At 47.4% G+C, this 144,179-nt stretch overlaps 1 protein-coding gene across 1 annotated transcript; it reads left to right on the forward strand.

Annotated features, from left to right (window-relative positions):
* The first annotated feature begins 27,722 nt into the window (after nt 1-27,722).
* UBR7 (ubiquitin protein ligase E3 component n-recognin 7) lies at nt 27,723-104,940 on the forward strand. Its single transcript, XM_078660086.1, has 11 exons — nt 27,723-28,263; nt 33,375-33,508; nt 33,676-33,736; nt 35,145-35,240; nt 35,760-35,813; nt 47,579-47,684; nt 63,969-64,180; nt 67,523-67,684; nt 84,624-84,783; nt 85,257-85,318; nt 103,796-104,940. Exons 1-11 carry the CDS (start codon nt 28,111-28,113, stop codon nt 103,886-103,888), a joined length of 1,293 nt encoding a protein of 430 aa, XP_078516212.1. The 5' UTR covers nt 27,723-28,110; the 3' UTR covers nt 103,889-104,940.
* Nucleotides 104,941-144,179: the final 39,239 nt, after the last annotated feature.

Consider the following 144,179-nt stretch of genomic DNA (forward strand, 5'->3'; position numbering starts at 1 on the left):
CTGCCTCATGGGCTGACTGCTAGTTAACTTGTTGGTTTGTTTAACTAGAATAGGGTCAGGAATAGGGGGATCGATTCAGAACCGATAGGAATACATGACAATACCTACCCCCATTCCGGAAGCTCCCGAAGTGCAACAGGTCCACGGTCACGCCCATCCGGAAGACGAGGCCTCGACACGTGCAGGGCGGGGCCCGGCTGGCCGCCATCGGCCGGAGAGGAGAAGGGGTGGATGGCCCGGGATGTACTGGTCTTCCCAACCTCTTCTTCTGGCGCCTTGCAGGCCACGGGGGGGGATGTCTTGCTTATGCCTCCGACCCCCCCCCCCTCTCTCATCACCTGGTCCGGCCACCACGAATGTCAGCGGCCGGAGAAGTCGTGGGATGGATGGGCCGGAATGTACTGGTATTCCCTTCCTCCTCTTCTGGCGCCTTGCAGGCCACGGGGGGGGGATGTCTTGCTTATGCCTCCGACCCCCCCTCTCTCATCGCCTGGTCCGGCCATCACGAAAGTCAGCGCTGGGAGACGGCGTGGGGTGCACTGGGAGGGAGAGGCGGCGCGGACGAGCCTCTCCCACCTCCCCAGGTGGAGGCGCCTCAGCTGCACCCCCAACGCTCCACTCACCCGACAAGGGTTCGTCCACTCTTGCGGTGCAGCACCACGCCCGACAGGCTGGAGTCCGTCTGCCCTTGCGATCCAACGACTGCCGGTTGCCGCAGAACTCGTAAAATGGCGGTCGACTCTGCAAGATTGGACCTGGCGTGCAAAGATGGCCAGATCGACTGCCAGCTAGAAAATTAACCCCCCCGTCCAGAGGCGTTCTCCTCAGCTTTGAAGATTCTATGAGAGCCGCAGGGGCCCCCGACCCCCGCGGGCCCCCGATGGAGAATGACTGCCATGATTGCCCACGGAACGACCAAGACGTAGCCACGAGACGTTGGCACTCTCATGCTGGCGCCAGCCTCAGTTTGAATGACCGAAATCCTGCCGACTACCAATTTGATGAGTTCCGGTGGAACACCAGTATGACCCGGTAGGAAAAATTGTTGCCTCCCTCCCCCCTTTGACTGATGGTTCTTATCGGCGGCCCCTTCTGTGCCCTTTAACGAAACTTTTGGACTGCCGAAAGAGGCTCTGGTCCAACCACGAGTTGGTGGAGACATTTTGACTATACTTGGACCTGCCTGACCTCACCCAAAATGGCGCCGGTACAAATGAAACTCGCAACTCCCTGTTGTGTTCCGGTTGGTCAGCCTTGATATCATGAGATATGAATGCAGTTTTTTTTGAAGCACGTAGAGGGAGGCGATGGGTACTGATTGAACACTTGGACAATGAATTGATATTAAGTCCTGACGAGTCATTGATTACGGTATTTTTGAAAGTTCGAATTTTCGACACTTATGGTACTTACCCACAATGAATTTTCGATATGATTTTATTGCACTTGTCGCACCTTTATGAAATCAACGGTCACTGACTCCGTTCAAATAAATATCCCCTCATGTACAGTTCCAGTCTGCTCCGTGGCTGGCCCACGTGGTTGTAGACCCGTATTTGTGCGCCAACATTTTTAAATAAAGGTTTTGTGAAAAGCAAACTTAGTGTAGCGTTTAAATTGGTAAGTTTCGAATAAATGGCCACTGTTTCTGATATAAGTAAAATACAGGTGAAATAAAGCCACTCGATTACTTGAAGGTTAAAAAGCAGAGTACACAGAAATATCGCAAATGTGAATGGTCCAGGTTTGTTGTGTATATGTTTTTTTATTATATATTTTTATTTTTGTGCAACGTAAAGCAATCGATAAAGGTCCCGGTATTTAGCCTTTACCTTATGTGCCACATGTATCAGGGAAGTTGTTTCAGATGCCCCTAAGCCACTCCGAAGGAATGCCACCTAGCCCCTCTAGTCTCCGTGCCTAGGGAACAAAAACGACCCTGTACCACTGTGGACCATCCCTCCTCCTCGAAGGAGAGCACGAGTTCACCCCCCACTCTACACTGACTGCCCTCTGTTTTGACCCTTCCCTACACACGATCCGTAATACCACACTTGGGCGATCTATGCAATACACAGTCCATCGAAGATTATCTCTCCCGCACTACCGGTCCCTCTGGGCTTAAACGCCGAGATGAAAGGGACTGCATCCCGCGGAGATAGGTCGAGTATGTGGTAAGTAAAGGCATTTTCGGGTTTATGCGCGCTGATATGTTTTAAAACGCTGCCCCCCACCCCTTCTTTTTCCCTTCTTTCTACAGGACACCTCGGAACGTCGACCAAAGTATGGAGAAAACCTAAGCAACACGCACGGAAAAATTGTATATTGTCTATGGGGCCTGCCCCTGAGAACGTGACGAATTTGTGTGATATGAATGCACGCGTGTATGCCCTGATGTGTATAGCTCGACTGAATACGCGTTGCACACGCTTGGATTGATAAGAGAAATGTTTTATGTATGACTTAAGTGATGATCGAACGGCCGATGGAATGGGGAAAAGGGGTCTGAACATGGTGCCTATACACGACGAACAAACAAAGATATAGCACTCCCTTACTTAGAAACGACTGTCTCTCTCTCTCCGAACCCAGCGACTGGGAGGGTGGCCTGAAGCAGAAACTTGACGGGTTATTGCAGTATGATGAAATATGACTCCAACCGGCACCCCAAATAATGCAACCAAGAATGACGTGCACCCATGAGTAAATTCATACGGTGACTAAATAGGGAAAAGTTCAGGAATGTTCCGGGGTGGGGTTTGCCCAAGTGCCCTCCTCCTGGAAGACTAGGAAAATTGTCAAATGTTTAAGATTTACCACCTCCTTCTTGCACCCTCATAGACATGAAACTCAAAGCTGCCCCATTGTTCTCCCGACTGACACCCTCCGTTGCCTCAGCCTGGACACCCATTCGCTAAAAATGATTCGAAGATCCCACCGTGAGTATTAGCCCAACCAGGTTAGTTCCCGAACAATTGACAAAGGCGTAAGTATTTGCAACCGAGGCCACCAGCAAAGGCAGCCAGACGAATTAAGTAGGATACTAAGGATGCGCAGCATGCAGGAAGAAATCTTTTTGGCCAAGTACTGTTCTATGTTTTGTCTTGGATTCTTGTATATAATGCATGTACTACCCCCCACCCCCTGAATTCATGTGTACGTAATGTATGGATCTACGTCGTCCCTCAGTCTGTGTTTCTATATAACTTGACCCCTGCTGTTCTGTGTTATGTGCGCATTAAATGGCCTATTATTGTACACGTTTCTCTCTCTCTCTCTTTCTCTCTCTCCATGTCAGACGTGTACCGAATAGTTAGTTTAAAATGCGGACGACTCTCTCTCTCTCTCTGAGGGTCCCCCTGTTCCCTCTTCCTTTGTGTGGTAACGTTGTGCCCCGCCGGCACAAGCCTAATTGGTTTCTGAACACAAAGGTGTTCGGCAAAATTGACAGAAACTAAAACAATTGTAATTTGCCATATTACTACCTCTCCTTTCTGTAAAATGATGGAACTTGAATTGGCTAAGAAGGAAAGGACAGGTAAGACGACTGATGTCCCCTAATCTGGCTTTTATTTTTTAGGGGGACTATATGTCAGTGGCCTTCTGTTCTCAGTTTGTTAGAAACGCAATCCCCAATGCCCAGATTGCCCCACCTCTCTGCACCCAAGTACGGATGTCCAAAGCGTCCTCGTTTCTCCCGATTGACCCCAGCTCCATATCCCGAAGTATAACTGATGACCCTGATTAACCGTTGCTCCCCGAGAAAAGAATGTTTAGCCTCTGTCCCTCTCTCATGATAATAGAAGATTGCCAGGGCTTGGGTTAGAAAGACGAGTCTCCACCGTAGGATCCGATTTCGAGGTCGATGGAAATACGCAGTTGATAGGAGTCTGACTTCTCTCCATATACGCCATGAATGAACGCCAAATAGACTTGGTACAACCTAAGTAGAAATGTCCACATACATACTCCATAGTGATAACTTCTGACCGTGACCGATGAACGTATCCCCAGCTACTTGAGATTGGGGGCGGAATTGAAATGTATAAATGTCTTCTCCTGCCAGTTCTCTAAAGCTTGTTTTGTACCCATTCAAAGATACACAATCACCGGAGGAGAGGGGCCGGACGTGACGCACAGCCTAGCCGCAGATCATGAAGCACATGTGACCTCGACCAAAGGTGGAGCCGCAGAGCAACGAGACGCGGGACGAGGCACCACTCTCGAACACGGAAAATGAAAGGATGGAGGGCTGCCTTGAAGCCCTCTGCTTGCTGACCCACGCGTGCCAGAAGTCCCCGCCCCTTTGAGCCCGATTGATGGGCCTGCCTGCTCGTTATCCTTTGCTCCCTTGGTTTGTCTCAAAGATCTGATCCCGCTCCGCCCTCTCTTCCCTCGATTATCCGACAACCCCCCTTTCTTTCACATGGATTTTGACTCTGAGAAGAAGAACAGCATTTAGGTAGAATAGGGTTTGCCACAAAAGGAGAAAGAAATGCAGGTGCCCAGCATGAGGCACCCTTAAAAAGATTAGTTAGGAAACAGGATTGTGGTCTAACAGCAGAGGACAGATCGCACCCTGCGACGTGTAAGGATGGATCCGAGCTGGACCTATAGCTCCACCGCCGGTGCTCAACAGCGCCAACGGAAGAAAACGAACTACTAGAACCTACCAGTGATGGCTCGCTGCTAAAAAGACACTGTGGCGAAGACCCCCCCTCCCCTTTCTGGACTTTCTACCCCCCCCCTGGACTAATTGCTTGTATTGAACTGAATTCCTCCCTCAACCACTTTGTATTGCTTTCAAAATGTTTCATCGGTCACTTTTAACTGTACATTGATACCGCCGGAGAGAGAGTCAGAACATGGTTCCATAATGTGTACATAACACGACAAATGTAAATTCATCTGTATTGCACCTCGTCTATCTCATCAACTGCACATAGTTATATGTAATCCGCCAGTATTAACAAACGCTATTTCATTGACCACCCATGGCTATATGTACACCCCGTCAGTTATGATAAACACGGAAATGAACTAACTTATGTTAAAAAGCGGCGACTGTGGAAAATGACATTGTATATGTACATAAGCGGCGTTCATTTGTGTTCACCATACCCCTAGCTGTAAGTAGAACGAATACCGCGAAGCATTGCCCGCATCATCTCGCCAGAATAGGCCCATGCACGCACGTACACGACAGCCATTTCAGGCACCAAGGCCTCTCTGCCCACTCCCGATAGCCAGCGTCTCTCTCTCCCCCTCACTCCCCAGCCTCGCAAGCATCCCCGACAGCCCCCGGTCTCTCATGCATAGGCCATAAAACCCTCTCCCTCTGCGTGACCCCGCTCTAAAAGTGACACCCCTGCCTGACCGACACCCCCTGCATTCCTCCCAGGAACACCCTTCCCCTCTTCTGATGACCCCCCCCGGCTACACCTGGCCTCTCGACCCGGTCCCAAGTCATAAAACAAAGCCTCATGGATGTACTCCCCCTGGCCCGCATAGCAAAACATGATACACCAACCGAAGTGCCCGATCTTATCGCTTGCCCAACCTTAGATCTGACCGCCCCCCCCTCTTGCCCTCGTGTCCTGTTGGAATGTCCGGCTGCAAGATTACAATCACATGTTACATTTGGGAGGGGAAACGACATCCGAGCGACTGGTGTGGGAATAGGCCTGAAGCTGGGATTCCAAACATGCCTTTTCGTACTTCAAAGTTTCTTTATTGCAATAAGGAATGTTTGTGCATCATAAACCTGTGTATAAAAGACGGAGCCTCAGAGAAACTTGTTAGAGCACCTCTTGAAGACATTGTGCGTATGTCCGAAATGACAGGCTCTCCTCATGAGAAATAAAACTCTGTTCTTGCACTCCCGCTTCCAGCGCCCGTCTCTTTATTTGGTAACTGGTCAAAATGGGAACTAAGAGGCGTCGTGTGCCAGCAGCCTGGGCATCGGTTGTAAATTGGGCTGTTTTTCCTCAATGATAGATAGAGTGAGGGCGATAGATAGAGTGAGAGCGATAGATAGAGTGAGGGCGATAGATAGAGTGAGAGCGATAGATAGAGTGAGGGCGATAGATAGATAGATAGATAGATAGAGCGAGGGCGATAGATAGATAGATAGAGTGAGGGCGATAGATAGAGTGAGGGCAATAGATAGATAGATAGATAGATAGATAGGTTAGATAGATAGAGTGAGGGCGATAGATAGATAGATAGAGTGAGGGCGATAGATACCCTGAGTGCGATAGATAGATAGATAGATAGATAGATAGATAGATAGATAGATAGATAGATAGATAGATAGATAGATAGATAGATAGATAGATAGATGGTTGTGTGTGTGGTTGTGTATGTGATTGTGTGTGTGGTTGCGGTTGTGTGGTTGAGTGTGGTTGTGTGTGTGCTTGTGGTTGTGTGTGTGGTTGTGTGTGTGTGTGTAGTTGTGTGTGTGTGGGGTTGTATCTGTGGGGTTGTGTGTGGGGGGGTTGTGTGTGTGGGGGGTGTGTGTGGGGGGTTGTGTGTGCGGTTGTGGGGTTGTGTGGGGTTGAATGTGGTTGTGTGTGGTTGAGTGTGGTTGTGTGTGTGCTTGTGGTTGTATGCTTGTGGTTGTGTGTGTGGATGTGTGTGTGTGTGTAGTGTGTGTGGGGTGTTGTGTGTGTGGGGGGTTGTATCTGTGTGGGGTTGTGTGTGTTTGGGGTTGTGTGTGGTTGTGGGGATGTGTGTGTGGTTGTGTGTGCTTGTGTGTGTGCTTGTGGTTGTGTGTGTGTAGTTGTGTGTGTGGGGGGGTTGTGTGTGTGTGGGTTGTATCTGTGTGGGGTTGTATCTGTGTGGGGTGTGTGTGGGGGTTGTGTGGGGGGGTTGAGTGTGTGGGGGTTGTGTGTGTGAGGGGTTGTGTGTGGGTGTGTGTGTGGGGGGGGTGTGTGTGTAGGGGGGGTTGTGTGTGTGTGGGGTTGTGTGTGTGGGGGAGTTGTGTGTGTGGGGGGTTGTGTGTTTGGGGGTTGTGTGTGGGGGGAGGTTGTGTGTTTGTGTGGGGGTTGTGTGGGGGGGGTGGGTTGTGTGTGTGGGGGGTTGTGTGTGTGGGGTTGTGTGTGTAGGGGGTTGTATGTGTGGAGTTGAGTGTGGGGGTTGTGTGTGTGGGTGGGGGTGTGTGTGGGGTGGGGGTGTGTGTGGGTGTGTGGGGTGTGGGTGAGTGTGTGTGGGGTTGTGTGTGTGTGGGGTGTGTGGTAAAAGATCACACCAAGGGCACGGGCAGTGGGACTGAGAAATGCTGGCTCATTAATCAAATTAACCCCGCTGGGGGCATACTAACAAAAAAACACGGGGAAAGACAATGGTGGTGTATCAGTGTGTGAAAAACAGATACTATCTAAACTAAGACCAGATACTATCTAAACTAAGACCACATAAATATAAAATACCCTGCAAAGAACCCGGGTAAGTAAATCAGTTCTATTGACAGTAAATGACATGCAATAGGCTACAGAACATACTTGTGGCTGAATGCCTAGGGGACCCCATATGCGCTCGAAATATATAAGTGGATACAGTACTCAGTGGTGCTTCTGAGGCGGAACCGGCCTAATGACAGACCATGCATGGCCCTCGTAAGGTAAATAAAACAGAAGGGTACACAGCAATGCGGATGTAAGATGGGTGGTGCGTTGAGGACTTGGGTGCAGTAGGCCCAGCCTGGGCCGCTCCTGGTGCGTGGGAAAGGAATCAGCAGCACTCAGTGCTGGCAATGGTGAAGTGGCCACCTTGATAAGGGCCGGTGATGAGAGACCTGAAGAAAATGAGAGCCGTGAATCAGGGTCCCGTCATGGTCAGCCCGTGGATACTAGCTTGATGTGATGAAAAGAAACCGAAGGTAAGCGCCTCACTGCGGTGCGTGCAGAGGGCTGGTGAGCAAACTATGCTCGGATGATGGGATGTGAGCGATGGCGCTGGGGGAAAGGAGCCTAGTCACCAGTAAGCGGTGACGTGCAGCTGCACTAGTGGTGTGTAGCGGCCTGACATGGTAATGATTCCTCGAAAAGGTGGTGGTGGCCCGTGGGTGCTGTGTGCTAACGGAATTTGGGAAGCACTCAGCCCCGGGAGCTAACGGGCTTGCGGAGACACGAGGGACCGGAATGCATGCTGGTCGTCAATAACGCTGCCAGCCAAGCAATAGCACACTGGTGGTGCTGGTATGTGGGGGGGTCAGACCAATTGAGGTAGGTGCTTAGAAAGTGACTAAGGGAAAACTGAGTGGGACAGCGCATGGAAAAGAGGCAGAGGGCAGTAAGTGAGCGGCGCATGTATAGAAATGATGGCTGTGGGAAGCCAGGAGGGGCGGGGTGTCATTTAGTATAAGTGCAGTGAGCCGCAGCAAACGTTTTAAAATCCGCTTGGGGGAAAGGGGAGTGTGGGCTGTAAAGAAAATTAAATAAAATAAAAATGCCCGGGGTCTATGTCGGCAAAGCTGTACAAAAGTGCTTACCTAGAATCTCGGTCTCGGTGTACCGGCTATCGGGTAGAATGGACCAAGTGAGCTTGGGAAGCCGAATATATGGAGAATGTAAAGTGCGCAAAAACGTTTACTGCAAGCAAGCAAGAAGACAGACTGCAGTGACCTTCAGCCGATAAATGTTCCGTGCTACCCATGGTCATGCGTGTCAGTGACGTCATGACCCCTGGTAAAAAAGACGAAGTCTCCGGTTGATGGTTGTTAGACAACCAGGATGCGTGTGTGATGGGAAGAAAGACTGTCGGACGAAAAGAACAGAGGAGATAAATTAACAAGCTTGTGCTCCCAGTGTCTACTGAGAACAAGCTCTCGGCATTGCTGTGGCGGGGGCGGGGGAGCGCATTCCTTTGAAGTCTGATGCGGGGACGGGGAAGTGGCTTCGTTTGGAGTCTGATGCCAAATCTCAGTCAAATGGTGTGGGATGTGGCTGGCGATGTGCACACGCCTGGCTCACATGAACTGTATCCGATCTGCAGTTTTGGGTAGACTTTTGAAAGCCTTACTATAATCTCGACAAACAATGCTGTAGTTGAGACCTAAACATATCTGGAGTATCTGTGCAACAGGTTTGCAACCCTTTTATCGTCTGTTGTTAACCCTGCCCATTGTTTTCGATAACTTAAAACTGAATTAACCGTGCAACCCAAAGCTCGGCGGTCGGGATTTCCGCGCTGAACCCATCTTCAGAGGTGTCCCTTTCAGTAATTCCACTTCCAGGCTCAGATGAAAGTGTGCTTTGGTGCTGCCCCCCGAATCTGCGAAGCAAGCATTTTTAGTCTGAGCAGCGTACCCCCACTTTGGCATCGTCTGTGCCCCATTTTCGTTGCGTTGTCTCTGGGTGTTCACATGCCTCTTCCTGCCGGAACAAAAGAGAGAGCTCATTAAATCGTAATTGGTGACAAAGACCGTAAGAGCACTTTTTTTGCCATTTTTGACAATCGGGCATTCATCATGGTTGTCAGCGACAGAGAAGCGGGCTCCTTTGTGGGTCAAAAATACCCAAGGTGGGCAGAGGCTGCCTTGTTTGTGGCTGTCAGCTCCGGGCTGCTGCCACGGATGAGCAGATCCCAGCAGAGGGCGAGAATGTCCCTATATTTGAGATGAGAATGGCCCTCTTTCTGGCTGCTGTCTGTGTCTTTCTGGCACTGTTGCCACGGAGAGCCGAGTGCCCTTGCGTCCCCGCCCCATCCCTTACCCGTTGGACACCAGATAGGAAAACGTGTTCATCCAAGGATAAAGCACGTTGTATTTTCTTTTTTTTTTCTTCCCTCCCCCTTCCTTTGAGGATTTCTGCCTCTTGGCTAAAGGCGTGTCCTCGGGTTCTCCCTTGGACCCCCTGCCTCATAGATTTTGGAAGGTGTTCCAAGAGGAACTCTTTCCTCCTCTCTATGCCATCTGCTGTCAGTCCCTTAGCACCGCCAGGGTTACCGAATGTTGGAAACTGGCTGTGGACTCTCCTCTTCTGAAGAAGGCAACGCTGGATCCTATATGAGCGGCGAATTACCGGCCAATTTCGTTGCTTCCCTTCCCCATTAAGATCCTGGAGAAGTTGGTCACCAAACATCTGTCCTGCGTCCTAGAAACTAATACCTGCCTGGACGTGGCCCACTTTGGCTTCAGGCCAGCTCACGGCACTGAATCCGCACTGGTGGTCGTCCTGGACGATCTTCGCTCGCGAGTCGACTCTGGTCGGGCAGCCTTTCTAGTGCTGCTCGATATGTCGGCCCCGTTTGATACGGTCAGTCACGCTACCCTAGTTAGCAGACTGGAGGAAATTGGGGTAGCCGGCCTGGCCCGGGACTGGCTGGTTTCCTATCTTCACGATAGACGTCAGGTAGTAGCCTTGCCGCCTTATAGATCTGAGATCAAATAAGTAGGGCAAGGTGTGCCCCAGGGGTCGGCAATCAGCCCTATTTTATTTCATCTCTATCTCCGCCCTCTGGTTAGGCTGATCAAATCTTTTGGTATCTCGGTTATCAACTATGCTGATGACACGCAGCTCATCTTCTCTTTTGAAGGAAGCGATGCCGTGTCTCAGAAGACTTTTCATTGTTGCATGACAGCCACTGCGGAATGGCTGCGTTGTAACTCTCTTCAGTTTAACAGCTCTAAAACCGAGGTACTGCATTGCTCCATGGATCGTACCACCCGTTCTCTGCCGGCGGAATTATGGCCCATTTCTTCCCAGGGTACAGTTGTGGCAGCAGATTCTGCCCGCAACCTGGGTGTCATGTTCGGACCAAATCTACAGCTGGATGTATTCGTGAATAAAACAGTCGCCACATGCATGATGCTGCTTCGCACGCTGCGTAAGATCCTCCCCATGCTTCCAGTCCAAGCCAGACCAGAGGTAGTGCGCAGTATCATTTTATGTTTAAAGTATTTTATTCAGTATCTCACACAAAGACCAACAAACATCAACACTGGGCGTTCTGTTAGGGTGGGGAGAACCCCAATCCCGGCCGGACCGGTTACATGCAGTGAATTTTATCAGCCCCTTGCAGCTACATCTGAAGTGCCAGTCCACAGTATGAGATAATGTTCCATTTCAAACTCCCCCCCCAGACCCCAACAACCCAACTCCCGGATCCCAACCTCCCCCCCTCCCCTCCCCCACCCGCCCCGTCCAGTGCACCAACCTCAATTCAGTCCAATCACAAGACCCCCACTCGCCGGGGAAGTACTCCTCCCACTAAGTTACAGAGCCTGTGCCTCAGGACTCGTGAGCCGCAGGAGGCGGAGGTATTTGGGGCAGGTAATTTCCGTGAATTCCATCAACAACAGGGAGTGAAATGGCTGCCAAAGCTCTGAGAACTGTGATATATCCCCTGCCACCATCAGCGACAGTTTCTCCATGCCTAACACATGCCACAACCTATAGAACCAGCCCGAAACCGAAGGTACCGTGGCCGTGCGCCAATGGATCAAGATATTTTGTACCGCTGAGCCTAGTGCAATGGCAATCTGCCTACCCCTGCGGGATCTAAGTGGGTACATTAGGCTGTTAGGGAGCCCCAGTAGTGTGTAGGCAGGGAAGCGCGGCAGTTCAATGCCAAAATGCGTATCAATGTTGTCCAGTACCTCCTTCCAATATGCAGCCAGGAGAGGGCAGTCCCATAGAATGTGTGTAAGTGTACCTCGGTGTCCACACCCTCTCCAACACACTGCCTCCTTGCTGTGGTCGAATTCGTGTACCCGCTCCGGTGTGTAGTACCAGTAGGTGGAGACTTTAGTTAGAGTGTCAGTAAGGCCCATATGGTACGCTGAATGCCTTGCTCTGTAAGAGATGTTCTCCCAATCCTTAGGGCTCAGTGTCCTCCCCAATTCCCTTTCCCACCTCTCCCTTCCCGGGTTATAGAAGTGTGTGGACGGAGGTTGCAATAATTTATACAGGTCTGTAATCAGTTTAGAGTCTGAAGTGCGTGTAAGCAGCCATTGTTCATAAGGTAGAAAGCGCCTGTCAGCAGTCTCCCTCACCTGAGGCTGGAGGGCCCAGTGGCGTGCCTGCATATAGCGGTGTCTCTCAGTCTCAGGGAGGGAAAACTCCTGCCGGAACTCTGTGAAGGGGATCACCCCGCCCTGACCATACATATGGCACAGGGCCCTACATCCTGCCCCTCGCCAGTGCGCAAACGCGCCCTGTTCCATGCCCGGGGTAAAGTCAGGGTTATCCACCAACGGCGTAAGCGGCGACGGGAAGGAGGTGAGACCGCACGTAGTGGCGGTAGCATCCCAGACCCGTAAAGGTACTCGTGTAACAAAGGAGGCGTACAGATTTTTAGGACGATGAATCCGGCGCAAGAACGGGACCTCCTGCAAGGGTCGCCCCGCCACCGCCTGGTCCTGAAAGAGCCAGTTCTTGTCGGACTCCCACCTACTCCATTCTACAAGACAACGTAACTGCACCGCTCGGAAATATCTACGAAAGTCCGGGATCCCCAACCCTCCCATCTCAGGGGCCAAGAAGGAGAGGGGTCTACGCATTCTGGGCTTTTTCCCCTGCCAAACAAAACGTGAAACGTCCGCTTGCAACTGCTGAATCCACCCAACCGGAGGCTGGAGTGGCAGAGCCCGAAACAAATACAGCACCTGCGGGAGAATAGTCATTTTAACCGCAGCAATCCTGCCCAACCAGGAAAGGATACCACGGCTCCAGCGGTGCAGCTCCTCCTTAATTTTAACACCCAGGGCCGAATAATTGGCCGTAACCATGGCCGGTAAGGTGGGCGCGATCTGGATCCCTAGATAGGGTACCGCCGCCGATGACCAGATCATTGGGAATCGGCTCTGCAAATCCGCCCTGGTGGACGGCTCTAAAGAAACGTCCAGGGCCACCGATTTCCCCATATTCAGCTTGAACCCCGCAACCGCGCCAAAGGAGGCCAGCTCCTCGACGCAGGCCGGGAGGGCAGTCCGCGGCTCATCAAGCGATAGGATGACATCATCAGCGTAGAGGCTAATGGCGTGTGTAAAGCCACCCATCCGTATACCGGTCACGGCCTGGTTATCACGTATACGCTGGGCGAACGGCTCCATATAAAGAGCAAAGAGCAGGGGCGAGAGTGGACACCCCTGCCTGGTGCCCCTCTCGATGTTAAAGGCCCGGGAGGCGAACCCATTCACCCGAACCACAGCAGTCGGGTGCCTGTAGCAGTTGAAGACCATGGTGCGGAACCTGTCCCCTATGCCTGCCTTCACCAACACCTGTTCCAGGTAGGGCCAGTGCACTCGGTCGAACGCTTTCTCAGCGTCCACCGTTAACATCATCCGTTCCCCCGGGATCCGGGAGGCCTTTTCGAGCAGATGAACAATCCGCTTTGTGTTGTCAACCATCTGTCTCCCCGGAACGAAACCTGCTTGGTCAGGGTCAATAAGACCTGACAAGTGCGGGGCCAAACGAGCCGCCAGTATCCCAGTATACAATTTCAGGTCGACGTTGAGAAGGGATATCGGCCTATATGAGCCACAGTGCACCGGATCCTTCCCGGGCTTGGGGATCACCGAGATGGATGCTCGCAAAAGATCAGGTGGAATAGCTCCCTCCTCGGCAAATGAGTTGAAAAGTCGGGTCAGGATAGGGGCCAGCGACGAGCAAAACGTCTTGTAGAAAAGCGCGGTATACCCGTCCGGGCCCGGCGCCTTGCCATGCTTAAGCCGAGCGATGGCAGAGATCACTTCCTCAATTCTAATGTCCCTGTCCAGGTGTTCAGCCTGCAGGGGATCCAGGGAGGGCAATGCAACCGTATCCAAGTAAGCGGCCACAGCCGGTTCATCCGGAGGGTCTCCAGTGTAGAGGTCCTCGTAGAACCCACGGAAAACGGCCGCGATGTGGGCGTCCTCCGTCTCCGTGGTCCCCGTATTGCTAGTGATCTCCTTTACCAGCTGACTCTGACGCGCCGCGCGGAGTCTGTTGGCCAGGAGCTTACCACAGCGGTCACCTCCCGTGTAAAAGGTATGGCGCAGCCGGAGTGCGGCGTATTCCGCTCGGTCCAAATCCAGAGCTGCCAGGGCCTTCCTAACCCCCTTAAGCTGTCGCCATATTCTAGGGGCCCCTGTCCTGCGATGGATCTGTTCAAGCTCGCGAGCCTTATCAGTGAGTTCCTCCCTCTTAGCCTGTCTCTCCTTGTTATCGGCGGAGGAGATCGCTAAGAATTCCCCCCGGAGGACCGCTTTCAAGGCTGCCCACTGCGTAGCCCGGGCGGTGTCTTGATTGTCATTGTGCACCAGGAATTCCCGGAGAGCTCCCTCTATGCGTTCCACTACCACCTTCCTGTGCAGTAAAGTATCTCGCAGGCGCCACGTGCGAGGGGGGAGGGCCACGGGCGGCAAACGCATCGTGGCATCGACCGGAGCGTGATCCGAAAGGGACAGCACTCCTATGTCCGAGACTGAGACCAGTGCCTGAACCGGGGCAGTGACCAGCAAGTGGTCCAGCCGTGCATACGTCTTATGCGCATGGGAGTAATATGAGTAGTCCCGATCCGCTGGGTGCATGTAGCGCCAGATGTCCAAAAGCCCCACCTCCGCCAACCACTCCTTGCCGTCGGCCGAGAGCTCCCCGACCTGCGGGTAGCGCTGTGCCGACCTGTCCATAGCCGAATCAAAGACCAAATTAAGGTCCCCTCCTATAATAACATGTCTATCCTGTGAGGCCGTGATATCCTCGACCGCCGTTCGCAGGAAACGTTCCTGTCGTTCATTGGGGCTATACAGGGATCCAATCGTAAACGTAAGACCCCCTATTCTGAATCTATAGGCTAACAGTCTACCCTTTAGTTCTGTAAGCTTGTGGAGGACCTCCCCCTTAAAATGACTGGACACCAAAATAGCCACCCCCGCAGACTTAGAGGAGCTGGATGAGAAGAACTGTGACGGGAACTTACGGGAGCGTAGTCTATGTGTGTCTTGCTGCAGCAGGTGTGTCTCCTGTAGGAGGCAAATGTCAGCGTGCGTATTCTCTAAGAGGGAGAGCACCGCCCGCCGTTTGACAGGGTTGTTCAGCCCCCTAACGTTCAGGGTAACCACTTTAAAAGAAGAAGAAGGCATAGAAAAGGAGAGGCAGCAAGCAATAGGGACCCCACCCGCGGGGATGGAGCGCAGGAGCCCACAATATGAACACAAGCAACAAAGCAGAAAGAAAATCACAAATGCATAAGCAGCCTCGCGACGCAGGCAAACCAAAGTGTAGGGCCACCTTCAAAACTCCCAACAGTCGCACTGTGCACTGGACGACCCCCCTTCCCCATCCCAACTCCCGGATCCCCCCCCCTACCCCCAGAACAACCCCCGAACTGCCCAACCCCCAACCCCCATTCCCCTCCCTCCCTCTCAAGCCACCCCCCAACTCCCCCCCCCCTTCCCCGCACAACCCCCAGCATCAGAATCCCAACCCCCCGCCCCAAACTACCCAAAACTTCCTGAAATAGTCCCAGACCGGCCCTAACGGACCAGTCCGTGGAATGTTACCTTAGTGGACGTCCAGCCACACGTGTCCAACCGTCGCCCCCTCCCCCCGCCCCCCTTCAGCCAGCTGTTGGAACAGTGCTGTAGCGAACTCCCCCCGGAGCACGATTAAGCGGTCAATGCAACAACCTCCGGATCTCCAAGCTCCTCGGACGCTGTCCGAACAGCAGCCTCACGTTCCGCTCTAATAGTCGGAGACCCTGGCCTCCGGGTCCTCTCCGCCGTCCTTCTCCTGCGTGCAACCTGTTGCCAATCTCCCTCCGCTGAGCGTCGTCTTCTCGGTGTGCCGGTCTCTTCCCCTTCCGTGGTGATGCCCAGGATCTCGCAGGTGTCCTGGAGGTTCCGCAATTGGTGAGTCCGTCCCTGCCACTGAAAGATGATACGGAAGGGGTGCCCCCAGGAGTAAGGCGTGTCGTGTTGCTTGAGAAAGTCCGTCACAATCTTAAATGATTTACGCTTCTGAAGCGTGAGGGTGGACAAGTCCTGATAGAGCGCCACAGGGTGATCTCGGAAGGTGAGCGAGTGCGCTTTTCGTGCCTCCGACATGATCCTTTCCTTCAGCGGGTAGTCCGGGAGGAACGCCAGGATGTCCGGGGCGGGCCCATTAGCCCTTCTGCGGGGCCCTACTCTGTGTGCTCTGTCAATTCTAATGAGGAAATCGTCCCCTTCTCCCAAGACCATGCGAAAGAGTTCCTGCAGGTACTTAACTATATCAGGGTTCTCTTCCGATGACGGCACACCCCGGACCCTAATGTTGTTCCTTCGTGACCTATTCTCCAAGTCCTCATTGTGCGATTGGAGATCCAGGTGCTGTTCCCTGAGAGTCAGTACTTCCTGCTGCAAAAAAGCGATCTCCTCATCCTGTCTGTGCGTGGAGTTCTCTACAGTGTCCACTCTCTCGCCCAAACCTTCCACTTCCCTGCGGACTTCTCTCACCTCACCCGCCACCTCCTGCTTCAAGGTTTGGAAGTCGTCCCTCAATGTGCTGAACAGAGACTCCAAAAAAGATCTGGTGACCGGGGGTTCCATCGCCGCACCCGAGTGCGAGCTCCCAGCTGCTCCAGGCGAAGAGGAGTTCCTGTCACCCCTGGCCGGCTGTCTGTTGAGCATCTCCGGAAGCGTGCGATCATTGCGTTTACCCCCTCGCTGACCAGCCATGATGTAAGCTCCTTCACCCGGCCTATCGCCCGTCTCGGTTCCTCAGCACGTCCACTCCCGTGCCCCTAGGGGCCACCTCCAGGCCAGGGCGGGCGGCGGTCCACTGCAGCTCCAGAAACCACGGGGAGATTCGCGCTCGCTATACACCGGGGGTCTCAGGCGCTGCGTTACCGGGGCGAACAGCGGCTCAGGGGCTCCGGTGTCTTCACCGACGTCCAGCCGGTATTCGTGGCCAAAGGGCTCACCACGTCAGCCCGGTTGTGCTCCTGCGTCACCCCGTGGATGTCTGTAGACGCGGCAAACGTCGAGAGGGAAGGCCAGAACCCCCACGGCACCCCCCTGTATCTGGGGGACGTGAGCTCCGTCCAAGGCGTGACCGCAGTACCCCCACTTGCCTCAAACCACTGCAGGCCTCGCTGGCGGCCTCATGCACAAGTGAATCAGCACCAGGGGCGTGGGGGCGCCACAAGTAGGCGAGGCGCTTGTGCCCATGCAGTCGCAATCAGGGCTCGATATGGCTGGTCCTGCCGGAAGCAGCGCCCGGCTCCTCGCAGAGATCGGGGAGGCCTCCAAGCCGGGCGCTCGCGTAGGTCCGTCCCCGGCCACGTCTGTCCCTGGAGTGGGGAGATCGCCCAGCACCGGCCGGAGGGACCGCTGTGTCCGGCGCCTCGTCCGCCTCGTCGCCAGGGAAGCCCCGCCTAGCAGCGGGGAGCAACCGCTCCTGCTAGCGCACTCACTTGGCAGTCCCAGGGCTATCAGCCAGTCCGGGCGGGGATCTCCGGTCCTGGCGCGTCGCCATCTTGGGGCATAGAAGGGACAGCAGGGATGCCCCGGACACCTCGCTGCACCACACCGCAATAGGGGCTCCGAAGTCCGATGCCCTCCAGGTGCTCCGTACTCTTCAGTTGGGGAGATCAGCGCCCCTCCGCCTTCCCGATGCCACTGATCCGGCGGGACCCAGGCGCAGCGCCGTCACTGGTCCGCAGCTCGTCACCGCGAACTCGGTGAGTTCTTGCTTTCCGGGGCTCCGGCGGCGGAGACCAGGCGGTGACCAGCCCCTGGACAACACAGCCGCTCCGTATGGCTCTGGGGGGGAGTTCTTAGCAGCAATCAGGGCTTAGGGCCTAGGATGGGGTCGGGAGCTCCGGCAAACACGTCTTCCTACCCCGCCATCTTGGCCACGCCCCCGCAGTATCATTTTAAGCAGGCTTGACTACTGCAATGCACTACTTCTGGGCGCACCTAGCACCTTGATTGGTAAGCTGCAGCGAATACAGAACATGGCAACCAAGCTGGCTTTGTTTCTGCTGCGCTCTGACTCCTCTTCTTTAGCGCTTATTGACCTCCATTGGTTGCCTATCCACCAGCGCATCTACTTTAAAGCATCCTGCATAGTTTTCAGGGCCCTTCATGGCCTGGGGCCTGTTCCGCTGCAGGAGCTGTTCCTCTGGTACACGCCAGCTAGACCTCTGCGATCCTCGTTGGCATGCTTGGTGGCAGTTCCCAGAATTCATAGGAGTCGGATGGACGGCCGCTCCTTTGGTTTTACTGTGGCCAAGCTCTGGAACTCCTTACCTTTGTCCTTAAGGTGTGCGGGGAAACTTACCTCCTTTAAAAAGGGATTAAAATCTCACCATTTCCCTAGGGCAGCGTAACATCGTTATAGTGTAACATCGTGCATGCTCAGGAAGGTCAAAGCGCCAGGATACCCTTTGGGTGACAGTTAGCGCTATATAAATAGGCGATACATACATACATACATACATGTCATAGCCTGGACCTAGCGTCAAGGCGCAGCGAGCGCTTGAGAGAGAAGCCGCAGCATGCCCTTCATTTGTTTTTTAATGTCACAAAAGGGCTCGGTGGACATGAGGTGGTCGTGCAGGGGCAGTCAGGGGGAGCTGCCTTTCCTCTGGGGTACCTCAGCACATCCCCAAGCCTGGGAGTAAGAGGCAGAAAGGGTGTCAGAGGCTCGCGGGGGCACCTGAGAAGGAAGGCGCTGCTTCTGACCAAGATAACGTACTTGTAACACGTCTTTGCACGGGAATGGCGAGTTTTGCCTTGTAAAGTCATATGCGCAATATCTTCTCGATGCTGTATGCTTCAGAAGTCCGAGGTACAGAAAATAATTACAGCAAATTTAAACCGTTGAGTGAGAGGCCTCGATTAGAAAAGAGCTAAGGGCGCAGGTTGAGACAAAGGCAGGGCGGCATTGGCACTGCCGAGCTGGGCGCAGCACTCAAGGTGCTCTCCAGTGAGTCACCACAGGGCTCTGCCCCCAACACACTTTTTTGTTTGTTTGTTTTACTTTAATAAGCGCGGCGCCGTCTTCACGGACATCGCGCTATGCAAGGCAATAGGTGTTGCTTTTGGTATTGTAAATAAAAATGCCTTTTAATTGTTTTAAAAGCATTGCCATTTACGTCAATATCTCAAAATAATGTCATTGCGAGACCTCTTGCAATGTAAATGCTTTTCATCAGTGAACTAGTCCTTCGGGTGAAGTTTGGACTGAAAAAAACACAGCAGCTATGATACTACGGTACAATTGTTATAGCACGAACTTCTTTGCCATCCTCCTTCAGTTCACCAGAAGCCAAAATAAGGATCATCACAGCCATATGTCATCTCTTCCATCAGTTTTCTGTTTTAGGGCTCGCCTGCTGATGCGCATGCGCATAGCTGGCGAAGCTCTATAGTGGCTTATCCAGAGTTTAACCACTGGCGATTCCATGCCGTGCATGTGCGCTTTTTAGGTCATTGCGCAAGCGCAAGCCCTAAAAAGCGCGTGCACAATGCCACCAGCCGCCTGCCTCGCATTACCACATCAAAGGCAGCCCAGCCTCCCTCCCACAAGCTTCTCAGCGTGCTCTCTGCATTTCTCCTCCCAGCGCATTTGTCTTTCCCTAATTATTCACGGCCGGCCGGCCGTACTTTCAGTTTCACGGCCGCCAGTATATCCATTGGGCTTTGTTTACGCATTTGCGTTTTGCCTTTACATGCATTTGACATATTTACAGTTGCATTACATTTTACATTTATTTCGAGATTTAGCCATAGGTAAACTAAAATGATTTTTCCTGACACACACAATTTACAGTGAAGTGCTGGAGCCATGACTGAAACCTAGGTCCCCAGGTCCCTTAATAGTTACATTTGCCACTAAACCATATCTAATGAAGCATTTAGTTGTATTCTTGTGTTGAAAGTATTTTTAATTAAGTTTCATGAAAATGTCAATGCGAATGATTTGTGGGGAAAAAAACAAGTTTTTACCTGCTGGTTGGAATCGTCTCTTTTTTTCCTGTTCTTTGCGTTTGGGCTATATTTTAGTACACTTGCTCCCTAAAGTGCTTGAAATTATAAATGGCATTTCTGTTGGGTTCCAGAGGTTCCCTCGAGGTCTGTTTAATCTGTAACTCCGCCCGAGGCGCTCTGCAGCATCCTGCTGGAGTGACCTCCTTTTAACTCTTCTTTGGCAGCTGCACTGTAGAGGGATGATGTGCCAGCATCCTCTGATTGTCATCAGACCGACCCGACTCGTGCTGCCCCTCCCCCCGCATCTTACTACAACCGCGGTGCCCTATTGTACTCTCACCAACTGCGCTCTGCAGTGGGTGTTTTTGTTGAATACTTTCAGTTATTTCATTTGGTGCGTAGAATACTGCTAAATAGGAAATGACACGTTAGGCCTAGCAATTAACTTTGAAAACTGCTTTTTGTAGACTTTCACTGTTCTTGCACCACGGTTTCTCTTTCCAAAGGAACCGAAGTTTAATTTATATGGTTACATATTTAGTATGTCCAAATTGATCCTTTTTCCACTGAAAGGCAGGCTTTCGTGTTTTCTGAATGAGCTTCTCAACCCTAGTTCAAAGAACAGTGACAAAACTGCGCAGCTCCACCGATGCACCCACCACACAGCTCCACTGATGCACCCACCACACAGCTCCACCGAGGCACCCACCACACAGCTCCACCGATGCACACAGCTCCACCGATGCAGCCACCACACAGCTCCACCGATGCACCCACCACCCAGCTCCACCGATGCACCCACCACCCAGCTCCACCGATGCACCCACCACACAGCTCCACCGACACAGCTCCACCGATGCACCCACCACACAGCTCGACCGATGCACCCACCACACAGCTCCACCGAGGCACCCACCATACAGCTCCACCAAGGCACCCACCACACAGCTCCCCCGATGCACCCACCACACAGCTCCACCGAGGCACCCACCACACAGCTCCACAGATGCACCCACCACACAGCTCCACAGAAGCACCCACCACACAGCTCCACCGAAGCACCCACCACACAGCTCCACCGAGGCACCCACCACACAGCTCCACCGATGCACACAGCTCCACCGATGCACCCACCACACAGCTCCACCGATGCAGCCACCACACAGCTCCACCGATGCACCCACCACCCAGCTCCACCGATGCGCCCACCACCCAGCTCCACTGATGCACCCACCACACAGCTCCACCGACACAGCTCCACCGATGCACCCACCACACAGCTCCACCGAGGCACCCACCGTACAGCTCCACCAAGGCACCCACCACACAGCTCCACCGAGGCACCCACCACACAGCTCCACAGATGCACCCACCACACAGCTCCACAGATGCACCCACCACACAGCTCCACAGATGCGCCCACCACACAGCTCCACCAAAGCACCCACCACACAGCTCCACCGAAGCACCCACCACACAGCTCCTAGGGATGTGGAATTCCTACAGCCCGACGCCCAGGACATGTTGTTTGGGATCAAGGGCAACAAGTTTTTATGTTTATTTTGTCCTTGGGACAAGTAGGCCCAACCCCCTGCAGCACAAACCCTTTGGCTGCCAGTTTGAAGTACCACATTATGGATCAGGGAAGGAGACTATCTGCAGTTAAGGTAATATTTTTGCCCATATGTTACTGCTGTTCAAACTTATATTTATGGTTCATTAATTGAAAGCCTTTATTATTAGGGCGAGCGGTCTAATTAAATGTTGTAAGCGCCGACTACACTGCTGACAGTGGTTCCAGTACAAAAATGTTTGCACATGTTTTCAAAGTTTAGCCAAATGAAGCTATGTATAATGCTCCCGGAATGCTCTCTGATTTGATGCAAATATTTGCAAAAGCCTGAAATCAAGACTGATGATTCTTTGCTTTCAAAATAAAATGTTCATTAAAAAAATGAAAGCAGGAAAAAAAACATTTAGCTAAACTACTGTAAAGTTTCAGGTACCCTTTCTTTGCATCATCATTTAGAAACATGTGTTGAAGCATGCTAGTATTTCCCAAAAATATTCACAACGGAAAATCTGTGTAACCAGTTTCAATATGATTATGGGAAACAAAAACAAAGAAGCATTGGCAAAGCCAGACGGTCTGAAATTAGTGGTCAGCTTTTTAGTTATGTCAATGTGTGACTTGTCTATGCATGGTTTTTGTAAAACCTTATTGGATGGGAGCTGCTAGGCCCTCACCATTATAACAAACATTGGCAAAAGCAAAAATAGTTGTTTGGTCTCATAAAGAACACACTGCCACAGTAGTTACTAGCAATGAACAAAAAATACTTTGTGTGCCGATATGCTCCTTCAGAAAGAACAGAATGCGGTCAACTCACAGTGAAGCCAGCCGAAACAGAACTTTAAGAAACACAAAAGGTCATGGTCAACGCCAGACCATATTAGGAGCCTAATTATTAAATAAAGTCTTAAAAGTGCACCCAAGGTACATGTCCTTGCATTAATTGTAGTTATGCGGCTTTCGTGAATTCCCAAGAATTTACAGAAGTAGGACAATAAATAGTACTCCTAGAAAATATTTGTGAACTGCATTTTTGTATGTGAAAATATGCATGTGTAGATTTGCTCATGCGAAAATCTGAGTTTTGCAAGTTCACTTTCCCTCCAACCACTTTTTTTCCTAACCCTGGAAGAAGGTTTACATCTACCATTGTCAGGAGTAAATTTCCAACATTTCTCTGTATGGGAATATATTAGAAAAGAGTTTTTGATACCCTTAAAACATGCAAGTTAGTAGGTTTGCACCGCCTCAACAGGGAACTCTGACCCTGGAACTATTGCTTACCACTACCTTCAGCCCCAGTATGTAGATCTGCGGAAACGTGGCAACATAAGGGGATTGCAAGTATTCAAACACTACTATGGTATGAGCCCTGGCATAATCAAGGAGGCTATATCAGAACTCTTTTATATAATGAGATTGCTGCCATAATTTGTCGCTGCAGTACATGGCACCAAGTGGGCAAGTGGATTTTGTTACAGGACAAGTAGATTTATGAAGCAACCTGCCCCATGGACAAGTAGATATTTTATTAAATTCCACACCCCTGAGCTCCGCCGAGGCACCCACCACACAGCTCCACCCACACAGCTCCACTGATGCACCCACCACCCAGCTCCACCGATGCACCCACCACACAGCTCCACCCACACAGCTCCACTGATGCACCCACCACCCAGCTCCACCGATGCACCCACCACCCAGCTCCACCTACACAGCTCCACCGATGCACCCACCACCCAGCTCCACCGATGCACCCACCACACAGCTCCACCGACACAGCTCCACTGATGCACCCACCACACAGCTCCACTGATGCACCCACCACACAGCTCAACCGATGCACCCACCACACAGCTCTACCGATGCACCCACCACACAGCTCCACCGATGCACCCACCACACAGCTCCACCGATGCACCCACCACACAGCTCCACCAATGCACCCACTAAGCTCCACCGATGCACCCACCACACAGCTCCACCGATGCACCCACCACACAGCTCCACTGATGCACCCACCACACAGCTCCACCGATGCACCCACCACACAGCTCCACCCACACAGCTCCACTGATGCACCCACCACCCAGCTCCACCGATGCACCCACCACACAGCTCCACCTACACAGCTCCACCGATGCACCCACCATCCAGCTCCACCGATGCACCCACCACACAGCTCCACCGACACAGCTCCCCAATGCACCCACCACACAGCTCCACCGATGCACCCACCACACAGCTCCACTGATGCACCCACCACACAGCTCCACCGATGCACCCACCATACAGCTCCACCGATGGTCCAACTAAGCTCCACCACAATACACCCACCACACAGCTCCACCAATGCACCCACTAAGCTCCAGTGATGCACCCACCACACAGCTTCACTGATGCACCCACCACAGAGCTCCACCGAGGCACCCTCCACACAGCTCCACCGATGCACCCACCACACAGCTCCACCGATGCACCCACCACACAGCTCCACAAATGCACCCACCACACAGCTCCACCGATGCACCCACCACACACCTCCACCTACACAGCTCCACCAAGGCACCCACCACACAGCTCCACCGATGCACCAACACACAGCTTCACCGATGCAGCCACCACACAGCTCCACCGACACAGCTCCAACGATGCACCCACCACCCAGCTCCACTGATGCACCCACCACACAGCTCCACCGATGCACCCACCACACAGCTCCACCGATGCACCCACCACACAGCTCCACCGAGGCACCCACCATACAGCTCCACCAAGGCACCCACCACACAGCTCCACCAAGGCACCCACCACACAGCTCCACAGATGCACCCATTACACAGCTCCACAGATGCACCCATTACACAGCTCCACAGATGCACCCACCACACAGCTCCACCGAAGCACCCACCACACAGTTCCACCGATGCACCCACCACACAGCTCCGCCTAGGCACCCACCACACAGCTCCACCCACACAGCTCCACTGATGCACCCACCACCCAGCTCCACCGATGCACCCACCACCCAGCTCCACCCACAAAGCTCCACTGATGCACCCACCACCCAGCTCCACCGATGCACCCACCACACAGCTCCACCGATGCACCCACCACCCAGCTCCACCGATGCACCCACCACACAGCTCCACCGACACAGCTCCACCGATGCACCCACCACAGCTCCACCGATGCACCCACCACACAGCTCCACCGATGCACCCACCACACAGCTCCACCGATGCTCCAACTAAGCTCCACCAATGCACCCACCACACAGCTCCACCAATGCACCCACTAAGCTCCACCGATGCACCCACCACACAGCTTCACCGATGCACCCACCACACAGCTCCACCGATGCACCCACCACACAGCTCCACCGATGCACCCACCACACAGCTCCACCAATGCACCCACCACACAGCTCCACCGATGCACCCACCACACCGCTCCACCTACACAGCTCCACCGATGCACCCACCACACAGCTCCACTGATGCACCCACCACACAGCTCCACCGAGGCACCCACCACACAGCTCCACCGAGGCACCTACCACACAGCTCCACCGATGCACCCACCACACAGCTCCACCGATGCACCCACCACACAGCTCCACCGATGCAGCCACCACACAGCTCCACCGACACAGCTCCACCGATGCACCCACCACACTGCTCCACCGAGGCACCCACCACACAGCTCCACCGATGCACCACCACACAGCTTCACCGATGCAGCCACCACACAGCTCCACCGACACAGCTCCACCGATGCACCCACCACCCAGCTCCACTGATGCACCCACCACACAGCTCCACCGATGCACCCACCACACAGCTCCACCGATGCACCCACCACACAGCTCCACCGATGCACCCACCACACAGCTCCACCGAGGCACCCACCATACAGCTCCACCAAGGCACCCACCACACAGCTCCACCAAGGCACCCACCACACAGCTCCACAGATGCACCCATTACACAGCTCCACAGATGCACCCATTACACAGCTCCAGAGATGCACCCACCACACAGCTCCACCGAAGCACCCACCACACAGTTCCACCGATGCACCCACCACACAGCTCCGCCTAGGCACCCACCACACAGCTCCACCCACACAGCTCCACTGATGCACCCACCACCCAGCTCCACCGATGCACCCACCACACAGCTCCACCCACAAAGCTCCACTGATGCACCCACCACACAGCTCCACCGATGCACCCACCACCCAGCTCCACCGATGCACCCACCACACAGCTCCACCGACACAGCTCCACCGATGCACCCACCACAGCTCCACCGATGCACCCACCACACAGCTCCACTGATGCACCAACCACACAGCTCCACCGATGCTCCAACTAAGCTCCACCAATGCACCCACCACACAGCTCCACCAATGCACCCACTAAGCTCCACTGATGCACCCACCACACAGCTTCACGATGCACCCACCACACAGCTCCACCGATGCACCCACCACACAGCTCCACCGATGCACCCACCACACAGCTCCACCAATGCACCCACCACACAGCTCCACCGATGCACCCACCACACCGCTCCACCTACACAGCTCCACCGATGCACCCACCACACAGCTCCTACACAGCTCCACCGATGCACCCACCACACAGCTCCACTGATGCACCCACCACACAGCTCCACCGAGGCACCCACCACACAGCTCCACCGAGGCACCTACCACACAGCTCCACCGATGCACCCACCACACAGCTCCACCGATGCACCCACCACACAGCTCCACCGATGCAGCCACCACACAGCTCCACCGATGCACCCACCACCCAGCTCCACCGATGCACCCACCACACAGCTCCACCGACACAGCTCCACCGATGCACCCACCACACAGCTCCACCGATGCACCCACCATACAGCTCCACCGAGGCACCCACCATACAGCTCCACCAAGGCACCCACCATACAGCTCCACCGATGCACCCACCACACAGCTCCACCGATGCACCCACCACACAGCTCCACCGAGGCACCCACCACACAGCTACACAGATGCACCCATTACACAGCTCCACAGATGCACCCACCACACAGCTCCACAGATGCACCCACCACACAGCTCCACTGATGCACCCACCACACAGCTCCGCCGATGCACCCACCACACAGCTCCGCCGATGCACCCACCACACAGCTCCCACGATGCACCCACCACACAGCTCCGCCGTTGCACCCACCACACAGCTCCGCCGATGCACCCACCACACAGCTCCACCGATGCTCCAACTAAGCTCCACCAATGCACCCACCACACAGCTCCACCAATGCACCCACTAAGCTCCACCGATGCACACACCACTCAGCGCAACCACTGCATCACTCAGCGCAACCACATCATCACTCAGCACCAACACAGCATCACTTACCGCAACCACAGCATCACTCAGCACAACCGCAGCATCACTGGTTCAAATATGTTCTTTCAATGTTTCAAGCTGTTTTCAAGCTTTCACGCCTTATTACAAATCACAAAAAGATGTTAATATTTCACTTCTGTTCTTGGATTTTCGTCACAATAAAAAACACTGAACATAATCTTCACAAAAGTTATTTACAAAAGTTTAAGCTATTGCCATTACAAATTAAATAAATTATTTAAGTATTAATTATTTAAAAAAATTAAAAGCCATTGTTATTTGTAATATCAATACATCTAAGTCACGTGAATACAAAACACGTTGCATTACAAATGCTATAGGTGTCACATTTGCGAAAGTTATAACTATTGGCATTGTAAATGACAAAGCTATTAATTTAACTATTTTAAAAAATAACACATAAATAAAAAAAAAACATTTATAAGACCAATAGCTCAAACTTTCCTAATGCGAGCCCTATTGCATTTCCAGTGCTTGTTATCAAACGTCTTCATTCCGAAATGACGACACCCCCTCTTTTCTGTTAATGAACGCCATATCTAAAAAGTTCAAAAGAGCTAATCATTAAATCATTGAGGGCCAGTATTATCCTGCTTATACTTGGTTTCCAGGCAACTAGGCAAAATTATACCTTGGGTTTAGTGATAAGAATAATGTTATGTTTTGCCTGTGGAATTCGGGGAAAATCTGTGCTATACGTACAATTACGCGTCGTGTCGAGTACATTCTCACCCTCTCTTATTCTGACTTTAACAATCCAACATGGCGTCCACACTGTCCAAAGAACGGAATAAGTGATTCTCACAGTTTTAGCTTTCACGGAGCACTGCCCTACGCTTATGAATGTTTACCGTGTCGACGCTTTAGCCAATCTGCTCCTTATGTAATTGCCGCGTTTTTACGTCCTTAACAATGCTCAGCGCGGGAATTACGCATGTGGCGCATACCATTGCGTTTAGGGTGGTGTAAATATTATTGCCTAATAAAACATGTGCTTCAGGTCGAAATCATCAAAAAAAATGAATTGCTACTAATAATCAAAGCGTTTCTCTGGCTTCCAGTTGGTATCGGGTTGACGAGAGTTTCTTCGACTGTTGCTAATTCTCCTGAATCTAATCTGTGCCCCCTGCTTTGTGCTTGCATTGGGCTTACTCTCCCGCTCTGTGGTCCTGCTGTCTGCCTAGTGCGCACAGTGCCTTGGAAAGTATGGCGGCAGAGCAGGCTGGGCAGAAGCGGGCACTGGACCTGGAGGATGAAGTTCTGTCCCTGGAGGACGTGCTGGAAGAGCACGATGCCATGGAAGAAGAGGCGTGCGCAGTGCTGGGTGGCAGCGACCCGGAGCGGTGCTCTTACCCCCAGGTAAGAAGAATTCGAGTCTTCAAGAAACTCCAGTCTTTCTCAAATGCTGGTGATGCTGGTAAAAGGCTAGTAAATTGTCATGTTTTCTAGAAATGCTGTGCCGATGGCTGTTTCTCAAGGCAGATATTCAATTGAGTTACACCAAAAGTTCTGTGAATAGAGCGACCACAAAGTATAACCCTAGTACGCTGTTCACAGAGACTAAAATTAAACTGGACAACCAGGGATTGTATGGGAGCAGAGACCTACTGTATATTTTTAGGAATGTCGTAGGGAACAATTAGACATGTTGTAGGCTGGTACTATAGCTATCATGGATGCAGAATCCCCCGGGGTTAACTAATAGGATTTGTTTGGGTAATTTTTGCAGGTTTTTTCAATCGCGCGAACCTGGCCCCAGGGCATTACACAATTCTACAATGGAATAAGTTTATAGGGCATTTTTGAGTGCACGACGATTACGTAATTTTCCCCTAATAAAAGGATTTTGAGTCAAAATTCGAACCGGTTCCTTCCTCGCGTCCCATTGTCGGTAGCTGTAGCCACAGGACTGACCTGCTCCCATTTGCATCATGGGATGGGCTCGTGGACAGTCTTTAGGGTTGGCTGGCGTTAAGATTGCTATGAGGGAGAACAGCACGAGCTGCCTCGAATATTCACGAAATATGTATTTTTATTTTAAAGGTTTTATATAGCGCTGGCTAGACCCGGAGGTATCAGGGCGCTATACATGAGCATCAGATCATAGTTACAGGTTAAATCGTTACAAAGGTTACACTGTTATTAGGGAATGGAACATAGTTACTTGTATGGTCGAGGTAAACAATAAGTACAAATACGTAAGGGGAAAAGCAGGCAAGGGGAAAGATTCAGGGGAGGGGGGGTAGGAGCTGGGGAAGTAGACAGATAATGAGGAGGGGAGGGTGAAGGACACCGCATGGAGGTAAGCAGTAGTTCCAGGGTTGTAATGCCCTTTTGAGTCTGTGCAAACCTACTAACTTGCATGTTTTAAGTGTTTTCAACAAATCTTCTCTAATCTTTCCCATACTGAGAAATGTTGGAAATTTACTCCTGGGAGTGGCAGACGTAAACCTTCTTTCAGAGTTCTCTGAATCAGCTGGCTTCACTGTGAGTGACAGCTTTCTGCTCTTTCACAAGGAGCATATTGGTACACAAATTAGTTTTGTTCAGTGCCAGTAGCTAGGTAATGTATTTATTTATTTTAGGAGTTTTATATAGCGCTAGCTGGACCCCGGGTATCAGAGCGCTTAACATGTACATTTAAGAGTAAAAAGCGTACAGATAATTGAAATAACATGAGGGTTGTGGCTGGGTAACGAACGCACATAGAAGGGAAGGGGGAGGGGGTAGAACAAATCGAACGAGTCTGAGCGGATTCACTGTTATGAAGGGTTTCTTGGTTCGGGATGGAGTCATCTGCTAGCTGATCCCTTGTGATCGTTCGAGGAAGAAGGCTTTCAGTAAGGTCTTGAATTTTGGAAACGAGGGGGTCATCCTGATGTGGGGGGGAATGGAGTTCCAGATATTAGGGGCGTTTCCAGCTAATGTTTTTGCTGCGTTTTTTTTCCCTATGTGTTTTCAGCGGGATGAGTAGCATGGTGTTGGAGCTCCTGAGGCTTCTGGACTGGCTGGCCCTTTTGAGTTTGGCGGCTAAGTATTCAGGTTTGCCTGTGTGCAGGGCTTTGTGTGTGAGGCAGGCTGCTCTGAAGCTGGCTCGCAGCTCAATTGGGAGCCATTTAAGTTCTCTGATGGGAGTGATGTTCGAATTTCCTGTTTCCAGTGACCATCCTCACTGCTGCGTTGAAGGTTGTCTTCAGGGGGTCGAGGTGTGATACTGCTGTCCTGGTTAGGATTGCAATCCCATAGTCCATTCTAGGGAGTACCAGAGCTTGGGTTGCTTGTTGAAGGTCCTTGGCGGGGGGGGAGTTTGATTTTGTAAAGTAGTTTCAGGTTGAGAAAGGCACTTTTGGCCGATCTTGGAATATGATGTTGGAATATGATGTTTCATGTCCAGTCTAGGGTGATGCCAAGCGATTTTACTGAATCCGCCAGGGTGAGGTTGCCGTTGAGGCCGTCAATGGCTTTGAGCCTTTCTTCAATTTGGGGGTTGTCGTTTTTGTTGGAGATGAGGAACACTTCTGTTTTCTCTTGGTTGAGTTTCAAGTGACTGTTTGTGAGCCAAAGTTGCACCTCCTTGAGCGTTTTAAGTCTTTTGATGTCATCAATGGAAGTGGTTTCCAGATAAAGTTGCGTATCATCAGCATATAAGTGAAAAAGGATGTTGGATTTCCTGAGTAGAGAGGTGAGGGGGTTCCATGTAAATGTTGAAAAGCTGCGGGGAAAGTACAGATCCTTGGGGGACACTTCTGATGACGGAGTGGAGGTCGGACTCAAAGTTTTTAATTTAGATTTTTTGTGAACGGTTGGGGAGAAAGGAAGAGAACCAGTGTAGGACCGTCTCCTGAAGGCCAGCCCTTTCTTGCAGGGCCTTGATGAGCAATTTGTGTTCAACTGTATCGAACGCGGCCGATAGATCTAAAAGGATGAGAAGGCAGCAGTGATCAGAGTCCAGTGATTTGAGGATGTCATCTCTGACATTGAGGATTGTGGTTTCGGTGCTACAGCCTTTTCTGAAGCCGGATTGATGAGGGTCAAGGAGATTGATATTGTCGGGGTATTGGGTCAGCAGAGGGAGTACACATCTTTCCAGGATTTTGGAAAGGAGGGGTAGATTCGAGACGGGTCTGAAGTTGTTCAGGTCTTCAGTGTCTAGCCCCTGCTTTTTCCACAGAGGAGTGACTTGGCCTACTTTGAGGCAGTCTGGAACGCTTCCAGAGCTCAGAGAGCTGTTAATGATCGTGCACCATACTGGGCTAGGGCAAGCTTCAGGTCTTTGACCAGGTGCGTGGGAAGCTGATCGAAGGCATGTGATGAGGATTTAGCATTGGAGATTAATTTTACTATCTCTTCTTCCTGGATGGGGATGAAGGACCAGTATTTTGTGGGCATCAAGGCTTCACTCTCATGATTATTGGACGCTAAGTTCACGGTGGAGGTGGAGAGCTTTAAGCCAAGCGAGAGATCTATCCTGGCAGTTTTCTCATTGAAAAAGTTGGCGAAGTTGTCGCAGCATTCTTTGGATGCTAGTATTGAGGATGTCATAGGTTTTGACGTTTGGTTCCGGATGATATTGAAGAGCTCTTTGGGTCGATTTTTCGCATTGTCTAGAGCCGAGCGGAAGAAAGCTGTCTTTTTATTTTTATTGTGTATTTTGTAAGACCTGCGGGCTTCTAGGAGTTGATCCCGGTGGAGGGATTGTACCTCCAGGTTCTTTCTGCAGTGTTTGCTTTTTGAGACCAAAAACAATGTTTGCGTTTGCCAATGTTTGTTATAATGGTGAGGGCCCAGCAGCTCTCACATCAATAAGGTTTTATAAAAGCCATGCCAAAACAAGTCACGCATTACCAAAACTAAAAAGTTGACCACCAATGTCAGACCTTCTGGCTTTGCCAAGGCTTGTTTATTTTTGTTTCTCATAATCTTATTGAAACTAGTTACACACATTTTCCAATATGAATATTTTTGGGAAATACTGGCATGCATCAACACATTTTACTAAATGATGCTGCAAAGAAATGGTACCTGAAATTTTACAGTAGCTTAGCAAAATGTTTTTTTCCCTACTTTCATTTTTTTAAGAACGTTTTATATTGAAAGCAAAGAAACATTAAACTTGCTTTCAAGCTTCTGCAAATATTTGCATCTAATCAGAGAGCATTCTGTGAGCATCATGCATAGCCTCATGTTGCTAAACTTTGAAACCGTGTGTACACATTTTCATACTGGAACCACTGTCAGTGCAGTCAGAACGTACATTTACTTAAAACGCTCACCCTAATAATAAAGGCTTTCAATTAATGAACCATAAATACAAGTTTAAACCGTATTAACACATGCACACAAATATTAACTTAACTACAGGCAGTACTCTTCCCTGATCCTTAATGTGGTACTGCAAACTGGCAGCCAAAGGGTTTGTGCTGCAGGGGGCTGGGCCTACTTGTCGTAAGGACAAAATACACATTAAACCTAGTTGCCCTTGACCCCAAACAATATGTCCTGGGGGTTGGGCTATAGGAATTCCACATCCCTGATTTGGATTAATATGGAGGTTGCTGCGGTGGACAAGTTATTAGACTTTGTGTTAACAAAACTTGCTTCATTTCATTCGATGGTGAACAGGGATTCATTTTTCATTCAACATTTTCTAATTCCCATGATATGTAAATTCTATAGGGACGAGTCCATCAATTTTACCACGCTACACTAGAGAGGGTTTCTTTTGTTAATGGTATCCTTGACAGCATCTGTTGACATAATAGATTTTATGGTGAGTAACGTTTGATGTACAATAGGCCACTGTTGAAACCTGTAGATTGTGCTGATCTCTAGTTGCTGTGTGCTTTAGGGTCGAGAGCAGCATGTGTGTGTGTGTGTGTGTATATGGGTATCTATCTGGGGGCCATGGAGGTCTCGCCTTACTTGGTAAGGTTATTCATTGAGTATTGAGGGTGGTACTCTAAGGAGATGCAGACAAATCTTACCTACTATCAGTGTAATTTGAAAAATACCACAAATGTCCAGCGAGGCAGTTTACTAGCTTGTTCCTGTAATGTCTTGTTTTTATTATCTTCAAAGCAAAAACTTAAGTAACATCTATGTTATTATTTGGTTCAGCCATTTTCCACTTTGTGGGTTTCATTATTATAGTGCATTGTAAACGGAAAGTTGGGCGGCTGTCCTTGCACAAATTACCTTTTGATATTCTTATATCAACTTCTGCTTTAAAAAAAATGTATTTATTTTTAAATCCCGTAGTGCTTAATGCTGGTATTTGACTCAAGTCTATCACACTGTATGTTAGCTAATTAGGGCTTTGAGGCTCATGGAGATGGTGATCCATTATAATGTATAGTGAAGTACAGATTTGATTTTTCAATCCCTAATCTATTCAAGCCTCTAGTCTGTTACTCTAGAAGTACAGTTTGTGTATGTTACCAACAAACCATTCTCCAATTTTGTATTTGTAGGGTTATATAAAGCGTCAAGCTTTGTATGCCTGCAGTACTTGCACACCAAAGGGAGGAGAAGCAGCTGGAATTTGTTTAGCTTGCAGTTACAAGTGTCACGAAGGACATGACCTGCTTGAGCTGTATACCAAAAGGTAAGCTTTCTATAATTGGGATGGATTATCCTTGTTTTGTTGACTCGCGTCTCATTCGTGTTTGAGCAGGAACAACTATACTATCATGTAGATCGATATCTGCTGCCCAACTTGTTCATAAGCCTTATTTTGTATTTATTTTTTAATTTGTTTTTCTCTCCAAACAGGAACTTCCGCTGCGACTGTGGGAACACAAAGTTTAATAATGTGCAGTGCAAGCTATATTCAGTGAGTACTTTGTTTCATTTTGTGCACACTCTGCAATCCTCTTGAGGCATTCGCACTACTTTATATAGTACAATTGAACCGATTAGCTTCTTAGGATTTTCCGCCCCCCTAAGTCCAATTTCTTTAAGTGTTTGAAAGTAAGTTGGTGTCAGAGAATGTCTTTGTCAGATTCATTCCTTTCCAGCCATTTGCCCCCAGCCCATCTGAATACAGAGGTGGCGGGTAGAGTGCGATATCCCACCAGATACCTGCTGCTTGTGGGAGCTGCGTTCCAGACTTGCACTGAATAGACTCCTTTTTAGCCTCTGCAGGGGCCCACATCCAGGGGAGCACCAGAGGCTCCCTTGCCCCGCTCCCCTCCCCCCACTTCGATAATCCATTGATGTCATCTGCCCTGTGCAGGTAGCACACCGATGTTGGCGGGTCTTCCGGAGCATAGTAGAGTTTAAAACACCTACACTTGACTTTCTTCTTAGAAGAATATTCAGACCCAACCTTGCACATGACAGTTTGTTCTTCACTCTTCACCCACAGATCAAGCAGACATACCGGTTAAATTGTAAAATTTGCTGGCTAGGTTAAGTATGGCTGGTAGACTGGTTAGAGCATTAGCACCTGAAATTTCTTTCCTACCCAAAATTCTCACTCAGGGCAATGACTAACTCCTGTCTTGCAGTTGTTGGTTTCAAGTCGGAAAAGATTATTAGATATGTGTTGGCATCAACCGCTGTCCTCCCTAGTGCTGCATCATACTGGCACTAGACGTTGCAGCTTTAAGAATTGAGTGTATACCCTAAGGTTATGTCTTTGCTATTCCTGGATGTAACTATCTGGAAAGCATCTTAAATACCACCTGTTTACCTAGGGCCTATCACTCTGGAGGCGTGTTTGAATTATAGATTATTTTATGAAAGCAGGTTAACAACTAAAGTCAAGATAATTTGTTGGTTAAAATAGTTGTGTAGCCCATGGTACACTGATTTGGAGCAGTCTGGTTAACACAGCAGCAGTGGTTGATTATTCCTGTTTGGAACATACCCAAGTGCCCAGTAACAGCAATAGATAAAAACGAGTACCTAGTTCCATTTCTTTGATAAAAGTAGATTTGATCCTCTCCACATCAATGCTACGTTGAATAGCTTATTTAAAGGTAGTAAATTATGATTGCCTAAACGTGATCTCCTAGTCTGAGATGGAGCCCGTTCTTTTAAAGTAGGTGCAAAACCCATTTTAGGAAGAATGATTTTTTCCATGTGTGACTTGAAATTTCAAAATGTGTGTAATTATGCAGTAGATCACGTTTGTAATACAGTATAACCACCTCTGGTGCAGTAAAAATTCCACTTGTATGGTAGCTTGGAAACATCAGCCTCGATTGCTGTTCTATACATACGTTTTTGTTTTCTAGGACAAAGACAAAGTAAATATACTCAATAAATATGACGACAACTTCTTTGGTCTGTATTGTATTTGCAAGAGACCATATCCAGATCCAGAAGATGAGGTAAGATTCTCGTACAGCTCAAACTAGATTGATTTGCCTGGTACTTTTTCTTAACATAGAGGATAGTGAATATCTTTCACTTGTTACATATTAACAAGTTCAACCCGTATCTGATATGCACTTTCTTTGCTTACTTGAATTCTGAAGCTGGAATAATGAAGTGGGGATGCTCTGAATAGATTAGTGATTTATTTATTTTTGGGGATGTAAAGTACGACCACACTGTCATTTTAAAAGTTGCATATTCAGCTACATGCAATAGTTCAACTTTTATGTGTGTCCCCCCTTTCCCCCCACCCTTTGCATAAATCACAAGATTAGAGATGCTCTCAAAACTGTCGGAGCTCTGATATTCAAGTTTTTGTGCATTGGTATCTGAATTTCATAGCAAGACCTATTTAATTTTCATTAAAGCTTTTCATAAATCCAGTTCAACTGTTGACAAATTAGAATGCTCACTGCAGACTCCATACAGGGTCTATAGTTAAATGATATTTTGATTCTTCTTTGCTCCTGCAGTCCCCAGATGAGATGATCCAGTGCGTGGTTTGTGAAGACTGGTTCCATGAAAGGGTAAATATAACAGTGGCCAACTCGTATGTTTGATTTGATGGGTGTAGCGCATACAACTAAAAGTTTGTTCTGGGACCATTTTAAAGCAGCTAACTGTTCTAAAAACAATGTTGAAAACGACTGCTATTCTGACTGCCTGAAAGCAAAAAACAGCTGAACAAGTTTTACTTTTTCTTAATGTACTGTTTTGTGTTCCGTCAATACACTAGGCTATGCCTTGTGCTGGTTACCTTGTTTTTATATTTTAATATGCATGCGTGTAAAAACATAACATGTCTGAATCTAACAATGGCAGTGCAAACCCACTTTTTACCAAATGTGCTCAGGTAAGCCAATTACTGAGATAAAACCTCACATTTCCCTTGATGTCTCCCAACACACCATCCTCCACCCTTTTCTAATTGGAAAGCAAGCAGTGAATCTTCAGTCTGTTGCATTAAATCTGTATGCATCATGCATACACATTTAGGAACCGTACGTAAAACAGTTTTCAGAAAATGAGCCTCTAAGGGCACAATCTCCTTGTTTATTATTTTTTTCCAACTTCGGATATGTAAAATGCCAACAGTTGCTACATGTTTGGAAAGTATCACCCATTTTGGATTCAGTGTAAGACTGTATGCTATGGCATGTGTCACAGAATTTCAAATACACATCATTGGTGCAATTTTTTTAGTTGTAATTCTTGGGTTTAGTTAGATTGACCGATCATAATTGATTTACCAATTTACATCTGCCTCAGTTCAGTCCTAAAATAGTCGATTAGCCGTAGACTAGGCACACCAGCAAATGTGCAAGACCAATCGTTGTCTACATACCCTCAGCATTCCCCTGACTCATTTAAGAAAAAGAAGACCAAGCAAAGTAATCACTGGCAAGGAGGCTAAGGGCCAAGAATAATTAACTATATCTGGTTGAAAGAGCCCATGTGTGAGTTATCCATGACATGAAGAACACAAGGCAGTACTGTGGGGAATTATGAGCTTTTATATTCAGTTGTGGTAGAAGAGCAGTAGCACATTACGCTTCTGCCTGGCCAGCGTGAGGTACTAGTCCGTTATTGCCTGCTTTGTTGACTCCCTATGGCGATCTGCCAAACTTGTCCATTACTTGTGAAATCTTTGTTATCAAACCCCCTTTTAAAGGGAAAATACAAAGTTCGCAGTAGTGTTAATTGTTGAAATACATAGTTCAGCGTGTCTTCACTCTCCCCCTACACAGATGTAGGACAACTGGTGCAAGTGTTAGTACCTTAAGCTCTGTCCTTGTGACACTGTGAACTAGGCGTTACATTTAAAAAAGGATATAATTTATTTGGCCTCAAATAAGCTCAGAATAAGAAAATGGAGAAACCCAATACTCTCTTGGAGGCTTGGGCAATCAAATCAATAAGGAGTAAAAAGTGCCTACAAGGGATTTTATTTAAAGAATCTTACTTTAGTATAATGTACACGTAGTTACTTGGATGTTCAACCCCTATTGGTCTTGAACACTTGAACAATCAATGCATACATCACATTTTTAGAAACATAAACGCTCAATGAATGAAAAGATGACATCAAAAACATGGAAATATCTTAAAAAAACTTTTATATAGATAAAATTCAAGGGGGTACAATCAGATATAGTCAATATAACAAAACCCCATGAAAGAGGATGTACAAATCTACCTGCAACTCATGAATGTATACATCTATTACAAAATGATCAAAAAAGTAACAGATCCGAAAATACAGAAGACTGTTACATAAATACAATAAATGGTTGGGAAATAGATGCGAAAGTTGACGTTTTCGGTTCGTTGTGGCGTAATTGTCCATCAGACCATCTTCAGGACGTACAGTCACATAAAAAGACCCTTTGCAGCGGTCAAATGAGCGAATAGGAACAAGTCCAGTCTTGATACAAAGCAGGTTCGTTAAAAGTATTAAGTAGTAGAATGTTCACTCTAGTGTTCAATTGCTTGTCGCTGAATGTTTTAAAGGCGTCAATCAGTACATGGGTTTTAACTATACGAGCGAGTTAAAGGACTACACTCGGAGTATAGAATTTTGGAAGATCTCGCTAACGAATCCAGTCTTTATGTAGCGCATTCACTGGCGTGAGTCATGTGGATGCAGAGCAATTTTCAGCGTGTCTTAACTCTGTCCTCCTACACAGATGTAGGACACGTTGTGCATGCGTTAGTACCTTAAGCTCTGTCCTTGTGAGACTGTGAACTAGGCGTTGCATTTAAAAAAGGACCTAACTTCTGTGGCCTCAAATAAGCTCAGCACTCTACTACAAATTAATCGAAGTGACTGAAGGAGGACACTACATTGTCGGCAAATGACGAATGGTTTACATGTACTTTAGAGCAATATCTGTTACAGTTTCTATTGTGGCCTTTGCCCAAAACCACTGCTAGTTCTATGGTCTTAACTAAGAACGAAGAGCACTGCTGACAACCTTCACTCTAAATGAGGAAAATTGCCTTTAGCAGACCCTGTTCAGTTCACGGTCATATTTTGGTGTTTGAGAAGTCATTATCGTTTAAAGGTAATATTCCTCTGAGGCCAAAGCATGACATTCCCCTCGATAAGAATGACCACATTAGTGTCTTCTCTCCATTTAGTAAGATCACCACCTTTCCTTTGTATTAGCAACCCTCTCCAAAAGGTGAGCCCGGTGATTAATATGACCAAAGGTCTGCTTGCCTTTACAAAGCTTGATTTAGTCTGTCCTATTGATTAACTCGCAGCAGGGAATCAAATCTTTTGGTGAGGACATTAGTGTACATTTTACTGTGTAGCGCCAGCAACGACATCACACCGTCACAAGAACTCTGCAACTCCCTCGCCACGTTCTTTCACCGAAAGATCGCAGACATCCACAACCGCTTCGGACCCCAGATCCCGCCTCCAGTCACAGAACCAACGACCACCACCACCACCCTCAGCGCCTGGACCCCCATCAGCACTGAAGACACCTCCAACATCATGAACTCCATCCACTCCGGCTCCCCCTCGTACCCATGCCCCCATCATATCTTCAACAAAGCCGACACCATCATCGCACCCCATCTCCGGAACATCATAAACAACTCGTTCACGTCAGCCGCCTTCCCCGAGAGCTGGAAGCATGCAGAAATCAACGCCCTTCTGAAGAAACCCACAGCGAACCCCAAAGACCTCAAGAGGTCTTATCTCTCTGCTCCCCTTCCCGGCCAAAGTCATCGAGAAGACCGTCAATAAACAGCTTACTGCTTTCCTCGAGACCAACAACTCGCTCGATCCGTTCCATTCCGGATTCCGAGCCAACCACAGCACTGAGACTGCCCTCATCGCAGCCACCGATGACCTCAGGACCCTGATGGACACCGGATTCCGAGCCAACCACAGCACCGAGACTGCCCTCATCGCAGCCACCGATGACCTCAGGACCCTGATGGACAACGGAGAAACAACCGCCCTCATCCTCCTGGACCTCTCGGCAGCCTTCGACACCGTATGCCATCGTACCCCAAAAACCCGTCTCTTCAACACAGGGATCCAAGGAAAGGCCCTGGACTGGATCACCTCGTTCCTCTCCGACAGAACCCAGAGAGTCCGCCTCCCTCCCTTCCGCTCAGAAGCCACTGAGATCATCTGCGGCGTACCCCAAGGCTCCTCGTTAAGCCCAACCCTCTTCAACATCTACATGAGCCCCCTTGCCGTCATTGCACCCAAACACAGCATCAACATCATCTCCTATGCCGATGACACCCAGCTGATACTCTCCCTCACCAAAGCCCCAGTCACCGCCAAAACCAAACCTACAGGAAGGAATGAAAGACATCGCAGAATGGATGAAGCTCAGCCGCCTGAAGCTGAACTCAGACAAAACGGAAGTCCTCATCCTCGGACAATCCCCTTCCTCCTGGGACGACTCCTGGTGGCCCTCAGCACTGGGCTCCGCACCGACACCCTCGGACCACGCACGCAACCTGGGATTCATCCTGGAATCCTCCCTCACGATGACCAAGCAAGTCAACGCCATCTCGTTATCATGTTTCAACACCCTGTGCACGCTCCGAAAGATCTTCCGTTGGATCCCCACCGTAACCAGAAAGATGGTCACCCAGGCCCTCGTCACCAGCCGACTGGACTACGGAAACGCCCTATACGCAGGAACCACCTCCAACTTCAGAAAAGACTACAACGCATACAGAACGCCTCCGCATGACTCATCCTCGACATCCCTCGCCACAGCCACATATCCGCCCACCTGAGAAACCTGCACTGGCTCCCCATCAGCAAGAGGATCACATTCAGGCTCCTCACCCACGCACACAAAGTGCTCCACGACATGGGCCCCGAATACCTCAACAACCGCCTCTCGTTATACACTCCCACCCGCCAGCACCGCTCCGCCAGCCTCGCCCTCGCCACCGTCCCACGGATTCACAGAACCACCGCCGGAGGAAGATCATTCTCCTACCTGGCAGCCAAGACATGGAACTCCCTCCCCGCACACCTACGAATGACCCAGGACCATCTCACCTTCAGGAAACACCTCAAGACCTGGCTTTTCGAGCAGTAGCGGGGTCCCCTCCCCACCCCCGCCCCCCCTCCCCCTCTTCAAGGCTTGAGACCCTCACGGGTGAGTAGCGCGCTCTATAAATGTATTGATTGATTGAGTGTATGTTAAATAGGGTGCTTGCTCTTTAAGAATCTCCTACCGTTTTAACTTTTTTCTGCTTGTAAATCAACATTCTGTCAACACTAATCATTGGCAGCATTGCTGCGCCTGTGTCCCCGAAGGAACTATATTGTCTGTTATCCTGTGAATCTGTTATAATTGGAAGGCACTGTAGGATGATATCTTGTGGTGGTCTTCATATAACAAACCTCACACGTGGACCCTTTTAACCAGATATAATTACCAGATATAATTTATTTTTGGCCCTTCGACGCCTTGCCAGTAATCTCTTTGATTTGTCTTCCTTTTCTTAAACTCTGTCTCGGAGTTTGCAAAACGTACTCATTTGTTGTGCAGGCTCATGTTAAAAATAATGTTAATTTGTCCTCATGGTAGACCTGTAGTGTTTTCTAGCTCCTTAAAGGCTGATACCCTTTTTAACTCCTCTTTCAAACGTTCTTATAAAAGAGGTCTGACTTCGATGTACAATTCCCTTTGCAAACCAGTCGTGATTTGCAGCATCCTGCGTCACTTTGTGTTGCAGGTATTCCCTAATGAGCAAGCTAATTTCAGCCCGACTAGCTGAGGTAGATGCTTCCCTGGCTCCACTCCTCACCTCTAGGGACACAATTGCCCATTGTTCCAAACGATGAGCTCTGTGTGAGCTGATAGTGATCGACCATATAGTGTTTAACAGTTTTCGCTTCCTACCTGGGTGACTTTAATCTCCATTGGAACGATCAGAAAGACACAGTGGTGAATAGTCTTAAATCTTTCCTTAATGCGCTTGACCTCACCCAAATATGCAACAGCCCAACACATGATAAAGGTTCGATACTCGACCTTATCATCGCCAAAGAGGACTCTACCCAACTGGGGTCAATCCAACCCTGTGATTGGTCAGATCACCACATCATCACCTTCTTTATCAATGAAAAAATCAAACCCTCCCCGGCTCAACCCACCAAATGCAAGATCTGGAAAAGGGACATGAAGAATCTCAACCCTAACTCCCTACCGCCCCACACTTACAGGCTCCTCCTTCCACCTACTGGCGTCTCTGATGTTCAAACTCTGACAAACCTCTACCTCGACTCCATGACCTCTATAATCAACGAAGCAGCCCCACTGCAACTAAAGAGTCTCCACCAAGAGTTCGAACCCCTGGTATGACGGCAGACTCAACGAAGACAGGCGAGCTATGCGATCGGCAGAGCGCATTTGGAGATCGGATCCCTCATCACTACATCGCAAAAAGCTTAAGAACAAGAGAAATGCCTATTTTAGGAAAATTAAGCGTGCGAAATCTGACTTCTTTCGCCTCCAGCTTGACCAAGCGAAAAACAGACCAAGGAAATTGTTCGAACTAGTCAAGAGTCAAACAAAGCCGCAACCCTTACAACCAAACAACCCAACAAGCGATATCCCACACAGTGAAGACTTTTCCACCTTCTTCAAGCAAAAGACCGACAACATAAGGAATGATCTCCTCAATGATGTAAGCCAACACCCTGTGCACATCAGAATGTCTAACGCCCAGCCAAAAAACAACGCATCGTGGGCTTCCTTTGACATCTACTCAGAAGATGCAATACTTAAACTGCTCGGTACCCTGAAACCCTCTAATCACCTCACAGACCCCCTGCCTGCTAACGCGGTAAAAGACTTCACCGCCATGCTCCTCCCACTCTGGACCAAAATCATTAACAGCTCCCTTCAACAAGGTCTCATCCCGGACTCACTCAAGGTGGGGCAAGTCACGCCCATTCTCAAGAAACCCACAGCTGACCCGTCTGACCTAAACAATTACTGTCCCATCACAAACATCCCCACCTTGGCCAAACTGCTGGAAAAATGTGTACAGCTTCAACTTACAGAACACATTGACAAGTTTGATCTCCTCAACACCTCAGGCTTTCGAGCGAAACACAGCACGGAAACGGCCATGACTCACATAATTGATGACGCCCACCAAATGCTTGATCGCAATGAGTCATGCCTCCTCATCCTCCTTGACCTTTCCTCAGCTTTTGACACGGTCAAACATGTGAACCTCCTTGAGCTGCTAAACACTAGAATGGGTTTATCCGGGACTGTTCTCAAATGGTTCACGTCCTTTCTACATAACCGGACTCAGAAGTTCAAGATTAACAATGTGTTGTCCTCGCCTGTGCCAGTCGACTTAGGCGTTCCACAAGGATCCTCCCTCTCACCCACACTGTTCAACCTCATCATGGAACCACTTGCCTCCTTGCTCCAAGCATCCAATGTACAATTCCATATGTATGCCGATGACACTCAACTCTACCTAAAGGTACAATCCCCGGATGATATCAAACTCCTGAATTACACTCTCACAAAGACCCAATCGTGGTTGGCCGACAACCACCTCAAACTAAATGCTCTGAAAACTGAGTTCCTTCTGATAGCACCCCCTGCAAAATCTACCACCATCCAACTTTGGCTCAACAACTTAACTGCACTCAATGTTCGGCCCACCATCGTGGACTCCGCGAAATCCTTAGGTGTCACACTGGACGCAAAGCTCAACATGCAACAGCACATTAGTAGAGCAACGAAAGGAGCTAATTTCCAAATCAACACATTGAGAAAGTTGAAACCCTTCCTCCCAGCCAAAGACTTCCAAAATGCAGTTCAAGCCCTAGTCATCCCCCGCATTGACTATGGAATTGTGACCCTCAGTGGCCTCCCTTTAGCAACAACTGCACCCCTAAGAGCCTCCTTGAACGCTGCCGCGAGACTCATCACGGGCTCAAGAAAACACTCTCATATAACCCCTGACTTGAAATCTCTGAAATGGCTGCCTTTTGAAGCCAGAATACAACTGAAAATCGCTTTGATGACACACGCGGCTGTACACCACAAGGCACCTAACTACCTCACTCAAAAGCTAACTATATCAGGAGGGTCGAGATCCAATAGAAGTTCAAAAAACGTACTATTGAAACCTCGCAGATTCCGGAAGGAAAAAACATACAAACGCTCCTTCTCAGGAATGGCGCCGAGGATCTGGAACGCACTCCCTCCCGAAACCAGGCTTATCTCCTCCACGGCCTTCTTTAAGAAAGAGGTGAAAGCCATCCTCATGGCTAAGTTCACCTGAACTTTAATGTCTGTTCCTCATTGACTTTCGTGCCGCTTGGATATTACTGGTTTCATGATTGTCTAATGTCAAATAATGTCATATTTTGCATGATCTAGATTTGTTTATTCCTCTTGTTTACCACAAGTACATGATGGTCAGTCGATCCTGTTATGCTACTCACTAAATATCTATTATTGGACTACTCATGTTAGCCTACTTTGTATCGAGGCCCCTTCCCCTTGCTCCCTGTAACTTTTAGATACTTATAGTATAAGTTCTCCTGATTTTTATCGTAATTGTATGTAAGACTCCGTATCGTCTTTTATTTTTCGCTTATCTGATTGCTTACTGACATTCTATTAGAACATGACTGCTATCCGATCATGCTACTGAAGTTTATATTGCACCCAATATTATGTCGCGTCACCCTCATGCTATCGTCACCCCCTGTTTCTGTGAAGCGCTCTGATATCTGTAAAGATCTTGTTCGCGCTATATAAAACTCTGAATAAATAAAAATAAATAAATAAATAATTACAGAAATAGGATGTGGTCAATCTTGAGTGGCTGGTGTACAGTGAAGAAGAATGAATAATCCTAGAGTTCTCCCCTTTTCCTGCCATAGACAAGTGTATTTAACCTCTCCAGCTGTTTGTCCTACGCAATGAATTGGAAATGATTGTCGAACAGGAGCTCTACTTCACTAGTTTTGTTTCTGAGGTGGAATTATCTATCAATCAATTTAAAAGTAAACTTCCCTACACATTTACTTACCAGCTGAAATTTTTGCAACACTGTCACTTTTTCATTAAAAAATGCTTGTACTCGAGACTTGGGTGAAACGTTAACATTAAGACTTGTCCATGTAGAGATTTCCTCTTGTGTACTACTTTATGGGCCCTGTCAATTTGAACCTTCTCGTCCTTTCAATTGCACAGTTTAGATCAGAGGTCTTCAAACTGGGGGATGGGCCCCCCTAGGGGGGCCTCGAGTGATCTAAGGGGGGGCGCCAGGCTCTGGCCAAAATAAACATTATGCTTTGTTTTCAGCCTAAAAAAATGAGCTGCAGTAAGCACGTCTGTAATGGGCCATCATTCACATCCTTTGTCATTTAAATCCTGGCTGGGAGAAGGTGTCAAAAGGGAAGGGACTTCAAATTTTCTCCAAGACCCACACTGCCATTTTGAATAACCACACTAGATCCTTTGCACATTAGTAAGGCCTGCCTCAGCGGAATAGTAGGTTTGGAAATCATGTATTTGTTTGCATTTCTAAAACAGTGACAGAACTTAGCTGCAATGTTTAAATAAGTCTAGACCTATTTAAACATTGCCAGTTAAATAAAATAATTGTGGAATATTTTGAGGGGGGGCCCGGCGAATTGTTTTTCTACACTGGGGGGTGGGGGGGCGGGAGCGCGGAATAAAAAAGTTTGAAGACCACTGGTCTAGATGGACATGAGCTATAGACGCGCCATAACATCCGGTCTACTGCCTCCTTAATATTCCTCACCCTTCAATTGGCTTTTTCTGGTGTTATTTTACACATTTTCATTTAAAATTAAAGTTTCTCTGTAGGTTTCTGCTATCATGGCCCTCCTGTCTATAAAAGGTCTGTGCTGTCACCGGGCCCTGTATTTTTTCTTTGTTCTCTATGGCTCCACCCCTAAAAGACCTCTTCAAAAAGAATGCCCTCTAGTTTGAGTTTTGCCATTCCTTGGCAGGCCTCAAGAATCTCCAGTGTTGGGAGTTTCGTCCTTTGATGAATTTACGTGCTTTTCATTCGGCAACGTCTAATCCAGGAAGTATGAGACCCCTCTCGGCTCACTCTTGTTCTTTGCAGATCTCCACCTCGATCCACTGCAAGCTATTTCAGCTCCTAGTCGACTTGGCAGCTCCTATTGACGGCATATAGTGCAGATCTTGGTCTCAAAGGCATTTAGGTTGTCCAAAAACCCTATGCACGCCCTTCTCCCTTAGTACGATACCAGGCTGTGAGCTTCCATGGGGAGATGCATCTTTCGAGTATCCCAAGCACTTTGCACGTCCATTGGAGATTACTATTGAGGTCTGTAATGGAGCATCAGACTATGGCAACAAATTTGAAGAGTCTGTCCTGGCAGGTAATACCTAGTATAGCAGTGGATGGTGTGGTGGTTGGTGAAAAATTTAAGATTGTGTGCCAGATCCTACGCTAACCAACTATCCTTCATCCTAGCTTACGTGAGTGCTGAAGATTTTAGGTAGTCACAGAAGAACCAATGTGATCCTACGTTCAAAATTCTCTGGGAAGCCAAAATTCAAAAGCTGAACTGCCTGCCCACTGAATCAAACAGATCACCCCAACTCCAGAACATAATTTTGATACTTTAGCTATCTGTCATAGCAGACAATCTTCATTCATCTTAATAAATGTACCAGTGCATATATACCCTTCGATTACTGTTCCAGTAATTTCCTGTCCTCGGATTTACTGTTGCATCAATCCAGCCGAATCAACCCAGCCGTGTTATTTTTCAGAAATCCACCGACGTAATGTGGCCCATTTGCCAGTCTAATCACTTGATGCCACTGATTCTCGTGCAAAACATCCAATATTATCTGTGGCATTCCACAACAATTCTTGTGCCAATACTCTTCAACTTCCTTACCCTACTGGCCCACATGATCCAAAGCCAGAATGTAATTTATCTCCCATCTGTATATGAAATCCAGTTTTGAGGAATGTTGTGGAGACTAATGTAATGATTATCTTCCCCTGTGTCCTAGTATAGTTCCATAGTGGATCTATGGGGAAGGGAAGCTGGGGTGGATTCAGGAGGGGGTCGTTGAAAGACTTGTGTGTATGTTGCCTTGTTACAAATTCTGTATTGAAGTTGCTCAACTCATCATGCCGTTCTGAATTATGTACCCGTTCCGTTGCGTGACAAGCAATATGAGCCTTAACTGCTAATATCATTGCTATACAAAAACACAATCCGATTTAAATCTAAAATTCTGGTACTCGGACCCTTGGACCATGAATCTAGTTCCAAGATGCCTGATGGCCTAACTAGGTTTTCAACAATTGAGAACTGAACCATCTGCAATCTTTCCATTAATTTAGATTTATAGTTCGGCTGTCTGGATGGCTGCTGTGAAATCTGAAGCCCTAATCCCAAATCCAAATCTAGCACTCTGCCACATAGATCGGCCATCCTGATAATTTCTTTTTCAATGCTGGATTGGAACCACTACCCTCAATGAATATTCCTGCACGGTATCTTTCCTTCACCACAAAAATATACATGCTGGCAAAATGAGTGGATACTGATGCAGCATTACTATCCCCATTAACCCTCCCAAAAAGTGAGTTTTGCCATGTTTTTCACAGGGAATCCTTCCATTTTCATAGGCAGACATTTACATGGCTTGCAATTTAATACAATCCTAGCTGTTCAGTCTTTTTTACTGTCCTGACGTTCTTTAAATAGTCACACACGAACTAATTTTAGCCCCATCTCATTTGCCTATGTGATTAAGCTGCTACTGGTTGCTTTTAAATTCTCTTGAATCTAAAACTAGCTTCGGTTCTGTTATATGTCACCATGTTGATATTTTGATTGGCCAACACATGTCAACATTTTGGTGTGTTGGTGAAAGAATATTACTGTCCTGCTTATTATTCATTCCCATTTATTTTTGTGTGAATTCACAGCTTCAGTTAAGAAAACAGTTAACTGAATACTTGAAGATCCCCGCACCCCCCCCCCACATACTGATCTAGGGTAGCTAAGATTCCCTGCAGCTGCTTCCATTTCTCATGGTTGAGGACATCAAGGCAACTTGTGATTAAAGATTGCGCTTCTGAAGTGTGGCACACGAGTTTTTAACCACCTTGTGAAGGTGGCCATGTGAATCTAGTTTTCAGCATATCTATGTTCTTGTTCTAATGAAGAATTAACTATAGATTGTTGTGTACATGTGCTATGCATAAAGTGATGGTGTAAATGTTTTGACAGCACCTAGGTGCATCACCAGAGGAAAATATGGAATTTCAGGAGATGGTCTGCCCGGCCTGCATGAAGCTTTGTCCTTTTCTTTGGGCTTACGCTGCTCATCTGTCAGGTAAACAAAATAGTGCTTCCAAGTTATCCAAGATTTGTTTTTGAGGTTGACCTTTGGCAGGAATAACCTGCAAAAATGTCTTTGGGGAGATGCTTCGGTGTGCTGTTCATTGATCTATTCAGATGCTGGTGATGTACATTTTTCTAAGTTTGGCGTGTCCCAGAAAGCAAATCTGGCTTCTTTCCCGTCCTAAACTTAATTTCTGGAGAACTTAAGACATTTGGAAGAAATCTTTAAACAACCGTTCTGCACACATTATAAAAGTACCATAGGGACCCCTTTGAGTTAACTTTAAATGATCAAAAGCTACAACACTGTGAATGGCAATAAACGTTCACATAGCCCTGGTTGTTTGGCATCAGACGTTCGTCTTTATCAAGCTATTGATGTGGTTGGTGCTTGCCCACCAGACGATAGGACAGTCCACATTTCTTGCAGGCAATACCATCTAGCACGCATTTTGCTTTTATTTAAAGCATCCAAGCAACCTGCTTGTAATACTCTCGTGTACTAAACTGTCAGCTGCTAAGGATGATGTGGCATCACTGACAGTATTACTCCTGCCATGGTCACATTCTTTGCTAGTCTCATATCCCTGTTTAATACTCCAATTTGCATCACATGACTTGGTAGTGTAGCAGGGATCCTGTTCTCCTACAGAACTGTGCATAGAGACCTGGAACCTCAGTGAATTAGGGTGTGCCAAAACATACCTCAGTATCCAAAATCCCCTTACCGAGCTAGCTACAGTGTCTCATTGGTCATTACAAACTCCCAATGTTTAGACAAACCAGAACATGAACTTAGAATACCTCAGGTCACGTGGAACACATGAACACTCTTTTGTTATACAATCATTTCAAACCAGAACGTGGAGTAAATGAGGACGCATGCACATTTGAAATATTTATTTACTGATGCAGTGTTCTCAAACGCAGTATCTTAGATAATACAAGCAAACATATTATAAGAAGCAAAGTTATCAGCATAGTTACTAGTCCATAAAAGGCAAAAGGTGACAACATGCTAAAATGTAGAAATGAATATGGGTTAACACCTAATTCTCACCCTCCCTTACTAGCATATTATATTATATCTAAGAAGGTCTCTTTGGGTTTTAGCAGGGCGACTCCATACCTCAAGATCTCAGAGGCAGAGGATCACCTCATCTTCCACCAGCTCTCTGCATGCGAAGCACCATCAAGTGTCTAACGTGTGCTCTAAACAAAGCAATATAAAACGCGCATAAAGCCAGATTTTGGCAGCAGCTGCATTTATGTTATGTCTAGGAAGGTGCGAAGATCAGACCTCACAACAACACTGTGTCAAGTTATCCTTGGAGGCTTCAGCACTCACTGTGCAGACAGTTTACAAAGCAAAGCTGATATCAGAGCAATAACATATTATTCTCATTTAAATCACAACGCTCTTCTAGGCTGAAAGCTAAAACAACAATTGTGTCGTGTGCAGAAGCAGCAAAAGGTAAAATGGCGTTTAAACATTTAATAAGCTCATGCTAACTTAACACGGTATATAGGTAAGCAGTAACTATATGACATCCCCCCATGATCCGAGCACGGATAAGATAAGATAAGGAAAGGGGCACATTATGAAAGCAGAGTTCAAGTACGATGAGCCAGGTCAAATTTCAAAATCGGGTGAAAAAACCTTTTCATAAGTCCATTTTAAAAAAATTATTCCAACTTGCCAATCCTTTGTTAACTTTTACTCAAGTCAATAGGTCGGGGTTATGAAAAATGTACACAATATTCAAAAAAAAATTGTAAGTAAGAACAGGTTGTTATCAAAAGCTTCGAAAGCCTTTAGGACCGGACTGAATATGCAAAATATGCAGCAACAGCCTCCAGCATGAAGTCACTGTCATCCTCCGAAAACAGTTCAGCCATCCAATTTAATAGTGGGAAAGAACATACGTGCTCCTCCAGCCCCGGAGCCTCTAGCATCATCAGAGGACAACTCGGTGGATTCTCAATAAAGCTGTGTGCCAAGAAATCTTGCGCTGCTGCGAGTATGTTCCAATGACCCATTAGTCCATGCATCGCTGCCAAGGCCATAATCCTTTCGCCAGAACAAACCAACTCGTGAGTAACTATGGAACTCATCAGTCGATTAAAATCCACGTTAGGAGACACCATCTTGCAGAGACACAAATCAAGGGCCCACTCGAAATCGCAGCTTAGGCAATGAAACACAGGCTGGACACATGTGAAATAGGAAAATCGAAACGATAATCCATATGCTGCGCTTAAGGTGGCAAGCGGCAGCGTACCATAGTAATCAAGCATCCTGTTGCGAAACAGTGCAAGGAGGGGCTGCACGTCGTGTAACACAGGAAGGGCATCCATTTTTAATAAAGCAAAAAATCACCAGAATGCCTGCAGCCAGCGCCATATAGACAGGAAAACCACCAAATAAGCTTGAAAATATCGAATTGAAGAAAGCAGGAATGACTCCAAATATCTTCTCAAATGAAGTCACAAGACCACTGCTAACTATTTTAAAAAAGTGAGCGGGCCCAGAAGTAGAGGACGCGTTAAAGATTGAATGAATCAGCTCGCTGAAATGCAATGGCAAGTCAGTATTCAATAGCGCCTGCACCTCTGCGGGTGTTGGCGACGTGAAGGACAAATGTTTCACGAGCCGAACTCAGGGCCACTTCTTTTTGAGACAAAAGGGCTCTTATTCTACTCATTCCATTGAACTCTGCCGTCAAGGTTGGGATTCGTGGCCAGATGGAAAAATCTGAATTCCCATGTGGAGGAGGATACAGAACGTTTTTGCAACAAACCACATGTTCAGATACTGTAACCACATAAGCAATACCTCTAATTAACCCACAACAATCCTCATTATTTAAAAGTAAATAACTGCCGTTTGCCAGTAATGTGAAAGTGGGGACGATAGCGGGAACCGGAGTACCTTTCAAAACACAGGCTAAATTTGGCCGTTCTTGGTTGCAAGAACCGTGTAATTGTATATGTCTACACATTAATGAGTGATCTGGTGTCTCTGTGCACTCTTCACCTTTAAGATAAAATTCTTTCCCGTCTTTTAGGCATCTGTAAGTAAACGGAAGCGACCACGCTTCATGTAGAAATGAACTACCCAGTGGTTCGTATCGGCCTATCGCATACAAGTTGTAAATTTAAATAAAGCAAATGGTAACGTGATTAAACCGTGGATAAGCCACATGGCTTCAGTGGCTTCTGCCACAGAAAACGGTAAAGACTCCAACCTTTCAATGTGTAACATAGAAAAGGATGCATCCCTCATTGAAAGTAAGCGCTGCTTGTCAGTCAAATTAAAAGGGGCAAAGAGTGAGGACACGTTCATGTAATTCCAAGGCACCCTCCCAGATTTCAGTGTCTGCAGGGTCCACGCAAATTGCATAATGGAACGCAATTGATTATGACCATGGTACAACACAGATACTTCATCTTGCACAATATCAACAACAGAAGACACAATATTAGCTAACGTGTAAATGCGGGAAGAAAGCATGTTAATGCTGTTATCTACAACAGCAAGCACTTTTTCCAAGTTAGCCTGATCAATGGCCCGAAGGCGTTTAGCAGCTTCAATCTGTGAAGTTTTCCAGATTTCATTGTAAATCGCATAAATCCATCTTTTTGTTCTACCACTAGCCGGGCCTTTTATGAAATCATTTAAATCCACATCACTTGTCAACTTGGATAGATGCAGTTTAACTGATGCCAAGGTAGAATGTTTCAACCAATTCTGACATAATTTGCCTACTGAATAAGTGGTGACAGAATGGTCAGTTTCAAAACGAGGATCGGGCCTAACCTGAGTAAAGCCATCCGCTAAACCCAGAAAACGACGTTGGCAAGAATCTGCACTTCTGTGCCACACTAGCCAACCCTTTGGGTTCAAACTGGATATATCAAATGAAGAATTTAGCAAAAGAGTTTGTAACTCTCTAATTGAAAAGTCAGCCGTATTACTCCAACCGGAATATTCTTCTAAATCCGGTAGGACAGGAGAATTTAAATTTTTAGAAGTAGCCAATCCAAAGCATATGGTTTGAAAAATGGTAGAATTCAAAAACACATGATTTTGGATGAGACATGCACGGTGCAAAGCCTCAGTGCCTTGTACCTGCCAACTTTTTTAGAACCCCAAACGGATTTAAGGTCAATGGTTTCCTTCCATAGCTCGTAGCCTTCTACAGCCAACTTGTCTAGAAAGGACTTCGAATACAACAACTTAGTATCGGTAAGTCTAACCTTGGACATGGACTTCTGTGTCATTTTAAAATAAAAAAACTCTGGATTGGACTGTTTAAAGTCGGTAAAATAAGTGTACTTTTTCAAAAAAGTACTCGAACTGCCTTGTAAAGGAGCCGGGCAATGCTCCCACTGTGTGTAATTTACAGTACTCCTTCTGGAACTTGTTTTATGTAGATAATGGTTACCAAAATGTTGGAAGCAAAATAATTCACCATAATTGGCAGATTCTAAATACAAATCTTCAGCATCAAAGGCAGCATAATATTTCAAATCAGAAAACAATGCCTCTACGGCCTGAATATCCCAATCATCAGAACGTATGTTTTGTTTTACTACATCCCCCCATGTTTACCCTGAGCACATTAGGGACATTAACTACCTCAGTAGGGCCATGGATTTGAAATTTAACCGCATCCCACACAATCCCATCAAGGACAGGCCAAGCAGTGATGTTAATAAAAGTCAAGTCTCTCTTCAGTCTGTGTGCTGAATGCGATGAGGAAAGGGGGGCCAAAGTTCCATTTAGATGTCGAAAGCATGTTCTCTCCTCAACATAGTGTCCATTGACAATTCGAAAAAATAAAACACAAAACCAATTGACATAAAAAGGTAAATTGAAAAAAGTACCAGCTAAATATATGTCCAAGGGGGATCAAAAAATGTTTTTTACAAAAAAGTGGCATAAATTGCAAAACGTGAGGGCTTTTTTGAATTATGTGAAACAGTGTCAAAAGAAAATCTGGACTCTGTGGCCAAACGTGTCTGCAAATCAGGCATAAATAAGTCAGTTGGGTAAGTGTAATCTAGTTCATCAACGTTATCACCAGGTAAAGTACTTAATAAAGGACTGGAAACTGCAGGCATCTCGATGGCTCAGCATTAGAAGTAGTGGCCAAAACAGAATTTCTCACAATCGAAGGACAGGAGACCGCCGGTGTCATACTAAGAAGAATCGGCCACTCTGTGTATCTTGACATTGTCAATTGAGATAAACTTGTTTTCCTTACGACCTGGAAGTGGTGGTAAAATGACTGTTCTTGCGCCCTTCACTCCAAGCACGGGAACCGGAGCTCGATAGGAAGGACCAAACTCTTTCTTGTTATCGATCTTCTCTCGAACCAGTTCTCGAACTTGGGGTAGCCAGCCAACTACCGGGATCTGCAACTCAGAATCCGATGTGGAGGGCAAATGTTCCTTTGCAAGACTGTCTCTGGTCTTTTGTAGATCCTGTAAAACATTGCAATGTTCATCTACGTCAAAGGTTGTGGCTCGGTCCAGGCAGTCTAGACCGTCAAGGTCCGGGACATGCATCTTGATACCAAAGAGTATTTCGTATGGGGTCCACACACCAAGAGACCTTCTAGGGAGATTATTAAGAGCACGCTGCACGCCATTGAGATGGGCCAACCAGTTTCTGCCAGTGCCTATAACTCATGCTGTCAAAGATTGCTTTAAGTCACGGTTCATTCGTTCCACTACACTATTACCCTCAGGTCTGTATGGAGACGAAAACTTGACTTGGACCCCCCAACGACATCATATCATCCTTATACGCCTTAGAGGCGAAAGCAGGACCCTGATCCGAATGGAAGGTGCCACAGGCAAAAATCCCTACAAAGACACGCAAATCTCTTATGACAGTCCGTGAATCAGCGCTGCGATGGGGCCATACCCACACAAAGAGTGTGCATGAATCAACTGCTACTAAGATGTACTTATACGCAGTATCAGAAGAAAAAGGACCACAGTGATCTAAATAAACACATCCTAGTGGTTTATTAGATATGTACATCTGTGTCTGTGGCGGACGTGCAGCAGTCAAAGGCTTAATCTGCTGGCAAATGTCACATTGAAGGACATAATCGCGCGTCTGTTTGTACAGTCCTCGCCACCAGAAACGTTGTTGTAATTGAGGGACAGTGTCCGAAACGCCCGCATGCGCAGACGCCACACCTTCATGCGCCTCTGTAATCAACTTAGCCCTGCGATCCGACTTGGGAATCAACCGCTTCCCAACTTCAGGAATTTTCACATAAGGAACCTTATCGGGACTTAAGTGGTATGTGTACTTCGAAGGGAACCCCGTAGGATGCTTACCTCCCTTCTCAGTGGCAGGTACAGCCGCCAAGATATCATCATCAATCTTACTTTTGGACCGTGTAACTGCTGCAACTAAATCTGTCGATACTGCTGATTTCGCTGCCTCATCAGCCAGCGAGTTACCAACTGCGTGAACTCCAACACGCTGATGGCCGAGAGTATGAATCACAAACACAAGTGGCAACTGCTCTTTAAGCTCAGCCACCCGAACCCAGATCATTTTGTTTTATTGTGCTATCCTTGGAATCACGAAAGTCATTTTGAATCAAAAAGAACAAGTTTTCATTGTAAGACTGGACACAGTAATAGGAATCCCTCACAATAAGAGTCGTCACACTAGGATCAGCGTACTCCAACGCAAGCATCAGAGCACGAAGCTCCGCCAATTGTGCGGTGCAGTCCCCTAGAGTCTGCGTGTGTACGACCCTGGACCACAATGGCGCATGCGGAAACGTAGGCATGTTTAGAGCCATGCGCAACCTGCGCCGAACCATCAGTGTAAATGATGCAATGGAAATCCTCCAAAGGTTGCATAGCTAACAGAGCAGGATGAACGAATTCATACTGTAAGTACTCCTGCGACCGTAAGGAGGCGTCAAACACAAATGTGACATCTGAGGACATCAGTGAAGCTGCCCATTGAATCCACCGAGGGTGCAAAGCTTTCGAATTCGGTACACTGGCTTTCGTAACTGCTTCTAAAGCAGGAAACTGGGTAACAACCAACATGCGTTTTCCCTGTGACAGAGCACGTTCCTTAAGAATCGCCATCTGTACAGCTGTTAAAACTTTCTCCACAGTAGAAAATCTCATTTCAGCCGAAGTGTACAAGTGTGACTTGTAAGCAATAGGTACTGTGTCTCCTTCATTAAAAGTAAGGTATGTGAAACCCTCCGTCCCAGGGATGATTCTTATCACCAGGTTGGTGTGGTTGTCACGAGTCAGTAAGAATTTAGAAGCGAGCAGATCAGCCTGCAAAGATTGCAAAATAGCTGAGTGCTCAGGCAGCCAGCAAGATTTGGAAAAAGTTGGTTGTCTCAAAGCATACAAAGGCTTGATGCGCGGGGCATATTCCGGAATGTATGTCCCTCCGAAATTAAAAAAACCCAGTAAAGACTGTAATTTTTTCAGCGTTGTCTGAGCGCGCAGTTGCGCGCATTTCTCCAGGAAGTGAGGAGTCAAACCTCTACCTTCATTGTTGAGCTAGTAGCCCAGGAACAACACTGTATATTCTGCAATGTGCGATTTTGCAAAATTGAATTTGTAACCCATGTCTGCAAAGCTACAAATTAAGCGGTCAACGCGACACCGATGCTCCCAAAGTTCGTCGTCTGTGAGATAAATGTCATCCACATATGAGCATGCATCTGGGTCGACTCTCTCCAGAAGATTGACTATGCGGGCATTAAAAATCCCAGGACTATTATTATAGCCCATAGGCAAACGTCTGAATTGTTTTTGCACACCGCCGCAAGTAAAGGAGGTCCATTGGGAACTTGAACCATCCAAACGATGGGCATAAAAACCGTTGGAAATGTCAAGCGTGGTCTTAAAACGCTTACGCACAAGACTATCCACTAAGGCTAGTATTCTGTACTGCACAGATATAGCAATGCGAGTTTAAATGCCGGTAATCCAATACCAAACGATATGAATCGTCTGGCTTGGCCACAGTAAAAAGAGGGTTATTCATTGGTGACACACATGTTTCAATCACTCCTTGATTTTCCAATTGTTCAAGGATTGCCGCAACGGAAGCTTTGGCTTCACGTCGAATGGGATGTTGAGGCTGCGGCTGAGACCGTAAAGGAATCTCGTGGTTCGGGGAAAATTGATCCCAACCACAATGTGTACGGTACAAAGCCGGCGCTAGAGCCTTAGCCCACTCTTCTGCAAAATTCAGCGCATGCTCCTTCGAGGCTGTGTGTGCGAAACTGGGGAGGATCACCTCCTCCCCTCGCGGAGCTGCGAGAACAAAGGGTGGGGGCCGGTCAGCCTCCGAAAGCAAAATGTCATACATAGACAAAAGATTTCCCCAAAATACTCCTTTTACGGTACGTTGTATGTCACCTTCGATTAACAGGACAATTTCATAAAGTCTGTCAGGGGGAGCAACTCTAGTGTCAGCTGTTTCTATTACAACATAACTGTCAGTCGCTGTCACCTTCAGTAGTGGACGCAGGGCCTCTCGCACTATGGTAATCTCCGCCGCGCTGTCCAGCAAGGTCCGAGCCCATGTCAGATTCCGAAGCCGCGTTCTCACTATCTGTGGCATATCTCGCTGTTAATGCGGCGACTTTCTTCTTTTGAAACGGGTCTTTTCGGTGTAGAACCGTCCTGCTTTCCTGCACCGTCTTTCGGGCGGGGCTGGTCACGTCCTTGCTGGCCACCCCGACCCCTTCTGCCTCCTCCACCACCGGTTGACGAGGCCGATGACTCCTGAAAAGAACGAGGAGAGCGTTGATCAGAAACCTGAATACGATCAATTGATTTAATCTTAGCGCGATCGCGCAAGTCATAAACACGTTCTGTGGGCGCAGGCAATGGAGACGCAGGACGAGACTCCTGTTTCTGTTGTTGCTGTTGCTTTCCCTGTTTTTGTTATTTAGGCCAATTCTGGTTTTTGGACTTGGGCTGAACGTTCGATTCAGACATCTACCCTTGGGGTTGCGTTTTCTCTTTAGCAGAAAAAGGCTTGAGACCCCTACTACTGCGACCCACGGTTTTATAAGTCGCAACAATAATCCTCGCTAACTGTCGGGGTTTCTCGACATCGGGAAGTGCCGACAAAGCGTTGGCCACCTGAAAGTTCACTGCATCCCCCTTGACATTAGCAAGAATGAGATCGCAAACTAAGTCAAAGGTGCCACACAGGCGCATACCCAATTCAACCTCAGCCTCCGGTCCGTGCTCATCCTGAACACGTTTAAGGACCGTAGGCAAGACAGCCATAGACGGAGTGCCGTAACACCTCGCATAGACCGCCGCGAAAGTTCTACCCCAGGTCTCACAGTCACTGATTTTAGGGTCAAGTCTTTGGGCAAACTAATTGTCAGAATCCTGTGTTTTTCAACAGGAGTCGTGTTAGGAAATACAGCTTCCAGCTGGTCAAACTTCTCGGCAAGCCAGAAAGGAAAGTCATCCTTATCCTGGGGACGCCTGCCCATCACAGCATTGACCATCACGGGCCTGAGCTTCAAACCGCCCTGTCCGTCCGGAAGCGCTGCACCACCTGGGGCCCCATTACGGGTTTTGTATTGCACTAAAGCTCGAATTACGGCAATTGAGACTACATGTAGTCTACGAAGATCAACAACGGTACAATCGCCGTGTTGAGGATGAGGAGTAAATCCAGCCAAAACAGGCCAAGTCGCGCCTGGAAAGGACAAAGGACCTAACCTCGGAGCGGTTAAAGAATGGGGTAGGGCGCCACTAAACCAAACGCGATGCTGCCAAGTATCTATAGGCACTTCCTGTGCCCTATACGGAGTATATTCATTCGGCACAGGGGAGGGAGTGTAAGTGTGGAACACACCTGAAGTGCTGTCCACAGCCTGAAATGTCACCCACGAATAAAAAGATTTCGTATGGGTAAGCTGTCTCCGCACTCGCCACCATTATCACGGCCATGCCATCCACGGGGACATTGTAATTCTGCAAATGATTGCGCACCGCAATGCGACTATTTTATTTTTATTTTGAGAGTTTTATATAGCGCGGACCAGATCTTTACAGATATCAGAGCGCTTTACAGTGCATACAAAACAGGCCATTAGATATGGCGAAATTGTAGGTAATGGGTGGGGAAGGCATAGGAGTGAGCATAATAAAAACAGTTACATCAATAACGCAAGGGGTACAAATAAGTGAAAGCATAGATCGTCAGGTAAATCAAAAACATAAGTATCTATGCTGCGGAATGTCCACGGCAGCGACCATGACGTAACAGAGAGAAAAAAAGACAAAGTAAACTGTGTAGCACAACTGGGTAGTAATTTAAGGAAACAGTTTAGAAAGATTCAAGCTTGAAAAGACCTATTTCACAAATGGGTAGTTTTTTTCCGACACCACCGTTTTCCGGAAACGACAGTGAAGAGGTTAAGGATTGAATGATATAAGACCACCAACGTTTGGGTGCCATGTAGCAGGGATCCTGTTCTCCTACAGGACTGTGCATAGAGACCTGGAACCTCAGTGAATTAGGGTGTGCTAAAACTCACCTCAGTACCCAAAATCCCCTTACCGAGCTAGCTACAGTGTCTCATTGGTCATTACAAACTCCCAATGTTTAGACAAACCAGAACATGAACTTAGAATACCTCAGGTCACGTGGAACACATGAACACTCTTTCGTTATACAATCATTTCAAACAAGAACGTGGAGTAAATGAGGACGCGTGCACATTTAAAATATTTATTTACTAATGCAGTGTTCTCAAACGCAGTATCTTTGATAACACAAGCAAACATATTATAAGAAGCAAAGTTATCAGCATAGTTACTAGTCCATAAAAGGCAAAAGGTGACAACATGCTAAAATGCTGATATGAATAAGGGTTAACAACACCTAATTCTCACCCTCCCTTACTAGCATATTATATTATATCTAAGAAGGTCTCTTTGGGTTTTAGCAGGGCGACCCCATACCTCAAGATCTCAGTGGCAGAGGATCACATCATCTTCCACCAGCTCTCTGCATGCGAAGCACCATCAAGTGTCTAACGTGTGCTCTAAACAAAGCATTATAAAACGCGCCTAAAGCCAGATTTTGGCAGCAGCTCCATTTATGTTATGTCTAGGAAGGTGCGAAGATCAGACCTCACAACAACACTGTCAAGTTATCCTTGGAGGCTTCAGCACTCACTGTGCAGACAGTTTACAAAGCAAAGCGGATATCAGAGCAATAACATATTATTCTCATGTAAATCACAACGCTCTTCTAGGCTGAAAGCTAAAACAACAATTATGTGTCGTGTGCAGAAGCAGCAAAAGGTAAAATGGCATTTAATAAGCTCATGCTAACTTAACACGGTATATAGGTAAGCAGTAACTATATGACATTAGAGAAGTGAATTTTCGAAGACAACCCCTGAGCATGGCCGCATAAATACGAAAATAATAAATGGCTACCGCCCCATTTCTCTGCTCCCTGCGATTGCTAAAGTTTGTGAAAGAATGTCTAACAAGCAGCTCACCTCCTTCATTGAACAGCATGGCCTTCCCCACACTCCACAATCGGGCTTCAGGGCCACTTACAGTTCTGAGTCGGCACTTGTAGAAGTAGCAGAGGCCTTGGATGCTGGGGGCAAGGCAGTCTTGGTCCTGCTGGTCCTCTCGGCCACTTTTGATACTGTCCCCCATTCACTTCTCCTTGCCCGTTTTATATAAGCTTGGCGTCATCGGCACTGCTTGGGAGTGGTTAAAATCCTTCCTAGAAAATAGAACTCAACAAGTTTGGATTCCCCCTTTTGCTAACGGGGGTCTATTCTTAGTCCCTTACTATTCAATCTTTATATGACCCCTCTTGTTCAGCTGGCTCAGGATCTGGGTGCCAAAGTGGTTGCCTATGCAGAGGATAGGCAACTCTTGTTCACCTGGAAGAAACACGAGGCTGACACATCTCATGTCAAGGTTTGTCTGTCTGCGGTATTCAGCTGGCTTGTGTCGTCTCAGTTAAAATGTAACGCAGACAAAACTGAGAATTCTGTCACTATTGCCTCTCACTGCTATAGAAAAGGTTATCCGTGCTCTGGTCACCTCTCGCATAGATTATGCGAATGCACTTTATGCCGGTTTACCTTGTTACCTTCTGGACAAACTACAGATGGTGCAGAATGCCGCTGCTCGTCTCCTTCTGGATCTTCCTAAGCACTCCAGTATCAGGCATCACTTGTGTAATCTACACTGGCTGCCAGTTAAAGCTAGGATAATGTTTAAGGCTTTAACCATTGCTCATGCTGCACTTTACGAGTATGGCCCTGCCTTTCTTGGGAAACGTTTTCAGTTTTATACCCTAGTTTTATACCCCTGGCAGGTGTCTGCGCTCCTTCAATATGCTTCTAGCTTCTGTCCCCAGGTTTCGTATGAAATGGAAGGGTGGTAGTTCTCTGTCCTATCTTGCAGCAACTTACTGTAATTCCCTCCCCCTGGAGCTTCGTAACCTAAACAATCCCTCGCAGTTTAGGAAACCCGTTTAAAAACCTTCTTGTTCAATTAGGTTGTTCTCTGCTTACTGTGCTGTGGTTCCCCATTGATGCTCGGGCTTGCGCCGGGACACTCGACCGAGTAGTTGTGTGTGCTATAAATCCCGTAAATAAATAATAAATAACGTTGTCCAGAGTGCTATTTGTCATAACCCCATAGTTTGAGAGACCAGACCACAGAAATGAGTAGATAACAAAATATAGAACAAGAAAAATACAACTGCAGAACTTTTTGCCTGCTAAAAGGAAAGGCTCCATCTAGCTGTGGTTGAATGCCACCTGAATAACATCTTGATCTGAATACAATTAAAGAGTCTCTTCCTCATTAACCAGAGCCTTGTTGCAACAGCTGCTCTAGGGCCTCCTTGGAGAATACACATGTAATTTCAGACTCTTCTTCTAAACATACTCGCTCCTTCCAGGTACAGCAGGTAGACCTGTGCATTTCTTTTTAAATGTACAAAAAAATCACAAACGTTGGGTGCCACTCAAATCAAGGCTAGATCCATCACAAAATTTGGTCTTTCTAGGTTTTTTATTTTTCTAACTAGGTGAACATTTTAGCCATATGCAAACATGAGTAACAACATTCAAGCCATAACCCTTTTTCATGTATAAAGGCATAATAATGAGATGGATAAAATGGAATGAAAACGGCCAACCCGCTTGCACCATTGCAGTGTTACTTTGTTGTAAAATGAACGGGACAAAGTTGCATAGAGCTTGCTGTTTCAGTTACAAAATATTGGCACTGCCCAACCCAACTGGTACTTCTGTTTATAAGAATAAAAATGTGAAGCACACCTCTTTGCTTCTGAAGCCAAACATTTACTCTGTATCCCTGCTTCAAGCTCCAATTTACAAAAGGGACTTGGGGGTGGGAAGCTTTCCTGTTCCATTGCTTGAGGTTTTACAACGGTCTACCTAATCTCATGCAATCCATCACCCACGCTTTCCAGAGCTCTGAAAATGCAAGTGCTTGCCAAGAAACACCTTGGGTAATGTGCAGAATTTAAATACTATTATACAAGTATGCATGCATACTGAAATACATTAGCTATCATACTACCGCACCAGAGTTCTTCATGATTCAGTCAGGTGCTGCAGGCTGGCACCTCGTGGGATGAAAGAAATTAAATGAAATGAAAATAAATGTATAAAGCGCATGGCTGCCCAAGAGCGTCCTAGCGCTGTAGAACAGAGGACAACTGAGGAGGTAACAATGATTTAAGAGTCCTGGGGAAAGAGGAAGGTTTTAAGGAGCTTTCGAAACCTCAAGTAATTTGGTTCGGTTCGAATCCTGAAAGGAGTGCGTTCCACAAGGTCGCCGCATTTACAGAGAATCGGCGTCCTTCTGTTCGAGCCCTCTTAACTCTAGGAACATTGGCAAAATGCCCGTGGTCGGAACGGAGGGCCCTATTGGCCTTGTAAGGGTAAACCAAGCTCCTTAAGATAGGAGGTCCCTTGCCCTGTAAGGACTTATGTACAATGCACAGGGATTTGAACTTGATCCTCTCCCACACTGGCAGCCAGTGAAGGGATCTCAATGCTGGTCTGGCTGAAGATCTTACCAGTGCGCCAGTGAGCAGCCTGGCTGCAGAATTTCGGACTCGTTGGAGGATGTTAATGGTAGCTTCTGGAGCACCCAGGAAGAGGGCATTACTATAGTCCAACCTTTAGAGAATTAACCCTTGGATGAGTAGCTTTCTCGACTGGGGCCGTAGTAAGGGAAGAATTTTATGGGCTGAGCGAAGTAGGCCAAAGCATATGCTGGCTGTTTTTTCGCTTGAGTCCTGAATGAGAGGTCCTGTTCAAGGCATACCCCTAAACTTTTAATTTTGTTTTTAGGGGTGGGAAGAACCCCCAGACAAGTGGGCCAGATGGAGTCAGGTAGAGATGTTAATTGGTGGCCTAGGAGCAAGAGCTCAGTCTTGGCTCCATTCAATTTAAGTCGGGATTTACTCATCCAGACATGTATTTCGGATAAGCAAGAGTGAAGATTTTCCGTGCACTGATTCTCTTGGTAGAGCGAGTCGACTAGTTGGGTGTCGTCTGCGTAGGTGACTACTCTGATCCCAAAGGGCGTGACCACGTCTTCCAGTGGGGACATATATACGTTGAACAAAGTCGGGCTCAACGAGGAGCCCTGTGGGACACCACACTGGAGAGGGGTTGGATTCGAGCGTGCATTGCCTTCCCAAACCTAGAAGGTTCGGTTATTTTAAAAAGATGTTAGCCATAGCAAAGCTGTGCCCGACACTCCCATATTAATGAGGTGCTGGGTTAAGATCCGGTGGTCAACCGTGTCAAAGGCTGCACTTAGATCCAGGAGGATCACAACAGCTGATCCTCCCTAATCCAAGGTACACCTCGCCTCTTCGACCACCGCTATAAGGGCGGTGTCTGTGCCCTGGCCAGGGCGAAAGCCTGTTTGAGAGCTACGCAGCAGTTTGTTGGTTTAAAAAAAGGACAGCTGCTGGTTAGCTACTTTCTCCGCAATCTTGCTGAGACCTGGTAGCAACTGGGAGGAACGATGCCATGAGAGAAGGAAGCATTTATTAGGTCAGTGGCCAAGGGGGAGGTGGTAGATGAAATACTTTTCAGGATGTACATTGGCGCAGGATCACTGGGAGATCCACTTTTCATGGATATCAATTTTTTTTTTAATTCTTCGCTTGAGACCGGCGCAAAGGAGTCTAGGAGAAGGCCAGATGTAAGGGCCTTGGAACTGCCAAGATTGACTGCACCATCACTTTGCGATAGGGTTTTTAAGATATTTTGAATTTTGCTGTCAAAAAAAGCCACCAGTTGGTTACATTTGGCTCCTGACATATCCGGCACAAGCGGAGGATTAGGTACCTTGAGGAGTTCTCTCACTATCCGGAAGGTTTCCCTCGAGGAGTTAGAGGAAGTTCTAATTTTCTCCTCAAAGAATGCGGCCTGGGCAGTTTTCAGGGATGTTTTGTAGGACCTAATAGCTGATCTATAGGCAGATTTATTATGAGTGGTCCAGTCTGTCCTCCAAGTGCGCTCTAATTTTGTACATATTTTCCTTTGGTCTCTAAGTGCTGATGTATACCACGGCGACTTCAAAGTAACATGTTTAAAAACCCAAGAAACGTATGCATTTGGAGGTTTTCCACTAATGATCATTATGTAGCACAGTAGTTGTTAGGTTGATTGAGTGGTTTTGAAAGGCAAGTTCATGGGACTTCTGCCCTGGAACTTATCTAAGGTACCAACTGGTTCGGGCTTTTCTTTTAGAGAAGATGTGGTTCAATAATTGAGTTGGTAACTTGTCTGATCTATATTCTTATCCTGGGTTCTTTAGAGATTTGTTTGGGAGATTATGGGGAGGGAAATAAAGGGTTAGTTTGATGGCTCAAGTTTCATACAATCTTTATTTGAAGGAGGTGCCTTGATAGAAAAACTAGCAGTAAAAAAGCATGTACAGAAGATAGGTTCTGGACCTAATACTACACTTTTTGAAGTAATCTTCGTTAGTTAAAACCATGGTACAAGAAAGTGCTGCGGGCCCAATATGACAAAAGCACGAGTGTAGTGTGTGTTTTTTGTAATGTACATAAAGAATTGATAAACCGAAAATGTCGCTGTCCGAAGTTTAAAAAATAATTTCGGCTTTTAGACTTAAAATCCATAATCTTTAGTTACAGGTTGGTTAACTGTATGATATTGATTGCATTTTCTAGTTCCAACCGTGACCAAGGTAACTCCTCTGGATGACAGCAGTGAAGATCTCAAGGTTGAAGTGACTGAGGAGTGTAAAACGGAAAGCGCAGTAATTGAGAATGGAGAAGGTTTAACCAGCGATGTTTCCAAGATCAGTCACCAAGGGATCATTTCAAAAGAAGCTACCGTAAAGGAAGAGTCGGAACAGTGTAATGGACCATCTACATCAAAGGTAAATTTGTAAAAACAAATTAACACTAAATGACTGGTAAAATCTCAAATAAGATTGGCTATGTATAAGATTATTAAACGCTGCGCCTGTCCTCTAATTTTGGGCATGGCCATCAGCGGCAGAATGTTCAGTGGTTGACTTCAGTCCTTAAGTATCGCCAAGCTGTTTGGTTGCTAGTGGATTTTTGATGGCTTTCTTATTGTTGGTGTCCAATGAATAAGTTCTCAAAAGCATGTGATAACCTCATTGTACATTGTTACTCATGACACTGCTCTTCAAGTATCGCATTATAGTTATTGTACCTTTAAATATCTCTCACGTGGCCTCCAGCAACTGCATTCGCACTACCACCGGAGTCCAGTAACCTCAACTGGGACATCATTCTAATCTATTGATTCTTTCAGGAACTGTTTGCTCGCTTTAGGAATTGACTTGTAGAAACAGGGGATTCTGTCTTGTTAAGACTTTGGCTGTGCCAGTTAGCTTTGTTCAACAACATTTTAGGATCTGGTTTATCATGCTAGTCCCGCAAGTAATCTGGGTATTCTGATCCATGACACCAAGAAGAACTAGGACCTCATCTGTTGCAAACTAACTGGCAATGCCCTTTGGTCCTTTAACCCAGTGTCATATGGTTTCTGTGCTGACTGTAAATCTCTTTCTCTGCCATGTGACTTAATCAAGTAGCAAGCTCCGACTCCCTAGCGTGGAAGTTTACTCAGCTTTGCGATCTGGCCATATGGTTCTAGGCTGTGCTTGTGAGTTTTCTTTAAAGCACACAGAAGCAACCCAAATATTACAATAATGCACAAATGCACAGTGGGTGAATCAATCCGGACTCTTCAGTGATGTGAAATGTATTCTTTTTAATGGATTCTTGAACCACTCGTGGCGCAAGATAATCGGACAAAGCAGCCAAAATGTTTCGCCAAATGTTTGCCACAGTCAGACACATGTAAACCTATGGATCAGAATTGGAATCTTGGATGCATTGGAACATGGCATTCTGTTTGCACTTGTCGGCTGTTAACCTTTCATGCTTAATTTTTGCATTTATATTGAAAATGGCCCTTTGCCACAAACTTTCCAGGATTACCAATGGGTACCTTCCCAACTCAAATTTCTTTTACTCATAATTATCCATATAGATGGCCAAGTTCTGCATTTACATTTTGAGAGTTGAGTTTATATGACGGTGTCTGCAGTGGATAAGAGAATACAGAATGTCTCTGGAATTTGTATTTATTATTTTAGGAATTATTTCAATGTTTCTGTGTAAGAAAAAGGAACCAGAACCAAGGTCCTAACCAGCATTGCATAAGATTTTTTTACTCTAAGCTGTTAGTAGAATTTCAGAAAATATGCAATATTCTTACTGAACTGTGGAAATCTGGCACAACTAGAGCTCATTGAGCTGAATAGGTTCGCATTAATTAAATGCAAGACCAGACAACCTTAAGCTATTGGAAAATGAATTCTATTTCAGGACTCTAGTTGCTGTGCTAATCTAGTCAAACCAGAAGTAACCAACATGTTGAGTTGGTTCCTTGAATGAGCGTTACGTCATAGATAAGAGTGGAGGTCCCCAAGTAGGCTAATTGGTGTGTTGCAAGCACAAGAGATATTCTTCTAGGTACCTATAAATGTACATCCTGAGGTCTGTGATAATGTTAAATTAATCTGAGATGAATGAGGATTTAGATCTAGGGATCCACCGGGTGATTCATAGCGGTCAATATTCCCTTCCGACTCTGCTTTTAGAAAATATAGAAATAAGTGAAAATCAACTCGCAGACCTTCAGTAACGCATGTATATATGCTGGATTGCTTATTGGTAAACCATCTTTGGTGTCAAAATCCAAGCCAATTTGGACAAGGGCACTAATGGGATGTCATACGTGGACAAACTTGTGTAGAGGAAAAACAGTTGCATTGAGTTAGACCTATAAACGTTTAGGCCCAGTGTATGGGTCTTTGAGTCCACATTTTCAAATTTCCACTTTCTCCACTGCTGCCCAATCGGTCCTCTGGAGAAGTCTCATTGTCTCTACTCTTCACCCAAAGGTGAATATTCATGTTAATAATATTTCAGGTATGCAAATGCCCCTTGACCACTATCAATCAGTGTTTAACTCATTCGAGAGGGTGGGGGCTGCAGGTCCTGTTGGGTGCTGAGGTGAAGTCAAAGAGCCAGGTCTTGAGATCCTTCCTGAATTGGGTCAGCGACTGGGATAGTCTGAGGTGGAGAGCCAGAGTGTTCCACGTTTTGGCAACAAGGTACGAAAAGGCTCTTACTCCGGTCCTGGTCTTGCGGGCGCGAGGGACGGTGGCAAGGGCTAGTTCAGCAGAGCGGACGTGTCTGGTGAATGTCTGCAATACTGGCCTAGAGCCACAACACAATGCTACTGATGGTCCATGGCATTGTTGGGATGCTGTGTTCATAAGGCCATGTAGCCATTCTGCTTCGGGTTGGCTCGCGTGGTCTCTGGGTTTCGCTCCCTATATCGTTCTCTTCTCTTCCCTGTCCCTGCTCCTCTCTCTGTGCCTGATGCTTGTTTCTCGCTCGCTGACAATCCATCCACCCATTTGGCATCCCACCCGTCCCTCTGACCTGGAAGTGACTTCACTTGCGCTTCCGTGTTGTTGCTCCTTCAGCTTAAAACAGTGGCGTGACATTCTCCCATAAAGTCTCCATTTCACTATATTTGCTCCCTTCCAACCTATTTCTGAAAATGTGAAGTCCAGATTACCTAGCCAAAACTTGAGTAGTAATTCTGAAAATCAGTGGAGTCTGGAGTACCCAAGCTGTAACCACAGATATTCCCTTCTTGACGCGGTCCTCCAAGCAAAGAGATTTTTCCTTTTAATTGAGCCATATGGATATCCCTATGAATTTGGAGATGCTCTTCCTCGAGCGTTCTCCAAGATGTTGATTTTGGGCAACCACATGTTCTCTGCATTCTGGTCAACGAGTATCCTTTAAATACTTTTCTCCTTAGTCCAATACATACCTGCTCAGGAAGATTGACTTTCCTGGATTGCTAACCAGGTCTGTGTGTTTCCAGATTGGACTAATGCAATTCTCTTTATTAGGCCTACCTGTATTGCATATCAAAGCCATGCATGTTTTGTGCTTATTTTGATAATTTCTTGGAGGGAAATTGCTTGCCATGTACAATGTTTTGGGAAATATATTTGCTTTTTGTTTTAGTGAATCTAGGCAGAAGATCTTTGTGTGTGTGTGTAGGTAATTATCACATCTAACATTGTGCAAATGGCTAGTAATTGTTCTCCAATCCGTTCGCAAAAGGACTCAAATAGAGATATTTCCTTTCTGTGCAGACAACGTCCAATGGGGAGGCCTGTCCCATAGTGAAGATGGAACATGAAGGGACCACCTGCAAACTTAAAAATCTGACTGCCCACCAAGTCCTGAAGGGAGAGACTGCCACGTACTGGCCATTGAACTGGCGTAGCAAGCTTTGTGCTTGCAAGCACTGTCAGGTAAATATTAACACTAATTGTACGATGGAAACAAAGTGAGCGCCGAGCTGTGATGAAGGCAAGAGATTAGAGTGTTTTGTGGGTTTTTTCCCCCTCTTTTCATTAGTTTTTTTTGCTAGCTATGCTCAATTAGACCTCTTCCCTCTTGAAAGCCTATCTCTAACCAAAGTTTTCCTTTTTAGTTGTTCATCTCAATGTTGCTGCTTCAAAAAACATATTATAAATCTAGGGGTTGGACCCATATAGTCAGTGGGACCTGGGTATTTGGACAGTATATATGAAAAAGGGGTCCCAGACAAACCACAACAAATTAATAGATTCACAGTGTTTAAGGTAAATTAATTCAAATAGACAGAATCATGGTGCAAGGTGTTTTTATTTTCACCGCACCTGTTCTAATTATTCAATAGTTCATTAGTCAAAAGATAAATATATACACAATATACATAAATTCAATGCGCCCACGGGGGAGAGGGGAAAGTGCAAGGGAAATGATACACATTTTTGATAGTTCAACATCACTAGTCAAAAGAATTTTTCATTTGCATATGTCCACATTTCAAAATTACAAGAAATCATAGATCCCCATACGAGAGGTCAAATGCAGTGCATAAACATCAGAGTGAATTTCATAACAGAATCTCCTATTCAGCTATAAACATTAAACTGTTCTGTAGGAGTTCAAGTTAGTAGAGAAAAGTCTACGTTTCGACCCATAGGATGTAGGACGATCGATCCTTACTACGCGGGTCTTCGTCAGGACGTGAGGGAAGGGGAAGGAAGGTGGGGCTGTTCCTAAAGACAAAACAGTGAGACACGATTTTTAAAAAAGGTCTCTAAAAAGAGTCCTTGAACATAAGATACCGGTAAATTACAGGAGAATGGGAATTTTAAATAAAATTAAAGTGATTAACAAGGAGGTAAAACTGGTGGCAAACCCTTAGGTTACACGAAATTACCTGTTGAGGAATCAAATGATGACCTGAGAGAACGTGGTCCTTGCCATCGCTGTAGGTGTTAGTGGAAGTAGCTGTATCTAAGAACCAATAAAGGCGCCAATCAATTTGTATCCTCGCCGCAAAAAATGTCATTCTACTTAGGCTACACACATTAAATGGCCTACCTCTGCCGTAATCCAAGTTGGACTCGAAAAATCAATTTATTCTATTATTCTCAATCTCCATGGCGGGGGAGTTAATCGTATTCCAGGTCAAAAAACGTCATTTTGCCCCTCGGCATATCTGTAAGGGCAAATTATAAAGAGCCGCGTCAATTGTTAAGAAAGCTAGCGGCTAGATCAAAAGGAGGGGAGTAACAGACGTCTCAGACCCCGCCTAGTTAGACACTCACCCGATCTGAATTGGAAAGGTTACGGAGCGTGTGGGCCAGCGTCTTCCCCGTCGGCAGACAAACAGGAAGTGCTGTCTTGGTAACCCGAAGGGTTTACCCACACCACATGAAGAAAGACTGGCGTTACTATAGTTACACAGAACGCAGTCGGGATACACTGACGTTGGAAAAAAGACTAATATCGCAAAAAGTCCGCATAGGAGCTAGAAATAATAAATAAATACATTCTGGCAATTGTTATTGTGACGTTCTCCGGCAGGTTGTTAAAATACACCAATAGCTAAATGATAAAGTTAGAAGAGCAAACAGTCAGCTTACAAAGTTACACACATTTTTGGCGCGGACCTACAGAAACGCAGGGCGGTCAAGGCGCACATTGTAGCACGGGACATGTTATCTAATCGATAGTATAATAGTGAGCAAAAAATAGCGCGCGGACCTACCAAGCATGGTGGTCTAAGGCGCGGTATCACACCACAGTGACATATTCAACCAGAGGGTGAAGACCACCTAGATAACAATCACCATTGCTACATACCGGTCTGTCCAGAATACATTTGAGGTGTATCAAAAAGAGTAATTCAGCACAGGCATATCAAAAGACAAAATTCACACAGAGTCTCTGTTTAGGGAAAACCACTATTAGTGTCCCAAAATTGGCGTGAACCTACCACATGGTGGTTAAGACGCATGAATGATTTAAAGGGTGGCCATCTGGGCAAAACTACTCTGACTCATTGAGACCCCTACGCACAGAATCAAAAAACCGGATCCATTTGATTTCTCTGACGTTGAGGATGGGTTCTATACTTCCACCCCTTGGACCCAGTTTCACTTGTTCTAGAATGGTCCACTTAAGGCTTTCCGGGGGATGTTCAAGTTTTTTGCAGTGGTCTACCAAGGGAGCTCCCTCAACCTTACATCTTATGCGGCTGCAGTGTTGCAAAAAACGTACTTTGGCTCGCTGTTGTGTCTGGCCAATATATATTAAATCGCAGGGGCAAACTATGCAGTAGATTACATCAGATGAATTACAATTGGTATGCGATTTAAGTACCACTTGATGTTGTCCGTGGGAAAAGATTTTAGTCTGGAGTGTTGCTGCACAGGCTTTGCAGGAGCCACAACGGTAGTGACCCACAATGGGGGGTAAGTTCCACATAGATGTTATAGATGGTTCCTTCGGGGTCATCAAGAATGAGCATACCACGTGGTCGCGAATGTTCTTCGCCTTTTTAAATGCGTGAAGGGGCGGGTGGCTGCAGTTGAGATCCTCAGAGATCAAGTGCCAATATTTATTGATGATTTTCTTTATGGCATTCCTTTGTGTGGAAAAAGTGGTTACACAGATGATGCGTTGTTCATTGTTGTTCCGTCGAGGCCCAGATTCCAGTAAGGTTTCCCTGGGGTTATGCCATGCTCTTTTCCTGGCTTTCTTGACCAGTCGCCTCGGGTATCCTCTTTCAAGCAAGCGTTCTGTCAGAATTGTTGCTTGCTCCATGTAGTCATCTTTTCTACTGCAATTACGGCGAATCCGTAAAAATTGACCAAATGACAGGTTGTCACGGAGTCCCCTTGGGTGATGGCTTGAGTATAGAAGTAGAGAATTTCTCTCCGCAGGCTTCCTGAAAAGGGTGGTTTGTAGGATCTCATTCTCCTCAAAAATAGTTAAATCCAAAAAGTCAATTGATTTTTTGTCATAGTGGATAGTGAATTGTATGTCAGAACTTCTACCATTTAGCCAGTTGAAAAAGGTTAAGAGATCTTCTTCATTACCAGTCCAGATACACATGATATCATCTATGTATCTCATCCACATATTTATTTTGGATCTGAAGGGGTTGACATCGTTGAGTATGAACACGTCTTCATACATGGACATGAAGATTATGGCCAGGTCTGGAGCAAATGCCGCCCCCATCGCGACACCCTTGGTCTGAAGGTAAAAGGAATTGCGAAAGATGAAAAAATTCCTCATCATTGCAATCTTAAGTAATAGAATGATAAAGGACGTTGGTACTCGGGTCGGTGCCTCCCGTATATTGTGTATATATTTATCTTTTGACTAATGAACTATTGAATAATTAGAACAGGTGCGGTGAAAATAAAAACACCTTGCACCATGATTCGGTCTATTTGAATTAATTTACCTTAAACACTGTGAATCTATTAATTTGTTGTGGTTTGTCTGGGACCCCTTTTTCATATATAGCTTCAAAAAACAAGCATTTGTAATGCAATAGGTCTCGCAATTACGCAAGTTTAAGCGATTGGCATTGTAAATGACCCTGCCTTTTATTTATGTTTTAAAAACAAAAGGCATTATTTGCAATTTAATAGCTTAAACTCGTGTAAATGCGAGACCTATTGCATTGCAAATGCTTGTTTTCTTTTTGACAAGAAGTTAGGTGGTGACGGGAAGGTAAGCCAGGGTCAATGCTTAATTGTCCACTGGTGGGCCCAGGGGAATCCTATTTCGGAACCAGGACTTATTTTTCCTCACCAGAGTTTCACCCAGGGCAGGAGAAAGAGGGAGGTTTAGACAAATAGTAAAACATTCAAACTGAGAAAGAAGGGATGAAAAACAGTAAGCGACGGGAAATGTAAGGTGGCGGATGAATGATGCATAAGTTGGAAGAAAGACTAGTGTGACATCGTGTCTTTGGTCATGGGGGAGTGGCTCAGGACAAGGAACCAGGGACGCTGGGATTGGCTCCTGTCTTTGGAACCTTAATGTCACCAAGGTTCCAAGGCAGCCTACCTGGGTGACTGAGTGGAACAAGGGTTGGTACCTGGCTGTAGCTGAGATGTACATAATAAACATGACTTTCTCCTGTATCCTGAGTGGTGCCTCGTTATTCTACCACCTGACTTAGTTTTTACAACTAGATACCTTGGTATACGACACTGGTTGAGGAAGGTGGGGGGGCTTAAGAAAAGCATTCGGGCCCTGTACGTTTTTTTACAAATGAAGCACTGGATAAACAGAATATCATATGTAGTACAGGTGAATGATTAAAATGTGAACTGACCTGTTTTTTTTTTTTATTAGTTCAGCCTTTCGAAGACTGTTGCTAGTGAGAGTTCAGGCTTCTTCCAAGGGTTAGCATGTCATGTTAATGTCTTGCCTATATACAGCACAAAAGCCTATAATTTCTTGCTTGGAGTAGACTAATATGCAGATGTCAAAGGTTAAATTCCAGTGCGCCAATAAGGTGTCCATCTTTCATGACGAGATGGCGTCCTCCCCGTTGTCGTGGATACTGAGGCATGGGGCCCCAGAGATTGCAGCTGGGAATTAATGGCACGCCCGGGTAAAGGATTCCTGTCTTGCCCAAGCTGATGGATTGCATTAATGTGCCATTTGTCATACTGTAATTGTTCTGGCAAATGTAATACCCACCATTACAAACACTGTGCTGCTTTGCTAATAAAACCGAAAATAGGAAGCAAAAGGATGATAGTGTGATGTGTTCTTAAAGAGACACTGTCTCCTTGCTGCGCCCAAGCTTGGCTTTCCTCTTGAAATGAGTCCGATTATGCAGTCCTTATTGGCGCGTGCAGAAGTGCGTCGAACGTATTTAGAATCCACGTGACACGCCTTGCTGTCCATCACATTACCATTGAGAGAAATACTCCATTTGTGAAAGAGCAACTTCGCCTTTAAAGCTAGGGGGTTACCCTGCTAAATAAAACCGTATGTGAACTGTCAACAAAGCATATCAGTGAGAATTCCTCTGACACGTTCCACACTGTACAGATATAACGGTTAGTTACAGGGATATGTGCATGCCACAACAGAATTGAACCTTTCTGTTAAAACCCACCGTCGAACAACAGTACTGTATAACAAGTAGTAAAACTAAATGAATTACTGAAAACCGTGACTTGAAGAAACGGTTCACACCCTCTTTCCTTCTTTCATTTAGTTGCTTCCCTGTGAAATGGATCCAAAAAAAGAACAAGCCAGCGAGTGGTGTGCGCGCGCCACAGCGAGACATCTGGTTTCAATTATCGTGCCTGTGTCTGGGCACGATAATTGAAACCACATAGCGGCTGTGCAGGTAACCGACACAATAGGCCATGGGCGGAGCAATGCGCCCGTCTTTGGCCAATTGCATGCTGTCTTTGTTAAAAAGACTCTGCAAAGGCCAATAGCGTGGGCCAAAACATAAAGCACAAGCATGTGCGATTCTTAGCTTAGTTTTGAAACCCCCTACATGAGATCTTCGCCAGAACAGCGCATGCGCGCTGTTACAGGCTCGACCTAAAAATAGCAAAACTGTCTGTTGCAGCTTTTGAAATTTTATGCTCAAAGTTATTTGACAATTTAATCCCCAGCAAAGTGGACCATGAGGATTTCATGCATTACACATAAATTATACTCACTAGTATGCAATATTTCTAAACTATGACCTTACTTAGTGCCATGTGCAAAAGGAACAAATGATGGAAGGAATGCTGTACAATGCAAGCATTCACACCCAGTCACAAATGGCGCATTTGTAAACTGTGATAGTGTCAGTTGATGGTTTAGTATTTTAGGTGGTACTTCACTCAAACTGGGTATTGGTGTACTTTTCAGTGACGAAACATGAATGAGGCTTCTTTTGAATTTAACATGACTAAAACTATCAAGATGGAGCAACACTTCAGATTTCTGCATTTGTTGATTCTTGTATAATCAGAGTAAGGATGGTATCATTTTGCTTATTGGAGCAGGAGAAGTGTCATAGAAAAGATTGACTGTAGGAATTTGGTTAATGGGTTTCGGAAAGCGTTGGTGAGGAGGGCAGGCAAGGCTTTTAGTGTGGGTGGGAATTAAGTGACAGTTTGAAATATACTGAGACATTTTAAAAGTCCAGTCATATGGTGTAGGATTTGACTAATCTTAATCAGCTTTGTTTTGTGCTTTATTTGGGTAGACAAAGATCTTGAAGTGTTTTTAGAATCCCTTTTTTTTCTTTTGGGGGGGGGGGGGCGGGGAGTGTTAAGCTTAGCTGGTCTGTCTGAGCTCCAATCTATCCAAACTTTTTTTGATTACTCTGTTAACCTGTCAAGTCTGGGCTAAGTTGTTCAGATTCTCTTTTTGGCGTATGGAAAGGAATGTATTTGGTGTAGATAGAATGAATTTGTCAAATGCAGTGTTGACTTATTTGTTTCTAAATAAGAACTCCTGGATGTTAAGTGCCTGAGCTAATGCGGCATTCAGAACTCTGTGAAATACTCCATATAAAGTAATTTTGGTGCCTTGCAGAGAAACATTGATCCCAGAATCTCAAATGATACAATTTTATTTAGACGAGTGATTATGAGTGCTACTATTAATCCCTCTAATGTAAAACGGATGATCTAAGATGTTGTGGCTAATCATTTTATAGAAGGTAATGGGTGATATGGTCAGTAATTAATTCTAAGTTAATGGTTTGCTACTAGGTTTTGTGGTTTCCGAGTTTCAGTATTTTTGCTCAGTTTCCAGGAGTGGTTAATGGCATCATACATGGCAGCCCAGGCATAAGAGTGGCTATTTGCCACTATATTGGCCACATCAATGAGTGAATAGCCATTGAATATGGAACTCACACAGAGGTCTAGATAAATGCACTATCCGTCTGCCCATTAGTGAACGGGAAGAGCAGCAAGATGCAAGGAAATGTCTCAGCAGGTTAAGGCTCATCGCAGTCCTTTTTTGAAACCTGTAGGTCACAAGTTTAAATCTTGGCAAGGAAGATTCTGCTCTACATCCTTCAGAGCATAGTAAATTGAATACTATTCAATTGAACAGTACAGTCTGTTTATTATATTGCTTAGAAATGACACAAGTGCAGTATTAAGCAGACACTCCCTCACCACCCCCCCAGGATATTGCGACATAAATTTGACATTTTGCGGCACAAAAATTGAAATTTAGCGGCACAAAAATGAAAATTTAGCAGCATTACTGCGGCACTTAACTTTACTCGTAGCCATTCCTTTTCAGCCCTAAATCAATGGAATCTATTTTAGCATAGTATTCCCTTATGAAATAGGCATGTTTAAAGTTTCTGCAGCTCTACGGAAGCACAGCTCCAATCTCCTAACCTACTAACCTTGTGGGTGGGGGGCCGCATTTCTCCTTGGGATGTTCTAGCGCCCATGAGTTTACTCCTGCCGGGGCACCACTTTCACCACTCCCTGGGTGCAGTCACACAGCCCCCCTTTGGTCCCTGGGTGCAGTCACACAGCCCCCCCTTTGGTCCCTGGGTGCAGTCACACAGCCCCCCCTTTGGTCCCTGCGTGCAGTCACACAGCCCCCCCTTTGGTCCCTGGGTGCAGTCACACAGCCCCCCCTTTGGTCCCTGGGTGCAGTCACACAGCCCCCCTTTGGTCCCTGGGTGCAGTCACACATTCCCCCCTTTGGTCCCTGGGTGCAGTCACACATTCCCCCCTTTGGTCCCTGGGTGCAGTCGCACATTCCCCCCTTTGGTCCCTGGGTGCAGTCACACATTCCCCCCTTTGGTCCCTGGGTGCAGTCACACATTCCCCCCTTTGGTCCCTGGGTGCAGTCACACATTCCCCCCTTTGGTCCCTGGGTGCAGTCACACATTCCCCCCTTTGGTCCCTGGGTGCAGTCACACATTCCCCCCTTTGGTCCCTGGGTGCAGTCACACATTCCCCCCTTTGGTCCCTGGGTGCAGTCACACAGCCGCCTCTTGTGTCGCATGCACGGACTCCCTTTTATGGGTAGTGCTGATAGGACCGACATCTCTCAAAAATCATCCTTCAGAACCAGGTTCCCCAGTTCCAAATTCGGCAGCTCTGACCATGGGGTCTCATCCTCTTCCCCTACTGAGCACCATACTGCCCCACTGAGAGAAATTCGCACTGCCCCCAACTATAAGAGGGGTTGGCCTAACGGCTAAGGCGCTCGACCTCGGACCTGGGGATCTGGGTTCGAGTCTCGGTAACGACGCCAAAAACCCCCTGTGATTCTGGGCAAATCACTTAATCTCCCCGTGCCTAAAAAAAAAAAAAATTAGTGTCCTCATGTAACGTAACTGGTGCTATGTAAAGCGCTCTGATAACTGATTCGGTTCGGTTCTAGTTCGCGCTATATAAAACTCTGCAAAAAAAAAAAAAATTGTGCCCCGCAATAAACACCTGGATGCAGCACAATTTAAATTACGCCCTAGACAAGAGCAATATGCTGCCTACAAAAAAAAGTAACATAATCCTGGAAAAAGCAGACCAATTAAGTATGTAAAATGTAAGCAGGAACAACATTGTTACTTTAATGCTTTTACACTCACTATTCATAAATCAGCGAGTGCTTTTGCCTGAAAAGTTAAGGACATGACTACAGGGCAAGGAATGGACCCATTTCAATGTCCATTAGTTACATCCTTACAGAACGTAAGCAGTATAGTAAAAAGACCAATTCCCTGAACACCGAGCCGCAGTACACATTTTGTTTTTCAATCCACATGTTGCAGTGCCTCAAGGATTGGTGCACTAGTTCCCCGCCCAGCGGAAAACGCTAGTCCAAGAAAGACCAGTAAACAAATGTAGTGCTTCACTGGCAAACTGTAGAGTGGCGCAAATGTTTTAGGTATGAATAAAATCAATCTGCCCTCTTTGCTACCACTCTGTTTGGCTTTATTTCGTTATTTTCCATATGTTGAACCTTTTTATTCCCACAGCTGCACTTTAGAACAGTGCTTTCAATGTGCCGATACTCTCCGGTATGGAGTACCGGCACTCTTTTATTTATATATATATATATATATATATATATATATATATATATATATACACACACACAAAGCGGACCTGCTGGAGTCAAACGGCGACCGGCGCTAGGGGCAGGAGATCGTGTTTCACGAGTAACTATTTGAGCAGCAAAGTGAGTAAGACTTTTGATGTTAGGCACAATCAGACACAGCGTGGCAATACTCACTGAAGTTTTCATTTGTGGCACTACAATGACCAGAAGGCTCTAGGTGAGCCACCGCCCACATGAACAGGTGAAAAGGATTATCAAATACCGTCACCGCATCACGCTGTGCGCCAGAAGACTGCCTCTGAGGAAATGCGAGCAAGCATGAAACGCGTCAGGCAATAGTCTGTTTATTTTAAATTGTGGATTTCCTTGCTGCCTTGCTGCATCATCGTGAATAAAAGCGGTAAAACTTACATCCTGTATGTGGCTCTCCTTCATGGGAAAAAACTTTCTTTGAGATAAAAACGGCTGGTCCCGGCCGTGGGAGAGCTCTGAAGCTGCAAAGCGGACCTGCTGGAGTCAAACGGCGACCGGCGCTAGGGGCAGGAGATCGTGTTTCACGAGTAACTATTTGACCAGCAAAGTGAGTAAGACTTTTGATGTTAGGCACAATCAGACACAGCGTGGCAATACTCACTGAAGTTTTCATTTGTGGCACTACAATGACCAGAAGGCTCTAGGTGAGCCACCGCCCACATGAACAGGTGAAAAGGATTATCAAATACCGTCACCGCATCACGCTGTGCGCCAGAAGACTGCCTCTGAGGAAATGCGAGCAAGCATGAAACGCGTCAGGCAATAGTCTGTTTATTTTAAATTGTGGATTTCCTTGCTGCCTTGCTGCATCATCGTGAATAAAAGCGGTAAAACTTACCTCCTGTATGTGGCTCTCCTTCATGGGAAAAAACTTTCTTTGAGATAAAAACGGCTGGTCCCGGCCGTGGGAGAGCTCTGAAGCTGCAAAGCGGACCTGCTGGAGTCAAACGGCGACCGGCGCTAGGGGCAGGAGATCGTGTTTCACGAGTAACTATTTGAGCAGCAAAGTGAGTAAGACTTTTGATGTTAGGCACAATCAGACACAGCGTGGCAATACTCACTGAAGTTTTCATTTGTGGCACTACAATGACCAGAAGGCTCTAGGTGAGCCACCGCCCACATGAACAGGTGAAAAGGATTATCAAATACCGTCACCGCATCACGCTGTGCGCCAGAAGACTGCCTCTGAGGAAATGCGAGCAAGCATGAAACGCGTCAGGCAATAGTCTGTTTATTTTAAATTGTGGATTTCCTTGCTGCCTTGCTGCATCATCGTGAATAAAAGCGGTAAAACTTACCTCCTGTATGTGGCTCTCCTTCATGGGAAAAAACTTTCTTTGAGATATATATATATATATATATATATATATATATATATATATATAACGGGCACTTCTCAGAAACAATAAGGTACTCTGCTACAGATTACTTCTTACCTGCACTTCTATTTAGCAATGTCCAGCACTGCTTTGGAGTAGAAAAAGGCGAGTTAGTGCTTTTCTTTTTTGGATCCATTTCACAGGGGAACAAATCCACGAAAGAAGAAAGGAGAGGTGGAGAACCGTTTCTGAAGTCAGGGTTTTCTGTAAGAGAGAACAAGCTGCTAGACAAAGAGAGGGAATAAAAGGGAGGAAGGAAGAAAGGGGGAGAGGGCAGTTGACGCGGCAGAGCAGACACTGTCAGTGTATTGCATGCGCAAGAAGGAAAAGACAGTCCTTTTCCTTCTCTGTGCGCCCCGCCCATCCCTGTGCTGGGGTCCTAATTTTTTTTATATTTTTAGGTCTCGCCTGTCGATGCGCATGCGCATCGAGCTTGCGAGCCTATTGCGGCCTAACCACGCTTTAACTAACAAGCAAGGAATCGTGGCGATTCCTTGCAGTGCCCGTGACTTTTAAGCTCAATGCGCATGTGCATTGAGCTTAAAAGCGCGTGCACAGCCGCCCGCATTCCTCCGACACCTTTGAAGTGAAGCTTAGCTTCACTTCAAAGGCCCGGCTTCTTCACACCCACATGCCGCTCTCGCTCTCCCCGCTCCGCCCCCTCCCCTGCCCGCCGTGTGACCTCGGCTTACACTCGCCCCTCCTTTCTCCCCTTTAGGCTGCTTTCGGATGCTTTGTTCGCAGCTTGTTCTCGATCTTATTCGTTTTGCACTTTTCACGCATCCATTTGCAGTAGGAATTCAACACTGTATGTCAATCTCTTAAGTACTGCCCATTCTTCAAATACAGCTGCAAGCGCATTTGTCTTTTTTTGTTTTTGTTGCCATCATTTTTCATATGAGCTGATCTGGTGTAGCTAATTTTGTTTTCGTATCCCTCCTGCAAGCATGAAGGACATTGGGAACCACCTTAAAGTCTATCTGATTACATTTCATGAAAATCTCCACTTAACAAATCTGTTCTTTCCTCGAGGACATTCTTCAGAAGAAAACCCTCCCGTTTTTAATTGTATTTTATTTCGGAGCAGGTGACAATTTTTCCAATGCTTTACTTTGTGAAACTTGAAAATTTTTGTTTAATGTTTTTTTGTAAACACATCAATGACTCCTCTTCGTCCATATCCCTGGCCCAGCTCACAAAGGTATACAGAATTTCATAGTTCACTTTCACAATAAAGATTGCTTCCTTTCAAAAGTTAAAACTTTAAAAAGCTTTTGTAGCATGCTGTATCGTAATTGATTTTTTATGTCTAAAACTTGTAAGTGTTGTGTGTATTCTTGGTAAATGTCACGGCTGTGCTTTGACTTTCCTGTAAAGAGAAGCTAATGTTACTGGGAAGATGAGTGGGGAGTGCCTTGTCAGCCTGAACACGTTGGCCTTAACAGGTGCCCTTCAACACACGTGCTTCATGCTCTCGTAGTGGGGAAAGTGCACTCGTTTCATGTGCATTAGACATTTTCTTACTTGGGAAGTGAAGAGGGCCTTTTAAAACTGCTTCCAGATGAACATAGCTTAACTACTCAATATGAATTGAATCACCTTTGGAATGAGTCGACTTCACACAGGAAATGTCATTGCAGGTGGGGTCAAGTTAATGTTTAAAAACCATTACTTTGGGCCGCTTCCGTGTACTGCATGAGCAGTCCCTGTAACTTCTGCAGGCCAGCTGCTGCTGAGACGCTGACACTCTCCCGCTTTCTGCTTGGCGCCACCAGCCCTTCCTCCCCTCCTCCCCGGACGACCACCGTCTCACACCCCATCCCCATATGCTCCTTCCCTCCCACTCGCTGGCTCCCCCTCCCCCCCCCCCCCCCCCCCCCACCAGGCTCTCAATGCTTGTTTTAAACCAAGGCAGCGGGGGCTCTTCAGCGTCTCCTTTGCCTAAAACTCACATGGTCGCTCTTGGATTTATTTTTATTGGCCATTAACTTTGTGGTTTGCGCACTCTGTCAATTTTTTACAAACAATTTTTTATATTCTCCCACTGGGCAAAGTAACATTTGCTGTGGGCTTAAAAATATCAGCATTCGTTAATCACTAGTGCATGGCTTACTTATGTTGGTATCACTTGTTCTCTCTCTCTCTCTCTCTCCCTCCCATAACTCTCTCTCTCTCTCTCTCTCCCATAACTCTCTCTCTCTCTCTCTCTCCCTTCTCTCTCTTTCTCTCTCTCTCTCTCTCTCCCCCTTCTTTCTTTCTCTCTCTCTCTCCCTCCCATAACTCTCTCTCTCTCTCTCTCTCTCTCCCTCCCATAACTCTCTCTCTCCCTCCCATAACTCTCTCTCTCTCCCTTCTCTCTCTTTCTCTCTCTCTCCCTCCCTTAACACTCTCTCTCTTTCGCTTCCCTTCATTTACTCGCCCACGCAACGCCACTCGCCAACGCCACTCGCCCACGCAACGCCACTCGCCCACGCAACGCCACTCGCCCACGCAACGCCACTCGCCCACGCAACGCCACTCGCCCGCGCAACGCCACTCGCCCGCGCAACGCCACTCGCCCGCGCAACGCCACTCGCCCGCGCAACGCCACTCGCCCACGCAACGCCACTCGCCCACGCAACGCCACTCGCCCACGCAACGCCACTCGCCCACGCAACGCCACTCGCCCACGCAACGCCACTCGCCCACGCAACGCCACTCGCCCACGCAACGCCACTCGCCCACGCAACGCCACTCGCCCACGCAACGCCACTCGCCCACGCAACGCCACTCGCCCACGCAACGCCACTCGCCCACGCAACGCCACTCGCCCACGCAACGCCACTCGCCCACGCAACGCCACTCGCCCACGCAACGCCACTCGCCCACGCAACGCCACTCGCCCACGCAACGCCACTCGCCCACGCAACGCCACTCGCCCACGCAACGCCACTCGCCCACGCAACGCCACTCGCCCACGCAACGCCACTCGCCCACGCAACGCCACTCGCCCACGCAACGCCACTCGCCCACGCAACGCCACTCGCCCACGCAACGCCACTCGCCCACGCAACGCCACTCGCCCACGCAACGCCACTCGCCCACGCAACGCCACTCGCCCACGCAACGCCACTCGCCCACGCAACGCCACTCGCCCACGCAACGCCACTCGCCCACGCAACGCCACTCGCCCACGCAACGCCACTCGCCCACGCAACGCCACTCGCCCACGCAACGCCACTCGCCCACGCAACGCCACTCGCCCACGCAACGCCACTCGCCCACGCAACGCCACTCGCCCACGCAACGCCACTCGCCCACGCAACGCCACTCGCCCACGCAACGCCACTCGCCCACGCAACGCCACTCGCCCACGCAACGCCACTCGCCCACGCAACGCCACTCGCCCACGCAACGCCACTCGCCCACGCAACGCCACTCGCCCACGCAACGCCACTCGCCCACGCAACGCCACTCGCCCACGCAACGCCACTCGCCCACGCAACGCCACTCGCCCACGCAACGCCACTCGCCCACGCAACGCCACTCGCCCACGCAACGCCACTCGCCCACGCAACGCCACTCGCCCACGCAACGCCACTCGCCCACGCAACGCCACTCGCCCACGCAACGCCACTCGCCCACGCAACGCCACTCGCCCACGCAACGCCACTCGCCCACGCAACGCCACTCGCCCACGCAACGCCACTCGCCCACGCAACGCCACTCGCCCACGCAACGCCACTCGCCCACGCAACGCCACTCGCCCACGCAACGCCACTCGCCCACGCAACGCCACTCGCCCACGCAACGCCACTCGCCCACGCAACGCCACTCGCCCACGCAACGCCACTCGCCCACGCAACGCCACTCGCCCACGCAACGCCACTCGCCCACGCAACGCCACTCGCCCACGCAACGCCACTCGCCCACGCAACGCCACTCGCCCACGCAACGCCACTCGCCCACGCAACGCCACTCGCCCACGCAACGCCACTCGCCCACGCAACGCCACTCGCCCACGCAACGCCACTCGCCCACGCAACGCCACTCGCCCACGCAACGCCACTCGCCCACGCAACGCCACTCGCCCACGCAACGCCACTCGCCCACGCAACGCCACTCGCCCACGCAACGCCACTCATCCATTTGCAAAACGGAAAATGTTAAACTCTTCTATTGCGAGACCTATTGCATTTTCAATGCTTGTTTTCAGTTGAGCCTGCAAGCTGGAGAGCAGAGAAGCGATACTTACCTTTTCTCGCTCTTCTTTCATAACAATTTGCAATTGAAGCAGGCATCTAATACGGCTGTCCAGCGCAGTTTCACGGGGTGACGCATTCGCGTACAGCCAATAAAATGGCATTTTTTATGCCTACCGGGAGACTTCTTTACGCAGGCGGTATGTTAAATATCACGGCCGTCGTGCTTGCCAGCTGATTTTGCGTCTTTTTTTTTTTTTTCTGTTAATCGCGAAATGCTGAGGGTCTGATTAAGCACTACAGAAAAGAACATGTTAATATTACGAGAAACTACAAGAATGGAGTCACAGTACTTGGACAAAGATTTGTGCTGCGAGATATGGGAAAGAGTTTGTTTCAGTGCGACACACACTGACGCAACTTTGAAGTGTACTGGGACCCTGCTGTCCAGGTTCCCTGTACTACGATTCCTTTCCTAAAACTGAACCACAATTGGCAACTTCAGGTCCCCCTGTAAGTCCCAAGTAAATGGTCCCTAGAGCATTGGGACTGAAGAGGGTCCCATAGGGACCCCTCACTAAGGCTATGCTAACTGCCACTGCAGCCTGAATGCCTTGATGCAGACAAACGGTAGTCCAAGCCGCTCTACCTAAGGTATGGGCAAGTCACCCGTCTAGCAAGTCTTACAAGCTTAGGGCAGGGTGCACTATATCTCCGGCATGGGCATATCTGCATTAGTCGATATGCCCCTACAATATTTGAGTCTATTCTTAATATTGTAATCCACAGTGAAGCCATAGAGCGTACATGGGCTGGAAACTCAACAAATCAAGTTTCCTAGCACTATGATGGCTTTACTGAACCTCCAAACTCTCAATAAACGCACAATCATGCCAATGTGGGATCTATTGAAACATGTACCCAGAGGCCTTCATGTACTTTGCAGGGGTGCCCCCCTCAAGTTCTGTTACTCCTCTGCCCTAAAAACCTACCAACCCTGGTGTGGTCTCTGACCGTCTTTTAGGTAGCCAGACATGTTTCTAAACCCTTGAGTCGAGCGCTACTGCCTTGATGCCAGAAAAAAACCCAGTGCTTGAAGGATGCTTCAAAGGCCTTGCTGCCTTTGTAATGCAACCCCAGCCTCAGCCTCTACAGATAGCAGCAGATGGCTCCCCCAGTTCAAAGCCCAATTTTAGTGGGAGAACCGGTGGAAAAACAGTAAAGTAGGTGTGTCTCCCTTCGCCAACTCCACCCCTCAGATGCAGGAGGCGAAGTAAAGCACATTTTTTTCAGTGCCTACCATCTTGAAGATGGTGGGGCTTATCCAATCAGGGCTAGGGATGTGCACCCACAGGATGGCCCTAGTGGTGCCTCCTGAAAACCTACCAGCCTCTTAGTGTGCTGGCTGCCCGGTCTCGTCCAGCCTGCCACCACAGACATGCCTTTGACCCCCTGCAGGTGAAGGCCATGCTCTCCTCTAGAGGAAGGTGTTCACACTTCTCCATCAGGATGGCTAGTGATTTAGCATATGAAGGGCTTCAAAGCAACAAGCTATTACTGGCTGTAGGCTGGCTGTAGTGAAAAAAAAAAAAAAAAAAAAATCCTTGTGTGTTTGAAAAAAATTGAAGTGAGTAGTCTGCCTTGGGTACTAGGAGGATATCATCTCGACAATTTGCAACTTCAATTGGCTCATAATTGTTAGATTCTCAGTGTTTACTCTGATGTGGAAAAAATCCCTCGACTGCGACTAGACCACTGTAAAACTGACTAAAAAGTAAAATCATAAATGTGATTTCTACATATAAAACAGCAAATCTGGGGGGAGGGGGGTGCTCTAATTATTGGGGTTAAGTGGCGGATTGAACTTCCATTTGAGCTGGGACAGGCAAGATACGTTTAGAATAGGTTTCACTCCCTCTGGTACTGTGTGGAAATGTACAGATCTAATTAAATACATGATTGATCAATGCATGCTGCTTCACAGTGTTATAGGATATGTTGTACCCTTTTCAGAATTGAGCCAGATAGACGCACTACTCTGGTGGTATACTTGCGCTTTTCCTAATGCTGTGGAAAGTTTTGGGGCGTTGTGTGCTTTTTACAACTGCAAAGTCATGTTCTCCCTCGTTACTAGGCAGTCTGCTGACATGAAGAATAATTATGGTAGGAGTTTGCATATTGAGCTGTTGAATGTTCTAAAATAACCTGCATGTTTTTCTCCTCATTGTTTGAAGGAAATGTATTCAGAGCTGGACTTGCCGTTCCTGTTGGATGAATTTGATACAGTGGTTGCTTATGAGACAAAGGGCAAAAGTGATAATGCGACTAGGCAAGATCCTCTAATGTCTGCACTGAGCAACATGGATCGGGTTCAGCAGGTGGAGTTAATATATGGTAAGTGTCATGTGACCAGTCCAATTTCAGACTCTTGCTTTCAACAAAAATTTATTTCAACCAGCTTGTATGGTGCTAAATTCGGGCATTTAATGGATTGAAAACAAGATTGTGCATCGCCCAAGAGTGGTAAACAAGTTAGGAACAGCTTGTCTTATTGAACACATCCTGAATTTTCTTCTGTCTTCATTCTATCTGTGATGACCTAAAGGACAGTTTAGAACATGTAGTGTTTCCATTTTTCTCCAGTCATCTTTGTTTTCATGCTTCCCTCCACCCTTATGCCCCTTTTTATTAAAGAAAAGACTTGACTGCTTTTGACTGATTTTTTTGTTTATTGAGGGAAACCATGCTGGTCCCTGACTGGTAGATTTGTGTCCTCTTGCAGACAGAACTTAGTGCTTTTGGCATGGTAGTATATATCGCTTCATGTGTTTTTTTTTTTTCTTTTCGTTTGCTTTTTCCCCCTATAGAATACAATGACATGAAGACAGAGCTCAAGGATTATTTGAAGAGATTTGCTGAAGAAGGAAAGGTTAGTTATATCTAGCCCGTTATACATCTTGCTCTCACATCTTGCTTTATCTGTTGATCTAGATTGTAAACCTGTCCCAGCTTCTCTGTAAATTTTGTTTTAATATTGTAATTGTATGTTCGAGGCATGTGGGCTGCTGAATTCATATCTATAGCATAGATCGCCGCCTAGTGTTGGGTCCGGAAGATTGCACATTGTTGTCCTGGAAGAGTCTTCGAAGTATCACGAGATAGGTGGCTCCTCCCCTGGACTACAGTGCGCATGGGCATCGACTCCATCCCCAGATTGTTTTTTTCCGCCATTGGGTTCGGATGTACTTTCGTTCTCTCAGTTCGGAATCGACATAATTCTCGAGGCCAAAAGGCCTTTTTCTCTCTTTATCGTCGGTATTGTTTGCGTTCGGTGCCCGGTTCTGTTCGGACTCGCTTCCGAGTTCAACATCCAAGGAGTCGCGTAACTCTTTGGAGCTCGAGGCCCACTCGACGTAGCAAGACCCTCGACGCGACATGGAACGGAGCCCGTTCAAGAAGTGTCCCGTGTGAGGATCGAAGTACCCACACATCGACGTCCACCCGGTGTGCAACAAGTGCCTGTTGCCGGACCACGATGAAGCCAACTGTATGGCTTGTTCCAGGTTTCGTTCGAAGAAGACGATTCGGCTTCGGCGCGTGGCGCGCATGGAGGCCAGGCAGTCGGCCCCGGCACCGGTGGACATCTTCGACAGCGATGAAGCAGACTAACACGACCTTCACCTGCAAATTTCGCCTCCAGCTGAAGAAGTCGACTACGACCCTCAAGTGGATGTCGAAGACCTACCCGTAGAAGAAGTCGTCGATGAGGTAGGAGACGACAATGAGGCCTATGGGGCCATGGAAGATAGCTCTGAGGAAGAGCTATGCCCCGTTCGAACACTTACGAAGGCTCAGGTCGAGGGATCGCCTATCGGCCTTACCCAAGACCTTCTACCAAAATCCACGGCCCCTCCTCCCGGCCACGGACTCTTCGGCGGAGCCGCCATTAAAGAAATCGAAACCGAAAGTGAAAGCTTCGGTATCCGAACAACCTAAAGTGGTTCAGGCGCAATCGAAACCGAAACCTTCTGATCCACCGTCGACACCCTCGTCCTCCAAGGTGTCGGGACAGCCCAAGCCGAAGAAGCCTGTCGACCCGGCAAAGTCTGTGAAATCAGTCCAGCCAAAGCAGACTAAAGGCGTCGAGCTGAAGCACAAAAAGGCCGTCCAGACTCCGTCAAGCAAGGGCGTCGAGCCGCAGTCCGGATCGGGCATCGAACCGAAGCCGAGCAAGGGCGCGGCACCAAAGGCCGCAAAGGGCGTAGAGCCGAAGACCAGCAAGGGCATCGAGCCGAAGGTTGGTGCCCCTAAAGCGGTTGCCCAGGACACCACCACGGGCACGCCTCGGACCGACCAGCCAAAGTCGTCGACGATCGAGTCTTCCCACGTTGCTGGACCGAGGTAGTCTGTCGTATCGGCGAAACCATCCGCTTCATTCACGAAGCAGGTCTCGGACTCCCTCAAGCGTATCGGGGACAAGGCCTCGGCGGTAGACCCCGCACCGCCTCCCGCGCCGAAACAGTCGGTTCCCACCTCCAAGTCATCGACGCCACTCCTCTTCAGGCATGGCTCAGAATCTCTGGATTTAAGCCTGAGATCCAAACTACCATCCTCAACCAGCCAGTTAACCCTGACAGATTATTTGGTCCAGAGGTGGATACCACCTTGGAAAAAATAAAAAAGGATACCGAGACTGCCAAGTCCATGGGAGCTCTCCAATCCCAACAGTTTCGGGGGAGCACTTTTCGTCGCTCAGGCAATAGGGGTGTTTCCAGAGGCCAGATGTCCCAGCAAACGCAATTCAATAAAGGTGGGGCGCAATCCTCTTACCTCAAACAGAATAGAGGAGGTTATCGGGGCAACAACGGCAAGGGCAGAGGCAAGGGCAACAACAACTCCCGTTCCTCTGCCTCCAACAAACAGTGACGCCCTGTCACTGCCCCCGACCATTCCACGCCTGTCGGGGGAAGGCTCCAGCGGTTCCTGCCAGTCTGGAAAACCATCACCACAGACAGGTGGGTCAGGAAACTTATCCAGTACGGCTATTGTTTGGAGATCACATCCACTCCACCCAACATACCACCAAAACACCGTCCTATGTCCACAGAGCACAGGGGTGTACTCCCTGTACTTCTTAATCCCGAAGAAGGACGGGTCCCTCAGGCCTATTCTAGACCTCAGGCCCCTCAACCAATACATTCTCTCAGAACACTTCCACATGCTAACGCTGCAACAGGTTCTTCCGCTCCTCAATCAGGGAGACTTCCTCGCAACCTTAGATCTCAAGGATGCTTACTTCCACATTCCACTCCATCCATCACACAAAAAATACCTCTGATTCACCATTCAAAATCGGCATTATCAATTAAAGGTCCTTCCTTTCTGAGTGACCACAGCCCCCAGAGTGTTCACCAAATGTCTGGCGACCGTAGCGGCGCACCTCAGGAGACAACACATCCATGTCTACCCTTATCTGGACGACTGGCTGGTTCAGGCAAACTCGGCCCAGCAGTGCGCCGCCGACATGTCCCACACCATTCACCTTCTTCACAGTCTGGGGTTCTCCCTGAACTATCCAAAGTCGCACCTTCAGCCAGCCCATGTGTGGCAATATCTCGGTGCAACGATCAATACTCTGGCAGCCACGGCTCAGCCAACTTCAGCGCGGATCAACAACATCCAGTCGCTAATCCAACAGTTCCAACCGCAACACTCGCTTCCTGCGAGAGTGTTCATGCAGTTGATAGGCATGATGGCCTCCTGCATTTTTATAGTCCCGCATGCCAGGTTACATATGCGTCCGCTCCAGGAATGCTTAGCGCATCAGTGGAATCCGGCTCAGGGACAGCTGAAAGACCTAGTGTGGGTCACCGGTCGGGCATACAACTCTCTGCATTGGTGGAATCCACACAACCTTTGCAAGGGCCGACCGTTCCAAGAGTCTGTCCCACAGATCATCCTGACAGCGGACGCGTCTCTCCAGGGATGGGGAGCTCATGTACTCCATTGCACAGTGCAGGGACTATGGACAATACAGCAAAAGAAGATGCACATCAACTACCTAGAACTGATGGCAATCTTCATGGCACTGAAAGCATTCAAAGTACATCTGTGCAACAAGGTCGTGTTGATCCGGACGGACAACATGACAGCCATGTACTACATCCAGAAGCAGGGAGGTACACACTCTCCACAGTTGTCTCATCTGGCTCAGAGCATGTGGAAGTGGGCCATTCAAAGGAACATCTTCCTCATGGCGGAACACCTCCCAGGCACGGACTATCCGATGGCGGACCTGCTCAGCAGGTACAGCCACCAGATGCACGAGTGGGAGATACATCCATCAGTACTCCGCCCGTACTTCCAGAAGTGGGGTCATCCACAGATAGACCTGTTCGCCACAAGGGAAAACGCAAAATGCCAAAGCTTTGCCGCCAGGTTCCCTCACCCACAGTCGCAAGGCAATGCGATATGGATGAACTGGTCAGGCAGATTTGCGTACGCTTTTCCCCCAGCACCTCTCATACCGCTGGTGGCAACAAAGCTAAAGCAACACTCGATGACGCTCATCCTGGTTGCTCCAACGTGGGCACGCCAACCATGGTACACCACGTTTCTGGAACTCTCCGTGGTACCGCATCAAAGGCTACACCTCACGCCCAAGCTTTTGACGCAGAGCCATGGCGACATTCAGCACCCAGATCCGCAACAGCTCAACTTGGCGATCTGGCTCCTGAAGTCTTAGTTTGGCTACCGTGACTTGCCTCCTGAATGCATGGATATCATACGGGAGGCAAGAAAGCCCACCACCAGAGCCTGCTATGCAGCAAAATGGAAGCGGTTTGTCATTTACTGTGCTACACACAACATCAACCCGCTAGATGAATCCACTCCCAACATCATCTGCTATTTGTTACATCTTTACAAATGCAATCTAGCATACGCTTCCATCAGGATACACTTATCCGCCATAGCGGCTTATCTCCAGAACAGGCAGCATCTCTCCGTCTTCATAGTGCCTGCCATTAAAGCCTTCCTAGAAGGCCTAAAGCGGGTCATCCCTCCCAGGACCCCGCCAGCTCCTGTATGGAACCTCAATGTGGTCCTCACCAGGTTGATGGGCCCACCTTTTGAGCCTCTACATTCATGTGAGATTCAGTTCTTAACATGGAAAGTGGCTTTTCTCATTGCCATTACGTCTTTGCGACGTGTTAGTGAGCTACAGGCGCTCACTGTACAAGAGCAATTCATTCAAATTCACTCCAACAGGGTGGTGCTGCGCACTAACCCTAAATTTCTTCCTAAAGTGGTTTCGCAGTTCCATGTCAATCAGACCATTGAACTGCCCGCATTCTTTCAAAACCCAGAAACAGTTGCCGAAAGAATGCTCCACACTCTTGATGTCAAACGAGCCTTGATGTACTACATCGATAGGACCAAAGACTTTAGGAAAACACAACAACTCTTTGTTGCCTTCTCAGCCCAGCACAAAGGCAACCCCATTTCCAAAGCAGGTATAGCCAGGTGGATCGTTAAGTGCATTCAAATTTGCTATCACAAGGCTAAGCGCACTTTAACGGTCCCCCCACGAGCCCACTCCACCCGAAAGTTGGGGGCCTCTATGGCTTTCCTTGGAAATATTCCTTTGGAAGATATTTGTAGAGCAGCCACATGGTCTACACCACACACATTTACTAAACATTACTGTGTAGATGTGCACTCCAAGCAGCAGGCAGCTGTAGGGCAGGCTGTTCTTAAAACGCTTTTTCAGACTTCTGCAGCTGGCACAGGCGGCCGCCGTTAATGGAGGGACTGCTATGTATTCTATGCTATAGATATGAATTCAGCAGCCCACATGCCTCGAACTGAATATGCTACTTACCAGTATGCATCTGTTCTTGGCATGTAGGGCTGCTGACATTCATATCGCCCGCCCTCCTCCCCGGCGCCTGTAGCAAGCTGCAGACTTTTTAACACTTACTCTTAGCATGGCCATCGCTTACACTATTACACTCCATCTTTGCCACAATGGCTAAAAACAATCTGGGGATGGAGTCGATGCCCATGCGCACTGTAGTCCAGGGAAGGAGCCACCTATCTCGTGATACTTCGAAGACTCTTCCAGGACAACAATGTGCAATCATCCGGACCCAACACTAGGCGGCGATCTATGCTATAGATATGAATGTCAGCAGCCCTACATGCCAAGAACAGATGCATACTGGTAAGTAGCATATTCATTATATAGTGCGTATTACCCCTGACGAGGCGTCTAAGCTTTTTTTGGCGAGTAGCGCCCTACCCCGGAACCCAAAAGGATTATTGCTGGATTAGTATAGGAAAATGAGAGTTAATTTGAACGCTGGACATGAGTGATAGTTGGATTGAATAGGATACTGGAGATAAGGAGTAGTCTAAAGTGTTCTTTGGGATATCTTAATAGTAAGATGAGGTTTGGGATGAGTAAATAGAGATGGAGGAGGGAAGAGTCTCTAGAAAGGGATTAGGGAGATCATAGTAAGACATTTGGGGTTAGTGAGGGGGTACATGAGGGAAGAATTTAGAAAGGGGGTTATAATGAGGTTTGTTGGTGATTAGTAGAATGAGATTTGGGATGAGTGAGTGGAGGGAGAGGATATATTGAGAGGTATATGGTGGGACAGAGTAGTGTATTGGGGAATGAGTTTGTTTTTCTTTTCCTGTTTGCATATGGGGACTTCTTGTATATAAGCAAAGGAGCGCTGGTAACACCTGCATTGGGCACAGGTTCTAGTGAAGTGACGAAAGCAGCCGGAATGACCTTCACAAGTGGAGCATCTGATTGTGAGCTTGTGGTGAAAGGTCTCGTCTTTACAAATCCAATGAACACTTTGTTAGCAAATGGCTGACTTCTCGAAGTTCTGCCCTTTCTGTGGATGCTAAAGGCGAGCTGGGGTGGAGCTGCAGGTTGAAGGGAACCCTTAAGGTGAGGCCAAGCATTCATCTATCTTCATCATGCTTCAGTGCAGAGCCCTCACACCTCTTGGTGCCTCTGCTGTGGGAGTGCAGAGCCCTCACACCACTTTGAGCCTTTGGTGTGGGCTCTCCAGGCCAGAGTCAGCCCTGCTCATATGGGCATCACTACACAAAGGGCTTGTCTGGAACACCACCTGGAAGACATTTTAAATATAAACTTATTCATATTTACCTTGCGTTATCAGGAAACGTAGCTGCCACGGTCTAGGAAAGTAGGATCTGCTTCTATGGCTACCCCCCCCCCCCTTTTTGCCTGGTGATAAGCTGTACTTGACTAGTCTGACTGGGATCCTGCAGATCAGGACACCAGTCTGTATGCTTCCTCCTTAAATTGTCTTGTTCAGTACTTTGGTACACCCCAGATTAGATACTGGGGAACCCTTATAAGCCCCTAGTATATGGTACCCAGGGCATGGGTACCCCAGAGGTCTCCCGTGGGCCCAAGCATGTATTATGCCACCCATGAGACTATTCAAAATGGAACTACAGGCTTGCCATTGCAGCCTGTGTAAGTTTGTCCTTGCACCACTTACTAAATATATATGTTTCCTATATCTAGGGTCACTGCACTTAAAACCAATAAGCCACCCCTCTAGCAGGCCTTTGCAGTCCTCAAGGCAGGGTGCTTGGTTCTTAGTGAGAGGATGCCCCAGCATGAGCAGGACACCATTAATGCCTACGGAGTCCATTCTCCCGGGTTGTCAGTGAAGCAGCCATATACTATATAGAGGGGCACCACATAATTACACGATGACTATCTCGAAACTGGCTGCAACGAATCCTATCATGTTGGTATCAAACATGTCTGAATTATGCCTCCCACACCGTAAACGGTGTGGGAGCTATGATTCCAAGGACTGGAAGAGCCCTCCGTTAGGCTCTCAGTGTTCCCAGTACCAGCCTTCTTGACCCAGACAGCACAAAGTGGTTGCTGCCGACCAGAGAGTCGATTCTGCCCTCCTCCTGCTTCTGAGCCAAGCTCGAGCAGGGAAAGGCCGAACTATAGGCATCCTGTCACAGGGAGGTGTGACCACCTCCTAGACAGAATTTAGTGTATTGGGGGAGGGTGGGTGTGCTTGCCAGCACCACTTAGTCTTCATGAGGGGCACATTTGGTGTTCCTGTGCATAGTCTAGTTCAAACCAGTCCTGGGAGCCGCTGGCTCACGCTCTGGGGCGGAACTGGACAAAGGACATGGAAGTAACTCCCCCCCCTGGGCCTCCCCACCCTTGTCCAGGCCCTCCCCAGGGAGAGTCCCCTGAATCGTCCCAACCCTTTCTTTAGGGTACTTAAGGGCTTACCCGAGTGTAGGTCCCCAGATTCGTCGTGGGACAAGATTCAGATCAGACACCACTTCTTCTACCGTCTGGACATTCAGGACTTCGCTGGACTTAGTTTGGGTTCAACTTGATTCCCCTTTCAGTCTGCTGCATTGTCTGGGCATGTGCACCATACAGGAACCTTCCAAGGCCTGTGGGCATCAAAGACACCTGAAGGACTCTCCCTTGAAGTGAAGGAGTCACTCCCCTGCATTCGCAGGCACCACAACTTAGTCGACCGGTCTGCTGATCCTGAGCTCCTCCGGACTCCGAAAGGTTCTGCAACACAGGTGGTAGTTTTTCAAAGCTCCTGAGGCCTGCCCTGCCCTCTTACCAAGTTCGAGGCAAGTATCCCTCGTGGAGGCTAAAATTAACCAAACCCATGTGCACTGAGTCAACTTGCAGTTGCAACAGCTGGGTGGCTTCCTTCCAAGATGATCTTTGGGCTCCAAGTAGCCCCAATCTCAAGCACCTCCAGTGACCAGAATCTTCAGCCGCAACGTGTGCACTGTGGCCTGCATCTTTTAGTGAGCCGCTAGAGGTCCTCTTGTCACTCTAGTGCCTCCGGTCTTTTTGAGGGTTACCTTTGTTTCCCCTGGTCCTGGCTGGTCACGACATTGCTCCTTCTTCCATTCCTGCGTTGGTTACATTTGCCAAGGCTTGTTGGTGCTCCTGCCAGACAACGACCCCCCAGCACTCGACATCCTTCGTAGGACAGCATGTGCATGGCTCCTGGTCTTCCTCCGTGTTGCCTGGTCCTCACAGTTGCTGCGTCGAGGTCCTTGTCACCCATCCTGCAACACCCGACATCTGAGTCATTCATCTTCCAAGTCTCCTGTTCACTGCTGAGTGACATAGACTCTGTCCCCTCTGCTTGCAGGTACCTCTCATCTTGAATCCACCGGACACTTTCTCCTTCTCCAACAGTGGCACTTTCCCCAAGTCCTCCATTGGGTTCGACTGCAGTTTCCGACCACTTTACGCCTATGCACCTGACTTCCCTAGTGTAGGTAACGTGGGTACTAGGGTATCCACGGGTGGGGTGGCTCTCCAACCTTCTGTCTGCCACAGAGTTTCTTCAGGGTCCGTTGGTAAGGGAAGGGTCCTTTAATCTTTCAAATTCCAACCGTGACTTGCATGTAGACTTGCACGCTGCTTTACACTCCTCCTGGGCTAAACCTGAAGGCTGCTCTCCACAACTACCACTTAGAATAAGACCTCTTAAATCACCATAAGGGTTGTCTTGACTGGTGCAAGGTGCCCACTTAAATTGGTAGACCTCATATACCAGGCCAGCTTCTCTCACACAGTCCTAGTGATTATGCGGATAGGGGCAACTTTAAAAGCAGAATAACGGTATTAAGGGAAAATAAATCTCGCAGGGATGATCTGTTTCAAAGTAAGCCGACAAGAGGAGACCAAAATGAATTTGAAGAAAAAAACACCAGTAATTGGAAACTGCAATCAATGGGATTTGTAGACTGGTGTCACTAACAGCTGGCCTGTAAGGTTCTAAAATAAAAAACGAGAATAACTGGATTTCCAGAAACTAAACTTCTAGTACCTGATGAACCCAAAACATCGGAAAGAAATTTGTTTCTCCATAGTTGGAAATTCAGTTCAACGTAAATAAATTTGCAGACACCAATAATGGGAGGCCAAAAATAGTTTAAAATCTGCTGTGAATGAGACCAATATTTTCATGCAAAGAAAAGAAGCTGTTAAGATCCATGCATTTTTAAAGGAGGCGATGAGGTAAATCTCCATCTCACTGACCAGGACAATATGCATCAATTGTTTAGCTGTTTTCATCTGTTTGAATGTACCCCCATGGTGATAGACGAAGGGAAGTACTTGCCCACCTGGAAGGATTCAGGGACTGCACTGCCCCCGGGACGTGCTCTGGTGTGCCAGGTTGCCCCAGTGAGACAGCAGGTGGGGTGGGAGTGCCTGTGAGGGGCTCCAGGTACACAGCTGCCTGGGGAACGGGAACCAGAGCGGGGGTCGGTGGAGAAATATCTGGGCTCTGAGGATCCCTCAGAGTTGTGGAGGGTCACACAGTGCTTCCACGGCCTGTACCAGGCAGCTAGACGGCGAAGGTGTGACTGAGTAGGAGTGGTACCAGATGTATGGTCTAAGAAGGAAGCACAGACCTTATTAGATATTTATAAAATGAAAAGTTCTATGTATGCTTACCTTATGGAAGATTTGCTCAACAGGAAGCAAATATTGATTTGTATAGCACGTAATCCGCCGAGAGGGTATCCAGGCACTCTGCCAGGTGTGTAGGTTTGTGGTCCCCAAGGTGCTTTTATGAAAAGGTAGGTCTTCAGCGTCTTGCTAACCTCAAGAAGTGAGGAGGATGTTCTGATGTGTTGAGGGAGGTCGTTCTGTGTCTTAGGTGCGATGTATGAGAGGGGGAAGCCTCCAGTTTTGTTTTCGCGAATGTGTGCAAGTTTGTGAATGAGGCAGAGCATAGGTGGCTGGAGAAAGTGTATGTCGCTGTTCAGTATTCTGATCCGCTGGTGTGTAGGGCTTTGTATGTGCGAGTGAAGTTTAAATTGGCCGCACACGTGAAAGGGAAGCCAGTGAAGCTTCCTGAGATGCGGTGTGGTGTGATGAGGGTGCGGCATGGGACGGTCATGTAAGTCCTGCAGTGGAGGTCTGTATGGTCTAGAGTCTGCGTACGAGTGGGTTGGAGATTCCGGCGTAGGGTTGCCGGAATTCATCATGCTGGTGATGAGTGCTTGTGTGACGGTCAGTCTGGTGTTCTGAGGTAACGATTTGAAGATTTTTCGCGGCATGCGTAGTAAGTGGAAGCAAGAGGTGGACACTGCGTTGGCTTGAGCAGTCCTAGATTTCTTGCGTGGTGTGTGGGTGTGGGTCCCAGCTCTGACGGCCACCCAGTAGAGTCCTATTGGGAGGTCTTGTTACCAAAGGCCAGTACTTCAGTCTTGTCTGAGTTGAGCTGCAGGCAGTTGGTACACATCCGGTCCGCTACCTTACTTGTGAAGGTGGTTCTGGCAGTGGTTTTGTCCGTCGGAGAGAGGAGGAGTTGGGAGATGATTGAGGATATCTTATGATTGGATGATGTTGGTGAGCAGAGTTGTGTATATGCTGAAAAGGGTGGAGCTGAGGGACGATCGCTGTGATTCCTCATGTCTAATTCTTGGTCTCGAATTTGAAGAATGGCAGCCTGACCCTTTGGGTCCTTTTCAAGAGTATGGAACAGATCTGTTTGAGAGCGGATACATGTATGCCAGTCTTGCGAAGTGTTCTGATAAGGGTGTTATGAGAGAGCATATCAAAGGCTGCAGAGAGATTGAGCAGAATGAGGCCCGCTATTTCTACTCTGTCCAGGATGATTTGAATGTCATAGGTGGATGTGTTGAGTGCTGCTTTGGTTGGTTCTGAATCGTCACTGAGATTTGTCTAGAAAATGGTTACATTTGAGGTAGAGAAGGCCATCAACAAGCAACTCACAAACTATCTCTTTGGCTGGACAGGGAAGCAGGGAGATGGGTTAGAAGTTGCACAGTTGTTTTGGGTCGGCTGTGTGCTTCTTGAGGAGGGAGTTTCTCTGAAAGTTTCCATTCATCCGGGACAGTGCAGATGTGATGGATGTGTTGATGAGGGTGGGGCTGATTAATGTTGTAGGTTGCAGATGTGGTAGGGGCATTGGACCCGTAGGGTCCCCTGAGTAGATGGTGTGCATGATTGCCATTGTCATTTCTGGTGAGATTTGGCCAGGTAGGTAGTTAAGCAGCAAGTTCTCTGCGGTTGGGTTAGTGTGCTAAATTGCTGTAGATGTTTGGGATGTTGCTGTGGAAGTTGAATAGGTTTTCACATATTTGCTGGGAGGTAGCGATGTTGGTGACAGTGGCTGAGGGTGAAGTAAAATCTTTAACGATTGAGAAGATATCCTTGCAGCTGTTGAAACTACCTTTGATACGATCTACTATTGCTTTGTTCTTGGTATCTTATTTGCAGGTGATGGTGTCTGAGTGCAACCTTGTAGGTAGCTCTGTTGGTGGTTTGAGGCTGGCTCTCTATTTCGTTTCTAGTGGTGTTTAGAGTCTCGGGAGTCTTCTGTGCACCAGATGGTCTGCTTGTATGATCTACTATGCTTGTTGGGTGCGTGGTAGTCCGCACAGCTATTGATCCATTAGTTGATGTCCTTGTCAAGGTAGTCTGTGGGGCTAGGTTCATCCGTGGGGGGAGTGCAGAGCTAGTCTGCTTCTGTAATTTTGCCACCTCTGCAGCTTGGAATGCTGAAACTGGTAGGGGTGTTGACTTAGAAGTGGATGATTGAGTGGTCGGTCCATATGAGCTGTGTGGTGGAGTTGTATCTGATGCTGTCACTTGTGGTGAAGATGAGGTCCAGTGTGTGTTGCGGTGTGGTTTGGTTCTGGGGATGAGCTGGGTGAGTGATGCTCAGGCTTTCAAGGCTATGGAGCAGGGGTTGTTTTGGTCTTCCAGGTGGCAGTTGAGGTCATCAAGGAGAATGTAGGCTCTTGAGTCAGTAATCCGAGCAACAAAGTTAATTAAGTTGGTAAAGGTGGTTCGGGGTCGGAAGGGAAAGGTTCTGTACAGGGTGAAGTTTTCTGAGATTTGCTGCTTGAAGTGCAATTTCCCCTGTAATCCTCCAATTCCTGAGTCTGATAACCTCCTGCGCTCCCCCTCTCCCACCCACTCCCCCCGACTAGTGGGTGCAAGTTAGGAGCCCAGGTAAGTTGGATTTGGGGAATGCAATGCAAATTTGGTATCCAGTTCTAAAACTTTGTCTCCACAGCAGTGTCCCCTAGGTGCCATCTGCCTTCTGTCACCTGAGCAATGTAGTGAATCTGGCTGTCATGGAGAATGGGGTAAACGCATACCCCCGAAATGTACTCTAATCCTGCAGGAAGGAGTCCTTCGCTTCTGCATGGGGATCCGGATACCAGCTGAAAAAAACAGGGAAGCTGGTTGTTGAGGCGGGATGTGAAAGGTCTACTTGACACGCACACCATCGACTTGTCAAGCTCTTTAAGAGAGGGGTCCAGTTTCCATATGCTGTAATCCTTTAGGTGTCTGGATTGCCAGTCTGCTGTCTGGTTGAACTTTCAACTGTTCTGGACAATTTATGGTCTAGAACGTTTTGCCAGAAATCTCTGGCCAAATCTGCCAGCACCTTGGAATTTGTTCCCAGTCTAACAACCCCACCCACCAACCAGTTGATATATCTCCCCACCAAAATGTTGTTCATCTTCAACAAGATGGTGTATGAGACCTTGTTGGCTGCCGGGCTCCGCAGCACAAAGGATCCAGCAAGGAGTTCTAGGCAATTGATGCGGAGAGACTCTTATTGCTCTGACCACTGTCTGCCTGTGGTAGTATCCCCGTGGCGCGCACCCCAACCCTGATGACGGGCGTCTGGCTTGATCACCGGTTCCGGGGCTGATCCGCAGATGGCACTGCTATTCCAGGCCTGCATTTGCTCAAGCCATTAGCGGAGCTCCGATAGAGTGTCTTGTGAGAGAGAAACCTCCTGACTATGTGTTGGGGCCCTTCTGCGGGTACTGCACTTTCACAGTAAAAATACCCGAGTATATTTGTATATACTAGTTATTGGCAATTCCTAAAAAAGCCCAACACAACTTTTTATCAAGATAGGGCTCACTTCAGCCGTAATATACAGAATTTATTCTGCAGTCACAATCTTTACCACAGATGTATTTCCTTATACATGACCATAACCTATCTTGGTGAGTACTAAGTGAAAACGTGAAATAGGCTGGGAAGCAGGTTATTGGTAAATATTAAAAGGACAAGCTTGTACACAAATGGAAAATTAATCATTCAGGCGCTTCTGGGGACAGTGTAGCACAAGGCATTTTATTTCATGGTGTATCCTTGGAACAACCTCTCCACTGAGAGGTCCGAGAAGGCAACGCTTAATTTGTCCCGGAACTACAATGATTGAAATTTATCGAGTTTCTACCCTTAACCCCTAATATACCACTGTCCATCCGTGGTTGGAACAGTACAAACAGTTCCGCTATTCTGCTGTTCCTGGTTTTGTTTCCTACCCTTCACCTGGCAATCCTCTTAAAGTCCAGGATACACCATGAAATAAAATGCCTTTTGCTACACTGACCCCAGAAACACTGTCCTGAAGAGACCCCGTATCAAGGGTTGAAACGCTGTCGACAGTAACAAGAGAGCCTGAATGATTCATTTTCCATTTGTGTACAAGCTCGTCCTTATGATATTTACCAATAACCTGTTTGCCAGCCTTTTCACATGTTTTCACGTAGTACTCACCAAGATAGGTTATGGTCACTTCACTGGGGCTCCCGAATCATCTTTGATGTGCAACTAATGCAAACAGCCCAATCCTTTCATGTATCAGGAAATACATCTGTTGTAAAGATTGTGACTGCAGAATAAATTCTACTTACTTCGGCTGAAGTAAGCACTATCTTGACAAAGTTGTTGGGCTTTTTTAGAAATTGTCATTAACTAGTATGTACAAATATACTTGGGTATTTTTACTGTGACCTAAATCAGAAGGCCGTACTGCAAATTTTGATTTAGATTAAATCTGAGCAAGTCACTTTAGCTTGAATATATTGTATTGCCTTGATAAATGAGTTTCTTGTGAACATTCTGTTTTTTTTTGCTTAAAGTGACAGACACATCATTAATAAAAGGCTCTCTGAAGAGACCCCATTGGCCACTGAGCAGGTTTCAGTGGTTGCTAATTCATCTAGCCTGAGCTCTATTTTTACCAGCAAAGCGCGGCAACGCTCTGTTGATAATGCAGAGTTCGCATTACTGAGGAAACACAGGGCCCTTTGAGCCAATCCCAATTAAAACAGTGGGATCAATCCTCTGGCCTGGCTCACTGGCATCCTCTGCCATGTCCAATATGTTTCTTAGCGGGTCCCAGGACAACTAGAACCGTATCCTGGTAGGACCGCCAGAAACAGTACAAACCCTTTTTGGGATCTTTAGCGAATTTGGTTATAAAGGTGGCCATTCATGAGTCAGTGTCTGGTGTACTGGCTACCTTATTGGCCAGCGAGGGGCTGGGGCCTTCTGGCTTTAAGCGGCCCGGACCTCTTAGTCCATGGTTTTCCTAATACGACTGGCTACATCGTGCTGTATCTGGAGCTGGAACCCTGTCTGTTGGATCGGGGATCGTAGATGTTTTCCGGGTTGCGCATGACCGGTATCACAGAGGAGTCATGGTTGTTGGAATCATTCGTCCTGGGTTTTTTTGGCACCAGGGTCTGCTCAGGCCTAGTTCGTCGCCTGAATCCTCATCATCTGAGTCGTCCCCGGTATTATCCACCCCGTGCTGGGGCAGGAATAGTCCTTGTGAGCACCAGTCTGCTGGGAATTGGTGTGTACCTTTTTAGAAAGGCCTGGCAGTCTCTCAAAGGCTTCTGATGCCAGTGGTCGCCTTAACTGTGCCTTTGCTCTTGCTCTTAAAGGCCTCTGTTGTGCCTGGAGGTTCTAGCCTCCAGCCTGCCCCAGTGGGGGTACTACACTGCGCCTCAGTCAACTTGATTTTGAGGTGGGTCAGGGTTTCCAGAGCTGAAGAGACCGCCCTTTCTAGAGATGCATCAGTGGCACCCACTAATTCCTCATGGATGGAAAGCAATGCGTGCTTCTCTTCCGCAGACTCCCGAAATGCATCAAACTCACTTGCCATGGTTGATCAGGTGAGTCAGAGGTCAGACAAATAGTATATAGGGGGGGAAATCGGCAAGCTTGCTGAGGAAACCAATTAAATATTCCCAGACTTTTCCAAAACGATTGCCTTAGCCAAGATTTGTTGAATGTGCTCTAATCGGACTCTAAATACACTGGCAAGGCACAGTGAATGCTCTGCGGTTGAGCTGCTTGACTGAAGCACATGAACGTAGGAAGGAAACTGCTGATATGGGGGATCAGTGGAGAAACGCTGCCTCCGGCGCGCTTAGCACAGTGACAGGCCCTTAATCACCACAGAAGGGGAAGCTGTCAGTGCCACACTGCAGGATGTGAGAGGGAGGGCCTCGTCTCCTCTGAGACACACACACTACATGACCCCTTGAAGCACCGCACATCTCGTTGTTGGGGAAACTCGCTTGGAATCCATCTCAAGCTAACACCCCGTTTCCGGGAGATGCTGACTCCTGGCCACAAACCGCAGCTTTGGGAAAAAACCCTCCCTGAGCCTCCTTCACTGCAGAGATGACGTAGGGGAAGGAGGACCCAGCGGGTGGCCCGGAGTTTCCTAAGTTGAGCAGCTAGAAGGAAAACACTTGTAACCTGAACTGCCCGCACACACCAAATAAACCGTGCAGCCCTCAGGCCCAATTAAGCAACATTAAGGAAAGCACTTATCTGGCTGCTGAGCAGCGAGGAAAGAGGAAGTGCTATTCCTTGATGTTGCTTATGAGACTGACTATAGTTCTGTTTACTGTTTGAAAAGACTCCTGGGATTTGTAATTTTTGTTAAAACATGTTAAGGCTGCAGAGCAGAATGGATGAGAGATGAGCATAATCTGAGCCTCTGGTCCGGATATGGAATAGTCCCGGAGGAATTTTTAGGTCTCGGCTAGCGTTGCTGCGCACATGCGCAGCTTGCTCGGCGCGATTTTATGATTTTGAGTAGTTTCAGTCAAGGGCTTTAAGCCCCGCCCCATTTTTCCATTGGCCAGCGTCACCGGTTATGCTAAACAGTGGCCAGCCATTGGAAAAGAGCTTTTTGTGACATGTACTTTTCTCTTTTTGAGACAGCCCACTTGGACGGGCTCGTCTGCCTTCCGTGCGTCGTGAAAGCTTTCTTATCTTTATGGGGCCATGTGTTTGTTTCAAACACATGGCCCCATAAAGACAAGCTCCGCCGCATGTTTATTTTTGCATCTCGCTTTCACTTTAAATTGAAGGTGCGGTGCAAAAATAAACCACAGCTGCCTGGCGAGCGCTTGTTTTTAAACTGTGATCACACATTTTAACTGTTTACCAGGCTGTGCATAAAAAAACTGAATTGTGATTCGGATCCTCGAGTCTCTTAATGTAAAAGGCCACATATCTTTGAGTAACAGGTCGGATGCATAATGCTCTGGCGGATTAAGAGCCATTTTGTTCATGGTGCACGTGGAGGTATTACTGATAGTGCGTCAGCCAGATAAAGAAAATGTTTATTTAGTTGTGTATATCTGTCAGTGCATTCCTTTCCAAACATTTGTCCTTCTCCATCTTGCAACCCGGAGAGGATTAGGCCCCAAGTACACAGAGCCTGTGCTTTTTTTTCCTTGTTTATTGTAAGATAAATGTTTACAGCTGATTATCGCAGCCTCGAATGCGTAGCGTGTGTCTCGCGAGCGCAGCTGCACATGGTGGGTTGAAGGGTACGTCACGTCACGCCAGGGCGCAGCTGCAGCCGGCCGCGGGCTGCCAGAGGGACTTCCAACCTGAAGTCCTTAGGGGACCACTGAGGGCTCGATTGTGACCTTCACAGCCCACTCATGCATCTCGAGTCTGCAGCTAGTTAGTTAATTGGAAGGAAGTGTAGGCTGTGCTGCACTCCACACTATAATGCTGAGGCTTGAAACGACACAGGTGCAGTAAGCACCCACGGGTGAATAGTACCAGAACTATTTGAACCAGTACCAAGTACTGTTCTCTACAAACGACTTAAAAAAAAAAAAACATTAGGAACATGTGCTTGCTGTTCTATTAAAAAGAAACGCTCATTTAATTTCCTTTCACTAAAACATTTTATCTTCTGTGGAGCACCTGCTATGTAAACGCACCAAGCATCTAGAAACAGCAATTGCGCTGTCAAGCGTCTAGAAACAGTAATGGTGCTGTCAAGCGCGGGGAGGGGGGCCAGCGCTGCGGCTTGTGACATCCCAGAGCCCGGGCTGCTCTGGGCGCTACGTTCCTCTGCGGCGGGTGCTGGCTGTAACCTCGCTGGTGGTATTCGGCCCATCACGCGCAAATCACCTCTCCTTTGAGCGCTCTAATTTTCACGTTGTAAATGCAGTTGCAGGGTTTCTCGTAGGACGCCTTCTAGCATGGCCCGCAGGCTGTAGAACTGCTTGCCATCATCAAAGGGCATATTTTTGCAGCTGGGCGGCGGTAGTGTTTTAGCGTGAGAGGCACGGCTTAAGGTGTGGGGCCCATTTTGATGGTGGGTCTTGTGGGGACAGGACACATTTTGAACAGTAGGAGCTGTAACCCAGGAGTAAGTGGTACAGAAGGCGGTGGTGATGGACGGAGCATCTGAACCAATCAAACACTCTCACCCAGTCAACCGATCTGGGTTTAATCCATCACCGTTCTTTAGCCCACACTGCCACCCCAGTTCAGACATGACCATAGGCAAATCATGGGAACAGTCCAGCCCGAACTGCCAAGCCATGCCTTCCCTGGACCGGAAACAAGCTTCCGAGGACTGGTTTCTGGCATTTCAGCCACCCCAGGAGTAGCCAGAAAATTAAATTACCTCTCTCACCCAGGGCACAAGTCCTAAACAAGCATTAAAAATGCAATAGGTCTTGCCTTTCATTAAGTTAAAGCCATTTGATTTGCTATACAATACCATTAGCAAAGCAAATGGCTTTAATTAACTTAATCAAAGGCGAGACCTATTGTATTTTCAATGCTTATTTTATTTACTAGGAGCAGAGACCAGTTTTTATTAAAAATGCCTTTGGCTCCCGTGTAAAGTTTGGTTTAGAATGCATTGCCAGAATATTCATCCCACCCATATGTGGATGTCTTGGCAGCATTCTTCTTTGAACATTTGGAGTATTGCTAATAGTAATGGAGACAGTCCTTATTTTATTTTCGAAAGAGTCGCATGTGGTACTTAATTTCTAATACAGTTAGTATTTTACATGCCTCCTATCCATTTCAAACTTAAAACAAAAAATGCTGAAAACGCAAGCTATTTGAGATTCACTGCTGTTAACGTTCTTCCATGTACCTATATAGCACTAATGTCAGAATTGGTGGAGGGTCTGGAATATTTTGTTGTAACTATTCCCACTGCATTAAATAGCTTTAATTACTTGTATTGCTTTCCAACAGGTTGTTAAAACCGAAGACATTCAGCAATTTTTTGAAGAACTGCGGTCTAAGAAGAAAAGGCGGGTTGACGAGATGCAGTATTACTGCCGTTAAATGTGTTCCAGTGCTATGAATTATCCATCACGTGCTAAGAATTGTTCAATCCACTTAGCATCATTTAAAACCTGATTCTTTCATCAAGAGTCTTTAAATATCTTGCTCTACATCCAGTGTTGAGACTGGGCAATGTTGCTTTCTCAGAACATGTCATTACTCCCTTTGCGTTTTCTTCTTGGTTTTGCTTGCTCTCTGGTAACAAATTGATTTTTTTAATATACTTAATTTCTTGTGCTCCTTATGAAAGTATATTTTAAACTTTTGATTTTAGATATGTTGTACTTGTATTTTTCCCTGTCTTGGTGGGCAGAGCTGCCGTGATGCAACAGATTTTCCGATATAGGAAGGTTTTTGCAGCTATGCTATTTTTGGCTGTATCAGCTGAATATGTACTTTTGTGTTGCTATGAAGCCTTCATCTCTGTATTAGTAAAAGAACTGTTATGATTATGAATCAAAATTTAAATGCCTCCTTTTATCCTGTAGGTTTTCAAGTGCAGTTTTCCACTTGATTTTACATTTACCCTTGTTGATAAAATATGTGTCTAACAGTTGGTCACATTTCTTCAGATAACATCCGCGGTTTGTTTAAACAAGCCACCAACTAGCTTTGTCATTCATATACATACAATTTGGGTTATACTTTTAAGCACCAATAATTCTACCAGACTTTTGAAAGAAGAAAGTAGCATCTTGCTCTGCTTTTGTACTTTCTTTTCTCTAGTGATTACCTGCATTTTCTGACTTTGATTGTTCCAATGTTACTGCAAAACTTGATCAGGTAAAACTATTAGTTTCAATTGTGTAAATGTAATTTGTACCCATTAAAACCTAGTGTTTCAGTTCCCTGGTGGAATTATAATTGTCTTAAAGTGTTCTTCACAAGAGAAGCAATTGGCAGATGCACTAGTCACTGAAGATGTTTGCATTGGCCAAGAAATATTATTTTGCTATGTTATAGCAGGGAGAGGGACCCAAACATCTGTACCTACTTCTTTTCTTGCCAAGTGCAGTTCGTAAATCTGATAGACCAATAAAAAATAAAACCCATTGCTTCCTTGTGTTTAATATCTGATTAAAACAGTGACCTAAATATATATTTTAATTAAGGTTAAAGAGGAGTGAAAGGAGGATTGGGTAGATGGAGGACTAACACTGTTGGAATTCTCTGCCAAACTTCACGTGCTGTTGATTGCAGATATTTGCTAGAAACAAGCTTGCAGGCCATTTAAGACCAGTCTTTAACTTTTGCAATGCATGATATTTCCTGGAGAGGGGATTAATTTTTTTTGTGTTCCGTTACAAGCAGTTTAAAGTAATGTATTTTTGTTGGACTGCAACACCACCAAGTATTTTAATGTTTTGCTCCATATTTCCACAAGGCTACATTTTAGTGGTTTGATTTGTTTTAAAATCATTTTTGCGCTTTGTGCATTCTGTACAAGTTTTTCAGCATTATGATTCAATAAATTTGGTTAAGCGTACACTCTTTCAGATTGTCTTGCATAAAAGTAGTGGGTCCTAGCTATTTATTTTTTAATAAGTTGAGCCCTGCATCACAAGTGAATGGTTTGAAAGGGGAGGGAGATCTAGGATGGTGATTTCTTTGTACATTGTATTTGCATATGCGGCAGTAAACCGAACTACTGATATTAACTGAGATTCTAAGATGTGACTAATTTAAGTTGGCATACAGCAATGCAAAAGCTAGGTAATCAGAGGAGACTTGAGTAATAAGTGAACCACCCATAAAGGTGGTTCCTTCAAACTGGTTTATTCGACATATTTACATGCTATTGAATATTTTAACAAGCCTGGCCGCCTCTGGTTAAAAAGAATGAATAGATAATGTTCTTGTGCAAAATGCCCAGCAAAGGGAAACCTTCCTACACTCAAGCTGTGCCCTCCATAACCTGTACCTTTCATGCCTATTCCTACTAGTGCCTCCCGTGTTCTGGTTGTTTTTGCCTCTTGTAACCATGCAATGCAGAATGGCTTCCTCTAAACAACTTGCTGAGTGGGCGTTCCTTAACTCAAAGGCATTTATATGGAAACTTTCCTAGCTATTGTAACAAAGCTTCAGTCCTAATAAGGACTTGGAGTTAAACAATCTGGTGGCGATTCGTTAGGACCTAATAAAATCAGATCTATCTACACGTGGGTGGTTGTATGTCCTGATCCAGGCAGAAGAAGGTGAGTCGGCCGGCCTTTTGCGGACTTTGCAAAAACACACAAGGAAATTCCTTGTGAGATATCTGCCGGGTATCGATGAAGTAGATAGAGAAACCCAACTAGGGTTGGTCATATGCTACCAGGTACTACACATAGCATATGTTAGGTTGGTTTAAAAGGGTTGCTCTCACCATACAACCACCCATATATAGATAGATTTGATTTTATTAGGTCCTGACGAATCGCCACCCGATTGTTTAACTACCAGGCGAGAAACCAGTTGACAACACAATAGAGCGCCCTACCTGAGACATAATCTCAGACCTGCGCCTTTGTTTCTTTTAATCCGGGTGGGAGACCTATTGATTAAAATAGTCTTTGCTGGTACTCACCTGTTTTAAAATGTCTTTCAGGTTGTACACCTCCACACTTTCATGTATACTAATTGGGCCCCACAGCACCAGACGGCATTTGGAATAAAAGCTCCCCGCCAAAGAGCCCCTCATAGGGAGCCCGTCGGGTATTGCAGCGCCGACGTGACTAGGAGCAGCCTATATGATGAAACATGACACCTTGCCAGGTGTGTGAGGGCCCTATATTCCAAGAGGAGGAATACTCATCCTCCTACACTTCATGACCACATAAAACCAGTTTTCCCTTGTCTCGATAGTAGGAACAGCATACCTTTTGTATCTTCATTATTGTTGGGCATGTATGCTGGACCGGTCTAAAAAGCCCTCAGTCCCTCCTTTGTGATTGGCTTCCTGTAAAAGTCCCAGACCTTTCCATTGTTCCTGTTAATCCTCCATGCCAGAAGAGACAAATGACCTGCAAATACCAGAGGATGCTGTTTCCCTTGGGGATCCACAAGGACTTCTGGGACTAGGGGATAGAAGGATTGGAGAACCCCTTGAAAGTTCCAGAAGAACTGGATACCATACTTACGACCTTCAGATCTGAGTTATCAAAACGAGATCCGCTACGTGTAGCCTCACCTGGGCTGACAAGTGCGTGAACGAGAACAGAGGAAAAGTGCAACTCCTGGAGAAGGAGTAGTTTCTGTCCTGTAACTCCAGTTCTGTAGTAGGGGTATCTCTGTTATAGTCATAATCTAGTGAATAGTCCCGCCCATGTGCGTGGACCCCGGAGCAATCAAAAATAATCTCTTACAGTGTCGAAAAATGCAGAAATGCACAGACACTTAAGAGAATTTAAAGACAGATAATGCAGCCTAAAAAAAGGCTACACTGTCCAGTACTTCAACTAGAAATTCCACCATAAAATCCACAAAAACAGCAAAGCCTGTACAGATTTCCCTTGCTTTAACAGCAAAATCCCTCAGGAATGATAGAGAAGGACCTGGACAGACAAGCCCCATAGGCTGCCATTATGTGGCTCAGAACAGGATACTGTGCCTTTAAGAGAACTTTCCAGAACTTCACAGTATCCCAGAATGCCCTGCAGGTCCCAGTTACTTTCAGTTCTTTTTGAAGGCGTAACACGCCAGACCTGTAGCATTCCGTACATGAATATCTCTCTCCACCGGGGAGGAGGGCGGGCGCTTATGACTATAACAGAGATACCCCTACTACAGAACTGGAGTTACAGGACAGAAACTACTCCTTCTGTAGTAGGGGATCTCTGTGTATAGTCATAATCTAGTGAATAGAATGGCAAGCCCATCCCCACACCAAGCGGCGGTGGAGAACAAAGAAATTACGCCACTATTGTGCGAACAGATTCCGCAGCGAAGCCTGCCCAACCTGAGCGTCTGCCCTGGCATCAGTGTCCAGGCAGTAATGCTTAGCAAAGGTATGGACCGACTTCCAAGTGGCCGCCTTGCAGATCTCTGCAATGGGAACATTACGGAGCAACGCTGTCATGGCAGCTTTGCCCCTGGTGGAATGAGCCTTGGGTTTGCCCCCTAAGGTCTTATTAGCTTTGTAGTAACACAATTGTATGCAGGACATCATCCACCTCGAGATGGACTGCTTGGAGGTAGCAAGACCCGTCCTGACTGATCCATAATTTATGAACAATTGGTCAGACCTACGAATATCTTTGGTTTTATCCAGATAAAATTTTAGCACCCTCCTAACATCCAGGGAATGCAAAGACCTTTCCGCTGGAGAGGAAGGATTCTGAAAGAACGTAGGTAAAGTTATAGTCTGGTTGATCTGAAAATCAGAAACAACCTTGGGAAGAAACTTAGGGTGAGTACGCATAACAACCTTAGCAGCATGAAATACAGTATAAGGTTCTTGGCAACACAACGCCTGAATTTCACTCACCCTGCGGGCTGATGTAATGGCCACAAGGAACGCCGCCTTCCAGGACAGGTGCTGCAACGAAGCCTTATAAATAGGTTTAAAAGGCTCCTTCATCAACCTGGACAGCACCACATTCAAGTCCCATGAAGGCGAAGGAAGCCTGACAGGAGGGAACACTTTCTTCAAGCCTTCCAAAAAATCCTTGATCACAGGGATCTGGAAGAAGGAAGTCTGTGAAGGGCATTTCCTGTAGGCAGTCAAAGCAGCCAGATGAACCTTAATGGAAGACATTAAGGCCAGACTGCGCCAGATGAAGTAGATATGGAAGGATGACATCCTCCCTGCATGTCGTAGGGTCATAGTTCTTGGACTTGCACCAGATGCAAAACCTCTTCCACTTGTAAGCATAAGAAGTCCTAGTGGAAGGTCGCTTAGCCTCCTTCAGTATGTCCATACAATCCTCTGGGCGATTCAGATGGCCATATTGCACTATTTCAGGAGCCATGCCGCCAAACTCAAAGACGAGAGGTTGGGGTGCACCATCCGCCCCCCGAACTTCGTGAGAAGGTCCGGCCTGCACGGCAGCTTCATGTGAGGAAGGAGAGACCGGTGAAGCAGGTCCGTGAACCACCACTGTCTGGGCCATTCCGGGGCAATCAGTATCATCCGCGCCCTGGACTGGGACAGCTTGATGAGAACCGTCGGAATCAGGGGAATGGGTGGAAAAGCGTACAGAAAGCTGTTCGACCAGTCGATCCATAACTTGTTCCCCAGCGTCCCCGGCTGGTAGTACCTGGAGGCGAAGTCTCGGCATTTGCTGTTTTCGGCGGTGGCGAACAGATCTACGTCTGGAGTTCCCCACCTTGCGAAGACTTCTCCTAGTACTTCGTCGTTTATGACCCATTCGTGGTTTTCCTGAATCAGCCTGCTCAGTTCGTCTGCCTGAACATTCTGCACACCTGGCAGATGGGTGGCCGTTATCGACAGTCCTCGGGCCAGAAGCCAGTGCCAGATCGCCTGCGCCTCCTGTGACAGAGTGCGGGATCTCGAGCCCCCCCGCTTGTTGAGGTAATACATCGTTGTCGTGTTGTCCGTCTGTACAAGCAGAGAGTTGGTCTGAAAGGACGGATGTAAGGCCTTCAGTGCCAAGTGAACAGCTCTGAGTTCCAGGAAATTGATGTGGTACGTGTACTCCGTCGGGGACCACGTCCCTTGAATCTGTAGGTCTTCGGAGTGCGCTCCCCAGCCCTGGAGAGAAGCATCCGTCACGATAGTCTGAGTGGGAATGTCCTTGTGGAAGGGAACCCCTTGGAGGAGATTCTCCGCTGACACCACCACTTCAGAGACTGAAGAGCATGTAGAGACAGTTGTATCTTGTCGTCACAAGACCCTCTCCTCTGGTCCCACTGATCCTCCAAGCACTCCTGCAGCGGTCTCATGTGCAACCGCGCATGTGGCGTCAGGAAGATACAAGAGGCCATCGAGCCCAGTAGAGAAGACACCGTCCTCAGTAGTAGATGGAGTCGTCAAAAGAGCCTGAGCCTTCCGAAGGAGTGATAACCGTCGCTCCTCCGAAGGAGACACGCTTGCTGACAGCGTATTGATGGAGGCTCCCAAGTACTGAATGCACTGGACCGGAGTCGGGACCGACTTGGACATGTTGATGTGCAACTCCAGCTTGTTCAGCAGAACGCACGTCATCTGGAAGTGTGCTTGAGCTTCCGAGAAGGAGGAGGCCTTGATCAACCAATCGTCCAGGTACGGGTAGACAAACCCCTTGTTCTTCCTCAGGTGTGCCGCTACCACTGCCATGCACTTCAAGAACGTTCTGGGCACAGACTTCAGCCCGAACGGAAGTACCGTGTACTGATAGTGATTGGTGCCAACTTGAAATCTCAGGAACTTCCTGTGTTTGCATGCAATGGGCACATGGAAGTATGCATCCTGTAGGTCTATGGCACATAGCCAGTCTCCCTGTTGCAACTGAGGATAGATCTGATGCAACGACAGCATGCGAAACTTTTCTCTGCGAATCCACTTGTTTGCCTGTCGCAAGTCCAGAATGGGCCTGAACTCGTTCTTGTCCTTCTTGCGGACCAGAAAAAACCGGGAGTACAGACCTCTTACTCTTTGAGACAGAGGTACGTCTTCTATCGCCCTTTTCCTTAACAGGATATTGGCCTCCGCCTGGAGCTCGCGCAGCTGATACTGCGAGCTGACCGGGGGAATCGATGGAGGAGGGCTGGTGAACCGAAGACTGTATTCATTGCAAACAATATTCAGCACCCACTTGTCCTGAGTAATTTTTCTCCACTCTGCCAGAAAAAATTGAACGCTTCCCCCCTCCGGAGCGGGTAACGGACGAAGGGGAAGTAACCGCTCAGGGTCGAGACCCGGCCGGGCCCTTGTTCGCGGTAGAGGACTGCTGTCCACCTCTACCCCTCTGGCGTTTCTTGAAGGGTCTCCGGAACTGCTGCTGCTGCTGTTGTTGTCCCGAAGACTGTCCTCTTCCTTTCCCCTGCGAGCCGAACCGCCGTTGGAACTGGCGGTAGGGTTTCTTGTCTTTGGGCTTCTCCAAGCCCACAGCCGTCAGGGTTTCCGCCTCGGCCTTCATCCGGGCCATTTCGTCGTCTGCGTGTTTCCCGAATAGCGTCTCACCGGAAAACGGCAGATTGGCCACTCGCTGTTGCGCCTCAGGCTTGAGTGACGTAAGCCTGAGCCACGCATGGCGGCGTTGGTTGATACCGTGGCAGTAGCCATGTGCGGCCAACAGGGAGATATCCGCCGCGGCGCTTATGGCCTGGTTCGAGACAAGCATCACTTCCTTGACGATTTCCATGAAGTCCTCCTTCCTGTCACGCGGGACAAGGTCCGTGAACTGTTCCATGGAATCCCACAGCGCACGGTCGTACCGTCCTAGCAACGCCGAGTCGCTGGAAGCCTTCATAGTAGTGGAAGAAGTCCCACACGCCTTCCTTCCAGCCGAATCAATCCAGCGGCTCTCCTTATCCGGAGGCACGGTGGATGACTGGGAGGTAGAATGTAATTTCCTGGCCGCCGTCACTATCACTGAATCTGGCACTGGGTCCATCCGTAGGAAGGCCGGGTCCGAGTCAGGCACCCTGTACTTCAGCAGTCTGGATGGAGCTGCCTTCACCACCGCTGGCGTAAGAAAAAGCTCCTCCGCAGGTTCGACCAGTCCTGGCACCAACGGCAGTAGAGGGCGAGACAGGTGCTTCTTGTGCAAAGTCTCAAATATCACGGACGTCGTAGGTGTAGGAGCCGTCACCGTGATACCCAACTTCGCAGCCCCCCTCAGGAGAACCTCCTGGAATGTACCGATGTCGTCGATCGGAGACACCCTAGTCTCCGGGGAATCCGACAAAGTAGGCGAATAGGAACGGGTCCTAGAGGTAGTACGGGACCTGGACCTATGCCTCCTATGGTGATGTCTAGATCTCGTGGAGGACCTATGTCTACTCCTCGATCTGTCTCTCCGCCGGGAGCGCGACCTCGATCTTCTAGGTCTGGAACGTTCCGCCGGTTTTCCCGGGGCGGATGTCTTGGGCTTGGGTGGTTCCTTAGTTAGGAGTCTTCTTAGGAGGAGTCTGAAGCCTGGGCAACTAGACTGACCTCGGTGGAACCGGAGGCGGCTTGTCTGGCACAGGGGTTTTAGGTCCTGTTGGAAGTGGCGGCAGAGGAGGCAACGGAGGAGGGGTTGGAGCCCTCGGAGGAAGACCTCTTGGCAACGGAGGAGGAGGCGGAACAGTCTTCTTCGGAGTATACACCTCCGAGTACACCGAACCTGGTGACCCGCCATCCCTTCCGGACTGAGGGGAGCCCCCCACAGTCCTAGGCCTGCCTGACTCCTCGACGTCGAAGAATGGTGTTCAGGCGTCGAACGTAGATCCCTCGACGTCGAGCGCCCCTTCGCCGTCGACCGTCTTCCATGCTTCGGCGTCGAACGGCTTCTATGCCTCTACGTCGATCCCGACCATCTCGACGACGATCCTTTATGTCTCGACGGCGATCTCTTGCGCCTCGACGGCGACCTTGTCCGCCTCGACGGCGACCTTGTCCGCCTCGACGGTGACCTCGACGGCGACTTCTTCCTCGCCGGAGATCTCTTCTGCCTCGACGGCGATCTCTTCCGCTTCGACGGCAGCCTCGACGCCGAGGATCCCCATGACGATGTCCTGTTCGTCGACGGCGATCGGCGGTGTCGCCTCGACGACGAGCGCCGACGCCGGGCCCGTCGACGCCGATCACTTGAAGACGACGACGACGATGAAACTGTCACTGGGTTCGACGGCGGCCTGTGCAAGTCCCTCGACGGGCGACGTTTTCTCGACCCAGAGCCCTGGGGAGACTGTGAACCGGCCGTGGACCTCCCTCTCGACGTCGTGGTCAGTGCTACCGACCCAGACGGAGACTGGGGACGTTTGCTGGACTTCCTGCCCCTGGGGAGCCCCCCAGAGGCCTCAGCTGGGCAGATGAAGCCCCTCCAGACCCACCTTGCGCCTTCAGCCTTCTTTCCTCGAGGCCCTGAAGTCTGATCTTCATTCTGTCTTTCAGGGTCCTGCCAGAGAAGCCTTTGCAGATCTCACACTCCTCTGGAACATGGGAAGAGGGCAGGCAGAGGATACACACCTCATGAGTGTCTGACTTAGCCATCTTCCTGGAGCACTCCGGGCATTTGTCAAATAAAGAAGGCATATTTGACATTAAAAGAGTGCAAAACACCAAGAAGAAAAGCCCAAAAGTACTTAGAAAGCACTTAAATCGATTTCACAGTGAAAAACACCAATAAACCCTAGAAAAGGGAGAGCTCAATGCTCCAGGGTCCTGCTTGCAGGAGCCGGAAAAAAGAACTGGGACCTGCAGGGCATTCTGGGATACTGTGAAGTTCTGGAAAGTTCTCTTAAAGGCACAGTATCCTGTTCTGAGCCACATAATGGCAGCCTATGGGGCTTGTCTGTCCAGGTCCTTCTCTCTATCATTCCTGAGGGATTTTGCTGTTAAAGCAAGGGAAATCTGTACAGTCTTTGCTGTTTTTGTGGATTTTATGGTGGAATTTCTAGTTGAAGTACTGGACAGTGTAGCCTTTTTTAGGCTGCATTATCTGTCTTTAAATTCTCTCTTAAGTGTCTGTGCATTTCTGCATTTTTCGACACTGAAAGAGATTATTTTTTATTGCTCCGGGGTCCACGCACATGGGCGGGACTATTCACTAGATTATGACTCTACACCGAGATCCCCCACTACAGAAATGTGACACACTTACCCCGCCATGGGATCTGATCTCCATCTGAAGGATCTCTCCAACTGGTGATCTAGCCGGGAGGCGAACAGGTTCACTGAAAACTGACCCCAATTCTCTTGTTGATGGCCTCTAAAATTAACGGAAGTGGTTTCCATAGGGACGTCTGGAATTCCAGTCAGTCCCTACGTTTGCCTTGCCGGGGAAATGCTCAGTGACTGAGATTTCCCATCCAATCTGAGGGGTGGAGAAAGTCCCACAGGATGTGCATCCCCTTCAATTTCAAAGTGGCAATAGTTTAATTCTCGCAGGTCTTGCAAATGTTATGGTCCCCCGACTGGAGGCCCGCGGAGTTGGTCTCCGCTCCTACCCCAAAAACAGTGGCCAAAAACATATGTGTCCGACTGGACCACTCTCTTACTATGAGAGACCAAGTTATGGCCACTTCAGGTATTTGCTTCCACACGTTGTCTTCTCCATAGTGTTCCATCCTTCCTCTATCTTTTCACAAGAGCCCGATTTAAGCTTTGGAAATCAGCCGCCTCGATTACTGCAACACCCTTCTTGCGGCCACAAATGAATCCCTGCTGCATCGACTGCAGGTGATTCAGAACACCGCAGCCCGGCTGGCACTTAACATGCCCCCAGAACATCTTCCCTGCCATTGCTGATGCATCTTTACTGGCTTCCCATTCGTCAAAGAAAACAGTTTAAATTCCGCGGTCTAGTCCACAAAGCACTCAATGAAAAGTGGCCCAAGCTACCTTGCGGAAAAACTTAAGTGCTTGGCAGATCACTCCGATCAGGGTAAAAAGCTTTGCTTGCTATCCCCTGTTACAGAGAACTCTGCTGGGGGCAAAGCTTTTGCATATCTTGCCCCAAAGTATTGGAACTCATTACCTGTACAACTACGGAATTGCCCAGATCTCCTCCGTTTCAGGAAACTTCTGAAAACAGAACTTTTCAGTTACTGAACTCTCAGGCCTTAAATACATGCTCCTCTAGCGCGGATATATCCCTCCGGGGGCGATTCCGGTGCTTTACAAATTCATTCATTATAACTGGATGCTGGACCCCGCCCCTCTTGTCCTCTAAGAAGAGGTTGCTCACAAATCTCCTGGGATTAAGAGAAGTGCAGGTGATAGCCCTTTTGGACATCAGTTGCTCAACTTCCTTAGATCAGGAGAACATTTTAGTCCGATACCACAGGAGGTTGAGGAAGTTGCTTTTGTACCGGGGTGCCATTAAATTTGATATGGAAATTCACAATAGTTTGTAGGACCCATACATCTGATCTGAGGTCCCCAATTGTGTGAATCAAACCATGACGCCCTGGACAGATGGGTGGAAGCCTCACATCTGGCAGAGTGGCCAAAATATGGGGGTGGAGAATGTGTTTCATTGACAGATACGTTTTCTCAAGGGACGTTAATGTCACCACAAACCTGGCCAGTTCTTTCACAAAGGGGTCCCCAAAAAACTCACCTGTGCGACTGGACTGGGCCTGCATCAGATGAGGCAAGATCACCAATGTGGGATATACCTTTATCAGGAAAGGTCCCCAGTGATCAGTGGACAGGGTGCAATTAGCAATGCCCATGAAGATCATCATGCATTGCACCCAGAAGAGAGAATATCGGGGGAATTAAGTGACCCAGACTATTTCACTTCCTAAGCCATTTTGAGGATTTTTGTAATGGGGCCTGCCATGTCCAGCAACTTGTCCTTGTATGAGTGCCAGGAGCGGTCTGTGCCCTCTTTAGGATCTCTAATATACATCCCTCAGAAGATAGCAATCCTTGCGTCTATTTTGAGGAGTAAGGCTATATTGCCCTCGAGGGAAGGGCAGGGGCATTCCACCTGAAGGCGAGCTCAGGTCTCTCTAGCAGCTTTGGATGCTGACCTATGACATAAGTCACAACCTTGACAGCTGGAGGCCATTCGGAGGAACGAGGGTGCATCCACTCATCAAGGTCCAGCATTTGAGTTATCAGTGGGTTGGGATTTTGGGATGGTTGAATCCAGTTCTGGGGACATAGGTCAAACGGGAGGGGCTTAGGTCTCTCTGAATCACCATGAGAATCCTTTGCTTGGGATTCCTCCCCATCGAGGGGAGGCGAGAACGTGTTCGCAAACTGGGGTGTGTTAACCCCTGGAGAAACCCTGGAAAGTGTCATGACTTGACTCTGGTAAGTTGGAGAGCAAAGGTTGCAGGGTCTACCACGTTGCAATAGTAGTCATCCAAGGGGCAAGAGGGAGGGTTTCCCTCTTGGTCCACGTACACTGCAGGTTGCCTTGCTATAGCTAAAATAGGAACGCCCCCATGCATCCTTTATTTCTTCGCCAACTTACCGGTGGTCAACCCAGCAACCTTTTTGAATCTGTTGAATACATTACTGACCTAATATGGGGGCGTGGACTGACAGTGTCCGCTTGACAAAACTACAAATGGGGGGGGGGCTCTCCATACGTCAGGGCTTACTGTATGGCATACCAACTACAATGACTCGTGGGCTGTAATTTGCATGAAAAATGCGTATACACCCAATATGCTACATACACTATTGTGCCCTGGGGTGGCTACTCCAGCCACGCCTCCACTGTTGAGGGTTGCGCTTCCATATTGGATTATGGCTCTAAAGAGTACAGCACAGACTACACCATACACCCCCACCCGGCCACTCTTGGGTCTTTCTTCTACCACTGGGGCACTGACTCCGCATAGGCTATTCGTGTGGGTACAGGCCGGAGCAACCACTGTGGGCGCACTGTTTGGGGATGGGTCATTGCTCAATCATGCTGTCTATAAATGAACAGGGACTCACAGACACTCTGTTTCTGTTACACACTAGCCTAGTGTGTTACATCAAACTGCATTGGGACCAAATTGCCAACACACAAGCTAGTAGACCCGATACACTTAATGGGCACTGATATACACCTGAACCGATGGTTATACCATGTCATTCAAGCGCACTCACTCTTGTTGCCATTACGGACTAAATGGGGAAACAGACCTTGGCTGGGTCATGTCTGACAAAGATTGGACATGCCTGCTCGACTACCTGAAACGTATCTCTCGCAATTTGTTCAATATGATCCTGCAGTGGGTGTATCTTATGCCACATAGATTACATGCTATATTCCCCACAGTAGCAGCGATTTTCCCACGGTGTCCCGAACAGGATGCTGATCTATTGCACATGTTATGGGTATGCTATGCCCTTGCCACATACTGGACACAGATCATGACAGCACTACGGGAGGGGGTTGGGGGACACGTGGCACACGAAGAGTTGTCTCTTTGGTATGTACCCCGCCCTAAAGGTTACAAAGTGCAGGCGAAATTTGCTGACTTAGTACTCATACTTGCAAAACGCCTTATAACTAGGTGATGGAAATCGGTGGCCCGACTTGCGCTACTTGACGGTGGAGCTGAAGAGGTGGGATTTGCGGAAAGTGAAGCCTTGCAAAGGGAAGAGCCCCATGGATTGAGGAAAAAGCCCAATGCCATGAAGTGTGATCTCCTGGAGTCCTTCAAGACGTCTGGCATGGCCACAGCCTAATATTGCTGGACCTCATCCACTAGTAAGACGCAAATAAGACCCAGGGAGACTCATACCAGCCTACACTCAAGTCCGACCCCATCACAGGACTGAAGCGCAAGTGACATCATAGAACTCAGTCCATACTGAGACGGACATAACTTTTCATGTTCAAGACTTCCCCAACACAAAGTATTGACAAACTAGCACATGTATATTATACAATCGCAATAAGTGCAGAATGGATCTCTTCCCTTTGGTGCTCCCGTCGTTTGGGAGGGGGCTACTGATATAGTTCTTAAGTAGGGTTTCTTCTCAGACACCGTTTTTATTATACAGATGCAAACTGTTGGATTTCTAACCACTGCTATGCAGGATACTGTAACCTATGAGAGTTGTAATTTATAACGTTTTATATAGCGCTAGCTAGACCTGTGGGTATCGGAGCGCTTTACATTCACAGAGAAAAATAAAAATTACATAACATCGCGGGACATGAGGATGCATAAAGATAAAAGCAAAGACATAATACTTACGTATCCAGTGAGGGGAGAAAACGCAGGTGGTTGAAACACTCCGCTAACCGCCACCCTTGAAGGTCAAAGTGAAGGGGAGACCATAATGTTATTGATGCCTAGGTTGGTTGACTTGGTTGGTAAAGTATTGGTTTAGGAGAAGGAGTTTTAGGTCCTTTTTGAAGCAATAGAAGGAGGGGTTGCATCAGAGGTCAATAGGGAGTGCATTCCACATCCTGGGTACGTTACCAGAGAAGGACCGGCATTGGGTCGTTTCCTGTTCAGTTTCGGAGGGATGAGAAGAAGTGAGTTGGTGCTTCTCAGAGTTCTGGATTTTCCTGCTTTTACCAGTTTGCTGTTTAGGTAGTTGGGGGATTGGGTGTGAAGGGCCTTGAGTGATGCAGGCCAGTTTGTAAATAAATCTACCTTCCATGGGAAGCCAATTGAGTGCGTTGAGAGTTGGTGTGAGGTGTTCAAATCTTTTTACACCAGTTATGAGTCGAGCTGACAATGTTAAGGACTGACCTTGGTGGGGCTAGGTGAGCTTTTGGTGACTCAGTTAGGATGGCGTTCCCATAGTCCAGTTTGGAAAGGACTCGGGATAGTACTATTGTCTTGATGTCATCCTCGGAATGAAAGGTTTAATTTTCAAGAGGTGTTTTAGAGAGTAGAGCGCACCTTTTGCAGAGTTCTTAATGTGGTTCTTTATTGACAAGCTCTTATCCAGGGTAATGCCTAGTGACTTTACCGTGTCAGATACGACGAGGGAGCAGTTTAGGGCATTAAGCTCCTTAGCCAGTCTTGAATTGGTCGGTGGTTACTTTTCAGTTTTAAGTGGTGTGCGTTAAAACAGGTTTGGATCTTGGTTAGTGTGACATTGAGGTGTTGGACGTCACTGGGTGATTTTATTTTGTAGTAAATCTGCTTGTCATCCGCATATAGGTGGTAGTGAACTCCTTGTTTCAGAATATTTGCAAGGGGTTCCATGAAGAGATTAAAGAGGGATGGTGAGAGGATCGATCCTTGCGGGACTCCAAGTTTGACTTGTTTTGGTGCAGAAAGGCAGGAGTTAATTTTAGTTTGTTGCGAACGGTGCTGAAGGAAGGAAGTGAACCATTCTAGTACTGTGCCATTAATGCCAGAGCGCCTCTTCAGAGTCTCAAGTAAAGTTAGATGATTTATTATGTCGAAAGCCGCTGATAAGTCGATAAGGATGAGGAGACAGGCTTCACCTTCAAATAAGGCTCTGTGGATATCATCTGCAATATTGAGCATCGCTGTTTCAGTGCTACAACCTTTCCTGAAACCCGATTGAAAGGTGTCGAGGAGGTTGAAGTCATCAATATGTTTAAGTTGTTGCAGAACTCACTTCTCCAATGTTTTAGCTAGGAACGGAAGGTTGGAGATAGGTCTGAAGTTGTTGAGCTCGTTGAGGTCGGCCCCTGCTTTCTTGAGTATAGGTGTGATTTGTCACAAGTTGAAGGGAGTCTGGTGCTCAACCTGATGTGAGAGAAGAGTTGATGATTTTTGTCCAGAAGGGAGCAATGATGTGGTTGAGTTTTTGTTTTTTTTACTGTTGTGGATGGGAGGGGGTCCATAGTGTGGGAAGTAGGCTTCAAGCTTGCAATTATATTGAAGACTTCCATTTCCGACATGAGTTTGAAGTTTGACCAATTAGTGTAATTTTTCAGTTGGAAGCGGGCCTGATTGTCTGTGGTATGATTTCGATCTGTTTGGTCAGGGTTGGTTAAAGGGGGGCAGGTTGCGAGGGAGGGAAGATTTGGATGAAAGATTGCTCAATTTTTGTGACTTTATCTGTGAAGAAGCTAGAGATTTCTTTGCATCGATTCTTGGTGGCTTTTATTTCTTGAGGGGGTGTGCCGTTTGTTTGACTTTTAACAATGTTGAAGAGTTCTCTAGGTCTATTCTTCGCCTGGTCTAGTTGGCTGCAGAAGAAAGTGGCCTTTTCTCTAAAAATTTGTTTTTTATATGCCAACCAGGTTGATCTAAGTTGTGCTATGTGGAGAGTCGAAGGGTTAGTCTCACAAGTCCTTTCTGATTGTCTGAGTTGTCGTCTTTCGTTAAGATCCACGTTGAACCAAGATTTAGATTTCATAGATCTCAAATGTTTGAGTGGTGTTACTTGATCTAACACCTTGGGATGGGGTTGTAGATGGGCATGAATTTTGGATTCCAGTTCGGTTATGGGGACCTCTTTGATGTTCCTGGTCCGGTGCTTGGGTTGGTCAGGTCATATTGGTTGGTTTCTGACATGTGAGTCAATATTAAACCGTATGAGGTGGTAGTCAGACTAGTCAATGGGAGAGAACGATCTCAAAGAGACCAGCTCATTTTTGGTGATAATTGTATCCAGAAAAATCTCCTAGCTGACATGAGGACCACCCACCAGGATGGCCGTCTTTCTTATTAAAAACTTGAAATATGAATCATTCATTTGCATGCCAGTACTCAGTTGTGTCTTTGTACCAGTGGATACATTCAGAAAATTGCACATTACAAATGCAATGAATTTGGCACTATAGCAAAGTCTTTTACTGTACCGAGGTACTGCTGCCAGATGCACTGATATGGACTCACTTTTGAGTCCTAACTTTGCCAAGCAGATTTGGAAGTAGTTTGTTTCAATCAGCATAGGAAGCAGCACTGTTTCTGCGCTGATATTCTGAAGTAGTGGGAATAGCTTGTTAGCCATAGACTGTTGGTATCATTCATCCAGATCCTAAGATGGGTTTCATCGTGCTCTTCAACTGGGGTCACTTATTAATATCTGGCGGCCATTGTCTGAAAAACTAAAAACTATTGTGCAGGACTCGCAATCCTAGCTTACACTGTGTACCATGATTTAAATGACATGAGGCCTGGTGGTGAGTTGGGCTGTGGCAGAGCTCTTCACTGCTGGTGCTCTCTGCTATTGAAAACGTGGGGTGATGCAGGAGTGCTTTTTTAGAAACCTTTTTTAATAACTGTATGCATTTGTAATTTTAGAACTTGCTGCTGTTGGCGACATACCTGTGTGGGCTCACGTTGGTTGGAGTAACTGCTCTCAATTTCCCCCTTCCCCGCCCCAGTCCGACACGGTGAATAGCACCGTTGCGCGGAGGGTGAGGAAGGGTAGAGGCAGGCACTTCTGGTGGTCTGAGGGACGGGTAGCGCTCTAGTCGCCAGCCCCTGACTCGGCCGGGAGGGATTTAAGATCATGCCTCCGCGACCGCGTAGCGGGCGTGCCAAAGGCAAGCGCGGCCGGGGCCAGGGCCCCATGTCAAACTTTGAAGGCTCCACATTATGAAAGGTCTGACCTGTTGGCCTTGTGCCCGCCCCCCCATCCCTCCCCCATGGAGAGGAGGTATATACATAGTATGCTGGCTATTCGAAACAGCTGCCTGCATTGCTCATTTAAGTTGATTTCTGACTATGCTAGGAAGAAATGTGAGGATACTTTGTGTGGAGGCCTACTGAATTGCAGATCCCTCTGTAAGCATAAAATCGAAATTCTGGATCTGCTGATAGACCGGAAATTAGACTGCCTGTTTCTCACTCACTGAAACGTGGTTAGGCGCTAACTCCAACCCAGATAGCATCGAGGCACTTCCTCCTGGGTATTCCATAAGGAGATTAGATAGAGCAGCGGGAAGGGGAGGGGGATCGCGCTGATTCACAGATCTTCTCTTGAATGTGATATGGAACCAGCGATCATATCTATGAGTGAGGCTGGGTCTTTTTTATTAAAGTTAAGCCCGAAATTGATGGTGAAGGGACTGTTGATTTATAGACCTCCAGGTCCCTCCACCTGCTTTTTGTTGAGTTTGTCGGAAAGCATTGCTCATTTAGGCATGAACAGTTCTTGGTTCCAGGGGATGTGAATCTATATTTGGATGACCCCTTGAATAAAGAAGCTCTACTTTTACTCCATGACCTACAGGCATTTCAATTAAAATTAATATCTGGTGACCCCACCCATCAAGGCGGACACTTACTTGATCCGGTCCTCGCTAACTGGGATGATGTTGAAGTAGCCACTCTGCTCCCAGTCCCTTGGTCTGATCATTGCCTGGAGCCAGTAGTGTTTAGGCTACCGGAGTGTGATAACCTGAAGATAGGTAGGGAGACCCACTCATTTAGGAAGTGGAAAACCTTAGATCAGGAGGCTTTTAACAGAGAGCTAGCTGAGGGTGGAGAGCTAGCTGAGGGTGGCTTGCCAGAGGGCTCTGACTGTGACACTGCATCTAGGAATCTGGAGAGACGCATTATAAAGGCGCTCGACAAGGTGGCGCCATTGCTTTTAAATACAGTGGGCGGTAGAGTACGCAGAACTGCTCCCTGGTTCAACCAGACGCTACATGACATAATAGCAGAATGTAAGCGTCTGGAGAGGCAGTGGAGAAAGGATTTTCAGATTCCGGACAGAGTGCTGTACAGGACTCACCAGAGGCACTACCAAAAACAGCTAAGGCAAGCCAAAAATTGTCATGGCCGATAATTCTACCAAGGAACTCTAAAATATACAAAGAAATCTCAACCTTGGCAGAGACGGCCGCACCTAGCAGTGGCAATGTAGATGAATGCAATCGCATTGCGACCTACTTCTCGGAGAAGGTGGAGAGGATATATTCTTCCTTCTCTGGAACGGCGAGTAATGGGGCAGATTATGAAGTAGCGTTGACAGAATCTAAGGTAGACTCTAGACTTAATAACTTCATTGTTCCGACCCCAGAGATTCTTAAGGCCATCTGCTGCAGTGTTCCTGCTCCAGCGAAGGTGATATCTGATAGCCTGACTATACTCTAGCCTTTCATCCGACATGTGCTAGATGTATCGTTTAGCACACACATGCTACCAGAAAGCTGGAAGCGTGCTATTGTTCTTCCTGTCAGGAAAAAGCTGAACGTGGGTCTAGACAAATTGGACAACTTGAGGCCTATCTCGCTCCTTCCTCTGCTAGCGAAGGTAGCAGAGAAGATTGTCAACCGCCAATTGGGGGCACATGTGGAAAATTCGTGTCTTCTTCATCCATCTCAATCCGGTTTCCGGGCAGGATATTCCACAGAAACCGCCCTGTTAAGGGCCACTGAAACCATCAGGCAGGGGGCAGACGCAGGGCATACTATGGCTCTGATAATGCTAGATCTGAGCGCAGCCTTCGACACTGTGGCGCATTACACCTTGCTGCAATAAAGGCGGTGTCTCAGGATCTGCTCTAAAATGGCTTAAGTCCTTTTTGACTGGACGCAGTTTTCAGGTTAGATTGGGAGCGCACCACTCCAGAGACTTTGAGCTATAGCAAGGGGTGCCTCAGGGCTCGGCCCTGAGCCCCACGCTATTTAATTTGTACATGGCCCCGCTTGCAGAATTACTGCAGGATTTCGGCGTGGGGGTCGTCTCTTATGCGGATGACACCCAGTTTCTGATCTCCCTATCACAGTCTCCGGATTTGGCTGCCTCTTATTTTAGGGCGTGCATGCAGGAGCTTGCCTCCTGGATGGATAAGAACTGCTTGAAATTAAATGGCAGCAAAACAGAGGTGATGGTGGTGGGAGGCAGTTCCTCAAGCTGGTCGACTGAGTGGTGGCCCTTGAGCCTGGGTCCCACCCCTAAACCCTGCAATGAGGCTACAAATCTGGGGGTCTGGGTTGACCCGGCTCTTTCTTATGAAGGACACATAAGAAGGGTTGTTGGCAAGTGTTTTGCTGTTTTGAAATCGTTACGTAAAACACTGGATCTTCTACCGACTGGGGCAAGAAAGACCATGGTACATGCACTCATTACCTCACGCATCGACTAAGCGAATATTCTCTATCTAGGGGCTACCGTAAAGAGTCTCGGTCGTCTGCAGCTTTTGTAGAATGCCGCAGCACGGCTGATCTTGAACCTGCCCAGGAGGGCAGCCTCTAAGAAGGCTCTCAGCGCATTGCACTGGCTTCCAGTTAAGCAAAGAGTGGTATTCAAGTCCTTATGCATGTGTCATCTCATCCTCAATAATGTTGGTCCCTCCTATTTGAGTGACCTGATCACCGAATACGTGCCCAGGAGATCGTTGAGGTCCAAAGGAACTGGGCTAGTGGTGATCCCCAACTTTAAGAGGGCCAGGATGGGTGGCCGCTCCTTTAGGGTGAGGGGCGCTCAGGATTGGAACAAGCTCCCACCATACCTTAGGCTGGAAAGCTCTGAGAGCACGTTTAGGAAATCCCTGAAAACCTTTTTATTCGCTGGCAGCGAGTAGTGGATTTACTGAGGAGTCTTTGCTGCTTCCTTCTCACCCAGCGCGGGGACACGCCGAGATGGCGTAACCATTGCGCTCTATAAATGTTTTTATTATTATTATTATTACTAGCAGGGCCATAGCTGTCTTGCTTTGGTTATCTCCCTCACTGCAGTAGTCTTGTCCAGCAGGTCTCTGCCACCAGTTCAAATCCTGCAGCACTGGAAGTTGTGTGCGATGAGAGACCAGTTCTGGAGATGGTCTTAAAGAGGAATTCTGGAAGCTGATGTAGAGGCATAGAACATGCCTGTTTCATCCCCACCATGAGTTTCTGACAAGGGGTGGAGTGTGGAGAGGCAGACACATTACAGGAGTGCCAACCGTTTGGTGAATAACCTTAGTGCTGACTGTAATCTGAAGGAAAGTACCTGGAACTGCCAGTGCCAATGCTGTCTGAATCTGAGCTACCTTCGAGTTAGTAGATTTGGGCTATGGAGTTATGCAGCCTTGAGACCTGTTTGCATCCAGCCTCCGTATTGCAAAGAGTGAACATCTTCAGTAAACATCACCATTTTGATCAGTGCTTTCAGAAGAACTGGTTCATGCAGTGCAAATTAAGTACTTTATCTGGTTTTCTTTTTGTGGTGGTATTGGTTCTGTAACTGCTCCTCAAATAACGACCTTGTTGGAAATGGTGCCTAGCAGGTTGAAATCCTAGGACCCAACTATAATGTATCTGGGTGAATTAATGGATCTAGGATTCTCTTCTCCTAGGACAACTGAGTACCTTTAAGCCCTGCTAGGCACTCTGATGTTAATATTGATCGCCATAGTTTCAAGTATAGAAGCTGCACTGCTGGAACTAGGAGTGAAAACTGCTGCATCGCCCTACCGCCTGGTGTCCTTGTGGTCCCAGTTGCCATATGGGTCATGAAGGATCTGAGTGCTAATCCACTTTGCTGACCGCTTTTATTTTTTAAATTGATGGGCCAGCATCCTGGCATATATTGTAGGTCAAAAACTGGTAATGTTCCCCCTGCCTGCCATTGATGGACTTGTTATAAGCATGTGTATGCTATGTCTAGAAATGATTAAATAGCATACTTGGAGGCTAATCTGCTGCTAGATCTGTAGGAACAAGAGCAGTGATGCCATCTTCTGTCACTTCTACCCATCTCATCTAGTGAGCAGTTCTTCTGCATTGGCTACACCTAAACTGAAGGATGGCACCCCCGGATAGGTTTCTGCTCTGCCAGTAATATTTTAACTACAAACCAAAAGATACATTTCTTTGAATCACTAGTAGTACAAAACATGAGCAAACCTTTTATCTCTTGGATAAGGAAATAAGGCCAGTTAATACTAATAGAAAAAAATACATGTTGATTGTTTTTTTGGCTCTGCCCCATTTTTGTCTTTTAAAGTCAGTCCCACCATAAATACTGTGTGGGAAAGTCATTCTGATAGAACCCCACCCCCCCACACCCCCACAAAGCACCTGTAAAGGGAAAAAACACACTGAAAACCAGTTATTCAAGGTGCTATTACAAAGGAAGAGATGCCCCATAACCTTTACTACAATTATTAACTCATGCTGTGGTCCGAGAACTGACTTTAATTGAACAGCGCAAGTCCCACTGCTACACCGGACTTGGCCAAGGCCTGCAGGCATATTCGAGTCCTAGGCCTCTACATTTCTTGTTTTGTGGTAAGTATATCACCAGCACTGCGTATTCCTTTCTGAAGAGTGTTTTTCTCCTTTTCAAATTCGGCCCAACAGAGACTAGGACAGTGATGTTCTCTAGATTTCCTATTTCATCCCAGAAGGCAATCCTGAATACTTGGCTTCAGAATGTAAGATCAGCCCATACTCTGATACTGCCCATCATTTGCTATATACAATTTTGAGTGGTCAGAGGGCTGACTTCCTGCAACGAGAGGTTGGGAATGTCCTTGGTGAAAATACTCCCTCCACGGCCCATGGTACATCTGCGGGTGCAGGCACTTGGCCACAGTCTGCTGTTTTTTGTTGTTTTTTTGGAGGGGTCTGGCCTGGTTTACAGTCACTAGAGGTCGGGTTCAAAGTTCTCAGAATGTGACACTTCTACTGTAGGCAGGCTCGGGTTTGGCCCGGTCACCAGCGTTTTGAGTTTCGTCCTGTATACCATGAGGATCTACTTTAGCTGCCTTTTACATTCTTCGTGCATTCTTAGCTCCTCTGCGAGGAGTGCACCTTTTCAATGTGCATACATCTCTCAGGCACTGCCTTTCTTTCCATTTATTTTATTTTTTAGGAGTTGCTCTTTTCTATCTCTTTGTTTTCCCTGGGTCTGTGACAGCAGAAATATCTTCAGGTGCAGACGAAGTGCACATTAACTCTGATGTGTCAATGTGTGGCTGTGGGGGGTGGATTCGGACCAATGCTGAGAGGTGTCATTGGGGGTGTTGACAGAATCGACAGTTCCAGCTCCCAACTTCAGGTTCTTCAACTCTAGGCTCTTGGTGAGTGGTGTCAGCTGTAATGACTTAAACCTTGAACATCAAAGGTGGCATTATCTTGGTAAGAGTGGAAGATGCCCCCCCCCCCCCCCTGGACTTCGAGGAGTACTCCTGTTTGGATTTCTCAGTATTCTTCTCCAGGTTTCACTTGTGAGTTCTGGATTTGTATTTGAGAGAATGGAATGCGTCTGACATGTGCCTCATTGCCTCTGTTTTAAACTGCATCACATTGCTGTTCTTGTAGTAAAGGTGTGGCATGTTTGACAGTGACTTTGTAGTCTGGATTCAGGGAGTACACATACTCCAGGTGTGTTCCTATGACCACAATCTGTAAAACTGCTTGCTATTAAGGAACCAACCAACCAACCAATCAATCTGAATAATGCACTCTCTGGTACAGGTAGTACTGTCAGTAAATAAGTTCCTGGCAAGAGTGGAACTCTTGGTGGCCCGAAATTGAATAGGAAAGGTGTTTAAGGGATGGATCGTTATAGGGCATGGAGGTATGGCAGTACATTTAACTCCTTGCTAAAAAAAAAAGTCCCTTATCAGGCCTTTTGATGTTTGTCTTTTTAGTCAGAAGAAAAAATATCACAACTTGGGAGTACAATAGGCCACCCACTATAAAGGTAGTCACTAAACATAGTTCCCCCCGACGAGAGCCTCATAATATTAGTCTGACTGTTCTAGGTTAAGCACTGTGCCATATTAACTCCAGGCATATCTCTGTGGTCTGGAGGACCAAAGAGAAGAAAAAGGAAACCAGAGACAAACTAGCATATTCAATGCAGTCTCATTCATATCCAATTTACATACACTCCCTGTCCTTCAACATTGAGAATATACCTCTAGTTATGAGAAATACCAGATCTCGCGGCCCCTTCCCCTAATGCTGCTGAGACGCAGAATGCTGCATCACTTGTCTGCCAGACCTGGACCCATTCATCTAGATAGTTCACATCCTCTGCCAAAACGAACTGGCACCAGTGGGGATTGTGGTGCTGCCTAGAAAGACAGTTGCTGGCAGTACCCTATATATGGTTACTGCTGATAATGTGGACTCCACATCCACATCTTCATTGATGTCTTTGTAAAGGTTCAGGCAGTTCTGCTCTTCTCTTCACAAATGTGCAACCAAGACAAAGTGGAAATCTACCTATGTCTGCCTCTGCTCAGTCAAGTGGGCTTTAAGGCTGCTATTGGCAATTTTCTTTTAAGTTGCACCACAGAATTTCCCTTGTACTCCATTCATTGTCTTCATATCAAAAGAAGAGGGTGGTGCATCTTTCACTGGCTACAGATGCCTCACTTTTTAGCCTAGCTGCATGCAGTTTGCTACTGTCTAAGCACAAATCTGTCACTGAGTCATGGTGCAGTGGAAGACCAAACCCAAAATGTGCAAGTTTCCAGATGAGTGTAGGCAATCACATCTCTGGTAGCACTTAAAAGGTAAACTAATTTGAACAATTTGCCACATAATATCTGGTTATTAATCAAACAACAGATAATCATTTTATCTCGGTTGCCTTTAAAGCAATGGCCAGAGGTGTCATTTTTAGGTCTCAACTATTCTATCCCGCAGGGATAGATAGGCGAGATTATAGAAGGCAGTTCAAAAACTTTACCAAACTGCGGATCGCGTACAGTTCATGTGATCAATGTGCGTGCATGCCGTCAGCCACGTCACACACCACCATTTGTCTGTGCCTCGGCATCGGACTTCAAAGGCTGCCGCTCTCCCGCCCCCCCCTTTCCCGCCACAGCAATGCAGAGAGCTTGTTTTGTCCGTGTCACCCATCTAAAGACACACGCTTGCTTTTTTTTCTCAGCATGATTCCTTCTCTTTGTTTAGAGAGCTCACTCACTGATTAGTGTCACAGATCCATGGCGCACAAATCATTTCTTGTTAAGTCTTTCGGCAGCGTGAAGAGCACATGGAGTAATGGTGTACAGCTTTCATCCCTTTTCCGAGAGAGCAGGTAGTATGGAAGACAAACAACGTCTCAACTCGATTTTTCTATTTCCGAATTATCCAGAGTGTATATAGAAGAAAGCTTCATGTTGACTGCGTTCGTCTTTATAACACAATTTAAATCACCGTCTCTAATGCATGACTTTAACGGATTAGCAGGAATTTGTGCTCCCCGACTTGCCAATAAGCAGTTAAGTGCATCAGTACTAACCGGGCGGGAACTCTGTCTACCCAGCACATCAAAGAGTTGGGAAATCTCATCAGAGATTTTCGGGGGGCATAAAGCCTGCCACTATTGTCAAACGTGTCAGCTTAGACCTTGATCCCAAATTAATACTTCCGATACTCCGGGCTTCCTCCCAGATATCCCATCAGCGCGCGCGGTCCGCTCCTGGATATGGATATGTCTTACATGTGTCCTGACTGGAGTCAGATTGCATCCCCAGGGGTGATTTCGTGTCTTTCTCCTTCCGCTTGGTATTCAGACAGCCAGGACCACTGCAATACTTGCTCTGTTTTTGAGCCCCACACTAGCCTATAGGACAATAAGGCAGTGTCCGAAAGGCTGGTCGAACAGGTCAGTGTGTGGGGTGTTTCTTTGGAGTTTGTTGGCCTATTTTACGGTCTGCTTGGCCAGTGTTTACTATTGGTTTCGCAACATAAAAACATACACTGCCTGCAGAAAGCAAAGCAACCACAGTAGCATGCAGTTTCCCACACCTTGCAAGTTCATTTTTCCGCGTGTCTTCACATGTTCAAAACAGCCCCGTTTTGCAAACATCAGCCAACTATTTAAATATCTCATTCATTGGTGGGGTATGCTCTCATTTTGGTGCAAGGGCCCATATTCTGCCCCAGTCCAACTATGGAGCCACGTATTTCAGATTAACTCAGCATCCATAAGTGTTTGAAACAGCAGTTACACAAACATGTCAAATTTCAATACCTTACCAGTTTTGCAGCTGCATGATTATCAAATATTCGGCACATGAGTGCACATGCACTGCCCTTGCAGTGATCTGGAATAGATGATCTTAACTCTGTGAGATCCAGCAACAACTGATCCGTCTGGCCTTACACCTCTCTGCCCCCTTTCTAGAACGTGTGTTCTACAGTTTTGTATCAAAACCGACATTAACTTGAAATGAAAGAGTGATAAGAAATTCTTTGCCTTATGTACAGAGAGTCAGTGTGCACAAAGAGGTCGCAATTGCACACAGACATTTTGTGAAAAAGCCCTAATTATACAAACCAATCCAAGCGAAAAGGACATGTGTGAGGGAGAATGTATGAATTCATATTAACATGTAGTGCTCTTCCTCAGGCAAACCAGTATTTGTGCGAAATATTTAGTGTCTGATGGTGTGAATAATCTCTCGGTCACAAAATGTTACTATTCATCACCTCCTGATTCTGAAACGGACCAACACAGTCTCTTCTCTGTCTTATGATGTCTGCCCTGCCACCATTTAGTTCGGACCCTCACACCTCCTCACCCTCAAACCCCCGTCACCCTCACAACCCCCACACCCTCACTCACCCTCACCCACCACATCACTCGGGGACACCACCACATCACTCAGGGGCACCACCACATCACTCGGGAACACCACCACCTCACTCGGGGACACCACCACATCACTCGGGGGCACCACTCGGGCACAACGACATCACTCGGGGACACCACCACATCACTCGGGGACACCACCACATCACTCGGGGACACCACCACATCACTCGGGGACACCACCACATCACTCGGGGACACCACCACATCACTCGGGGGCACCACCACATCACTCTGGGGCACCACCACATCACTCTGGGGCACCACCACATCACTCTGGGACACCACCACATCACTCAGCCCAACCACATCATCACTCAGCACTGTCCTTGCGTGCTACCAACAAGCATTGCCATAGCCAATAGGACTCGCATTAGGAAAGTGTAAGCTATTGGCTTTGTGAATAACAATGCTATTGATTTATATATTTTCAAAGCCAACACATATTTAAAAAAATTGTCATTTACAATACCAATAGCTCACACTTTCCTAATGCGAGACCTATTGCGTTGCAAATGCTTGTTTTTTTACAGAGTTTTATATAGCGCGAACTTGACCCGAATCTGGTATCAGAGCGTTTTACATAGTACCAGTTGCATTACATGAGGGCACATTCATTTTTAGGTCTCGCCTGAGCCAGCACATGCGCTGCTCTGGCGAGACATTTTGTAAATGGGTTTTTGAAAGTCCTACCACACGCTTTTCCTGGCCTCAAGCTTGCAGTTACGCGTGCGTGCACGTGCACAGCCGCCATGTGGGTTTTTGTCATGGGTCTTTCCTCGCGGCAACCTTTCCTTTTGCTTGCTCTCCCAAGCACCTCGCTCCGCCCCTCCCCCACCGCAGAGCGCGTGCCCGCGATCGCGAGCACTTTCACAGCTGCGCTGCCAATGCTTGTTTGTGGTGTTTCCAAGAAGAATGGTATGTAGGGCTGCCGCCATATTGTAGGGCACACATTTTGAGAGCACTTAGTTGCCAGGTTTTGCGTTTGCCAGGGCGTGTGTGTCATTATTTTGAGACCCTCAAAGGTAGTATATGGTGGTAGTCTATTTTATGGTCCAGTTTATATGATTGCAGCCATTTTGCAGTCCGTGGCCGAACGCCTTTGATCTTTACAGATTCCCGTTTTAGCCCGGTCTGAGCCGCAGCCTCTGACTGATCTGGCAGTCACTTTCCCCAAAGATGCCTCACTCACCCCGATGATTTCACTTCAGTTCTCCTTGCATTCAGTCGCGGTGAACGGCCCACAATGCGCCTTCAGTCACTAGTCAGTCGGTCTCAATGGACGGGGTTCCTCCAACAAAAAAAAGCCCGGAAGTAGGTCAAGCATCACGCTCCACATGCCCCTTGCGGTCTAGAGAACTGAGAAGCCCTGCACTTTCAATAGTTTTCATTATTCACAGCTTTGAGCAGTTACGGTACGAGGTGACTTTGCTGTATCTATTTTTTGCTGTGTATGCATGGTGTGCATGTGTACGCATGAATCAGTGTGTATGCGAGCGAGAGAGAACTGTGGACTTGTGCTGTGCTTGTTCAGCTGAATTAAGTACGCTCCTTTATTAGCTGCCAGCCCGTTTGTGTGAGGAATTCTTGCACTGCCTGTTTGTGCGAGCACTTATAACTGAACCTCATTCCTCTGCCCCGAAGTACCTCTACCTGTCCTGTGAGTTTGTTCCTGTCCTGTGAGTTTGTTAGGGACGCGTGCAGGTGCCTCTGGCATGCCTGTGCTGGGCTTGTGAGCGCCGCGGTGTGCAGACTACTGACATATATATGCAGCACTTATCCGTGTTTTGACGTCTGTCAGTCTCGGAAGCTAGAAGTGTCCTGATCTGTGTATGTGATGGAAGCGTTCACCGCTGCTGCCTTGATACACTTTTACCTATGGCTGGGTTGTGTTTCACCAGTTGTGTGAGGGAAGCTTGCACTGGTGATGCCAGAACAGCACCATTTCTGTGTGTGAGTGATCACTGCAGGGCTACATCCTGTTCTGTACCATCTCGAAATGTGAGTGTATTTTGCACTGCTCCCATTATGTTGTGCCTGCTGATTACAGGAAGAAGCTTGCACTGCTGCAGCCTGTGCTGTTTACAAGAACTCACTCTGCGCCACCACAGCATCACTCTGCGCCACCACAGCATCACTCTGCGCCACCACAGCATCACTCTGCGCCACCACAGCATCACTCTGCGCCACCCCAGCATCACTCAACGTCACCACAGCATCACCACCACAGCATCACTCAACGTCACCACAGCATCACTCAACGCCACCACAGCATCACCCTGCGCCACCACAGCATCACCCTGCGCCACCACAGCATCACTCGGGGCCAGCACAGCATCACTCGGGGCCAGCACAGCATCACTCGGGCTCAGCACAGCAACACTTGGGGGCCACCACAGCAACACTTGGGGGCCACCACAGCAACACTCGGGCGCCACCAGAGCAACACTCGGGCGCCACCAGAGCAACACTCGGGCGCCACCACAGCATCACTCAGGGTCACCACAGCATCACTCAGGGTCACCACAGCATCACTCAGCGCCACCAAAGCATCACTCAGGGCCACTACAGCATCACTCAGCACCACCACATCAATCAACTCCACATCAGTGTCACTCAGCATCGCCTTTGCACTAGTACACCAACACATCATCATCACTCAGCAAGACCCAAGTATCATTCAGCATCACCTCAGCACCAGTCACCACCACCACCACTTCAACACCACCTCAGATTGCTCTCGGAATCTGCCATCTGTTGATTCTCCCCTAGCGTCTGGACGCTGCTAGTGTTATAATACAGGTACTCGTTTTTTTTTTCTCTTCAATCAAAAGATAAGTTTATTATGACCATTTGGCCTTTAAACTACGTATTCCATCATATCACAGAATACAAATACAATTATTAAAATTCATAAAAAGCCAAAAAAACAATTTCATTATTGTTGGAATTCTGAAAGAAAGACTGGACTCTGTAAATAAGTTGAGTTGTAGTTTGACCATTCACTCTCCTCACTAGAGAGCACACCAACATTCCACAGAGAGCTTCAATGTGGGGGAAACCAACAGGGACGGAAGGGTAGGGGTGGTCAGAACATACCAACAGCTGATTGCAACACATCTCCCTTCCTTATAAAGAAGACCAACAGAATATAGAAAGGTCACCTGGGATGGCAAGGAGCCTAGAGAAATCAAACCTGCCGGAGAGGCAGCAGCAGAAATTTACACAACAAGAGATATCACATATGTGTATTTACAATGTTGTCAAAACTCCACCATTGACCATTTTCAAGTTGGACCACATTCTTGAGCACTTTGACAATCTTACTTGGCGAATAATATCTACTGAGAGTGGTCCCCACCTTGTTGTTCCTTCTAGCTTGTACCACGTTGCCTACCTTCCACTTATGGGCTTTCACACCATGTTTTTGGTCATACCACTGCTTGTATTGGTCTTGGTGTTGTCTGATCTTTTCTCCTGCCTCCTCCTGATCTACTCCTCGGACGCTGCCGCCACCCAACCAACTGGGATTTAACTTGGTACAGGGTTCCCTGCCACGTAAAGACGCGAAAGGTGAAACCCCAGTTACTTTATTGGGTGACGTATGATATGCCCACAGACATTCCTTAAGAGAGTTCTCTATGTCCTGTCCATTGATGGCGGCTAACTGGATATTTTCCTTGATGATCCTGTTCGCCCGCTCCACCAGACCATTAGCCTTTGGGCAGTATAAGGCAGTGGTCTCGTGCCTTATGTCCAAACCTCTCAGAAATTCCTGCATTTCTTCTGAGGTGAATTGTACCCCATTATCGGTGATTATAATGGAGGGTATTCCTTCCTCATAGAACACTTGAACTGAATCACCGTTTTTGTGATGATACTACTTACAAACTTTTGCTTGATCCAGTGTGATGTATAGTCAATCAGGACCAACATAAATTTCTTTTGTGCACCAAGTTCCTGCATAGGCCCAATGATGTCCATAGCCAACTTGTTCCATGGCTTGGTTGGCACACTCACTGGAGACAAGGGAGCTTTGTGTACCACCATTGACTTGTCGCTTCTGGCGCATGCCCCACACTCCTTTACAATTTGTTCCGCCATGGCATCCATCTTTGGGAACCAGAAACGTAATCTTACTCTTGCCTTGGTAGCACTCCGCCCAAGGTGGCCTTCATGTGCCAAGTCAATAACTCTCTTTCTGAGCTCTTTAGGGGGTATTGTCCTGTTATTGCGGTATACCTTCTCACCAATGACACTCAGTCCATTCCTGACTTCCCAATACTCTTCGATCCCTGCTCCAAGTTCATTCTTCTTATTAGGCCATCCTTGTCTCATATATTCTTTCAGGGCACTCAGCTCCTTGTTCGCTTTCATACCGTCCTCCCACTCTTTTTCAGTGATGGCAGGAAAGTCCATCATCAATATAGGGCTGTCTAGAGCTTCTTCAGGTACACCTGTTTCTGGCAAGTGTGACCCAGACAGGAAATCTGCGATTTTATTTTCTTTGCCTGGCACATGTTCTATCTTGAAGTTGTAATGTTCAAGTCCTAGGATCCATCTACTGATACGCGGGGTGCAATTTTCAAGACCTTTCACTGAAAATATATATGTGAGGGGCTTATGGTCAGTCCAAATTGTGAACCTCAAACCCCATAGAAAAAACTTAAAATGTCTCACAGCCCAAAAGCAGGCTAAAGCTTCCCGTTCAATTACGGAGTAGTTCTTCTCTGGTTTTGAGAGACTCCTCAATGCAAAGGCAATGATCTTCTCATCACTTCCATCTTTTTGAAAGAGAGTGGCGCCCAGCCCATTGTTTGAGGCATTAGTAGCGAGGATAGTTTTCTTTGACGGGTCAAAAGTTCCTAATGCCGGAGAGTTGATCAGATCGTCCTTCAAGGCATTTGCTTCCACATCTTGCTCTTCATTCCACTCGAACTCTTTGTTTTTTTTCAAGAACTCCCTCAAAGGTTCGCATTTTGCAGCAAAGTTATCGACGTACTTGGACATATATTCCATGAGCCCCAGGAAGGACTTTTGTTCCTCGGATGGGGAGCTTCTTTTACTGCACTGATCAAGCTGCTCTTAGGCCTGAATCCATCTTCTGAGATTGAATGTCCCAGGTACTCGACTTGTTGTACTTTTATCTTGCACTTTTCTTTCTTTACTGTTAGGCCCGCATCCATGAGCCTCTTGCCTTAAAACACCGTCATGTTCTTCTGAATTGTGGCCGCAGACCAAAATATCATCTTGGAAACACATGGTTCGTTCTACGCCTTCCAAGATCTTCTGCATTGCTTTTTGGAAAATAGACACAGCAGACGCAAGGCCAAAAGTCATTCTTTTCAACATAAATGCCCCACAAGGTGTAATGAACACCGTGAGTGGTCTTGAATCCGGATGCAACTCGATCTGGTGGTATGCCATAGAGAAATCTATCACACTAAAATACTTTGCCGGACCCATAGTGCTAAGCACTTCATTGATTATTGGCAAGGGGTGTCTTTCCACCCAATTACTGTCATTGAGACTGCGCAAGTCAACACAGAGGCGAATTCCTTCTCCATTGGACTTGGCTGCGATAACAATCAGAGCCAACCATTCTGAACAGTCTATGGGTTGAATTATATCTAAGTCACACAGCTTGCGCAACTCATTTTCCAGAGGATCTTTTAATTTGACAGGCACTGGACGTAGACTGTGTACAACAGGTTTTGCATTGTATTTTAGCTTGATCTTATGTTGGAAATTGTGCAAACACCCTAAATCCTCCCTGAGTAGCTGCTTGAACTCTTCACAAATGTTATCCCCCTTATGGAACTTTTCTGTGCACAAGACTTGTTCTGCACTATTAGGGTCTAAAATGATACCTAGCTCTTTCTGGTGTACCCATCCTAAAAGGTTAGAATCTGATGTTACTACATAAACTGTTCCATAAGTCCTCCTGTCTTTAAACTGCAGCTGCACATTTTTCATGCCCAAAAGAGGAACGGTTCCCTTGTTGTAACCTGTTGGAGAAATATCTGGTGTCTTTAACTCACTAATCCTATTATTACTCAGGTAAACATAATCATCCTTGTTTATTAGAGTGAATGGAGAACAAGAATCAGCATACATTTCTACACGTTCATCATCAACGAGTACTTCACATTTAGGATAAATTGAATTAACCGTGTCACTGACATCTTTTACTAGCAAAATAATTTTTCCCATTTTTTGCTCTACACATTTCACTTCTTTACTAGTGACCTTCTCATTGATTCTTTCCTGTTCTCTTGTGTGTAGTTCACCATCACGACACACCCTCGCAAAATGCCCTCTTCTATTGCATTTTTTACAAGTGACATATCTGGCAGGGCACTGGAAAAAAGTAGCAAAATGGTTATTACTGCCACACCTGTAGCACTTAGGACCCCTTTCTCTGTTATCTACTCTATTGTTAACATTTTCCTTAAATTTCATCTTATACACATCACTCTTGTCTTCTATATCATTTATATTTGCCGCAACCTCACTTTCAGGTTTCATTTCCTTTACACACCTAGCAGTGTGCTCAACTGACTTCGCTATTTCAATAGCTTCCCTTAGTCCTGGATTTTTCGCTAATAATTTTTCCTGGATACGCGGATTATTAGTGCACCTCACGAGTTGGTCTCTTATTAATGAATCAGTGAGGTTGCCAAACTCACATAGTTGGCGAAGTCCCCACAAGGATGCAATATAATTCTGCACCGACTCCTGTTTGCCCTGACTCCTTTTAAAAAACTTGTGGCGTTCAAGAACTACATTGATTTTATCTCCAAAATGCTTTTCTAGTTTTCCCATGGTTTGATCAAACACATCTACCTCTCCCACTTCATTTCCCTCCTGTTCTGGTGCTGGTAATGATTCATACACTTTGCGCCCTTGCACACCCAGATTATGGAGTAATATGTGTTGTTTCCTTACTGAGTTGAACCTTTGACCCCCAATAGCTATGATTCAAACAGTTTCACCCATTCCTTCCAACTTATCTCAGGCTCACCAATGTCATTAAAAAAAGGCGGAGGTTGATTCATGCTGGCTGCTGCCATATTTACAAGAGAGTGGGAAAAAACCACCAGAGAATTGTGGCAAGTATGTAGAGAATAAATTGATAAAGCGGAACCTAGCAAACAATATAACAACAGTAAGCAATTAACCCAGCTTAAATTTCGTTTTTCATTTCCAGTGGCTCCCTACCACCCCCAATAGTTTTATTCACCGCTGAATGCACCACCACAGTCAATTGTACAAGTGAGGAGAAAAGGGAAAATGCTGTAATGTTTTCGATTTGAAATGCGGAGTCCAGCTGCAAGTCAGTATGCTCACCACCTTTTGAGGAAGACTGCCTCCAGGAATATGAACTTCGCCTCCTAATAAACCTTGGAAAACCCAATGTTGCCGATAAACTGCTACAACCACTTAGATCTCGACTGACAGGAAAGAAGACGGCCCTCAGTGCCTGGTGCGCCGGCTGAAATCGACGATTGCCGGATGCGCCACACCGCGTAGGCGAAGCCGGCCCCCACAGCAAGCGGAAGAACTATTGTGCGTGTACCTCAGCACTGGGAGCCACGGGCAGAAACATTGAAGATTCCCCAGCCGCCGAGAGTTCCCTGACAGGCGCTGATGGGATTACAGGCTCCGGGCGTCGAGCGTACGCTCCTAGAATCCTCCTACTGACGAGGCACACGCTCACCAGGCTGCCGCCGCTTCAAAAAGACCGCCCACTGCTTCTTCTCTCAGCTGCCGTGCCACACTCATGCCTCCTGCTGCTTCGCTCCTGAGCCATTCACGATGACCCACCACCGAGGAACAGGTACACTTTGGAACTTTCCAATTCGATGATAGGGCTAAATTCGTACTCTTTTCTATCCCCTCAGCCGCAAATCGCCTCACCCTCGCTCCGTTGTTAATAGAGCATAGCCTGACATCACACGTTTATAGGCAGGATCCGCAGGTGACTGGTCTCGCGATGATCAAACTCGGTCACAGTACAACCCTCCAATACTCCTTTACAATATAAACAGTCTTACCCTAAGCTGCCATTGTGAGGGTTGAGGATAAGTTCACCGAAAGTTCGCTTGTACGCTATTATTGAACCGCTTGTTCTACTCAAGATTAGACAGTTCTTCTCCTGACGCTTCTTCAAAATATTCCTGGATTGACTTCCTCCTCGTGTTGAGAGAGCACACAAAGGGGAGATGGTCAATGCTGCCCCCTGCGCAGTTCCGTCACCAGTGTTGGAATTCTGGAAAAAAGACTGGACTCTGTAAATAAGTTGAGTTGTAGTTTATTGACCATCCACTCTCCTCACTGGAGAGCACACCAACATTCCACAGAGAGCTTCAATGTGGGGGAAACAGAACATACCAACAGCTGATTGCAACAATTATGTTCTCGTAAAAACATATTTTTGTAATAACACACTATAAGTCAAGGTAAAATACCTAAAAATGTCAGTACAAAAAATGATTACAGACCTATTTCCATCAATTTATCACACCTTAGACCACCCTATTTCATTGTTCCATAAGAAATCTTTTGGCTACTTGTATAAACTTCGCCAAGGCGATTGCACTCTCTAAGAACTGCATATCCGTAACTAGCTCAATTGCTTGCAACCTTGTGCTTATTCCATATTTTAAAAAGAGTGGCCTTAAAATCATCCACCGTACTGATATCAGTTTTGGGCAATCCATTACAAAATGAATGCTAGTACATTTTAAATTTAGCCCACATGTACATTTACCATAGTCATCCATTAGTATGTTTTTTACTTTCTCATTTGCACGGGCGGGATTGATACCTATTCTCACTTTTAATAATTCCAATCTCATCCTATGATTTGGCACAGTATCTAAATATGGATATGAATTATCGTTACTCCAGGTTTTTATCATAAATTGCACAGACTTTTTTGCTTCAAGTAACCCATGTCGATCTGTCTGGATTTTTCTTTTCCCAAGGTTTTTAGGACACTCTTCCATTCTTCAATACACAATAATTCCGGGTCAATTTTTGCTTTTAAGGTTTCACAAATAGAGTACAGTTTATTTCTGGTAGCTATTGCCCACTTCAATTCACTCTGTTGGATCTCCCTCCTACACCAACACGACACTTTCTCCTCTTCTCCAGATCCCAACCTTTTCCAAAATCTGCACAGATTTACCTGAATTTGTATATTCCATGCTGGCCAGTCTAGTTCTAGCCTAATAGCCTGTACCAAGTTCACAACCTTCAACCGTTTATGCCCCCCTCAAAAAAACTTTAACAACCATTGGAATAGGCAAAAACAAGTTGCCAGCATTGCAAGAACAAAAGAAAAATTAGGATTTTTTTTATTGTACATACATTTTTTTCATATGGTCGTTCTGTTAGACATAATGCCTTCTTGGTCAAAATGCTTTTGGCACTTTTTTATTACAACTTTTCAGCATGCTGCACAGCAGCCACACTTCTCTACAGCACAGCCTAAACACATTGGCAAAGTCATTAGCTCTGCCTAAACACTTATAAGGCAGTCTGAGTACCTTCCAGGAAATTTGAACCTTGTAACAGATTGGTGTTACAGACACCTTCAGGATTCCAGCGACCGCTGTCTTCACCCTTTAGTGTTCAATCAACTTTCTTCTATCTTCGGTATAATATTGATGGATCTTTTAGCTTCCTATCTCAATACCCATCTTCCCTCCTTTTTCACCTGGAGACCAAATCAGTTAGCCTTGGCCATGGGTGAGCTTCTTCAATCTTAGCCTCAGACACTTCTCTATGCCTTCCCACCTCTTGTGATGATTTCTCAGGTGTTAGTCCAGGCCTGCAGACAACAATCGCCGTTAGTACTTGTTATCCCCCCCTTTTAGTAGGCTCAGCTTTTGTATCTAACTATCATAGAACGGTTTTCAGAGTATCTGGTATACATTCTTCACCCCCTCAACCCTCATGGAACCTGTCCCAGCCTAATTTTAGATGGTCGCTTGGAGTATTTCGGGCCTTCTTGGAAAACCCCATTATTTCTGAAGATGCTGTCCATTTTATCCAACAGTCCTGGGCTCCTGGCACAACAAAACTATACAGCCCAGCCCGTTGTAGCTGGTGTTTGGACAAGGGTTTGGATCTCTTTTCAGCTAAATGAAACCCTGGTGGTCAATTTTCTTTAAAAGAAAATCTTTTTTACTAAACCAAAACTCAGGCTTCGACCATCACATGACAATAACATGTGTGAGTAACAATGCTTATACTATGGGCCCCAACAGAGCACACTACTCCTCTGCACTATGTATGAACTTAGGTACGGCGATTTTACAGCCAAACACAACAGTACTTTCTTCGTACCCCCTCCTACCCCACCTCCTGTAGTCCCTCCCACAGTTCTCTAATCACCCATACCCTCTGTGCGTTCGTTATGCCCCCCAACACCTTTTCCCAATTTGTAGTGCCTCCTTGCTTTATAGACCTAATAATCAATCCTCTGGCACCAGTATAGGTCAGCCTCCCACTCAGTGTATACCAGCGTAGCAGTGGCCCCCCCGTGCCCTCGCTATATTGTGCTTAGCAAATCCAGCTGCAGTGTACCCAGGCCAATCCTGATCCCCAGAAGCAAGCATTTCGCGTCAAGCAGGACTTCCATCGCCACTACGCTGGTCATTGCCGTCGTCACCCTTGCCCACTATCCATGTATCAAGGGGCAGTCCTAAAGGGTATGAATAAAGGACCTCTCATGTTCTATGCTGATGAACTCCAACCTCTAGGTCCCCATCAGCTCCCTTATTTCAGACAGCAGTGCGCTGCACCAAAGTGTCATCTGACCGGTAAGCCTACTCTTCCAGACCAAGAACCGGGAGGCCTCCTTCCCACATCGACTACTACTTGTGTATGGCATGGCTGGCAGCAGCCACTCGCTGAACCATACAGGAGCCCCCAATACCCTACCCGACTCATGGCTGCCCTGTAGGACGGGTCTTGATGGTCGGCAAACTCCCCGTCGTTAACACAACCAGGAATTGGGAGGCCCAATAATATTTTAAAATATCCGGGACCGCCAGTCCTCCATCGTATACCCCTTGCTGTAGTTTGGTCAATGCTGTCCTGGGTGTAGGAAGGTGGATACCAGACTATGGTTACCCCCAACTTTTTGCCTAGTGTTTAGCTGGTTTTCGACGTAGTTGGCCTGGGATCCTGCTATTCAGGACCCCAGGCTATCTACTCTCTCTGTAAAATGGACTCCATGTACTGTAGGTACATACCAAGTTGGATATTGGGTCACCTTGTGAGTCCCTGTATAGTGTACCATAGGTACCCAGGGCATAGGTGCACCCAAGGCCTACCAGGGGCTGATATGCCACCCCTGGCTGGCCACCTAAATTGACATAACTGGCTGATCACTCAGCTGGGGCAAGGTTGTGTAATCACCCCTTGCTTAGGTATAGTATCCCTATACCTACCTTATATATAGACACATAGTAACCTATAAGTCACTCCTATGCTAGGCCTTAACAATCCTGGAGGCAGAGTGCTTGGTTATGTGTGAGATGGTGCTATAGCATGAGCTGAGCCTGTCTGCAGCTTTCGGAACCATGTCCTTATAGCTGTTCTATGATATTGCCATACCATATACTCTTAAGTGCATTATAATCCTCGCGGTTAATGCTAACTTTGGTTTGGCTTTATCCAAACATGTCGTGTAAGGTGTCATACGCTTTGGAATACTACCCCCTCGCCAATTCTGGCGACGGGGATAGCATTCCACCCTTCTAGAGGGAGAAGACATGTTAAAACTACTGTACCCGGTTAAAGTTAACCAGAGCCCCAGCATCACAAAATGGATGCTGCTGCCACAGACACAAGTCTGACCTCCTGCTGCTGGGAGTCCTTCCAGTCACAGAGGTTTGGACAATAGGTTTCCTGCCTGGAGAGGTGCGAGCACCACCCCAGACAGGACTTTGTGTATTGGGACAGGGAGGGCTAAATAGAATGAGACACTGCCTGGAGCACCCTAGGTGCTCCATGCATACCCCAGTTCAAACCGGTTGCTGGGGCACTCCAGCCCAAGCTCTGGCGCGAAACTGGACAAAGGAAAGGGGGTGTAACCACCCCGCTTCCTGGTCCCACCCATATGAGGGACCTATAAAGTAATCCAGCCCCTTTTAGTTGTATAAAGGTAGGAGCTGAGCCCCAGGATTTTAGATTTGAACCTGAACTGAAACTTGAAACGAAACTCTGGACCTTCGACGTTCTGCTGAAGCTGAAGACTGAAGAATCTCCCTTGTGGTCAAGGAGTGACCACCCTGGGCAACCAGGCACCATCCAGCAAATCAACGGCTTGCTTTGTCGACGCTCCCGCCGGGACCAGAGCACAGAGCCTGACAAGACCCAGACTTCCAGACCTCTCTGACCCTCTCTTCACGTCTGCAGCATAGCTGAGATCCGTGGCGGCGACGAGACACATGGGACCGGACATCTTGAAAAGTCCACGACTTGCTAACTGTGCAGCTCCTGAGGTATCCTCGCAGCTGTGCACTGGGGATTGAGAAGCCCCGAATCCGAGCTCCACCTGCACCGAAGATCAGCCCTCCACGAGTTCTGCGTGGGGCCCTTCTGCTTGTGTTCTGCTCGACGCGTTGTCCGGTTGCTGGTCCGTTGGCTAGTAGCCTCTGTGACGACAATCCTTTTGACTCAACTCGCTGGTCGGGTTGCTCCAGACTGGCCCGTGCCTCCCTGCAAAGGTGAGGCACCTCAGACCTTGCTGGTCTGCTTCAGAAGCCTTCTTTGAATCCTGCGTGGGTTGCCTTTGCCAAGGCTTATTGACTCCAATCCGGCAGTCGACCCCCTCCATCTGCGAGAACCTTCGTGGGACAGCTCCTCTCCAGCATCTGGTCGTCCTCGACGCCTCCTGGTCCGCGTGGCTGAAGAGACAAGCTTCACGACAGCACCTGATTGCTCCTCGACGTGGTCTGGTTCCTTCCTGGTTTCACCCGGTCACTGGCAAGTGACCCAGACTTTGTCCCCTCTGCTTTCAGGTCTTCTTCATCCTCGATCCACCCTTGGATCCACCCGGACATCTTCCTCCTGGTCGCCTGCAGCATCTTCCCTCCAGGTCTCCATAGGCTTCAATGGCGAAACCCGTCACATCTTCACACCTATGCACCCGCTTCCTGTGGATGAGGTAACGTGAGTACTTCGGTGCTCCCAGGGGTATTGACTATCCAAGTGTCTAGATTTTTTAGTTGTTTCCTCCTAGCTAAACCGGAAGTGTCCTAAATCCTTCTTTTTCTAAACTCTAAGTTCCCATTGACTTAACATTGACTCTCGCGTGTGAGTAAAGACTCTGCACGCGCCGCCTGTGGGCCTCCCACTTCTAAACTAAGGTTCAGATAGTGTAGCCCCAGCGATTCCCTAGGCCTTTCCTTTCCTTGTGACGTGGTACTTGTACCACTTTCTTAATATATGGTCTGCTTCGCCCCTAGGGCCTAACTGTAAATTGTGCAACTTAAAGTATTCTGATTAAGTAACTTGTTATGTGCTTTGGCCTCTGATCTCAAAGAGTTCAGAGGAGTGTGTTAGTAAATAAATACGTATTTATTTTATATATATCCTGTGTGGTGTCCTTTCATTTGGTATTAAAGGGGTTACATATGGTAAAACAGCTGGCTTTACACGCCCTCAAGCGTCTTTTAGCCTAAGACTATTCTGTCCACGCTACCACTAGGATAGCTGGTCTATAAGGTTGACTTACAACCATCACCATAAGGGTTGTTTGGACTGGTTTAAGGTGTTCACTAGAATAGTGAACATCATATACCAGGCCAACTTCTCACACTGGGGGCTCCCCCTTTCCACAACAGCTTACAGACATCCTGGTTAATGCCCCCAAATACAGTCAATGGAATCTAGTAGGGTGTATTTTGCATGATATAAAGCTGTCTCGGCAGACTCATCTTAAAAAGGGCTGCTCTACCCATTAGCGTCAGTGGCAGGGAACTCCAGCGTGTCACAGCTCTTCTAAGCCTTTCCAATTGTGTCTCAATGTTCTTCCTAAGGAATTCAATAGGGTCCAGCGCTATGTAAATCCCTAAAAACCAGGCGGGGAGCCTCCCCGGACAGAGGATACACCACGGACTTGGACCAATTGATCGTATACTCGAAGTGGTCACCAAAAATACGAAACACCAGCATAACCCGGAAAATGGAAGAGTGAGCTTGTGCAATGAACAAGAGAACATCATCTGCGTAGGGGAGATCTGTTTCACCC

The sequence above is a fragment of the Lissotriton helveticus genome, chromosome 9, assembly GCF_964261635.1.
Source record: "Lissotriton helveticus chromosome 9, aLisHel1.1, whole genome shotgun sequence".
Classification (NCBI taxonomy): Eukaryota; Metazoa; Chordata; class Amphibia; order Caudata; family Salamandridae; genus Lissotriton; species Lissotriton helveticus.

What these genes read in the sequence shown, in the direction of transcription:
- UBR7 (XM_078660086.1), top strand. Translation starts at nt 28,111, where the DNA reads ATGGCGGCAGAGCAGGCTGGGCAGAAGCGGGCACTGGACCTGGAGGAT. An exon ending in CTTGAGCTGTATACCAAAAG is followed by an intron (nt 33,509 to 33,675) that starts GTAAGCTTTCTA and finishes CTCTCCAAACAG; the next exon opens with GAACTTCCGCTGCGACTGTG. An exon ending in TTACGCTGCTCATCTGTCAG is followed by an intron (nt 47,685 to 63,968) that starts GTAAACAAAATA and finishes TGCATTTTCTAG; the next exon opens with TTCCAACCGTGACCAAGGTA.